The sequence below is a fragment of the Thalassophryne amazonica genome, chromosome 11 (genome assembly GCF_902500255.1).
Source record: "Thalassophryne amazonica chromosome 11, fThaAma1.1, whole genome shotgun sequence".
Lineage (NCBI taxonomy): Eukaryota > Metazoa > Chordata > Actinopteri > Batrachoidiformes > Batrachoididae > Thalassophryne > Thalassophryne amazonica.
Genome location: NC_047113.1, coordinates 53,925,652 through 54,069,830, shown reverse-complemented (window position 1 = coordinate 54,069,830; position 144,179 = coordinate 53,925,652). Strand labels below are relative to the sequence as shown.

Genomic DNA, 144,179 nt, shown 5'->3' with positions numbered 1-144,179 from the left:
CCTTCACAACATTAAATTGTTACTTTTTGGCTCATCTATTGACCGTTCATTTGCGCCCCCTGTTGTGGGTCCGTGTCACTACACTTTCACAACACTGCTGCTACATTGTAACTTGGTTTGTTTACAGCACATAAGCTTTATGTGCATGCTCCACATCTTTGTTGTTTCGTGTCAGCATTACGGCGCCACATACAGGCCTGGCATATATTCTACAGTGTTTTCAGCCATTTTCAGTGGCTTTGTGTGAACGTAGATATTTCTTGAAACAGTGCCGTTTACGAAACACTATTTGAAAATGACAAATAAAAAAATCAGATGGGGAAAGTTCTGTTTCCATGTGGACAAGGCCTAAGATATGATACATAGTGTATTAAAAAAATGAAATTACATGTTTTAATTTTGGACATTTATTATACACTGATCTTCAACTTTCTTCATATATTACATTGGTTTTGTGACCAAATGACATTGGTTAACCCATTTGTAGCACCAAAACAGTTTGTCTACGTAAATAAAGGTGCATTTTTAATAAAGATTTGAAGAATTTTCAAAAAACACATTTTATTTTTTCAGGTTTAGAGACAAATTATTTCTCTATACCAGTGGTGTCCAAAGACATTCCAGAAAGGGCCAAGAGGGTGCAGGGCTTTGTTTGCAGCCACTGACTCCAGCAGGTGATTTCACTGAAGAACTCATCCCATCTACTCAAAGTGATGTTAATGAGTGGAATCACAATACAGTGTTCTTCACAAATATTTGACACATATTCTGAAAATTGCTGTGAACATTTTGATATGCAACACATGGACATTAAACTTCAAAAAACTAAATTAAAAGGGATTATTGGAAGTATTTTAAAATCAAGAAAATACCCCTGGACCCGCAGGGTTAAAGGCCCCTTCACACATAGTGCAAAGTTTGGACGAAGTGCACACTTAGTGCGCATGACGCAGGATCTCGCGTTTTTTTTTTCGTGCTCCCATCACGAAATGATTCGGATTTTCATGATGGAGTTTTTTTAACTCACTATTACTAACGCTACTCGTACCCCAACCTTAACCATAACCACCCCCGACCCCTCTGCTTCACTTTTAATTTCGTGCAGCCATCACGGAATGTAATAGAATGAATTCGTGCTGCCGTGACGAAAATGTGATGCTTTTTGTTATGTTTTGTTATGTTTTTGTTTTGTTAAATATCACGAATCAATAGGTTAATGTATATTTTGAGCTGTTGAATCAAGACATGCCGTGAGACTGGGTTGGGCCAGTTGCACTCTTGGCACGACAACACACTGCAGACAATCACTGTCGTACTGCTGTGAAATTTGTCTATGTTCCCCACGAGTGTGACTTTGCAAACACACACTGACACGAGGGTGTGTGCGCTCCACTCACGGGAGGCGTGGCTTCCGACAGAAGCAGCTGTGGTGATCTGTCATTCTGGACATTCCAGCTACAGAACACCTACTGTGTTTGGACAAACATGGACTAACAACTGTCCACTGTGAGGCACGTATGTCTCATTGCTGTATTTATGTGGACATAAATAAAAACATATATTGCCATGGTGGCGACAAGCTGCAGCAAGCGAGCACACGCACAGAGCGGACACTGACAGCCTCCCAGGTTGAAACAAACCGTCAGATCAGAACACACAGCGGGTGATCTGACCATCACATCACCCACATGAACTCTGTTCCACATGACGCGGTGTCTGTGCTGCGGCGCAGAACATGCGCCCGGCCGACTGGACGCACCTGTCCAGTAGATGTGGACATCAGAATACACTGCTTCTCAATCATGTCATTTCATGACTGTATGTCTGTGACCATGGGTCATCACCAGAGGAATAGACGGATCATATTTGTATTGCTCGCTTGATAAATGCGGTGTTTTTATATGGTGTGGGATTTTAATTTTTTTGTAATACTTCCATGTCCTCCTTCCTGATATGAGGCAGCTTTCTGCAGCTTTCAAAGAACACCTCTGTAGCTCAGTGGTAAAGTCTCTGACTGGGGATTAGAGGTTTTGAAAGGCTGTTTTCTCTGGGCCAATTTCTACCATTTATCTGATATGGGGTGGGCTTTATGCGATGACTCACTGAGGAGCATTAACATCACCAAGTCTTTGAGAAACTGATTTATGCAGCATGCTCTGTTCAAGAACATGTCTAGGTTGTTAATCAAGAGCCATAACTCTTCCAAAATGTGTCAATCTTGTACAATATTACAATATGCGTATTATCAACCTATAACAAGGATTTGTACTAAGTTACATGAAATTCCATCAAAAAGTATGAGAGGAGTTGATTTCAGAATGCTGGCACCCACTCATGAAACTGACGGAGTCTAGCTTTGTTAATCAAGGGCCATAACTCTGGTAAAATAGGCCCAACTCGAATGATATGATAATATGCTTATTACCAACCTATAACAAGGACTTGTACAAAGTTTTATGAAATTCCTCATTAAAAATGCAAGAGGACTTAATTTCAGAATGCAGGCACCCACTCATAAAACTGACGGAGTCTAGCTTTGTTAATCAAGGGCCATAACTCTGGTAAAATCGTCCCAACTCGAACCATATGATAATATGCTTATTACCAACCTATAACAAGGACTTGTACCAAGTTTTATGAAATTCCTCATAAAAATGCAAGAGAGGTTGATTTCAGAATGCAGGCACCCACTCATGAAACTGATATGGGGTGGGCTTTATGCGATGACCAGTGGTGTCAAAAGTACACACATTTGTTACTTAAGTAGAAGTATAGATACTGCAGTTTAAAAACACTCTGGTAAAAGTTGAAGTATCAACTTGACCTCTTTACTCAAGTAAAAGTGAAAAAGTATGTGCTCCAAAACCTACTTAAAGTATAAAAGTATAAAGTAACCTTTAAAAAAAAAAAAAGGTAGATGCCACTATATGAATTGAAAGCTTAATTTAAAAACTGATTCGTTCTACATGTGGCCCAAGACCCGAAACCCAAAATTACCCCCCAACACCACCTGCACGCAAATGTTTCAATTCTAGAAGCTCTGAAATGCAATCTGGGACTATTCCAGACAATAAACTGCAGTGAGTGCAGCATCCATTTAGTGAAGGAAGAAAAAAAAAATACAACTTTCCTTATTCAAATTCATTCCAGTAATATTCTGCTCTTACTAGGATGCAGCAGTTTTCTAGTTTGGCAGATAGTTCTGGAGAAAATCACAACACATTGAAAATATGGTTTGACCGAAACAAACTGTCATTAAATAAGACAAGGATGAAGTGGAGGTGTAAGTCACTAGGTGTTCACAGGAAACACTTATTTCTGTATGTATTTATTTATTTATGTATGTTCATTGTTAGTTGCGTTTATATTTTCTGTTGTGTTTCTATTCAGGTTCTTTTTGCCTCTTTCTATAAAATTGTATATAATAATCATTCGATTATTAATATATAAACAAAAATAAATTTAAGAAATATTACAATTTGAAAACAAATGCACCCGAACGTGATGAGAGCTGCTTAATGGATTTTGGAGGTGGATTGGATTTGGATGTGTAATTTGGATATGTGTATTAGGGATGTGCAATATGTATGATTGATGTGTGTATTAAGTTATGTAAATTGTATGAGTTATGTAATTATGTCATGGCAGTTTGACTTTTTACTTGTGCAGCTCTTGGAGTCTAAGACAAATTTCCCGGAAGGGACAATAAAGTGTATCGTATCGTATCGTATTAATGCTAACTTTTAACATTGAAAATGCCATAGACATGCTAACGCGTTAGCATCGCTCCCGTTTTTAAGTTATAAAATACATCTATCAACTGTTTCAGAAGACCATAACAGGTCGGTTTAACATAGAAAAGGTAAATAATACTCACAGAAGTATGCTCTTTAGGGTTTTAGCGGGGGGAAATTAAGCAAAAGAAAGAAAGAATAAACGAAGCAATAGGTCGCAGCAGTGCTTCAATCTGCGAACCACTGCTTCGATTGGTTCACGGTTCAAAGCAAAGCCGTGCTGCAGAAAAGTTGATTACAGGCGCACATGACGTGAAATATATATATATATATATATATATATATATATATATATATATATATATATATATATATATATATATATATATATATAAACATTAAACTGAAGCCAAGAGTAACGAGGCTGTTTGTTTTAAAAATGTAAGGAATAGAAAGTACAGTGTGAAAATGTAATGAGTAGAAGTTAGAAGTAGGCAGAAAAATAAGTAAAGGAGTAAAGTATAGATACCTAAAAAGTGTACTTAAGTACAGTAACGAAGTATTTGTACTTCGTTACTTGACACCTCTGGCGATGACTCACTGAGGAGCATTAACATCACCAAGTCTTTGAGAAACTGATTTATGCAGCATGCTCTGTTCAAGAACATGTCTAGCTTTGTTAATCAAGGGCCATAACTCTGGTAAAATAGGCCTAACTCAAATGATATGATAATATGTGCCTTACCAGCAAAAACAAAGGCCTGTACCAAGTTTTATGAAATTCCTCATAAAAATGTGACAGGAGTTGATTTCAGAACACTTATAGCCTTTTGGGACAGACGAATGGATGGAAATCATCACGACATAATCCTCCTTTGTGCTTTTGGCCAGCAGGGGATAAAAACCCCTCACACATCTCACTTGCATCTGCTCATACCACAGCACTGTCACTATCTACATGGTGCAGTCTGATTTAAATGGAATCACAGGTGACACTGATTGATTGATATTAGGGAGTTTAAGCAGTGATGCTATTAAAGGTCTGCTACGGTGACTGGAAAAGGATGTACCATTCTGCTGTATCAGTGTAGCTGAGGAATTTAAGCAAACAGGACTGAAATATGCAAAGTACTGACACTGGGTTTTTAAATTAATCCATTTTATTGCAACAACAAAAATTCCAGATTGACTTCTTGCTAACAAAACAACCTCTTCCTGGATTAAACCGAGCTTATGTGGCTGATTTAACAGCTGATTTGAGTATTAAAAACTTAAAGTATAGCACCACTAAGCTTTTTAAGATTTAAGGCATATAAAGAATTCTATTTGGCACCACTATAATGTTATTTATTAGCCTTTAAATAGGGGGCACCTAATATGACATTACCAGCACAACCAAAATTGATTAATTAATAATAAAAATGAATAAAAAGCTCCCCTGAATGGTAAATTTTCAAAAGAACAGATGGCCTTCAACTACTGGCAGCAGCAGTTGAGGCCAATATGACAGTGACATCACAGATCACGTGGAAGCTTACCCAGACATGTGCAGGGATTCTGGGAAGGACACGGTTAACAGCCAATCAGAGTAGAGAGGCACCGTGGCGTCACTGGCTGGTCTCTCTCTGGCTGCTAATCCAAAATGGCAGAAAACGCTTTGAAACCGCTGCATTTCTGTATAAAGCTAACATATTTCTCATATATTATGCAAACGTTAGTGAGAAGTAAACACCTCTAAATCAAAAAACACTGTTTTTGTAACTTAATAACACCTCTGACGTGATTTCCAAGACATCTCACGGGCATCAGCCTGCATGCTATGTGCACTCGCAACAACCGTGGTCAAAGGTAACTTCCAGTATCGCTGACTGAACAGTCCCCCTAAAAATCGTCCCCCCGCCTTCACTGTGCATGCATCATTTCGGAGCGTCAGCAGCAATTCACAGATTAACACCTCGTTTCTGTTTAAAACTGCACTGCAGTCATCATCTATCTCAGGGACAGATATGGAAGCAGGTATGGTATACTTTTCTTTTTGCCACTGCAGAGCAACAGTGACTATAGCAGTTAGTCAAACAAAGACATATGCACAAATAACACAGGACTAATTCTGATCACCATAGCAGAGCTTAAAGCCATTGTTGCTTAAACTACAACTTTATGTTAGGCATGCAATGTGCCCATGACTTACGAACCGGATAAATTAAGCCCACTTGTGCTCAGTTCCCATCTTTGCACTCAGTTTACATCTGCGTCTAGATAGCCATAACAACTTGGACATGCCCCAAAAACATTTGCACTGTGTGTAAAATAACTGCTGTCAAGATGGAGCCCAAGTCTCACACCTAATGGTAAATGGACTGCATTAATATATCCATCCATCCATCCATTTTCTTCCGCTTTATCCGGAGTCGGGTCGCGGGGGCAGCAGCTCAAGCAAAGCCGCCCAGACCTCCCGATCCACACACACCTCCCCCAGCTCCTCCGGGGAAACCCCAAGGCGTTCCCAAGCCAGCCAAGAGATGTAGTCCCTCCACCGTGTCCTGGGTCTTCCCCGGGGCCTCCTCCCAGTGGGACGTGCCCGGAACACCTCTCCAGCGAGGCATCCAGGGGGCATCCGGAAAAGATGCCCGAGCCACCTCAACTGACTCCTTTCGACGTGGAGGAGCAGCGGCTCGACTCCAAGCTCCTCCCGAGCGACCGAGCTCCTCACCCTATCTCTAAGGGAGCGCCCAGCCACCCTGCGGAGGAAACTCATCTCGGCCGCTTGTACTCGCGATCTCGTTCTTTCGGTCATGAGCCAAATCTCATGACCATAGGTGAGGATCGGAACGTAGATCGATTGGTAAATCGAGAGCTTTGCCCCCCTACTCAGCTCTCTCTTCACCACGACGGTCCGATACAGCGACCGCATCACTGCAGACGCTGCACCAATCCGTCTATCGATCTCACGCTCCATCCGTCCCTCACTCGTGAACAAGACCACGAGATACTTAAACTCCTCCACTTGAGGCAAGGACACTCCACCGACCTGCATTAATATACTGCTTTTCCATCTGCATAAGACGCTCAAAGCGCTTTACACATCAATGCCTCACATTGACCCTGATGTGAGGCTGCTGCCATGCAAGGTGCCCACTACACACCGGGAGCAACTAGGGGATTAAGGACCTTGTCCAAGGGCCCTTAGTGATTTTCTGGTCAGGCTGGGATTTGAACCGAGGATCCTCTGGTCTCAAGCCCAACGCTTAACCACTAAACCATCACCTCTACCTAGACTCTAAAGACTTGCGCCATTGTTCTCCTACAAAGATACTATAGGCATCATCAGACATTGCTGTTCAGCAACCTCTTGACTCCATAAGGTCTTCCAAAATGTCTCTTGAACTCTGAGAAATGTGCAAGTGAATCTCTAAATAAGTTCAATAGTTACAACACATACAGAGTTACAACTGTTTGGTTGTTTGGTCTACTGCATCGAACAGTCTTCTAAAAAACTACAAGTGGCGCAAAACAAGGCTGCAAGACTGGTTCTTCAAGAACAAGTGTTGCAGAAATGCATGAACATCTCTCCTGGCTGATGGCTGAGGATAAGCTATCTGCTAATGTACCTATATATTTTCATAGAATTATTAACACTCAGACTCCTAAATTTCTTTATAATAATAAAACTTACTGTTCAAACATTCATTCATATAACACTCGAGGGCGAACAGTGGTCAGATTAGGTTACCCTTACCTAAGTCTGACTCTGTGAAGAGGACGGTATTTTATAGATCAGTTGCTTATTGGAACACTCTTCCAGGGGAGATTTGTGACATTAAAAGTAAGGCTGGTTTTAAATTGAGACTAAGAACATATTTGTCATCATATTAATATCATATAGGCCGAGAGCAGGCAGAGTTGATTGAGTGACATGAACAAGTCAAATTATGTATGATTTATATGATGTTTTCTTTATTCTTTGTAAATTTTATTTGAAAAGATGCATTTTATGAACTGATATTGTAATGTTTGACTTTGTATATTATTGTCTGGACCCCAGGAAGACCAGCTGACATTTTGACATCAGCTAATGGGGATCCTTTTATATGAACAAATAAACAGACATATTATGATGGCCGAGTCCAGAAAGCAACTGAAAGCCTGGATATTACAACCCCAGTTCCAGTGAAGTTGGGACGTTGTGTAAAATGTATGGAGCTAAATCAAGGCCAAAAGTTTTGTAATCTGAAAATAAAAAAGATTGAAAAAATAAATTTTGAAACAGAAAATTAAAGTTTTGTAATCTGAAAATAAAAAAGATTAAAAATAAATAAATTTTGAAACTGAAAATTCAATGTTTGTTCTTGAATTTTATAATAATTTAAAAAGTATTATCAAAATAAAAATAAGTGTAAGATATATATTTTTCAGTTTAAATACATTTTTGATTCAGCTCTGTAATTTTTTTTGATCAAATAATATTTTTTCATTCATATTTCTTTTTTTCACCTTCAGATCTTTTTTTCACTTTCAGATCTTTTTTTTTTCAGTTTCAAACTTTTGGCCCCGTTCTGGCGTGTGAGGGCGTGGCTTCGATTAAGAGGGGCGTGGAATTGTGAGTGACAGCAGAGCAATCAGTCCTCACATGATGTTGCTTTCAGGAAACGTGGGTACTTTGATAGATAATGACTCTGCTCCCATCTCCATCGTTTCCGTCTCCATCGCACTGAGGCGCTGAGAGATCCTCCGTTACCGGAAATCCACCGAGCTGCTGATCCGCAAGCTGCCGACCAGCTGCCTTGCCGGCCTCCTGCAGAGCATCACAGCGGAGCTCTGAAAGCGGAAGTCGGTCTTGAAGTCCTGAGCAATTTCTCTCACCAGGTGCTGGAAGGGCAGCTTGTGGATCAGCAGCTCAGTGGATTTCTGGTAGCGGTGGAGCGCCACAGTGCCGGTGTTCTGTAACAGCAAGGCTTCTTCACACCGCCGGTAGCCGGAGCGCTCTTCAGGGTGGCTTTGGATTTGGCTTTACCAGCGGTCTGTTTGGTTCTGTCCATATTAAAGCTTCCTTCAGATCTGCTGAGCCAGGTCTCTGTGTGTCACATAGAAAGTTTGTAACACTCCACTGCAGCCTGTAAAATGGGCAACCTGCCTCATTTTCATGCAGCGATGCGGTGATGCTGCGCTGCGTTCACAGTCTTGTGTGGATTTGGGACACATCGGTTTTTTAGGTATAGGTGTTAAACTTGCATATTTTCCAGTTTTTAAACATCAAAAATGACCAAGAGCGGTCTAGAATTACTTGTAATAGACATCTTTAGCATCACTTTATTTACAGGTATCAAGACAATACAGTGGAGAGAAAGTGCTAAGTCATTATCTATCAAAGTACCCACGTTTCCTGAAAGCAACATCATGTGAGAACTGATTGCTCTGCTGTCACTCACAATTCCACGCCCCTCTTAATCGAAACCACGCCCTCCCACGCCAGAACGGGGCCAAAAATTTGAAACTGAAAAAATAAGATCTGAAAGTGAAATAAAGATCTGAAGGTGAAAAAAAGAAATATGAATGAAAAAAAAATTATTTGATCAAAAAAATTACAGAGCTGAATCCAAAATTTATTTAAACTGAAAAAATAGATCTTGCTTATTTTTATTTTGATAATACTTTTCAAATGATTATAAAATTCAAGAACAAACATTGAATTTTCAGTTTTAAAATTTATTTTTTCAATCTTTTTTTTATTTTCAGATTACAAAACTTTTGGCCTTGATTTAGCTCCATAAAAATGTAAATAAAAACAGAATGCAATGATTAGCAAATCCTCTTCAACCTATATTCAATTGAAGACACCACAAAGACAAGATAGTTAATGTTCAAACTGATAAACTTTATTGTTTTTGTGCAAATATTTGCTCATTTTGAAATGGATGCCTGCAACACGTTTCAAAAAAGCTGGGACAGTGGTATGTTTACCACTGTGTTACATCACCTTTCCTTCTAACAACGCTCAATAAGTGTTTGGGAACTGAGGACACTAATTGTTGAAGCTTTGTAGGTGAAATTCTTTCCCATTCCGTGGTCTCCGCTGTCGTATTTTGCGCTTCATAATGCGCCACACATTTTCAATGGGCGACAGGTCTGGACTGCAGGCAGGCCAGTCTAGTACCTGCACTCTTTTACTACGAAGCCACACTGTTGTAACGAGTGCAGAATGTGGCTTGGCATTGTCTTGCTGAAATAAGCAGGGACGTCCCTGAAAAAGACGTTGCTTGGATGGCAGCATGTGTTGCTCCAAAACCTGGATGTACCTTTCAGCATTGATGGTGCCATCACAGATATGTAAGCTGCCCATGTGCCCATGCCATGGGCACTAACACACCACCATACCATTACATAGGCTGGCTTTTGAACTTTGCGCTGGTAACAATCTGGATGGTCTTTTTCCTGTTTTGTCCGGAGGACATGACGTCCATGATTTCCAAAAACAATATGAAATGTGGACTCATCAGACCACAGCACACTTTTCCACTTTGCATCTGTCCATTTCAAATGAACTCGGGCCCAGAGAAGGCAGCGGTGTTTCTGGATGTTGTTGATGTATAGCTTTCGCTTTGCATGGTAGAGTTTTAACTTGCACTTGTAGCGACAAACTGTGTTAAGTGACAAATGGTTTTCTGAAGTGTTCCTGAGCCCATGTGGTAAGATCCTTTACACAATGATGTCAGTTTTTAATGCACTGCCACTTACGTGTAGAAAGTTCTCCAGATTCTATGAATCTTTTGATTACATTATGGACTGTAGATGATGGAATCCCTAAATTCCTTGTAACTGAACATTGAAAACTTTGTTCTTAAATTGTTAGACTTTTTTTCACGCAGTTGTTCACAAAGTGGTGATCCTCGCCCCATCTTTGCTTGTGAACGGCTGAGCCTTTTGGGGTTGCTCCTTTTATACCGAATCATGACACCCACCTGTTTCCAATTAACCTGTTCACTTATGGAATGTTCCAAACAGGTGTTCTTTGAGCATTCATCAACTTTCCCAGTCTTTTGTTGCCACTGTCATAGCTTTTTTGAAATGTGTTGCAGGCATCCATTTCAAAATTAGCAAATATTTGCACAAAAACAAAAAGATTTATCAGTGTGAACATTAAATACGAGGTCTGTTAGAAAAGTATTGTACCTTTTTATTTTTTCAAAAACTATATGGATTTGATTCATATGTTTTTACGTCAGCCAAGCTTGAACCTTCGTGCGCATGCGTGAGTTTTTCCACACCTGTCGGTTGTGTCATTCTCCTGTGGGCAGCCTTTGAATGAGCACTGCTCCACCCCTCTCGTCGTCGTTTCATTGCGAGGAAATGGCGGAATGATTTGGGCTTTTTTTCCATCAGAATTTTTTCAGAAACTGTTACAGACAGGCAGCTGGAAACCATTCGAAAAATTTATCTGGCTTTCGGTGAAAATTTTACGGGCTTCACAGAGAATAAGGAGCGTTACTACAGCTTTAAGGACGGCCCACAATGGCGCACGGCGCGCCTCGCTCCGAGCCACCATCGAGAGGCAGAAACCACCACATCATTTCTAAACGGATGGCTGTGTGGAGCCGGGACCATCGTGTGCAATTTCTCTGGTTATCACAAGAGCTGGACATCAGCCATTTTCCAGCAGATTTCACTTTTAACAAGAGATTTTGTCATGGAAAGCTGCGCGGAGGCTTCGCGCGTCACGACCGATTCGCTGATGAAGCGAGACAAAGGAACACCTCCGTTTCGGAGTGTCAGAGGACAAGCCCAGCTCTCCACAATTTCTCTTATACTCACTCAACTGGTAAGCACTGAAAGCCGAGATAGGCATGTTCCAACTTGTCCTCTGGTCCGTTACTTTTCTAACAGACCTCGTATGTTGTCTTTGTGGTGTATTCAATTGAATATAGATTGAAGAGGATTTGCAAATCATTGTATTCTGTTTTTATTTACATTTTACACAACGTCCCAACTTCATTGGAATTGGGGTTGTAGTCTTGATGAGGCACAACTGTAAACCCAGATACACAAACTTGTCACTCAGCATCTCAAGTGCTGCAAGCAGGGCATTCATTGATTGCACAAAAATCACGGTACTACCTGAAAAGTCAAGGTCATTTATCCTTTTTTCACTGGCAAAGGCATGCAAGTCTGTGGGTTCCAAGACCTTACCCAACACCTATTCTGAGTAAGAACCAGACTATATCCCTGATGAAACCCAGAATTTAATGAGAAGGCCTCACTTTGCACAGTATTCACAGTACCTGTGTATAGGCCAGTTAGGAGGTCCAGCAACTTACTGGGAAACCTGCAAACTCGCAGGATGTCTCACAAAACAGCTCAATCTGTTGTGTAGGCCGCTGAAGAGGAGGTACTGCTGGCCCACCACCACCAGAGGGCGCCCTGCTTGAAGTGCGGGCTTCAAGCACGAGAGGGCGTCGGAGCAACAGAGAGTGACAGCTGTCACTCATCAACAGCACCAGCTGTCACTCATTCTACCATAACCATGAAAGCCAGACTGCAACTCCACCTCCCCGCCGAGAAATCAGCTACCACTCAGGTAACCTTCTCTGCTGTAAATTTCCAAGACTAAATATTGTTCTGTGTGCAGCCGTTCATCCTGTGGATACAGTCTGTACCTGGATTGGCGGATAGTGTGAGTTGTGACGTCTTCGCCTCCCACTCCTTCCAGGGAAGTGACTGACAGGAGCTGCACGGGTGATTCGGTTTCTGGAGGTGGAGGTTCTCCCTCCTGGAAGAACTGAGTACGGAGAGATTACTGGGTGTGTATCCACACACCCACCATTAACTGTTTCTGTTTCTGCCAGCAGTACCAGGTCTGACAGCTGGAGACGGTGGCCACCTGGGACCCAGGACTTGGCGGCTCCGGTGTTCTTCAGATCCGTTGGCGGTGGAAGCCGTGTGGGATCCGGCTCTTCTCTGGACAGACGTCTTCTATCCTCGAGCCTGCCCACACGTCACCTTGTGTATGATTGACTGTACTCCTCAACTGCAATTCACAACATTAAAATTGTTACTTTTTGGCTTAATCCATTGTCCGTTCATTACCGCCCCCTGTTGTGGGTCCGTGTCACTACACTTTCACAACACAATCAAAATACAAATAAACTGCAACACCAGAATAACATTTCCATCTGCCTGAAGAAATTTAGTCCCAATACTATAGATGCCTTACAGCTTTGCCTGGCTTCGGATGTTTCACCACCTTTGTAATCTCACTGAGATTCTGTGGTGTACAGCTGCCTGGAAGATCGGCCGCAAGAACCCTGACACTCGAGATATCCATCATCCTAGCAGGAGGATCAGCCTTATACAATTGCTCAATATATCTGGCCCAAAAGGACAGTACATCAGAGGCATCTGCCAGAACTGGGCCATCACTTGTCATGACTGCGGTGAAACGAGGTGTAGGTTTGGAGGAATGCAGTATTTGATTCCTCTGCAAGTAGGCCAAGGTTCACTAGCCCACAAATGGTGTGTCACCTGCTTGCAGACTCTTCTAATGAAATGTTTCCTTAGGTAACCTCAGGTCCATCATTGCCCACTTTCTCACTTTCCTATACTGCCCAAAAGTTGCACCAAGCCATGCACTACAACTGCTCTTCATGATATTCAGGGGACCATCTGAGATGAAGCACCTCCTTGTTTGAAGATTGGCAAATCCAATGCAATTCTTGGCAGGTTTCAGATTGCACCATGAATTTCCTAAATTTCAATCTGATCGTTTGTTGTGCTAATGTTCGCAAGTCATCCATCCAGACTGCACTCGAATGCTTGCAGGCAAACCTAAAGCACTGGCCCTGCATAGAGTTGCATATGCTGCGTATCTAATATGCAGGAATGTCTACGTCAGTTCCGTGTAGCAGGGGGAGAAGCTTGGCAACAGACTGCCTGGACATGCAGATGGATACACTGGAAAAAGTCAGAATACATTATTTCCAGGACTTAATGGACTTTATTACTGATTTCTCTTATCTGATTTCTCTTCTGGTTTATTGTTTTTCCTGTGCAGCGCTGCAGGTGTGCACTCTGATTTCTGTTCTAGTTTATCATTCTTTCTGTCACTGCAGAGCTGCAGCCGTTGTTCATGCGCACGTGATCTATCTGTGAGTGAATGTGGAGATGTCCTCAATGAGGAGACATGGAGATGTCCTCCATGAGGAGTTATACTAGATGTGGACATGTCCTCTCACCAGTGATCAGTCTGTGAGCAGGAGTTAATGGATTTTAACACAATCGTAAGAGAATTTGAGGAGGTGAAAGTGGGGAGGAGCTGCAGCCAGGCTGTAATGAGCATTTTTTTGTTTTAATTGTTCACATGTGCTCTTTGAGTGGTATAGTTTTACTGCATTGTGTTGCGGTATAAAATGTAAAACGTCCTACAACAATCCTGTGTGATTTATAGCTCGGCAACAATGGAGCAAAGCAGGAATCATAAACTGGCATTGGGTAGTGTTGTATTGTGTGGGTTTGGCATCCAGTCACGTTAAGTACCGTAACGTTGCCTCAACTTGCATGAAAACTACTTCCTTTCTGCATCCAGTGCTCTACACCGAAAATCAGCAAAAACAAAACAAAAAATTTTTTTTAATTTTTTGCGTCTGTTTCGCATTGCCCTTTGCGTCCCTCAGCGTAATGTGGCATTAGGCTGCATAAACTCTGCGTCATCATGATGCTGCATGACGCAACTGTGTTGGCCTGGTAATGACTAAGGTAATGACTACATTTCTTTGGTTCTTGGTCTCTTCAGAGGATCCTTTGGTACTGCTGAGAAGACTTTGTGTAAAATAAGCAGTTACTTACAGAGACTCAGATGAGGCTGAGCACTTGCATTGAGATTAGATTAGATTAGACTAGATTAAAGAGAACTTTATTGATCCCTTGGGAAGACTCCCTCAAGGAAAATGAGGTTCCAGCAGCATTGTATAGCAGCACACAGGGTAAGAAGCACACAGAGTATCAAAAGTGAAAGTAAAAAAGAAAAACAGTTTGCAAATATAAATACACAATATAAACAACGGGCATACTGATCAATACTGGTTTACTGGCTACTACTGTTCTTCTCCTTCCCGGCCTCTGTCTTCCTGTTACTCCTCCTCCCCCCGAGTGAGGAGTTGTACAGTTTGATGGCCTTTGTGAGGGAATGTCAGCATTGACATTATGGTCATGTGGGTTGTTTCTCTGAGCATGATCCACTACACAGGTGCCTCAGGACTGACTGCCATACAGGACTCAAGGTGGTCCCAGAGTGTGGTGGGGGTGCTGCAGCACCAGCGCATGCTGCAAGAACTAGAGTGCCTTAATTGAGAGAGTGGCGTCAACTCAGAACATGGCGCCATTTTGGTTCCAACTGTGCTGAACTACTGAATGAACCTTAACATTTTTTTAATCATTTAACCACATACAGCAACACATCCAGGTACAGATGCTTTCAAAATAAATATAAAAATAGTTAAGCTATCAAATTTACAATTTATGATGACTTATTTAATTAATTTAAAGCCTGATTTATGCACCTGCACAGCTGTGATTCTGTCTCTTGCAATGACGTGCGTGACAGTTTTAAAGTTCTCTGTCTCTGGATTATGCTTTATTCTGGACTAATTTGACCCTCAACAAGCTTTTCTCTCTACAATCATCACCTCCAAATCAAAGGTAAGCTGAACAATTTCCTGTTTTACCGACTTCGTGCTGTAAATATGCGGCCTTTTCGGATCCAATTTTAATCAGTGTGTGCAGTATAAATACTAGTATAATATGATGGCAGACGAAGCAGTGAAAGCAGGAAAGTGTCAAATCACAGCATTTTGCTGTGTGTGTCTGAGTTAACAGGTGCATGTCCAGGCTGCGGGTCCGAGTCTGAGCACAGTGTGAAAAAAATAAACAGTCGGGCTTTTAATCAGGGAAATGATTCCAGTCCCACTTTACTCAAATCGGCAAGTGTCAGAGCGCTGAACTTTAATCTGTACCTCTGTTGGAGGAAATGCAATGCAATGGAAATGCATTGCGATCGAACGGGACATTTTATCTGATGTGAGCGAAAAATCTGTTATATATGGTTTTTATTACATGGAAAACAATACATAAACATTGGGACTTTTTTTGTCCGGTGACTGCGAATATCTGGTTTATACGATTAACAGTTTAGGTGAGTTTTACTGTACATGGGACTGAACAATAAATTTACCTCACAAAACTCTGACGATGAAGTCGCTTCCATCCTACACGGCTGACTTTATTTTCCCAAATGTTTCTTCTGTTCATATATTGTGTCTATTTGTGCCTCCAAATGCACAGCAATGCAGCTTTTTCAGCAAATATACTCAACAAAAATATAAACGCAACACTTTTGGTTTTGCTCCCATTTTGTATGAGATGAACTCAAAGATCTAAAACTTTTTCCACATACACAATATCACCATTTCCCTCAAATATTGTTCACAAACCAGTTGAAATCTGTGATAGTGAGCACTTCTCCTTTGCTGAGATAATCCATCCCACCTCACAGGTGTGCCATACCAATATGCTGATTAGACACCATGATTAGTGCACAGGTGTGCCTTAGACTGCCCACAATAAAAGGCCACTCTGAAAGGTGCAGTTTTGTTTTATTGGGGGGGATACCAGTCAGTATCTGGTGTGACCACCATTTGCCTCATGCAGTGCAACACATCTCCTTCGCATCATCCGTGAAGAGAACACCTCTCCAACGTGCCAAACACCAGCGAATGTGAGCATTTGCCCACTCAAGTCGGTTACGACGACGAACTGGAGCCAGGATGTACTGCCAAATTCTCTGAAACGACTTTGGAGACGGCTTATGGTAGAGACATGAACATTCAATACACGAGCAACATCTCTGGTTGACATTCCTGCTGTCAGCATGCCAACTGCACGCTCCCTCAAATCTTGCGACATCTGTGGCATTGTGCTGTGTGATAAAACTGCACCTTTCAGAGTGGCCTTTTATTGTGGGCAGTCTAAGGCACACCTGTGCACTAATCATGGTGTCTAATCAGCATCTTGGTATGGCACACCTGTGAGGTGGGATGGATTTTCTCAGCAAAGGAGAAGTGCTCACTATCACAGATTTAGACTGGTTTGTGAACAATATTTGAGAGAAATGGTGATATTGTGTATGTGGAAAAAGATTTAGATCTTTGAGTTCATCTCATACAAAATGGGAGCAAAACCAAAAGTGTTGTGTTTATATTTTTGTTGAGTGTACATAAATAAAATAGCTGGAGACAGATTAACCCATTTATGCCAAGATTTTTTTTTTAATAAGTGGGAAAAGTTGCATTAGTACCGTTAATGTTTTATATTGTGAGTAGAAAATGACAGTGATACATTTCGGCAACAACTGTTGCCAGTGGGTCAAAACGGGTTAACAGCGAACGCTACTTTGAACCCAAAATGGCACCATGAATCACGTGACCATTTTTTATTTACTCATCATGTCGCCACTCTCTCAATTAAGGCACTCTAGCAAGACCTAACCTGACCCAAAAGCAATCCCTTTGTCTACTTTATGTGTTGTTTTATGACAGGATACATTTTGTAAACTTCAGCCTTCACAGCCTTATAGCATCAGAGTGGGCTTTGTTCTGACATCAACCATGCTGCAACTCATGTTTCTCCTAATAGATTGCACCATCTCTGCAATGCGCCCCCATCCCCGCAACAGTCTGAGATCCACATGTTGTCTATAGAACATCAGAAAACAACAAGAAAAACAACTTCCCAGATTCTAATACAATGTCTAAATGACTTGACTTTTCTGCTCCTCTGTTCTAACCTTAAAAGCATTCAATTTATCATGAGAGCATGAGCAAATGATCACATTTAAAAAGCTAAAATTGGTCAAATTTTCACTTTTGTATTTGAAAGTGATTGACATACTTTATGGATTAGAAGAGATGACAACTGATGTTTTGGTTGATCAGCAAATCAATAAATTGATTGATCTTTCAGCACTAACAAGTTCCCAAACAAACAGAAACTACAGTCTCCAGAAACACAAAATACTGACAGAAACAAAACAGGTGACATGATGAAAAGGTACTTCACCTGAAGCTACTCCATGGCTTCAACGTAACAATCAAACCTGCTTTTACTTACAACCGTCTTGCGCTTTTGCTAGATGACTGAACAAGAGAACGGACAACCACATAAAAGAACTGAGAGTAATGTGAATTTAAAGCAACTGAAAAGACCAAGATATATGTTAATTCCAACAAAAAGAAGACAACCTCCAACACCCCCCAGCAGCATCTGCTCCAAAAGTCACCATATCAAAGTCGATAAAGACACCAGTGAAAATTTGTGATACTCAATGCTAATTTTGACATTGAAATCAGAAATTCTATGAATCTGTCACATTTTTTTATGCTTTTTGTCCATTTAAATTCACATAAATTTTAATAGGCAATATTGTTGTGAAAAGTGTGATGACACGGACCCACAACAGGGGGCGTAAATGAATGGTCAATGGAAATGCAAAAAGTAACAATTTAATGTTGTGAAATGTGCACAACGGAATACAGATACAGTTTTACACTACAGTCAATTACAAAGTTGGTGTCGTGTGGGCAGGCTCGAGGATAGGAGACGCCCGCCCAGAGAAGAGTCGGGACCCACACGATTTCCACTGCCAACGGATCTGGAACACCCCGGAGCCGCCAAGTCCTGAGTCCCCAGGTGGCCACCGTCTCCAGGTGTCAGATCGGGTACTGCTGGCAGGAAACAGAAACAGTTAATAGTGGGTGTGTGTGCACACACCCAGCAAAACAGTCAGCAAGCAGTTCCTTTTCGGGTGGGAAAACACCTCCACCTCCTGATCTCACAATTCCTTTGAGTGTTCGTGCAGACCCCCAATATACACTTAACGAGTGCAGAGCGGAAAACGCCAACTCCTCCCAACTTCCTCCAACTCGGCTGTAAGTGAATATGGCTGCAAACTCAAAGTCACATATTAACAGCTCCCAGCTTAGATGCAAAGTATGCTACAACTTAAGCTTAGCTGCGGAAAGCACAAAGACGGCTGAGAGTTTACCTGAAAAGGTTTGACGATTTCTCGGCAGAGATGTGGTGTCTTCTCCAGGCTTTTATGGGTGAGGTGTGATGAGGTGATGAATGACAGCTGTCAACTCCGGGCTCCTGGTGCTCCTGGCGGCGACTGCGCCCTCTGGTGCCGGAAGCCCGCCTTCAGGCAGGGCGCCCTCTGGTGTTAGGCCAGCAGTACCTCCTCTTCGGGTGGCCCACACAACAGGACCCCCCCCCTCAACGGGCGCCAGGAGGCGCCCGACCAGGCTTGGTGGGATGCCGCTGGTAGAAATCGGCCAGAAGGGCCAGGTCCAGGATGTAGCTCCGCTTCACCCAGGAGCGTTCCTCGGGTCCGTACCCCTCCCAGTCCACCAGATATTGGAATCCCCGGCCCTGTCGACGAACGTCCAGGAGCCTGCGGACGGTCCATGCAGGCTCCCCATCAATGATTCGGGCAGGAGGCGGCGCCGGTCCGGGGGTGCAGCGGCTGGAGGTGTGATAAGGTTTGATCCTGGAGACATGAAAAACAGCTTAGCCCTCGTCCGGGCTTTCAGAAGGGCAGAGCGGGCTGTGCGCCACACCCGACGGCACCTTCTGAGGTGGGCCTGGACCGAGGGGACCTCGACCTCTCCCTCTATGGCTGGGAACAATGGGGGATGATACCCCAAACATGCCTTGAAGGGGGAGAGGCCAGTCGCCAAGGAGATCTGACTGTTGTGGGCGTACTCGATCCAGGCCAGATGTTGACTCCAGGCCGTCGGGTGCGCGGAGGTTACACACCGCAGGGCCTGCTCCAGATCTTGATTCGCCCGCTCTGCCTGTCCATTAGTCTGAGGGTGGTACCCGGACGAGAGACTCACGGTGGCCCCCAGTTCCCTACAGAAACTCCCCCAGACTTGCGAGGAGAACTGGGGACCACGATCCGAGACAATGTTCGTAGGGATACCATGCAGACGCATGACGTGGTGGACCAGGAGGTCTGCAGTCTCCTGTGCAGTCGGGAGCTTCGGGAGGGCCACGAAGTGGGCCGCCTTGGAGAACCGGTCCACTATTGTCAGGATGGTGGTCATACCCTGGGACGCAGGGAGACCCGTGACAAAGTCCAGGCCTATGTGGGACCAGGGGCGACGAGGCACTGGCAGCGGCTGGAGGAGTCCTTGGGCCTTCTTGTGTTCAGCCTTGCCCCTGGCACAGGTGGTGCAGGCCTGGACGTACTCCCAGACGTTGGTTTCCAGTGACGCCCACCAGAAGCTCTGCCGGACCACTGCCACGGTTCTTCGCACCCCTGGGTGGCAGGAGAGCTTGGAACCGTGACAGAAGTCCAAGACTGCAGCTCTGGCTTCTGGTGGGACGTATAACCTGTTCTTTGGTCCATCTCCAGGGTCCGGGTGTCGTGTCAGGGCCTCCCGGACGGTCTTCTCCACGTCCCAGGTGAGGGTTGCGACGACAGTGGACTCGGGGATTATGGTGTCCAGTGGATCCAACAGCTCTGGCTTGACCTCTTCATGCACCCGGGACAGTGCATCGGACCGTTGGTTCTTGGTCCCAGGGCGATACGTGATTTGGAAGTCAAACCGACCGAAGAACAGTGACCAACGGGCTTGCCTGGGGTTCAGACGCTTAGCGGTCCGGATGTATTCCAGGTTCCGATGGTCCGTGAAAACCGTGAAAGGCACCGTAGCTCCCGCCAAAAGGTGTCTCCACTCCTCAAGAGCCTCTTTCACCGCCAGTAGTTACCGATTGCCGACGTCATAGTTCCTTTCAGCCGGGTCAACCTACGGGAATAGTAGGCACAAGGATGGAGAACCTTGTCGGACTCCCCACTCTGGGACAGCACGGCTCCTATCCCTGAGTCAGAGGCATCCACTTCGACAATAAACTGGCGATCGGGGTCAGGCTGCACCAGAACTGGTGCAGTCGAGAACCGGCGTTTCAACTCCTTAAACGCGGCTTCGCACCGATCCGACCAGGTGAAGGGGACTTTAGTGGAGGTCAGGGCTGTCAGGGGGCTAACAACCTGACTGTAGCCCTTAGTGAACCTCCGGTAGAAATTTGCAAAACCGAGGAACTGTTGCAGTTTCCTACGGCTTGTTGGTTGGGGCCACTCTCTCACCGCCGCAACCTTGGCCAGATCAGGGGCGACGGAGTTGGAGGAGATAATGAACCCCAGGAAGGACAAAGAAGTGCGGTGGAACTCACACTTCTCGCCCTTCACAAACAGTAACTCTTCAGGCGGCCCACACAACAAATATAGCAATATAAAAATTATCATCACATTAAATAGAATATTTTATAATAAAGTAAACATTCAAAGAGTAATGACATGGCACTTATAATGTACTGTAAAATGCTGCCAGTGAAATGGTGCATTTACAGCATAAATTATGATACACTTCTTTAAACATAGAGAAACCTATAAAAACCTATAAAACAAAACAGGAATTTAACCCTGTACAAATTTCATGGTAAGCCCATTCTTTAGTAGCTCATCTAATATATAAAGCTTGTGTGTGTGTGTGGGTTTATCCACAGCCACAGTAATTAAGCAATTGACACCAAACTTGGTAGGGTGACTGGGGGCACCAAGGGAGATGTCACTGGGGCCCTTAGGTTGAAAGTGTAAGCGTGCAAACACACACACGGTCAGCCTTATATATTAGATCAATACCCATTCACTGGAGCCCTTATTTTCGCAATTCACATTGTACTCAGGTTAGGTAGGAAGTGTCACACTTTACTTACTACGTAGTAGCAGCTGGCTAGGGTGCACTTTAATTATAATCTAAACGGGCCAGCGCGCCGTGTGCGAGTTAAGGTGCGTGTTTTTTTTCAATTAAAGTGTACCTGCTGTGTACAGCATGCCAGAGCATTTCAGTTATCAAGTTGTTCACCAATGAATATGGCTTTATACACCCTTCAGAAACACCCTGAAGAAAACCATACACCCTGAGGCCGTATATAAAAGCCATATTCATTGGTAAAACAACTTGATAACGATTTTATCATATACCTATAAATGATAAACACAATGCGCATGCTCTCCCTTCGCTCACTGCCTCCGGGGGTACGGATGGGGAACCCGCAAAGAATCCAAGTCATGGCCACGGAGCTCTGCGGCTGCGGTTACCGAGACCATGCAGCGGGCGCTGCGCATTAAAACAGTAAGCGTAGTCTCTGGACCTGTTGCTGCATGCAGCTCGGCACAACAGATGGGGGGGGCGGTGTGAGTGGCCCGCTGCGGCGCTTACCGAGCCCACAGACCCTGTAAGCGCATCGGAGGCAGTGAGAGCAATCGCGGTGATGCCGACCGGTGTCACGTACAATTCTTTCCACCGTACGATTCTTTCCGCCTCGCTTAGGAAACAGCGCTTGGAACTTGAGGTGGATGGATGATGAAAGAAGCAAAACACCTTCGCAATTTACGTCGATATTTTGATGAATTTTTGATGATTTCTTCATTTACAGCAGCTTCATTAAACAAATGTACTCGAATGATTATCAGCATGACGGCGAGCTTACAGGCTAACCTCCGCTAACACTAACATTGTTAACACACTGACAGGACATAATCACGCTAACATTAGAAGACAGTTGCCAGTTATGGCTTCTGAAACAAGGGAGAAAAAAAAAGAAACAGCACAGTTCAGCTGAAGCATTAGTGGACGTACGTGACACCAGTGGGAAATACACACGTGGAACAAGAGGTGAAGCTCTTAACAGACAGAATATTTTACATCCACTAATGCTTCAGCTGAACTGTGCTGTTTCTTTTTTTTCTCCCTTGTTTCAGAAGCCATAACTGGCAACTGTCTTCTAATGTTAGTGTGATATATGTGTGTATGAAAATTAACGACAAGATACACACAATGCAATGCAACTTACTACACATGAGATATATCATGACACGGCTAAAATTCTTAATTACCTGTGCACAGAATGGGTAACACAGCTAGTATGTCCATATACTAGCTGAGTTTCTGCTTCAAACTGCACTCCGGTTGTCATCTATCTCAGCGAGAGATATCTGAAGCTTTTGTACAACAATCATTTCCACATCAATTCAGCGTTATTTTGTCATAAAAGACGGCAGACCGATCAGAGCTCCACAGCAGCATGGCAGATGTCTGGCGTGCTGCTGCGCCTAAGTCCTTTAGGTGCATCAGTGCTTAAAACGGCCTTGTTTCTGCTTTAAACTGACTTTAGAATGATTTAAGAGGTTTTAATTTGTCATCTGTTGGTTAATAATCACATTATTCCCTTTGATTGCTTTGGGTGAAGGCAGGGCGGACCAATTTTTAGAGGGGACCATTCGGTCGTCGACACCGGATCCAGATTCTGGATCAGGATTTCAATTTGTACACTTCACTTTGTCGGATTTTAAGGATTACGTCAAAACTAAACGGATTTTCACCAAATTTTCATTCACACATTGGTGTTAGGCCTTGGAAGACTCCATTAAATTTATGAGGTGATGTGGATCCAGATCTGGATTCTAGATCAGGATTTCACTTTGTAGACTTTGAAGTATTATGTCAAAACTACTTCACGGATACGACATCACAATGTAGAACCAAGATCAGGAAGACACTATTTTTGTTTCAGCTTGTGAATTAAATATGAGACTGCAACATCTTGATCAGTCAGACTCGAACCATTCTGGATCATTATGCAATTATTGCATTGTGTTGTGGAATCCGGATCCAGGTAAAGTCTGGGTCATGATGTGAAACACATATCTGTTATTTTGAGTCCTCATCAACCCTTGGCAGACATCAGAAATTATAGTTATTATTTTATTTTTACTTCTATTTTGTCATTAATTAAATGGACTGCATTTATATAGCGCTTTTCCCTTTGCATCAGATGCTCAAAGCACTTTACAAATAGTGCCTCACATTCACCCCGATGTGAGGGCCATACAAGGCGCTCACTACACACCGGGAGCAATAGGGGATTAAAGACCTTGCCCAAGGGCCCAAGGATTTGAACTGAGGATCTTCTGGTCTCAAACCCAATGCCTTAACCAATAGACAATCACCTGTGGAAATGAGTGTTTTCACTTTGCGTGTCACCCATGCATTTTGAACGTATTTACAATGATGTTCTTACATTGAATTTACTAAATAAAATCATGCACACATGCTTTTAATATATAGATGATTTTACCACCCCATGCTGGATTGGCATGCGAGTCCAGAATGTGAACATCAATGTCCATTGTTCAGTGTTGTTTGCTAATATATGTAACCTCTCTAAAAATATTACTCCTATCAACGTTCCATTTTGGCACCATTCATCTATGACCAAAAATATATACCAAACGGCAAATATCAGTTCTCCCCTGTTTGTGCGTGATCAAAATTGCATGCACGTACACAAACACAGCTGTTTGTCTTTTCTGCATTTTGCTGTAAGCAGGTGCTTTTAATTTGACAAACAGAGATGGTGGCAGAAGACATTAAAAGCAATACATATTTCACTCATGGTACCAACATAACACTTAACTAAACTGACTAAACCAATTGAACTACAAAAACACAATGAACCAATAACACTAACAACACTGTTATACATCAGTGTAACAACAACAGCAACCTTTTCCAGATAAATAATAGACTCGTCCCAGGCAGTTAATGGCTTTTTTATAAATACAGTTTAAGTTTGAAATGGTTTCTACATTCACTGATTTCATGTTAAAAGAAAAGCATCAAAGAGCTGATGCATACCTTGCACACTCCACACACCATGACATAAATGTATAAGTAAATACACATATGCCTGGAATCATATATCATCATATGACTTGGAGACTTGAAGACAGTGGAGATTATTGTGAACTTTAGGATGAACACAGCCCCTCTCCCCTTCATTACCCTGGCAGACACCGCCATCACCATAGTGGACACCTTCTGTTTCCTGGGAATCACTCTAACCCAGGACCTCAGGTGGGAGTTCACCATTACTTCTGTTGTCAAGAAGGGCCAGCAGAAGATGTACTTTCTGAGGCAGTTGAAGAAATTCAACCTGCCAGCAAGGATCATGGTGCAGTTTTACACTGCCATCATCGAGTCCATTCTCACCACCTCCATCACCGTATGGTACGCTGGAGCCACCACCAGGGACATACAGAAACTACAGCGCATTGTACGCTCTGCTGAGAAGGTGATTGGCTGCAACCTTCCATCTCTTCAGGACCTGTACATCTCCAAGACACTGGGGCGTTCAGGTCGGATCAGAGCTGATCCTTCTCACCCTGGATATAGCCTTTTCGAACTCCTCCCCTCAGGCAGGAGGCTATGGTCCCTTCGGAACAGAACCTCCCGCCATGAGAACAGTTTTTTCCCTCCGCTGTTAGCCTTTAGCCTTCTCAGTGAGAACTTTTAGAACACTACATTGTTGCTACCACCACTAACGACCCTGTGTTATGTACTCTGTCTGTACGGATCACATATGGGGTGTGTGTATATATATATATATATAATATATATATATATATAAAAGACCAAAAAAAAAATAGAGAGAGCAATAAAACAAGTAATATATAATAAAACTTTACAATATATATATATATATATATATATATATATTTTTTTTTTTTTGGTCTTTTATGTTAGCACCAAATACCGCAGCAATTTCCTAATGCTGTGAACTTGTTCACTCATATGGCAATAAAACTTTTCTGATTCTGACTTCTGTGTGACTTCATTATAAAGTCATTCATACTGGTCAATATACAAATAATGAAAGTTTATGAGTTCAATGGTACAAATATTTCACTGAATGAAACATTCGTTCCATTGAAAGAATGTAAAAACATTCATTATTTGTTTTATATTAAGGCTAAAACAGATCCCTGTCATTTGATATTTTATTAATTTATAAACAACAGAAAAGAGACTTACATTTATTTTGGTGTTCTGCTGCTAAAGTCCAAATTGTGAAATGTAGTCTGTGATGTTATGCACTGACTTCGGACTTCCATAAAAAATAAATAAATAAATAAAAAGACTGTGTGTATTTCCACAGTGCAGCCAAAAATCACATCGGCTTTTCATCTGAACAGCTCTTCATACCTCCAGACGGCTGACAGTGAAGTGGATTTTGTTTGTGTGTGGGTGTGTGTTACAAGAACTAGCAGCTAGCTTAGTTCAATCAAATCATTGTCTTACTTGTGGCTTTGTCCTGCGTGCATGTGATGCGCTACAAAAAAAAAGACTGTGTACTCCTCAGTGCAGCGAAAAAAAAAAAAAATCACTTCAGAAATTAGTCCAGCTTTTCATTCCTTCCTGCAAACAGCCTCCAGGCGGCTTACAGCACAATAGATTTGTTTTGTGTGTGCGCGCGCATGTGCACATTGTGAGTGCATGTGTGTGTGTGTGTGTGTAGGCATGTGTATGCATATGTGTGTGTGCGCGTGTAGGTGTGTGTGTGGGTGTGTGTGCATGTGTGTGTGCGCAGAGTGCAATGGTATCAAATGTATGGAACCAAATTTGCACTCTAAATACAAAGCAATACAAATGGGACAAATTAATCCATGTCATGTGACACACAAAACACCAATCAAATGACAAGGATCCACTCAGCCGTTATATAATCACCAATATTTTTTCTATCAATACATGCTTTAGATCATCCATCTGGGCTTCTTGGTTGGTGAGATATACAAAAAAGGGTATTCAGAGCATGTTTTCCTTAACCTTTGACCAAATTACTTCAAAATCTAATCACCTCTACATATACTCAACAAAAATATAAACGCAACACTTTTGGTTTTGCTCCCATTTTGTATGAGATGAACTCAAAGATCTAAAACTTTTTCCACATACACAATATCACCATTTCCCTCAAATATTGTTCACAAACCAGTCTAAATCTGTGATATTGAGCACTTCTCCTTTGCTGAGATAATCCATCCCACCTCACAGGTGTGCCATATCAAGATGCTGATTAGACACCATGATTAGTGCACAGGTGTGCCTTAGACTGTCCACAATAAAAGGCCACTCTGAAAGGTGCAGTTTTGTTTTATTGGGGGGGGATACCAGTCAGTATCTGGTGTGACCACCATTTGCCTCATGCAGTGTGCAACACATCTCCTTCACATCATCTGTGAAGAGAACACCTCTCCAACGTGCCAAACGCCAGCAAATGTGAGCATTTGCCCACTCAAGTCGGTTACGACGACGAACTGGAGCCAGGTCAAGACCCCGATGAGGACGACGAGCATGCAGATGAGCTTCCCTGAGACGGTTTCTGACAGTTTGTGCAGAAATTCTTTGGTTATGCAAACTGATTGTTTCAGCAGCTGTCCGAGTGGCTGGTCTTAGACGATCTTGGAGATGAACATGCTGGATGTGGAGGTCCTGGGCTGGTGTGGTTACACGTGGTCTGCGGTTGTGAGGCTGGTTGGATGTACTGCCAAATTCTCTGAAACGCCTTTGGAGACGGCTTATGGTAGAGAAATGAACATTCAATACACGAGCAACAGCTCTGGTTGACATTCCTGCTGTCAGCATGCCAATTGCACGCTCCCTCAAATCTTGCGACATCTGTGGCATTGTGCTGTGTGATAAAACTGCACCTTTCAGAGTGGCCTTTTATTGTGGGCAGTCTAAGGCACACCTGTGCACTAATCATGGTGTCTAATCAGCATCTTGGTATGACACACCTGTGAGGTGGGATGGATTATCTCAGCAAAGGAGAAGTGCTCACTATCACAGATTTAGACTGGTTTGTGAACAATATTTGAGGGAAATGGTGATATTGTGTATGTGGAAAAAGTTTTAGATCTTTGAGTTCATCTCATACAAAATGGGAGCAAAACCAAAAGTGTTGCGTTTATATTTTTGTTGAGTGCCCACTAAAGTTTAAAGGAAATCTGTCCAAGTGTTTCTGAGTTGACCTTGACCTTAGACCTATAACCTTGACATGACCTGTGTTGTGAGAGGACAATCCAGTGAGTTTATCCACCAAGTTTGACTAAAATAGCTCTTTGCGTTTCAAAGATATCACTGCACACACAGACACACACAGACATGGCCATTACAACAGCATGTTCTGGCTTTGGAGTGAAGCAAATAATCGTTAGTTGCAGCCTGTAGTGACTCAAATGATACAACATCATTCACAGCAAGCAAGTACACTGTGTGGAGACTAAGGATATTGTTTAGTGAGGAATGATGAGAAAAATAAGCTTCCAGCAGTAGCTTCATGCACGTTGCTTAAAAACCATCTGCAGCAAACCGCAGTCCGGCTCCGTTATTATTTTTCCAATTTCAAAGTGTAATTTTTTAAACAGTCTGTCCAATGGTAGGGGACATCCTGAAAAGTGTACTATCAAGTCAAGTCAGAAAGCATGTGGCAGCACCGCCTTTCACTGCACCAGGCATGGGTCCTGGAAGGCAACCACTTGGGCAGACAACCGGTCCATCCCCACATCCTTAAAATAACCATCTATCTGATGAAGCCTGAGCGTCCCCTTGGCCTGAGGTGCTCAACACTCAAGCACCTGGTGTGCTGGATCATGTACAGAGAAACAGGCCGCAGGGCCAAAATAACGAAGCTGACCCTCCCTCACAATCCGAGAGATACTCCTCACTTTAGTCTCTACTGCTGACACTGCAGGCACACAGATGTAGTCTCACTTTCCTGATTTAAGCTGAATTGGTGTCAGAAACATTTTGCTTATATTACTGCTGATTTCTTGGATGTTTAAAAGACAAAAACGTGACAGGACATAATCACACTTTGCTGCAATTACAGCCTACTTGATCTGACAGCAGTTACAGGCCTGTTATCTGCAGAGGCAAAGACATTTTCTACTTTTGTCAACACTGTGGTGGTGAGGAAATAACCGCGCGCGACTCCACGCGGACGTGTCACTCAAAACAAAACAAAACAACAACAACAAAAACAGTTTGGGCGCCACGTCCGCGTACCGTCCCTGCTTCTGTTTCCGCTGCCTTTCCGGGGATCGCTCGGTGGAAACCAGTACCCTTCACCATCCGCTCGGTGTCATGGCTGCGTGCGTGGAACCGTTGACAGATGGCCAAATGTGGAAATTGGGAAACACGCCGATCAAAACAAGAAGAGGAGAGAGGCGGGGCGGGAGCCAAACACCGTGTTTTTATTACGATTATGATTATGATTTTATTTTTTTAAAGCACACAAAGTGGGCAGCTGGCACATGGCATTGTGTCTGCACGGCCGCGCGCAGATCCCGGCTGTGACCGCGACTGTAGTTTGCAAAACGCAACGTCGGAATCCCAAACTTGTGCGCGTCAGGGGATGCAGTAAAGCTCACGTGATGATGATGATGATGGCACGATATTGATATGGAGGGCCTGATTTTATTTTGGCAGTGGGGATAAAGTGGGCATACGTGGTCATCTATCGGTCGCACAGGAGATTATCTACCCTATTTAGGCCGCCATGCTTTACAACGACGAGGATGTCCCGTCTAAGTTCACCTGCCCAGATCGCGGAGGTGAACTCCCACAGTTGCAATAACATTTTTTTAAAAATCGCGTTTTTATTATCCCACATTCATATAAATAATTAACCATTTCGCTATAAATCGTGGCATCCCCTCGGTGGAACAGTCCGGCGTGATGTTGTTGTTCTTCTTCTTATTTATTTATTTTTCCAGGTTAGCGGATGCGCCGATCGCCGTGCACGCAACAAACGCATCACTTCACGTGTACTTTTGGACAACCGGCTGCATCCGTGCGGTGTCACCTCGACACCCCCAACTTGGCCGACATGTGACACGCGATCTGCCTACATAACGCCGTTGGGGACACACGGCGAGACACGTTCCGAGTCCCTCCGCAAGACGCGGACGACGGGAAAATAATCTAGGTCAAAGTTTGCCGGAGTTGAGTTGCCCTCGGCGGCGTTGTGCAATGCCCCCTTTTCGATGCCCCCTGCTCGCCCGTAACGCCTTTGTTATTAGTAATCGCGTGGTATTGCACCGTCTTACCTTTCGCTGCTTGCTGTCTGCAGACACGCACCCCGCAGACGGCGCAACAAGCTCTTCGTGCGCACGGAGTCGCCACCGTGCGGGACCATCGACGTGATTTTCAAGTAAAATGAATACAGTGTGCGATCTTTTTTTTTTTTTTTTTTTTTTTGGCTCGTCCTCCTCGCGCTCTTCCCTTATTGCCAGTTTTCAGTCTGCAGCAGCTGGAGATGAAAATCGCGCACCCTGGGTCCTAGCGCCGGGTAGCGCCCTACAGGTGAACAGAGAAACGTGGAGCAGACAGTCTGATGAAGTCACACTTTTTTAAAATTTCTTTTTCAGCAAAGACCCAGTAGTAAGTATTTTGTTTGAAGTGGCCTTGTAAATGTATAAATTCAAAGGGAACGATTACTCCTCCACCAAAACAAGAGAGTGGAGGTTTTCTGTTTGTGTACATATCAGGAAAAGAAATGGATGGATGTAGAAAAAAGTGGATCATGGTTGTTGGAGAAGTTTTAGTACTGATGATTATCTACCTTTTTTGTCTTTCTTTAACCCTGTGACAACAGAGCTGGAGAGTGTACCCACAACCCCAGATAAACCATTTCTGATCAGTTGTTGTGGTCAGTTGTTATTTGTGACCAATCATTTCTCAACAAAACTGCAGAATATGAATATCTCAGGGAGGTTCTTGTTGTCCATTTTCTGACAATGTAATTCCTAGTAAATGCCAATGAAAGAGGGCAGTATTTTTTTCTGAAATTTGACAGAAAAGCCACAGATGATTTGATGGATGGAGCTATTATACAAATGAATGTTTATGAGTGCAATTCCTCACTGAATGGAACATTCCATCTTTCACCTCATGAAATATTCTTTCCATTGCACAAATGAAAAGACATTCATTATTTGTTTTATATGATCCTTTTCATTTGATATTTTATTAATTTATGAACAAGAGAAAAGGGACTTACACCCTTCCTGGCCCTATAGTGTCCACCAAAGCTTGGTAGCGAGACCGTCCGTCTCTGACGGAGCCTGCTGCTTGTGGTGGGGCCAACCCAGCCTGTGCGGCTCTGCCTCCCCCCACCAACTCGCTCTCGAGCCCCCTCGGTGCATCCAGCCTTCCCGTCCATTACCCAGGAAGTCTGGGCACTGTGTCGGGCTGCTGTTTGTTTTTAAGCTACGAGCCGTCGCTACTAGTGCGAGCACACAGTGGTCACGGTGTGCAGTAGCACAAAACATATAGAACCAAAATTGCACGCTAAATAGAACTGAAACTGCACAGTAAATGGAACACAATGGCAAATGGTACGAATGATCCATATCACGTGACATACAAACCACCAATCAAATGACAAGGATCTATTTAGGTGCTACATAAATGTTTTATTTTGCCATAGCAATAGCCATGCATAAAATGTCAGGTTTTGTCAAGGGACAAACAGCATGGAGTGTTAATTTTGACAACATATTTAGTCATAGTCTTGACAAAAAATGTCACTTAATTTTATTAATAATTTAGTCATCTGTATTGTTTTACTTTTATGAAATTTCACCAGATTAATCAATTCAATCTACAGAGATTTGACTAAAATCTTATGCTATTTTGTCAACAAAAACAAAATGAAAGATGCTGCCAAAACTAACACTGACCAGCTGTCGAAGAGGGCCAATTGAGACATTTTGAGCCTGACTCAGGAAAAGTAGGGCGTAATTCTCTATCTTTTGCATTGAGAAACCAACATTTCTCAAGAATGTGTTATGTTTTGAATCACTGGGTGCAATGATGAGAAATGTTGGTTTCTCAGAATGCAAAATATGAAGAACCACGCCTTACTTTTCCTGGGTCAGGCTCAAAACTTCTCAATTGCCCCTCCTAGAATGCAAAAAAATGTGAAGCTGATGACATAGATGAGTTCTTTTATTTTGGATTGTTTACCCTGCATGCCGATAGTGCAGCAGAGTAATCACTCGTGTCTGAATTTGTGTGAAATAACTTGGAAACAGGTGAGCAGATTTTAATCAAACTTGTTAAGAATATTCCTTGGGTAAGTGCTTCCAGATGATTAATGCTTGGAGCAGCTGGGGCAAAGGTCAAGGTGAAGGTTATCAAAAATATACTCTTAAAAAAAATTTTCACAGGACATTGTTCTAAGGGCCCTGTCCCACTGGCGTTTAGGAGGATTTGCGCATGAAATGAGGAGACAAAAGCTGAGCATCCACAACCAAGGTGGGTGGAAATGACAAATGTCCCGGGGTGGATCCGTGTATACATGAGGAAGAAAAGCGGATAGAACAGGGAACAGAAGCGAAGGCGACCGCGGAGGCGCCCCCATGAGGGGCACAGCGGCCGTGATGCACTCGCTTCATCCGTGCCCACTCTGTCTGCATGCGCGACATACCATTTGCGACCGTGATGTGGCCGTGCTGGGCACGCATCATATCTGTTTTGCACGTTGTCCCGGTCCGCCGCCAAGCTGCACCAACCCATCGGTTGTGGATATCAGCGGATGACAAGGGATATGCGGCGCGTTGGTTGTGTATGTCCTGCGTATGTCTTCAGTATGTGTTCAGGCAGTGATGCGGATCTCATCCGCAGCAGGATTTTTGAGCCGCTCAAAAATCCTGGCTGCGGACATGCGTGCCTCTGCGGATGATCACGGACGTGTTCGGATGGTGGCCGACTCTTACAGGAATGTTACACGGTTATTGCGGTTGTTTGGTGGATGTGGGCCACTTTTGTGCGCATTCCATCCACAAATCCTCCTAAACGCCAGTGGGACAGGGCCCTAACAAACAAGGCTAGAGAGATGATTCAAAGTCTATATTGATCACTAAATCATTGGTATCAAATGGCCTGAGTAACATTACATGACCATCACTAAGACATCATGAAATGACACGATCGACAAAAAACAAAAAATAAAAACCACACATTTTCCATCATATCTCCACAACCAATAAAGGTAGCCAGGTGAACCAAAGTTTATATGTTTAACTCAGTAAATACAAAACAGATAAATGGATATTTGACCTGATTCAAAGGATATTTGTGATGTAACCACATGAGAAATCTATTTTAAATGTGTGAGAGAGAGAGAGAGAGCAGGAGAGAGAGATCACCTTGAACAGAAAGCACTTTTCATATTTGTAGAAAAAGAGAACTGCCGGTGCAACACAAATGTCTGTGCAAAAAGTTTATTAAAGGTGCAAAACACAAAAAAGAGACTAACGTTTCAATGTCTGTCCTGTCCTGGTTGCAACGGATTATTGTCCTTGGCAGAAGAGTGGAGAACTTTTCCTTTTTTGCTTGGATATTTTTCATATTTAATTAGATAGCAAGCTCTCCCAAATGAGATACTTCTAGGGCCCTATGTACTAACATACAAAGCAGCACTCATTGCAAAGCAAGTGTTATTGATAGTTTTCACCCAACGCAGTTGTCATTTTTGTCCCCAGTGCCAACTTCTAAAAACAAAAGCATGAGCACTCATTTATGCATCAATGAGCACAGTGTGATCAGTTGTGGTCAGGTGCATTGCTATCTTGAGGCAGCAGTAAGTAGACCACCAAAAACCTAGTCTACAACAGAAAGCAGAGTTTTTCTACTATTTATTCATTTAGCTTTCGGCTGCCCCACTTGCTTGGAGTCACCACGGTATATAGTAGTATTATGCCTCGCTGAAAAAAGGAAACACAACTTAAATATGTAGAACAACCGCACATGATCAGCTGAACCATATTTAAGACAACCTCTTGGAATGGTTCTGCATATTTTGTCCAGGTAGGGTATAGAGCACTCACGGGTACAGAGACCCGAGTGTGAGCACACGCTTTAGTAAGATGTTGGCCCAGCACATCCAACCAGGGCCTATAAAGCAGTTAAATCTTTTAGTCTACTAAACGTACTTAGTCGACTAAGGTTAGTCACCCAACATTAGCTGTCTAATCTCCATTTCACATCGACAACTAAACTTGTAGATTAGCCATCTAACGTTAGTTGACGATTTTCACGGGTGTTCGTAAGCATCTCAAATGAATTATTCTAGTCGCAGAACACCCGCTCCCACCACAAGTCTCTCCTTCCTTCCTGCTCCCATCCACTGGTGGTACATGATAGCTGCCATTTTTGAGGTAAGACACTAAAGTTTTGTCGACTAAAATAAATTAGCCAGGCTAAAAGCTTTAGTTGGCTAACTCGAAACTTTAGCCAACTAAGCACTTTGTGCAGCGACTAATGTCCAACAATTAGTCGACTAAGTGAGTTTAGTCAACTAAACAAGAATAGACTGCTTTATGAAACTGGGCCCAGAACAGCTTCAGCATGCCTTGGCATTCTTTCCACAAGTCTCTGGAACCCTACTGGAGGGATGGAACACCACTCTTACAAAAGACATTCCCTCAGTTGGTGTTCTGATGATGCTGGTGAAGAGTGCTGTCCAACATCTTGGTGCAAAATCTCCCATAAGTGTTCCACTGGGTTGAGATCTAGCGATGGTGAAGACTGCAGTGTATGATTCCTAAAATTTCCATACTCAACAAACCATTCAGTAACGGATGGGGGTATTCATTGTTTTTCCACTCACTTATTCAGATTTTTTTTAATGTGTCACCTGTCCGTAAATTGCTCTGAAAGGTTAATTTGCTTTATTGCGGAATACTGCAGTTTCATTTTATAATGCAGTTCTGTCTTTCACATGTCCAACGCTAAAAAAAATCACACACCTTTTTCCCATCATCCGTAGAAGACGAGCTACTAGCTTGCGATTGGGGAAAAACAGACTTTTTCATATCAGTGACTCCCTCATTTTTTCCCACATAGGACCAGATCAGAATATGGCAAGAAGATACGCAATTTTCAGTGCAAGTGGAAAAAGGGACACAGAAAAAAAGATACAAAGACACAGAAAGTTAAAAAAAAAAAAAGAGCACACAGCCACCTCAGAAAGAGCAACTGTGAAGTCATCTACACAATGCATTCTTCTGGACATGGCTGAAAATGACCACTTTTTCCTCGAAATGTCTACTTTATTCCTTGTAAGAAAAAAAAACTTTTAAAATCAATTACATGGTGTGGAAAGCACAAATTCGTGGTGGTGGTGGTGGTGGGGGTATAACATTAAAAAATATTAATCCCCTCTTTAAGTATTAGATATTTTATAAATCCCGGCATAACAGCCATTGAAACTGCGCCGATTTAGACACATTTGAGTAGGTATGTATGTAAATCACACCCATTTTAACAGTACAAATATAGACACCAGGCACATCAAGTAATCATTAGCAGCTCCCTGTCTATGTGTCAGAAGATGAAGGAGGGAAAGGTAATCTAACTTTTCTCTTCTGTAATTATACAGAAATGTCTTATAGAGAACCCCGATGTGTGGGCAGAATACTAAAGGTCAAGACATCCTGGCAAACTGCTGGAAGCTTGTACAGAACGAGCTGCACAGTGCGGCTTAGGGTACTGAGCCAATCAGGGCTGCTGTGTGCAAGTGGGAAGCCAAGATTCATGGTAGAGTGGCACAAAGAAAGACTTCAGATGGAGTTAGATGGCACAGGGGAAACTCAGGCCCTGAGTGAATCTGTGTGTTTTTTAAGTCCTTTGAGATTGGGAGATGCCTGGGACGTACAGTAATGTTGTCACATATTTGGCACTGCTGATATCTTTTCAGGACAACGAAAGTCCAAGTCTTTACGGTCTTAGTATTTTCTTTGCTTTCCTGTTGACTTATTGATGAATTATACCTTAGGTGTGGTTTTTCTGGCCCACTGATTCTGCTCTTTTTCTCTCAGCCTGAGGTACAGAGGGAAATGCGCGGGAGTGGTGTCTGTAGACAACGGGATGCTGGCCTGACTACGAGATGCCGTGCCTGAAGCTGATGCACAAAATGTTTTGAATTACTGTTTTCTGTTTCTTTAACTTTGTGTGTTGTCATTTCAGCTGCTCCCATTTTTGTTCGGGGTCGCCACAGCAGATACAGCCAGATCCGCTTTGGTATTTGGCACAAGTTTTACACCGGATGCCCTTCCTGACACAACTCCAGTTTTACATGGAGAAACACACACACAGCCACTGGTGTTCCAAAGAGGTCTCCCATCCAAGTACTAACCAGATGCCGCACTGCTTACCTTCTGAGGTCTGACGGGATCAGGCTCACACAGAGCAGACCGGTGTAACAGTATATCTTCCCCCCTGGATATCTGTAGGAATGTTGCCTTTTGGGGGGGGGGGGGGGTTCCAGGGTGGGCGGAAGATATCTTGGGGGGGGGGATGATATACTGTTAGACTGGCTTCTTTCTTCAGCTTTGTAAAACTCTGTAAAAACCTTGGAACTGTTAGAATGGCCTAAGCAGTGGGTCACCCCTCTGAGTCTGGTCTACTTGAGGTTTCTTCCTCAGTATCATCAGAGGGAGTTTTTCCTCACCACTGTTGCCTGTGTGCTTGCTCTGGGGGTTAGTAAGGTTAGACCTTACTTGTGTGAAGCGCCTTGAGGCAGCTTTGTTTTGATTTGGTGCTATATAAATGTAATCAATTGAATTGGTGCTTCGGGTCTTACTGTATTGTATATGAGACTTGGATAGTGACCTAAAGGGTGTCCTTGGTACTAGGTCTCTTCAGAGGACACTTGGGTACCACTGGAATGACTTTGTATCAAACAAACAGATACTTAGAGAGACTCAGATGAGGTGAGCCTGTTCTAAATCAAATTATCATACACTAACATATTGTTATTAATGATTGATTTAAATGAACCACCAAAGATATTCAGTGAAAACTGGCTGTAAAAGTGATGATTTATACATGTTATATTACTTTGACTGACTTTTGTTGCATTGAATTTCTACTTTGGGGTCTGTATTATCAACATAGTCTTTTCAAAGTATTTATTTTTGATTGCTTGTAAGAGAAAAAAAATTTAGACATAGTGTAGTTAATGAAAGGAATGCAGTTTTGAATAATCTGACATGACGTGTGATATTACACACATCAAATAAAAAGTTGAGGAAACTTAAAAACTTAAGGCAACTAGCTACACATCCTTTACAATTTTTCACCTCAAGTTGCATCAATTAAAACTGCTTAAACTGCTTGGTTACATTCAACCAACTTAAAACTTTTATTCGGGTCAACTCGCAATTGCAATTGCTTGCTCAATGAAGTTAAAATAATGCATTTGTTGAAAAAAAGCTTTCTGGAAATGCAGATCATTCATGACACTAACCTCTGATTCTTGTACTGTTTGGGACAGGAGTGATTTGGGGTTTAGCATCTTGTTAACTAAATAAAATAAAAAATAAAAGACATAGCCCTACTAGTGTGCATATCATGAATGCTTGGTCTTGTTGGATTTGTGAGAATCTACTGAATCTACTGGTACCTTGTTTCCCATGTAACAATAAGAAATATACTCGAAACCTGGATTAATCTTTTTAGTCACATAGCACTACTATTATTCTGAACAATACTGTATTTGTCTAGAACATTGTATGTAGAAATATTTTTACTTTAAATCTGAAAAAAATAAAATGCATTTGTAGAAAATTCTTCAAATCCTTATTGAAAATACACCTTTATTCATGTAAACAATTTGTTTTGGAGCTAGAAATGGGTTCAGCAAACTCCTTGGCTCATAAAAATAGTGTCACATACTAAGACAATTGTATATCAGTGTAAATAAATGTAGTTTATATGTGGCCTGCGATAGACTGGGGTCCTGTCCATGGTGTACCCCACCTCATGCGCTATGACTGCTGGACTAGGTTCCAACCCCCTGTGACCCATAACTGGAATAAGTGGGTATAAAAAAATGGATGGATGGATGTTAATAAATGTAAAATAAAATCACTCACCATTTCCAGTTTTATGTTTTCTGTATTCACTCTATGCAGAAATATCCATAAATATCTGTCAGTGGAGGAAAAGTAGAAAGTCCCTCACAAGAAATGTCCAATTGCTTCATTGGTGGGTGGTGCATGTCAATCCTGAAAAATGAAAATAGGTCACCCACATGTTTTTTTTAATTTAATTTAATTTTTTATGACAGCATGCATTGTAAAAAAGTGTTTTCAGGCTGACAGGACCATTTTTTTAAATATATTTTTTAGCATTCATGAGGAATTAGTGGCAGTGTAAATGAGTCTGACTCCTAAACAGATTGACTGCGCACTGAACGAGCCTGTTGGTGCAGCAGGCAGAGAGAGAGAGAAAGAGAGAGAGAGAGAGCGAAAGAGAGAGAGAGAGACCCATGTTGTCATGTCTACCTCCCAATCCTGTTTTTAACGTAGTTGTAGTTTGTGAGTTTTTCTCCCAGATGACGCACTCAGAGCTGAGTCACACCTGCTGCCCCTCACCACTCAACACAGCCACACACCTGCCATGTATAGGCGGCTGATGAGCAGCAGGCTATTTAAACTCAGACTTTCAGCTGACCGGTTGCCAGATACTTGACAACCATCTTCTTAGGGATCCAGTCCTGCCTGGTGCTTTCTGAGACTCCTGACCCTGACCCTGACCTTGACCTTGTCTTCCTGCTGCTCCCATTCACTAAGACAACGGAGCTTCCCACAGCTATACTCAAGGTAACCTGGCCAGCTCTCTAATTCCCATAATTAGAGTGTATCGTCTTTCCTGGTGTTCCAGACAGCTCCCACATTGCCCTGATCCCGGGCTCCATGTCTACCTGCACACAGCAACGTCACTTTGGAACTCTCCGGCTCTCAGCTCAGAGCGCGTGGATCTGCTCCGCTCCAGTTAAGCTCCTTCATGTCTCTGTGGGATTCCACTCGTACTCATTCCTGCCTATGACTGTGCATGTCTAAGAACTATTCCCAAGAACTGTATGAACTCTGACATTGAACTATTAAGAACTTCTCAAGTCCTGCTTAATTGGAACTGCATCACAGACATGCAGCACTTGACCTCTAACCTCAGAAGATAGTTCATTAATTGTGAATGATTCCTGAACAGTAAACCTTATTTCCTAAGTGGAGAACATTATTTCCAGAACTGTGAACCCTTCTGTGTGTTAAGCCTCCTGTGAACTGTGAACTGTTGAAGGCATCCTGTGTTACGAGTGCAATCACTCACCATCTTTCTCCTCCATTCTCCTAGTTCCTGGTCTCGGCTCTGTGGATCACACCTGGTCCCTAGCTCTGAACCTCTCAAGATCTCAGTTCAATTGCAAGACTGGCTCGGGAACCTGCAGCTCCCTATTTTCCTCTGCCACAAGCGGGCTGACCCTCCACTCTGCAGGCACCCCCAGCACAGCATTATTATTTCCCTTTTTGTAAATAAACATCTTTTCGTTCACAACCCATTCTATTCCTTGCTCCCAGCATTTGGGTCCATAGCCTGAACCAGTCCGGTCCAGCCTGGACCTCTAACCATAACACATGTGACCTTCTCTGGGCTCTAGGATTGGCTGTGAGGCAAAGATGGTCTATAATGAAACTAGAGAATGAAACTAGAGTTGATGTTCTGTAGTCTTAGGAAGTGGTCAAATGAAGTCTCTGTGATATTCCATCGCTGATTTATTAAGAGAAACATGATGGAAAACAGAGCTGGATACCAACTATTTCTTTTTTACAGTGCAGAGGTGTACTCACATCTATGGTAGGTCACATTCTGCTACTTTGTGGAGGTGCTCAAGCTGGGGGCTGTTTCCTGGAAGGATGACAGAAAAGAGACCAACAATGACCATCGGTGGATGGAAAATACCACTAATAGGGGTGGGATGCATCATCTGTGTCAGGGGAGATTATCTTTAGAGGCTTTGCGGCTTCTGTGTAGAGTCAAGAGTCTTGCTGAAATTACAAGTGTGCTCAAGAAGAGGACCATTAAAACCACCAGGCTAAAGGAAAATAACACACGTGCAGTGAAGACTCTCATTATGACCCTAATTTAGCTATGATGTGCTTGTCAAGATTATTGGGAGTCTACATTGTCTGGACAAAACAGGACAGGTGAGGTGTCATTGAGAGTTGGCACACTGGTGTCGATTCTGTTGTACAACTCCGCTCTGAGTAGTCATGATTAAAACATCTTTTGCATTTGGGCAATTCTAAAGCTGTTAACCACAAAAATACACATTCAATTTGCTTGCATGCAGCCATTCTCTTCAAAAATTACAGTGTAAATGTGTGTTTTTTCACAATTTATTCTAATTCTTCACAGCATATTCTCAGCTATTACTAGCTATTTTGTTTTGTGGTTCCAAACCAGAAGGTACAAGAAACTTCAACATCATGGGGTTGTGAGCTAAATCTTTGGTCTTGTGAGATTTTGTGTGGGTCTAAATAACTATTCGAGTCAGAATTTGTCAGCATGCTTCACAGGCATGTGATTCCTGAAGGAACCACATCAGCTTAAATGGTAAAATGGTAAATGGACTGCATTTATGTAGCGCTTTTCCATCTGCATCAGACGCTCAAAGCGCTTTACAGTAATACCTCACATTCACCCCGATGTGAGGGTGCTGCCACACAAGGCGCTCACTACACACCGGGAGCAACTAGGGGATTAAGGACCTTGCCCAAGGGCCCTTAGAGATTTTCTGGTCAGGCTGGGATTTGAAACAAGGATCCTTTGGTCTCAAGCCAAACGCTTAACCACTGGACCATCACCTCCCTTGAGGTGATGTTGTAGTGACACTAAAGAGACAGGGGCAAAAAAAACTGAGGTCCACTGCTCACAAAGATAAATTTAAGACAAATATCTTGCTTACATGATCCGCATGTACTGTTTTAGGTGCAGTAAATTATTGATCCTAAGGCAATACTGTAGGCCAGTTTATGTTTTGTCATAATTCACTGGAACAAACTCTTCCACACAAACATAAATCTGCATTTTAAAGCGACAATTCCAAAGACTCTCAAACACCAGTAGGTTTCATAATCAGGTAAATACATTTTTGTATTTACCTGATTACGAAAACTACTATTAAATACTTGATGATCTTGGTTTTCATCAATCATATCAATGTGTGACTGATACCTGTATTCCAACACTCCTTCTGTATACATCACCAGTGTATCACAAGGCTGACTCAACCATATTCACAACAGGTAAAATTAAAGTCATGCATTTTTCACTAGAAGGTCAGGTGAGGAAGTACTTGATACACCCGTAAAAAACCCCAAGAAATCGCCATACAGAAGGGTTCCAGCTATAGCTGGCAAATGAAATTGCAGAACCTTTGTGCACCAAGGGAACAGTATGCTGCCCCATAACAAGCTTGTCTCATGAAAATAACAGGAATAATAACAATTCTCTTTGAAAATAGCCTAATTATCCTAATCTCGTGATTCAGGGCTCATTAAATCGATCTAGCACAGCTTGAATTTTGATCCATTTTACATTTGCATTGTCCGTGAATTCTGGCCCAATGTGCTGGATCCTGGATGAGTGAGAATACAAGCTATGGCTGCCTCTCAAGGTGGGCTATTGTACCCCATGTGATAAACAGATGCAGTTTTCATGCCCACAATTCCCATCACAGCCTAACTGCCCTTTGCTCACTGGTAGTAAGAGCTTGATGTACCGCTAGAATGGCAACAACAAAAAAAAGTAAAAGATGAAGCCTGAGAAGTTCAACAGAGGATACCAAAATCCTAATCTAAAATGACCTTTTTGTTAAAAGAATGAGTCCTGTTATCCATCCAGCCATTACTATTGCTACTTGCTTGTCCTGCTGACAGCAACAGTACTGTCAAACCTATGCCACTGCACATTGGACAGTAAAACAGATTAAATGTTGTTACAACTGTTTTCAGTGACTAAAATTTACTTCATATCAACAACCAGGACAAACTCATTGTAAAGTATTGGGAAGCATTTGCAGTAAACCTGAAGGAAACCAAGACCCTTTCTATACTTCTGCATATTTGATGACCTCAGTTAATACCAGGCTACTTTCTGGGACATTCTGACAATTTGTGGGATTCATAATAGCGCAGCAGGTAACAGAATATTTACAGAGGAATCTTGCAAATGGTGATATAAGCACTAAATTCAGCATAAATTCTCCTTAGACATTCCTCTTTTGAAAAAAAAAACAAAAAAACGACTGACCACTTGAATTTTAGATTGGCGGCCAGATAGGGATCAGTTGAATTACACAGGGGTCAAAATATAAAAATGCTCCAGTCATATTGAAAACTATACCACATTATTTGTCTGATCATAAAGATTCCAAAAAGGTATAGTTTGTACTATCTATGACTGAATGGTCTGGAGTTATGGGGTAAAAACTGCTATAAAGGTGTCAGGATAATGTCAGTTTGTACAGCGGTCAGAAGTTAAATTTGCTCCAATTTTGGTAAAATTATGCAAATTATTGGTTGAGTTAATGTGGTTTTAAAAATGGAATAGTTTGCGCCATGTGTCATGCTTAGTTGTCATGTTATGAGGTAACATATGTTACATATCTGTTCATCCTTCGCGAACGAAGATGACCATGACTTCACAGTGTCACCAGGTGGTGTTGGTGTGGAGATGGCTAATCAAGCAAATCTTTTCTTTGAATTTTCTGCTGCAGTGTGGGCATGGAATGCCTGGCTGGGAAGAGGAGCTTGACCGGCCCTTCTGACATTGTCGGTTCTGCTGCAGTTCTTGGATGTATTGCACTTTGAACTCTGCTACAGCTGTTCTGACTGAGGTGCGCCAGGCCAGGCAGGGGGGATGTTACAGTGCTTCAAGGAAGCCCTGAAGTTGTCCTTGAAGTGAGCGATTCTTCTGACCACCATGAGATCTCTTCCCTTCCGTGAGTTCTTCTTCTGACCACCATGAGATCTTTTCCCTTCTGTGAGTTCCCCATATAAGCGACACCTTGCGAGGCAGCTATCTCCATTCGGAGTACATGGCCAGCCCATCACAGCTGGGAACGCATAAGTGATGTGTGAATGTTCTCCATCTAGGCTCACTTGAGTACCTCTGTGTCTGGAACTTGGTCCTGTCATTTGATGGATAGTTGCGTTCTGTCATGTGTCGTAGGATCCAATGGACGCTAACATTGTTTGACCTTTACTTTGGACACCAAACATTCAACAGTCCATTCATTAATCCAATTAGCTCAACCAATAATTTGCACCACTTTTTACCGAAATTGGAGTAACTTTTGCTTTTGACCCCTGCACAAACTGAAGTTGACCTTTGTCACCATTCTTGCTGTATTTATCCCATAACTCATAACATTCAGTCATAGATAGTCCAAACTATACCTTTTTGGAATCTTTATGATCAGGAAAATAATGTGGTATAGTTTTCAGTATGGGGCAGCATGGTGCTTGGTGGTTAGCACTGTTGCCTCACAGCAAGAAGGTCATGGGATCGATTCCCACCCGTGGCCTTTCTGTGTGAAGTTTACATGTTTTCCCCACGTGTGCGTGGGTGCTCTGGGGGGAACTTGCATCAAAAACATGTGACAGACTGGCATCCAGTCCAGGGTGTACCTCGCCTCATACCCTATGACTGCTGGGATAGGCTCCAGCCCCCATGACCCTTAATTGAAGTATGTGGTTGAGGATGAGTGAGTTTCCAATACCCCTGCACAAACTGAAATTGACCTTTGTCACCATTCTTGCTGTTTTACCCCATAACTCACAACATTCAGTCATAGATAGTACAAACTATACATTTTTGGAATCTTTATGATCAGACAAATAATGTGGTATAGTTTTCAATATTACTGAAGCATTTTTATATTTTGGCCCCTCTGTAATTCTTCAATTGACCCATACCTGGCCGCCTACTGTAAATTCAAGTGGCCATTCCTTTTTTTTCAAAAGAGTTATGTCTAAGGAATATTTCTGCTGGATTTGGTGCTTGTATCACCATTTGAAGGATTGTTTCAGTTGTCTGCTGCACTATAAGAAGATGCTGGACATCACACCGGCTATACACAGGTACTGTTATTGCTGTACATAGTGGGGACAGAATTGTTCAATTTTTTTTTGTGTGTGTTGTGGCTCCTCTACTGTTCAGTGCTTGCATGGACTAAGTTTTGGGAAAGGTTGTATAGCTGAGGTACCTTTGTTAGTAAAGACATGTTTGCTGAACTTAACTTCATAGACAATGGTGTGATTTTTGTAGAAGCTGAGTGAGGAATGTGAGTCTCTGGGTTTGCAATTGTCCTGGATCAAGACTAAGATGCAGACTTACAATGATTTCCTGGACTCAGCCTTTAGAACTGTATCTGTATGAGACTAAAGTGTTGAATTTATGTAGGCATTCATTTGTCTGAGTTGTGACATTCATACTTCAGTGTTTGAGATTGTTAGATACCTGGGAAGAACTCATGATGTCGTGAGGTCGCTAGACAGTGGTGTTTGGTGATGCTGATATATTTGCAGGAGAACAAAGGTTCAAGTCTTTAGGTTCCTGGTAATTCCAATCTGACTGTATGGTTGTGAGACTTAGACAACAGCCAGTGACCTAAGCCAACAATTTGATGTCTTTGGGACTAGATCATTTCAGCAGATCCTTTGGTACCACTGGAATTACTTTGTGTCAAATGAACAGTTACGTAGGGAGTCTCGAATGAGGAGACTTGCATGGTGAGGGAACATCAGCTGTGACATTTTGGCCATTTCATAACCTCTGCTCATCATTTGGTGGACATAATACAGAATACACACCCCCCCCCCCCACCAAAAAAAAAAAAAAAAACCTGAACCCACAAAAATTGTAATAAATCCTACACAGACTTAAACTTCAGTCTGTGTACAATCATTCCTGGGGAAGACTATTGTAAATGTCTTTCCCAACATGTCTTGGTCAACCAAGGAAAAGACATTTTGCCTGGAGGCCTATTTTGCCAACAAATAATACCATTTGGAGCATAATTTTGAAAGAACATGACTGTTATACAAAGCGACCAAGGTAACTGAACCTTTGGGGAATGATCGGACACATGAAGTTTAAGTCCAGCAAATTTCAAGAGATTTGTTTGGTTTATTTCAATTTCTATGGGTTCTATTTTTTAGGGTGTGTCACCCTGTATGTGGGTGATTCTGAGACTACGGGCACTTATTATGTCCTTTGATCATATTGTATGAAAAACAGAAAAAAGGGGAAATTTCACACTTTTATAGTTATCTTTACAATGAAAGTGTGTTAAGAAATTTGTTCTAGTAGTCTATGATGCCTTTTTCAGCTTTTTTCAGCATCATTATATGATAATATTGTCGTTTTGTGCTTGTCCCACACCCAGACTTTTGATCTTCAATGATAAAAATGAATGGTAAAGAAACATTTTTTCTAATGTTTTAAAATATCTCTGAATAAAATATCAGTAAAATAATCAAAACATAATTGGGGTATTCAGTGTCATACAACTTTTGTGATTTTTTTTAAACAAAATGTAGTTGTCCCACAGTATTGCCGTAATTTCCACCACAACACTGTACTGTCCCTTTAAACAGTTTGTATGAAAGATTGTTTGGGTAGTTTCTATGGAGATAAACAGTGACATCAGAGCACATGTATATAGCGCCAAATCACAACAAACAGTTGCCCCAAGGCGCTTTATATTGTAAGGCAATGGTGTGGTGGAAATTACATTTACAAGGCCAATAGTGCCTGTAGTTAAAGAATCACCCATGTACGTCTGGTAGTAGAAAAACAAAACAAAAAAACTTTGTCAGAGTACAGATGATTGCAGGGATGGACAATTGCTCTTATTGTGGCTTTTTCTTTTCAAAGTGGCTACTGATATGGGCCTGGATTTCACCACCTCATACGGCATGTAATAACAAATTGCTATCATGAGATAACAAGGGATATCATGGCGTTGATGTTGTACAATAGGGGAATTTCAAGCACAAAACGTATTGTTGGGGTTAACGTTGGGGTTATGGTTGTGCATGAACTGTGATGTTGGGTAGTTTAAATAACAATCGTGCCGTACTAACAGCAATTCACAGTTTGCGTACGGTACCTTATCAATATCAATGCCTCTTTTGTTTTTCATTCCTTGTTAAAGAGGTTTTATGATGTTTTTCATTACTCAGTATTGCCTAAAACAAAGTTCCCCAGGCTCAAATTAGTTTGGGGTCACTAGGCCCAGTTAAATACCACTAGGGACAAAAAACCCCAACCCAATCTAGCAGTGTTTTTATATCATCTACCAGTGTCATTCACTTCATTCTTATTTGGCTATGTTGGGATAATTTTTGTCACGTGACAGATAGCAGACCACTTTTCCTGGATAGGATAAATTTATAAAGTGAATTAAAAAGTCAAATTTCACGTTAGAGAGCTCAGTTTTTGACACTGGTAGGTTACATGCAATATTTACAGTAAACTAGCTGCATGGTAAATAGCCGACTACACCCTATGACACAGGCGCAGAGGGCAGACTTCACACGCACGCACTTGATTGGTGTTAAAAGTTTAACTGAGCAGCAAAGACAAAGTCGTTTTTTGACAATAAACAGCATTCCTATCTTCTAACAGGAAATAGGCATCGATGTGGTCAGCTGGTCTAACCTGCCCACGAGCGAAACGCGAGCTGCGAAACGCGAGCTACAAAATCGCCTCGTAACTCAAAGGGAACGCGAGTCGTTGCTAACGCTGTTAGCTAAGATTCAAACGAAGTAACTTACCGGTTAAAGCGACGCGGGACTGCTAACGTTGTGTTTCGTAAAAACTGAGAAGTCAAAATGATATAAATACGATGTGAGTAGCTGTAGGAATTGTGTAACAAATTCATATAAAGTAGACGATGCATAAAGTATTTTAAGGTTCCATAGTGTAGTGGTTATCACGTCTGCTTTACACGCAGAAGGTCCTGGGTTCGAGCCCCAGTGGAACCATAATTTATTATTATTTTTTTTAGTTTATTGACTTTTTAAGTAACTATACGGTATTAAAATAACTAATCCCTAAGACACCAGAAATAAATTAATTATATTACCCGACGTACGAATTTTATTTTGTTTTATTAACGCTTATTAACGGAGGTCAGTTTTTGTGTGTTTGGGGTTTGATTTTACCATGAAAATTCACTTTTTTGAACATTGCAAGATAAAACTTTTTTTTTTTTTTCAAATTCATCAATTTCTCATTAAAAAACCTTATACTTTTTGGGGGAGTGGCTGCAGGTTGGCGTTTGTTAAGGGAGGGCTATTTACCGCCATGTAACTTTATTTCCACTTGAGCTTTCTGATGTTTTAATGGCAAGAATGCCGAAGAATGAAATGAAATAAACATTTTGATGTTAACTGGAATAAACACCAAAAAATTACACAACTCTTCCTTAGCCGAAGGACCATCTCCACACTAAATTTCACTGTAAACCTGCAGCTAGTTTACTGAAAGCAAAGGAAATACATAACCTCATTGCAAAAGGAAAGATAACTGGTTTACTTAAAACATCTCACAGCTGGATTGACAATTCCAAATAATTTAGTGTATAGGCACATACCGCTTATTAATCAATGGTAAAATGGACTGCATTTATATAGCACTTTCCGTCTGTATCAGACGCTCAAAGTGCTTTACAATAATGCCTCACATTCACCCCAGTGTCAGGGTGCTGCTATACAAGGCGCTCCAATTTTAACAGACACAGATACAAATTCTAAAGATACAAATAAATGAGTATAAATGCTTATTATCTGGTGACAGTCGAGTCTGTCCTCTCTATCTTATTAACATGATAACTCAAAAACACTGAATTTTATCACCTTGTATGTCTCCAAATGAAAAGGGCATATCATGAGGATAAACTGATTAAAGTTTGATGCACCAGATAAACACAAAGAACACCAAATACCTGTCTGTCACCTACTGGACATGCCTGGTCTTGATGTTATATTCTTGGTGGAATTAGAAGCAGGTGTCTTTGAAGTCACATGTAGCTTGAAATTAGCTTGTTTGTCAGTTATCATTTTTGATGAGGCGACGGAGCCACAAATTTGTTAGTATGAACAGTGGCCATTGATTGCGACAAGTGCTTCATGATTATCGCGGCTTCACTGTTGCACAGTCATAGTGACCCTGTAGGAGAAAATAATTTCATCTGACAAAAAAAGAAAGACTTCATCACCAAGTAAAATAGGATTTTAAATAACAGCTTAAATGCTTGTAGCTTTTGTTGAAGCTTTTGTCCCACCATTGCTGCAATGCCCTCTGATGATCAAAATCGAAATGCATTTGTATTGCCCGTCTGTTGTGACTCCTGTGGAGGAGGACTCATGTACTGGGGTAGAGTCTAAATCTTATTTAATTTCCAAAGTACTGTGACCACCCAAGGTCAAAGCTGCTTGTCAAACATTGATGCTGGATAAATTTGATCCACAAAACTCCCTTTTGTACTTGTAGTGCTTATGGCTTTTTAATTTACAGTGTTGACCAATAATTAATATTGACTGATTGTTCTATCAAGGACATTTAGGTAGCTAGTGACAAAGGTTTTGTGAAGGTCGCATGAGCAGTGAAAGGGAATAGGGCCTGTTTCTCATAGCGGACATGACGTCATTCTATTTCCTTGTGTTCTGTTGTTTTCAGTCCCCAAAATGGCGAATGCGGCGAATGCAGCTGCAGTGGTTGTTGCCGCTGCTAATCGGGATCCAGCGCTCGATCGTTCTTTGCGCTCAGTGTTTGGTATGTATATTGAGTTTTTCTTTTACCATGTATATTTTTAATTTACCTTGCGGTTTAGTACCATATTTTAATTAAATAGTTGAAATGTTTTTACGTAGCCGTTTAGCGTCCTCTCTTGCTAGCTCAGCAAGGAGGCAGTACGTGACCAACACAGAATTCAACATTTTTAATCATAAAGTTCGCGTCTGTTTAAATTTTAGTGGGAAACATTCCATATGAAGCCACGGAAGAACAGCTGAAAGACATCTTTTCCGAGGTCGGAGGAGTTGTCAGCTTCAGGTGAGTGAACAACCACAAAGTTTGTGATAAGGTAGTTCACGATCATTATGTTTGTAGCTTTGTGCCCCACAGCTAAATGCAATCAGGGTTTCCCCCAATGTTATTTGGCCTGGAAATGCCCCAAACACCCTAAATTTGGTCTTACCCACCCAAGAAATATTGGTGTTTTAATGAGATGGCATGTTGAACTACAAAATGTCTGCTACATCCACAATCCAAATTTTACCAGGTTGAGTTGGATCCAGGTTCAAGACCAGATTGGAAAGTTTAAGTACACGGGGAAGATATGATCGACTTTACGATTGCTCGGATAGATTGCAGTAAGGAGCATATGGGTAATATTTTGCACGGCTCCTCATTAGTGAGTGAGGAGAATTCTTACATGTGTGCCAGTTAATGGACACACATACGTAGTTCTAAGAACTTTGGATAACTAATATGTGCAAGTATTTAGGATGCTGTGCTATTTTGTGTGGAAAATAAATTAGTTCTAATAAATAAATCCATTGCCTAGAAGCATACATTTGTTTAGATGTGGGGTTTTGTGGGGGAAATTGTGCGGGGAAGAACTACCTACACAACAAACTTTCCAGTTTGGGTTTGAACTGGCAGAGTTAAGTCATGTCGTTTTTTTTTTCTTCGCCAAGAAAGTGGCTAGCCGTACATAGCCGTATTAATAATAGAAAATTCTATCTGTACGTAGCAGCGTTAGGGGTAGAGTTTATATGCCATGTACAAACTTCAAACTTTGTCCCATTGCAGAGTGAGATGGTAGTTAAGTGGTTGGGCGTGGGACTTTTGAGCCAAAAGACTCAGGTTCAAATCCCTATTATTTTCTCTTTTTTCTACTTTAAATGGACATATGACAATCATACCCATAGATAATTCCAAATATTTTGGAATCAGAAAATATCCATTAGATTGTCATTTCAAAAGGTAATTTCCTTTCTGTGTACAAATAGAAAGCAAAAATAAATGTATGTACCCTCATAACCACGTGACCTAGATTAATCAGTCAAAAGTGTTACACACTAATAGAATTGTGTATTATCACTGGATAAGCCACTACCATTAACTAAAGCTGAGAAGTAGTGTAATCAGAGGGGAGTAAAGATCATTAGCAGCAGTACAAAGAACAATTTTGAATTTTTTTCTCCTTTTCAAACCACATTCACCATTTTGTTTACTGGTGGCAGATAGTTTATCTCTGCTGTTTCCAAAACTACACTACTGTCCACACATTTGACTTTACCCTAACAATCAGGTACGGTTGTTGTTTTCTGACCCTGCCATGTCTCCAGATATGGAATGGATGACATCATCAGTCACTGTTTTAGCACTGCAGACAAAACAACAACTGTGTCCTAATTCCGGGACTTCATCCTTCGATGGCTGCATTTGTTGACTCTGGTGCATCGCATACATCCTTCACAGTCCAAACAATCACAAGTCTTTCAGGTTCCATATGTACAATTTTAAATAAACTACACTTTACACCCACTGCACTAACTTGTCACGCAGCTGTCAAGGTTGCTAGGTCATGTGGATAGGGCCAGGATAAGCTAATGATGCAGTTGCAAAATTCTCCGTCGGCTAGCCGGTCTTATTTCATTTCAGAACATAGATTCAGCCTTGTGCACTCTCTGAATGCCAGATATTTGTTGGACACAGCCTTCAAAGGACGTGGCCCCTGAGTTGTGACACAGCTTTTGTTTTCCTATTCTTGCCATGTCTCCAGACATGGAATGGATGACATCGTCAATCATTGTCCAGAAATGTGTTAACTTGTGTTAACTTTTGGCACTGTAGACAAAGCAACATCTTGATTGGCACTTTTACATCATGAAATATACGTCTTCTGTTGATGTTTCTGTCTAATCAAATTTATTTTCCTGGAGCATTGAATTCATGAGTTTATATTGCAATGTACCGAGTCTATAAAATTTCAAACTCAAGACTGTAATTGTGGCATTTTTTTTTTAAATTTGTAGATATTGTTAAATATAGGCAATTTTTTTGTTTACTTCCCCATAATAGTTACCAATATGGTCACAGGGAGTGCAATAACCAGACTCAGAAATCCTTAAAATACCCATTGAAATTACTGATGCAGCAGGGCAACGCACCCCAAAGTTCTCTGGCTTTCATGGTGATTGGTGCAGCACAGACACACTACCTTAATTGTCTTCCCCCCAAATCAACATGTATAGGGGAAAAAAGATCTTGACTGTGTTTTTGGCTCTTAATAACTTTGTTGATTTTGGAAATGTACAAATAAATACATGTCACTTTTTCATAACTTGGAAGTCCACAATATTTTGACACTAAAGGATGTTTTCCTGCTGAAATGTGGACTCTGTCATGCTTGTCTTGGGACTTCCAGGTTAGTGTATGACAGGGAAACGGGAAAGCCAAAGGGATATGGCTTCTGTGAATACCACGACCAGGAGACGGCCCTCAGTGCCATGAGGAACCTGAATGGGAGAGAGTTCAGCGGTCGGGCTCTCCGTGTTGACAATGCAGCGAGCGAGAAAAACAAGGAAGAGCTGAAGAGTAAGTGCTAACGTCCTGTACAGTGTCTTTCTTAAAACAAAATGAAGTGTTATAAGTACAGTTGCGTGCTGTTTTTGTCTTCCACAGACTTGGGAACTGGTGCACCCATTATTGAGTCTCCATATGGAGATAGTGTCTCACCGGAGGAGGCTCCAGAGTCCATCAGCAGAGCTGTGGCCAGTCTGCCACCAGAACAGATGTTCGAACTCATGAAACAGATGAAGGTATAAAAGTTTAACTCTTCTTGGTTGGTCACATTCAGAAGTGATTGCATCTTCCATCAGATCAGAATGATGAGCGTGCACATTGCCACCTCACACAATAGCACCGCATCAGTCTTCACCTTTCTTTGGTATGTTGTAACTGCAGTTGTAATAACTGTCACTGTTATAACTATTACAATAGTGGGCACAAATGCACAGTTAATTCAGCCACTGTTATAATAAATATGAGTAAATACGAGTATGAGTACACGTCTCCGTGGCTTTATAGTCAGATAATCACATTTTTTAATAACTATTACAATAGTGGGTGAAATTGCGCAGTTTAAGTTCAACCACTGTCGGAATAATTATTACACGACTGGTTATGTTTCCCATGCGATTTTGCCTGCTATTGTAAAATTATTACTGTATTAATATAATATAAAGGCATTTTTGAATAGGGTGAATGCACAGATGCTGGAGTTCAAATGAGACAGTCATGTCAGTTACCAGTTTCAATCTCTGTGATCTAGTTGTCACAGAGACTTCTTATTCTCAATAGGATGAAGAAATAATGGTCAAGCTTTAATTCTTTGAGGTGGCTGGGTCACAGCAGGACCATTGAAAACTGTAATCGATGTGACAGTCTAATGGAATTGCCATCATCTACCTTTCTAAGTATTTCTGTAAAATCTGTTCTTGGTAATCAGATCTGCTACTAACAGACAAAGGCAGAAAGCCTCTGTCTGATTCGCATTTTCTCAAACACATGCCCCAATTTTATGAAACAGTAGAAATAACGGTGGTGGCATCAGTAACATTTTGAGGGCTGTAAAGATGGAATCAGGAGTTGATCATCTTTCTGTATCATTGTATGGTAGTGTTCTTATTTTAGAGCTTCAGTGCATGAAAATTCAGTAAGGTATATCTTATATGACAACTGTTGATGGGTATCATTAAGATTTTATCGGTCCAGGTGTTTGTTTTTTTTATTCCAGAGCAGAAAGTTCTTGGTTCAAGACCATCTGTGTCTGTTCTCCATGCAGAGTGGAGTTATGTCATTAAGGGCATCTGGTGTAACACGTGCCAAATCAACAGGCAGATCCATATCAGATTTGCTTTAGTGACACCAAGGCGGGAAAAAAGAGATACAGATAAGAAACTATTACTCTGGTACAGCTCATCAATTTGGTACTTTAATTGTATTTTTAGCTGTACTTTATGGAGAGGAAAAAATCTAAAATTAAGAGTAGAATTAACAATGTTGTATTTTCTAGATACCATTTAACAAACAGCCTTGTCTTCTGCAAGCACACTTTTGAGTGTTTAATAGACTGTTGTTGCATTGTTTGGTGCTTGCGCAATAAATACTCAAAAAGTCACTCACGTGGTGTGCCTTGGGGTGCAAAGTGTTAAGTGAGCAGTTCTCGGACATGCATGCTGTGCTTAAAATCTATAGATACTGCAACAAATTTCTGTAACCTGCCCAAAGAAGGGTGGTCAAAGTCCTTTAACCCTGTAAGACCCACTGTTGCAGAATTACAACAATTTTTGTTATCCCCAAAAAACTTTATTTTTTTATTTTTGTTTTTTTGGGGGGGTTAAACCACATTAACATACTCATTTGGTCCTATTGTTCAGCTTTAGAATGGTATTTGGTCATACATTTGTATATAAGGCCTGCCCTGGGGTTCAGAAGTCACACAACCTCCAGATTTTTGAGACGCCATCATCCTCTCAATTCATTGGATTGGATTCATCTCTTTAAAGTAAGTAAAAGGCTTTAAATACTTTTTGTGTGTTTGTTACAGTGTCTAGAACATGTCCATATGTAGTCATTGTTGAAAATGTGTCTTTTATTTAGAGCTTGTTTTATAGTTGTTACAATATTACAACGCTGGGTGATTGTGGTAGTCAAAAAAAATAGTTTTGAGAGGAACTTCAATATAAATTTAAACTACACATGATTTACACACTCTAGCCTTATATTAGATTACATATTATTGTATTAGAAACTAGTGTGCAATGATATATTGCCATACATATATTTTTTCATTTACTTATGGTTTTTAACCACCTTCAACACTCAATATTTTCCCCTTTTCACATAAAGCAAGACTTTCTAACAAAGTAATTCTGTTAGTCCACATCTACCCCTTGTCTTGGTTCATGATTACAATGTTCAGATCAATTCATAGTCAAAGCTGTAGTGGGGGATGCTTTGGGGCATGTTTCCATTGTTCTGTAACAGGTGATGATGCTCAGGAATGTAAGGTGGTGTTGTAACTTGGAAGCGACCTGCACATCTATTAGTATGACAATCAGAGTTTATGATCATTCAGCTGTACAGTGTTGTGTAACCAGTTAAATGTGTGAATGGGTTACTTTAGTGCAATGTGTAAGCACTTCACACTGAAATCAATTTCCCCACCATCCCCTCTTTTTATACAGTTTATCTAGAATCTGCAGGTGGTACCCGAAGAGCACAATTCTGTGGATGAGATGATGATTCCTTTCAAGGGGAAGTTCAGCAGCATCAAGCAGTACTGTATATGCGAGGCACGCCACACCCATGGGGGTTCAAAGTGTGGGTGAGAGCTGGAATCTCCTGCATGATGCTTGACTTTGGTGTTTAGCAAAGGAGCGTGAACACTGGAGTACGAGTCAGATTTGAACTTGGATTGTCAGGTGATGTTGTGATGAAGCTTGCCTCCACACTTCTAAAGGGTCAGAACTACAAGGTCTACATAGACAACTACTTCACCTCTGTTCCACTGGTAGTGAAGCTCCTTGAGCAAGGAATCCATTATGTGGGAACAGCCAGGCAGGTTCGCCTTCCCAACTGCAACCTTGAAGATGAAGAGATCTTGAAGAAGAAGGGTAGAGGAAGCTTTGACTACAGAGTGGAGGGGAAACACAACATCTTTGCTGCCAAATGGCATGACAACAGAGCCGTCACACTTGTGTCATCCTTCGCTGGACCAGAACCTGTGCAGAAGAGTCAACGCTGGGACAAAGACACCAAAACCTACGTTGATGTTGAACAGCCTTACATTGTGGGTACCTACTTGTAACATACATCAACTAGTGATGCATCCTGGACACATCATCAGTGATGTTACCCGGGATCACAGAGTGTTTCGGGTCTTTCAAACATCATACACTCTCCTCCGGCGACCCAACCAGGGGTGATCAATCCCCCAGCTTGTGTCCAGGAAGCGCTACCCTACCCACGGATCTCCTCGCCTGATCCACAGCCATCGCGAGGCAACCTCTGCCGACTCTGTGGCTTCCTTAATGGCTCTACGCTTGTTGGCCCCCGTGATGCCCAGGATGTTGTAGACCCTGCAGAGGGACTGGCCTGCGAACCTTTTGCATCCCACCTCAATGGGCTCACATCTTGCTTGCCATCCGTTGCAACAACACTCCTCCAGCAGATCCTGGTACTTGGCCCTCTTCCGCTCATTGGCCTCCTCGATACGATCTTCCCAGGGGATCGTAAGTTCTAGGAGCACCACCTGCTTGGAGCTCACTGAGGTCAGCACCACATCTGGCCTTAGAGATGTTTTGGCTACATTCTCTGGGAACCTTAATTGCTTCCCTAGGTCCACTTTCAGTTCCCAGTCTTGTGCCGTTGCTAGAAGGCCAGCAGAAGAGTTCCTGGCGGCAGCTGTTGGTTCTTCCCCAGCTCTGACGAAGGAAATGGTCTTCTTCACTTGGCGAAGACGCTTACACTGCATAATCCCCATGCAGATGGTGTTTGCTATGGCCTTCAAGACCTGGTCATGCTGCCAGCGGTAGCGCCCCTCGCTCAGGCCTCTCAGACAGCAGCTCAAGATGTGCTCCAGGGTCCCTTTCTTCTGGCACAGAGCACACGCTGGCGACTCCACCTTCCCCCACAAGAACAGGTTGGACGGGCTTGGCAGTACGTCATAGACAGCCTGGATCAGAAATTTTATGCGCTGGGGCTCGGCTCTCCACAACTCGGTCCAAGTGACTTTGCGCTCCACTGCCTGCTCCCATCACGTCCAGGCTCCCTGCTGCCACATTCCCACCATCCTGCCTGCTCTCTCGTCTTCAACTGCCGCTCGCACTTCCTCCAGGAGCAGTGCTCTCTTATCTTTCCCCTTTGCCTTGTCGTAGTGAGGTGTTATACTGCAGCCCACGCCTGCTCTTCCCCGCACCACTGTCCCCACCAGAGCTCTGTGCCGCAGCCGTGATTCTGTAACATCTACTGCCTCTGCTGCCCTCCATTTCCGCCCGGTCCTGACTTCAATCCCAGCTTGAGAGATTTATGGGTCACATGACTCCCTAGTGCGGCTCACCTTGAATTCCTCATTCAGGCTCCAGATGGGGAGCTTCAGCATGTTGTTTTTCCCATACAGGGCGATGCTGCTCAGACTTTGCGGTAGATCCAGCCACTTCCGCAGGAACCTGCTGACCCTCTTCTCAAAGCCTTTGACTGTGGAGATCGGTACCTCGTACGCTAAAAGGGGCCAGAGAATTCTTGGGAGGATACCATGCTGGTACACCCAGGCCTTGAACTTGCCCGGGAGACCTGACTTGTCCACGGTGGTTAACCAACCTTCTAACTCCTGGTTGGTCAACTGGATGGCTGCTGTATCTCTCAGGCTGCAGTCAAAAACCTTCTCCAGGCTCTTCACTGGCTTGTTGGTGATGGATGGAATCTGGGTGCCTCCAAGTGTAAAGTGAAACTTTTTTTTTTTGATCAAAGTATTTTTATTAGTTTTTTCCATTTTTACGCAAAAAGCAAACAATGAACACAAACTTAAAATAACCCTCCCACCCCACCCCTTCTAAACCGGATCAACTATAATAATAACTAAACTGTACAGGCATCTAAGGACACACAAACACAATCTTAAGTACTGCATGTTAGTATGCATCACAGACCCTGATAGTATCTAAACTAAAACATCTGCAGGTAAGCTCTCAAAATAAGATAGAAATGGCTGCCATGTATCAAGATAGACCTTGACAGATCCTTTTACAGTATATCTGATCTTCTCCAAATGAATATGATACATAACTTCTCTCATCCATTGACCATATGAAGGTGGATGTAGATTCTTCCATTGGCAGAGAATGAGTCTCCTGGCCAACAAAGAACAAAACGCAATCATAGCCTTCTGTTTTTTACTGAATAGGGCCTCCAGAGGAACAACACCAAACAGAGAGGTCAGTGGAGATGGATGGACAGTCCTACCACAGACTGCAGAAAGTGTCTTGAAAACAGATTGCCAATAACCATGTAGTTTTGGACAGGTCCAAAATGTGTGAACCAGTGAGGTCGGTGACTGTTTGCAGCGGTTGCATGCCGGGTCCAGGTCAGGTTTAAACTTTGACAATTTGTCCTTAGACCAATGCAGACGATGGACGACTTTAAACTGAAGAACAGAATGTCTCAGACATATTGAAGATGAATAAATGTTCTTGATAATGATTCCCCACATTGAATCTGATATGGTTTCACCCAAGTCCAGCTCCCATTTATGTTTAAGGGAGTCCAAGCTCATCTCATAGTGATAGCTCAGCAGTTTGTAAATCCGGCTGAGTGTCCGTTTTGGAAAAGTTTTGTACTCCAGAATCGAGTCCACCAAATTCTTAGAAGGGCACACAGGGAAACTAACAGAGTTTGACCTCACAAAATGTCTGACTTGGAGATATTTAAAAAATGTGAAGAGTGGAGACCAAATTTCTGTACCAGCTGGTCATAAGAGGCAAAGATATTATCTACATAGAGATCATAAAGTGAATACACACCTTTAAGAGCCCAGGTATTAAAAGTTGCATCAGTCAAAGAAGGGGCAAACATATGATTGTTTGACACTGGGGCAAAAAACAATAGTTCTGTAAAGTGACATGACCTCCTGAACTGATTCCAAAATTTCAGTGTGTGGGTAACAACAGGATTACAAGTATAGGTTGAGAGTGGATTTGTAAATGGTAGCTGAGAGCAGAGTAAAGCAGATGCGGAGCTAGATGTGATCGAGGCTTTTTCCAGAGCCACCCAACTAGGGGGATTATCTGTTTCCAACCAGAGTAATAAGGCTCTGATATTCGCTGCCCAATAATAAAACATAAAATTGGGCAATGACATACCACCAAGGCTACGGGGCATCTGTAAGATCCTTTTGCCAATTTGAGGGTGCCGTTTATTCCAAATAAATGTGGACAACTGATTGTTTGACTTGAAAAAAAATGATTTTGTCAAAAATATTGGCAAGTTCTGAAACAAATACAAAAATTTAGGTAATATTGTCATTCTGATTGACTTAATCCTTCCCCAGAGAGAGAGATAGAGTTTGCCACCTAGTGATATCATGCTTAAGATTTACCAGTAGAGGTAAATAATTAGCCTGATAAAGCTCCTTATAGTCTCGTGTTACCCAAATGCCAAGATATTTAAATTTTTTTGTGTTAATTTTGGGACATTTTTGTGTTATATGGGACATTGCCCTCAAGCTTTGCATTTAAAGAAGACACAGGCATGAGCTCACTCTTCTGGAGATTAACCTTATAACCAGATACTCGCCCAAATTCTTGAAGCAAAGCAAGTAGTTCAGGAATACTAGAGAGGGGGTCTGAAATGTATAAAAGGGTATCATCTGCATATAAAGAAACCTTATGTTCCATACCAAACCGGTTTATGCCCTTAATAAGTAAATTACTGCGTAGCGCTACTGCCAGTGGTTCTATTGCGATTGCAAATAACAATGGAGAGAGTGGACATCCCTGTCTTGTACCACGTTGTAATTTGAAATAGCCAGATATATTATTATTAGTACGTACTGCTGCCATTGGAGATGAATAGAGTAGTTTTACCCACAACAGATATTTAGGGCCAAATTTAAAAGACTCTAAGGTCTTAAAGAGAAATCTCCATTCCACACGATCAAATGCTTTATCAGCATCCAACGAAAGTACAACTTCATCATTCTTATGACCGTGTGGAACAGAGGTATATAAAACATTAAACAGTCGCCTGATATTAAAAAAAGATTGACGTTTTTTTACAAACCCTGTCTGGTCAGATGAGACAATCATAGGGACCACGTGTTCGAGACGTCTTGCTAAAACCTTTGCCAGGATTTTTGCATCAGTGTTCAAAAGAGATATTGGGCAATATGAGCTACAGTTCAAGGGGTCTCTATCTTTCTTCAGTAGCAATGATATAGTGTAAAGTGAAACTTGTTGGTAACCTTTCCTTTCTTCAGCACAAGGGATCTGGATTTTACAGGCTTGAAGGTCATGCGGGCTCAGGTGGTTAGTTCCTCCAGACCCCTCAAGATCCACCTGCTCCCTGGGACATTTGGTGTTGTCACAGTCAGGTCGTCCATGAAGGCCCTGATGTGCGGCAGCCTGATGCCGGACTTAGTTAGGGGCCCTCTGCACTGAACAACAAATACATGGGAGGCCTGGATTTGTTGGACTCATTCACAGCGAAATACCCTAACCCTAGTCCAAATGGTCCTTCTTCAAAGAAAGTATGTGCACACCCCCCACATGATGTGCACAAGGACCAAACTGGACATTTCCCCATGAAGATGAAGAGAGGACGCTGCAGACTTTGCAGTAAAGGGTATACGAACACCCAATGTTTCAAGTGTGGTGTCTGCCTCTGTTTTTCAGAGGACAAGAACTGCTTCTGGGAATATCACTGTGAATAAATAGCAAAGTTCTTGTCTTGCAATAAATGACTGTTCACAACAACATGAATGAGATTTTCATGTTTTACTGTTCTGGCACAAAAGCAAAACCCTGCAAATAAATTCTTAGTTCTGTATTGTTGGTCAGACAGTGACCACAAATACAGGAGATTCTGCTCCCCTTAGAGCCCAACGTTGCAATATTAAGTTTCCATAAAAACTTAAAAAAACATTTAAAAAAATCTAATTTTCACTCTCAAAGGCCTCCTGTAACAACATCTTAATGGTTGAAATGTTTTTGTGTGTGTGTTTTTCTGTATGTGGGTTTTACAGGGTTAAACATGTCCCAGATGTGTTTCTGGTTGGTAGCACACACGTCACACTACACTGTCACAGTCTTTGAATAACGATTTCCCCCCAATCCAATAGCAGAAGTGGGATAGTAGAGAAGCTTGAATCTTCGACTGGACTGGGTTGCTTGACGCAAGGACGTTTCGCTTCAAATCGCAGAAGCTTCCTCAGCTAAAATTCTTGCTCTGGTGGTCTGACTTCTGTCTTGACTCTTGTAGAGAAGAATAATCAAGAAGTCACAACAGCTGGAGTTTTAAACCTAACCAGACCCCTCCTACCACGAGGCAGACTGCTATAGGCCAGTGACTAAACAATAGCTCTAATTAGCACCTATTGTGCTCTAGTTAGCACCCTCCTAATGACAGGGCAGCTGTCCCTCCTAATGATGGGACGGACCCTCTCCTGATGGCTCCCTTGACGACTCTGCTGATGACGTGAATGACTCATTACCATGAACAAAAGACTGAAACTGCTTTGACCTGAGTACCCCATTGTAAACGGGATAAAGCGTATCTCAGACCCCCTCCCCGGTTAAGGCTGGGTTTCAAACGTTTCACAAAGAATGCCTCCTTGACCCCTCTCTCAAACCATTTCTTCTCTCTGGCTAATATTTTAACTTCCTTGTCCTCAAACGTGTGGTTAGTGTCTTTAAGGTGGAGATGAACTGCAGACTGAGGTCCACTGGCACCCTCTCTGTAGTGCTGGTATAGCCTTTTGTGTAAAGGTTGCTTAGTCTCACCTATGTAGTGTTCGTTACAGTTTTCCTGACATCTGATTGAATACACTACATTGCTCTGTTTGTAACTAGGGATCCTGTCGTTAGGGTGAACTAATTTCTGTCTTAAGGTGTTAACCGGTTTAAAGTAAACTGGGATTTGGTGCTGTCTGAAGATCATCTGTAGTTTTTCCCCTACTCCTGCTAAATAAGGGAGAGACACTCCTCTTCTTCTTGTCTCCGTCTTCTTCTTCTTGTCTCCTTCTTCTGTCTATCTGGTCTCTTTGTTCTCTGGGACTTCTGCACTTTGTCCAGGGACCATCGTGGGTACCCACATACTGTGAGGGCTTTCTGGACAAGTTGTTGTTCTTTAGCCCTTCCCTCTGCAGTTGTGGGCACCTGTAGGGCTCTGTGTTGAAGCGTCCTGATCACTCCGAGCTTGTGTTCAAGGTGGTGTGAATTTTCCTCGGATTTCACTATTTTCATTTCACAGCCCTGATATTCGTTTTGTGAATTGTTCTATAATTTATGTCTGTCGCATGGCCCAAGCAGAGTGTCACCCCTTTGAGTCTGGTCTGCTTGAGGTTTCTTCCTCAGAGGGTGTTTTTCCTTACCACTGTTGCTCTGGGGGTTAGTAAGGTTAGTATAGCAGATAACTGTAAGAATCATTCAAATCCGGTTACAAGCACCAAAATTTGACTGTATACCTTTTGGTACATAGTGTAGAAAAATAACTTTAGCCATTTGAATTTTCAGTAGGGGGCCAAATAGGATTGCACAGGGTCAAAATAAAAAAAATGTTCCAATCATATTGAAAGTGATACCACATTATGTATCTTATGACAGTGATTCCAAAAAGGTATAGTTTGGACTATCTATAACTTAAAGTTGCTCCAGTTTTGGTAAAACGTGGTGCAAATTATTGGTTAAACTAATAGGATTAACAAATGGAATAGTTCTGTGTTGAATGTTTGGTCTCCAAAGTAAAGGTCAAACAATGTCGACGTCCATTGGATTCTGTGACATGTGACGTATGTTACCCCATAACATAACTAAGCACGACACATAGTGCAAACTATTCCTTTTTTAAAATCCTAATTCAACCAATAATTTGCATCATGGTTTACCATAGTTGGAGCAACTTTAACTTTTGACCCCTGTACAAACTGAAAGTGACCTTTGTCGCCATGCTTGCTGTTTTTACCCCATAACTCCATAACATTCAGTCAGATAGTTCAAACTATACCTTTTTGGAATCTTTGATCAGACACATAATGTGGTATAGCTTTCAATATGATTGGAACTTTGTTTTTTTTACCCCATGCAGTTCTTCAGTTGACCCCTACTTAGCCTCCTATTGAAATTTCAAATAGCTAATGTTATTTTTCTAATATATGTACCAAAAGGATTCCTCTGCAAATATTCTGTTATCTGCTGCACTATTAGACCTTACTTGTGTGATGCACCTTGAGGCAACTCTGTTGTGATTTGGCGCTATATAAATGAAAATAAGTTGAAAAATTGAATTGAAATTCAAACAGTGGAACATTTCTTTCTGTGATCTGCAGCATTGTTTTTCAGCTTTTACAAATTTCTGTGTGCAATATTAGTAAAGCATTTGTCCAAATATCTGTCACGAAGGCAGTTTGGATTACAGGGTATGTCATGTACGGTATGTTAATGTTACCCCTCATATTTAGGGGGGTAAAGTGGAACTGTACAGAAGCAGAAAATATTAAAAGGATACGCGAGTAGGTATGCATGTCTCTCACCACACTTTGGAACTATATAGTTTAATTTATAGATAATGTTGCAATGGGGAAATGGCATGTTTATGTTGGTTTATTTATTTATGTAATATTTGTTAATTTCTATCAAGCTTTTTGATTCTGTCTGAGTATAGTGTAATGGACCTTTATGATGTGCCATATTATTACAACAAATCACCAGAATGAGGTCTTTATTAATTAAGAGGTTTTTAAATTTTTTAGTATGTTGGGTGTTTTTATTATTATAATTATTATTTTTATGAAACTGTCTTTTCACACTAGGTAAAAGGTAGTTTACTTTTCCAGTATGCAACATTTTGGTATTTTATCTGATTTCCTGACTCCAGTCAGCAGTTTTAATTAAAATAAATACGACTTTGTCAAATGTTTAGAACCAAAATCTGACTGAATATTGTATGTAAAGGTTTGACAATTACATGGCACCTAGATGAGGAATGTATACAGCATAAAACTGTGCATGTCATATACATGTAATTTGAATTCCCCCCCTCCCCACCTTAAGTTAATTGCCGTACCATGTATGTAATGCTGCTGATGGTAGTGTTTTTTTGTTTTTTTTTTTTCTTTTCTCTAAATGTGTTGATTGTTGGATCTCATTTCTGGTCACCTCAAGCCTGATGACTTCATGTAGATGGTCTTCAGTAATTCTGAGTGCTGGTCCGTTTGTCTTTCTCAGTGCTGCCAGAGTAGCATTATCTTTTCACAGCTGGTAGTTTGAACGTCACAATGTGAATATTTCCCCCCTCATACACGAAAAAGTGTTAAGTTGTGCCAGAGCTTGTACCGGTGTGGGGGGACAGTGCTCGCACTCATCCTGAATCTGCTGTTCGATACTGGGAATGCTGCCTTTTTGGTTGGTCATTGACATGTATTTGAATTATGAATGTGTTTTGTAACATTTTCATAGTAAACTTTTCACGTTATAATTGTAGATTTAATCACAGGTGTGTGAAGTCATGTGTGGATTCTGTTTGAAATTTAGATTTCTGCTTTCAGCTGTGTGTGCAAAACAGTCCCCAGGAGGCCAGGAACATGCTGTTGCAAAACCCTCAGCTGGCCTATGCGCTGCTGCAGGCCCAAGTGGTCATGCGGATTGTTGACCCTGAGATAGCCTTGGTGAGATACGTTTCTCTGACAAAGTTTATTTGATGCCGTCAAGGCAGACTTTGCCGTTTAATCTGACAGATACAAACATTTTTGAGCTGTGCTCCTGAACCAGAAGAAATTTTGTATTAACCCATTTCTAGAAAATGCTTCACCGTCAAGCTGCAGTCCAGCCTCTGATTACTAGTGGCCAGGGAGCAGGAGCACCGGCAGCCAACCCCCCTCCGGCTCAGCCCAGTGTGCCAGTTTCACAGCCACAGCCTGTGGTAAGTACAAAAAAATTTAAATCCATCCATTTTCTATACCTGCTTACTCCAGTTAAAGTTCACGGGGGGGGGGGGGGGGGGGGTGCTTGAGCCTATCCCAGCAGTGATTGGGCATAAGGTGGGGTACAACCCAGACAGGACGCCAGTCTGTCGCAGGGCCACATATAGACAAATGAACACATGCCCCCTGGACATACAGTAGTGTTCAGAATAGTAGTGCTATGTGACTAAAAAGATTAATCCAGGTTTTGAGTATATTTCTTATTGTTACATTGGAAACAAGGTACCAGTAGATTCTCACAAATCCAATAAGACCAAGCATTCATGATATGCACACTCTTAAGGCTATGAAATTGGGCTATTAGTAAAAAAAAAAAAAGTAGAAAAGTGGGTGTTCACAATAATAGTAGTGTGGCATTCAGTCAGTGAGTTCATCAATTTTGTGGAACAAACATGTGTGAATCAGGTGTCCCCTATGTAAGGATGAAGCCAGCACCTGTTGAACATGCTTTTCTCTTTGAAAGCCTGAGGAAAATGGGACGTTCAAGACATTGTTCAGAAGAACAGCTTAGTTTGAGTAAAAGTTGATTGGAGAGGGGAAAACTTGTACGCAGGTGCAAAAAATTATAGGCTGTTCATCTGCAATGATCTCCATTGCTTTAAGATGGGCAAAAAAACCAGAGACGCGTGGAAGAAAATGGAAAACAACCTTCAAAATGGATAGAAGAATAACCAGAATGGCAAAGGCTCACCCATTGATCAGCTCCAGGATGATCAAAGACGGTCTGTAGTTACCTGTAAGTGTTGTGACAGTTAGAAGACACCTGTGTGAAGCTAATTTATTTGCAAGAATCCCCCGCAAAGTCCCTCCGTAAAATAAAATACATGTACAGAAGAGGTTACAATTTGCTAAAGAACACATCAGCTGGCCTAAATAAAATGCAGGAATATTTTGTCGACTGATGAGAGTAAAATTGTTCTTTTTGGGTCTAAGGGCCGCAGACAGTTTGTGAGACGACCCCCCAAACTCTGAATTCAAGCCACAGTTCACAGTGAAGACAGTGAAGCATGGTGGTGCAAGCATCATGATATGGGCATGTTTCTCCTACTATGGTGTTGGGCCTATATATCGCATACCAGGTATCATGGATCAGTTTGGATATGTCAGAATACTTGAAGAGGTCATGTTGCCTTATGCTGAAGAGGACATGCCCTTGAAATGGGTGTTTCAACAAGACAGTGACCCCAAGCACAGTAGTAAACGAGCAAAATCTTGGTTCCAAACCAACAAAATTAATGCCTCGCAGATGTGAAGAAAAACTATGGTTATACAACTAAATACTAGTTTAGTGATTCACAGGATTGCTAAAAAAGCAGTTTGAACATAATAGTTTTGAGTTTGTAGTGTCAACAGCAGATGCTACTATTATTGTGAACACCCCCTTTTCTACTTTTTTTTTTTTTTTACTAATAGCCCAATTTCATAGCCCTAAGAGTGTGCATATCATGAATGCTTGGTCTTGTTGGATTTGTGAGAATCTACTGAATCTACTGGTACCTTGTTTTCCATGTTACAATAAGAAATATACTCAAAACCTGGATTAATCTTTTTAGTAACATAGCACTACTATTATTCTGAACACTACAGTACACTAACGGTCCATTTAAAGTTTCTAATTCAGTTAACCTGCATGTCTTTGGATGTTGGAGGAAGCCGGAGCACCCGGAGGAAACCCACACAAACATGGGGAGAACATGCAAACTCCACACAGAAAGGCCCACAAGTGGGATGCGATCCCACGACCTTCTTGCTGTGTTGCAACAGTGCTAACCACTAAGCCACTGTGTTGCCCATGGCTTTATTATGATTAAAATAATTATAATAAAAATTGGTTAAAGAGCTGTAAGATAACCAACATCCACTCCATGATGTCCTCCCACAAACCAAGAAGATATACTGACAATTGCACAGTAGGAAAAATCTCAGGACCATCACCTGCAATAAAGCCAGAACGACAGCAGCAACATTACCCACAGCTATTAGATTATATACTGTATCATTGAAGGGAAATTTCAATTCAGTTTCAATTTATTTTCATTTATATAGCGCCAAATCACAACAGAGTTGCCTCAAAGTGCTTCACAAATATGGCATAAAGATGAACTCGTACTTTTCCCTCATGTTCTTGTTTTTCCGCTGTTGCTGACCAAACGGTCCCCCTAAAAATCGGTCCCCCCTGATGACACGGTTCATGGATTAACACCTCGTTTCTGCTTCAAACTGCACACCAGTCATCATCATCTATTTCAGCAACAGATATCTGAAGCTTTTGTACAACAATCATTTCCACATACATTAGCATTATTTCATCTTAAAAGGCGGCAGAAGTGATCATACCCACCAATCAAGAAATATGGGACAACCTGCAGTGCTTAGTATTAGGTTATGTCTAAGAATATGTCATAATTCATTTTTGTAAAATAAAAATATTGCTGGTGCCAATTCTGACTAACAAATATTTTTGATCAATCAGCCTGGAATGCATGTCAACGGAGCCCCACAAATGGCACCCCAAATGATGCAGCCGCCCAACATTGGTGTGGTTCCCGGATCCATGACGGCACAAGTGGTTCCAGGACCAGTTGGACCAGGACAAGTGGTTCCAGGACCCGTTGGGCCAGGGCCAGTGGGACCAGGTCCAGTTGGACCAGGACAAGTTGGTCCACCAGGTAACCACCATATGTCTTGCCTGTGTATTTACAAATTTCGGGTTAATTGGGTTATTTATATATTACATATTTTCCTTACTTGCACATAGTATAGAAAATGGTTAATATAAAATTAATCCATTAGTCACCATGTTGTTGCTTTGTCAATCTTAATTCCAGTTTCACATCAACCGAATATGAGATTTGTAGTACCGTATTTTCCGCACCATAAGGCGCACCTAAAACCCTTAAATTTTCACAAAAATCGGCCATGCGCCCTATAATCCGGTGCGTCTTATGTGCGCACTGAATTCCATAATCTGTAAAAACGACCGACGATGTTGTCCTTGACCGTCAGAATATCGGACCATTTCCCGCTGACACAGGGATGTAATACGTAAAATACGTACGCTGGCAGCGTAGACTACGTATGCTGGCAGCGATAAACCAATCAGAGAACATTACGTAATACATAAAATTCGTACACTGGCAGCGTAGAGTACGTACGCTGCTAGCGATAAACCAATCAGAGAAGAGTCCGTGGTACATACATTTACCGGTACCTCCGCCACTCCTCCGGTAGGTATACTACAGGTATCCTGCAAAACATTTGTTTGTCTAAGGACCCCCGAAAATGGCGCCAGCGAAGAGACATGCTTACGAGGCACAATTCAAACTGCAGGCTATCAGTTACGCAGTTGTTCATGGGAATAGAGCAGCTGCGAGAGAATTCAAGATCAATGAATCTATGGTACGTAAGTGGAGGAAACAAGAAAATGAACTGCGCCAAGTTAAAAAGACCAAACTGAGTTTCCGCGGGGACAAAGCGAGGTGGCCACAGTTAGAAGACCAACTCGAGCAATGGGTCATTGAACAAAGAACAGCCGGGAGAAGCGTCTCTACAGTCACCATTCGGCTGAAGGCAAAAACGATAGCACAAGACATGAACATCGAAAACTTTGACGGAGGTCTGTTTTGGTGCTTTCGTTTTATGAAAAGGCGTCAGCTTTCTATCCGCGCGAGGACTACCGTAGCGCAGCAACTCCCAGTGGATTACAAAGTAAAGCTGGCCATCTTCCGCACCTACTGCAGACACAAGATTACCGAAAAAAGATCCAGCCCAACCACATCACCAACATGGACAAGGTCCCCCTCACGTTTGACATCCCCATGAACCATACTGTGGAGAAGAAGGGGACCACCACGGTATCCATACGCACCACAGGCCATGAGAAGTCGGCTTTCACTGTTGTTCTTGTTTGCCATGGTAATGGAGAGAAACTACCACCCATGGTAATTTTTAAGAGGAAGACGCTGCCAAAAGAAACATTTCCAGCCGGAGTCGTCGTTAAGGCCAATCAAAAGGGCTGGATGGACGAGGAGAAAATGAGTGAGTGGCTGAGAGAAGTGTATGTAAAGAGACTGGATGTTTTTTTCCGCGCATCACCGTCCCTGTTGATCTGCGACTCCATGCGCGCCCATCTCACCGCTACTGTGAAAAGCCACGTCAAGAAAACTAATTCGGAGCTTGCCATCATTCCGGGAGGACTAACAAAAGAACTCCAACCGCTGGACACTGGTGTAAACAGGGCGTTCAAAGTGAAGTTGCGAGCAGCTTGGGAGCGATGGATGACAGACGGCGAACACACCTTCACGAAGACGGGGAGGCAGCGCCGGGCGAGTTACGCCACCATATGTGAATGGATTGTGGGTGCCTGGGCTCAGGTTTCTGCTTTAACTGTTGTCCGAGCTTTCGCAAAAGCCGGCATCATTGCTGAACAGCCACTTGGCAATGAGACCGACTCCGACGATAATGAGAGGGAAGATGAGCGGGAACCTGGCATGTTTGATGGCGAAATTGCCCAGCTGTTCAATTCAGACACAGAAGATGAGGACTTCGATGGATTTGTGACAGAACCATAATAAAAAATAATGTGAGTACCGTATTGTTAAATACCGGTAGTTCAAAGTTGTTATATAGTTCAAATAAACTCACTGTTTTGCTTCCGTGACTTTTTTTTTGTAGACTATATGTTTTAGCATGTGCCTTATAATCAGGTGCGCCTTATGTAAGGGTTAAGTACGGGCTAATTGAGGGCGCGCCTTTATAATCCGGCTTAAGGTGCGGAAAATACGGTAATATCACTAACCAAAGTCTTCTCTCCCTTAAACCTTTTGGTTCATGATTATTGGTTGTAGTTATTGTCTTTAATTGCACTTCTAGTTTATATTGTAGCATAATTTTGGACGTGTATCTGCTCATCTGATTCTACTCAGGTGGTGTTCAGTTCCATCGATTCATATGATTTATGAATCTGTTTTTCCTTTATTATATTGGCATAAACATTAATGTTGTGTGCAAAATGTGTTAAGGATTATAGGTTTCATAAATAGGTGTGAGATCATGTAAAAATAAAAGCATGGCAGTATATTTGGGCCAGTCTTAACAAAAAGTAATTGTCACAGTTTAAGTATTTAATAGTCTGCAAGATATGGTATTAATAATGTTGTTTTTCAAGTCCAACAACCAGTTATTCCCCATTTCCTCAAAGTAGCCATCTATTTGCTGCAGTCGGGTGATACGTGTATGTCCCCTTGGGCTTTTTCAGTTGCTGGGGCACTTCGGAGTGAGGTACCTGCACTCTCGATCATACTTGGAGAAGCACGCCACATGTCCTTAATGTTGTAGCTGATATTTTTCCTCACAATGCAAGCTTTATACCTAATATGAATCTCCCGAACTAACTGTTTCTCTGATGCAAAGTGGGACTCTAGGACCTGCTCTAGAGAGACCTAGTACCCACAATGTTGAGGTATCGCCATAGCTCACTGCGTAGTGTCCAGGTCACCTGTGATTTTAAAAATTTGACTCTTAATTCTCCTGGACTGCATTGCCAAACACTTCTGTCCAGCAATTTTGTGCCTTCATAGATGCCTCCCCCAATATGTGTATTGGTGTCAAAGTCCACAATGTCTTCATTGACATAAGTGAATTTAAAAAAAAAGTAGCAATTTCACTATCTAATGACACACTGTTGATGGCTAAAGCCTGGATTTTAGTCTTGGTCCAAAAGAAATGCACTCTGACCTGTCACTCAGCTTTTCAGTGTCCCAAATCATAGTTTGTACTGATTCCACAAAGGTCACAGCATCATCCAAAACGTCAGTCACTAAACCTTTCCTCAGTGATAGTACCCAAGTTGTTGTTGGGCTCCATGACTCTACCCACCACCACCTGAGTATTGAACCCAGAACACATCCCAGATGAACACAAGAATGTATTGGCAAGAAGGCAGAGACCCTACTCCCACTTTGCAAAGCACTCACATTACCGTTTAGGCCGGGAGTGATGTCAAGCAACTCACTGGGGATCCCCCAAGTTCTCAGGATGTCCCATAGTGCAGCCCAGTCATCTGACTCAAACGCTCGTTTAAAAACAACAAAAATATTCAATACATACTTAATGAACCTACAACCAAAAAAATTACTCCAAGGCACTCATAATTTTTTGAGACCAGGAAGCGCTCCTCAACAGATGTTTTTGATATTTTATAAACATGTTCATCTACATCAATATTTAAAAGTTGGGAAGTCCCTTCTTTTTGACTCTGATATGCTACTGATAAATATTTAAGTATTCTTTTTCATTACAAGTTGCACGGTAGACTATTAAACATTTATTAAGAGCATATTACCACTATTTTAATATTTGCTGAAGAATTGCAGTGAGAAAATACAGCAACTTCTTTGCATTCTAACACCCTCCACTGTAAGAGAAACTCAGACCGACTGTTGTTTTCTCCAGCAGCTTATTTTGTAACAACCTGATAGTCATACACGGCTTTTATTTATTTATTTAAATGACAGGCATAGTTATAGTAGTCAAAATTAATCCAAACTGCAAGGAAAAACTGAAATGAGGAGAACCAGTGTTGTTGAAATAGGTACCAGAAGTTGTGACATGATCCCTCTATGACCCCAAACTCAATCTCAGTGCTGGACTGTAACAGCTTTGTCATGATGCAGCAGAAAACGTTTGTATGAGAGGAGTGGGCTACGTTTCTGTAGCATTTTTCAGTAATGCTGACACTCAAAGCGCTTTATGGTGAGGCCTCACATTCACACTGACGCACACAGATCTCAGCCTGCTGCCACGCTCAGCTGCACACTGGGAGCAACTTGGGGATTAAGGACCTTACTCAAGGGCAACCTAACAAAGACACAAAATCGTAATAAGACTGAAGTGCACTGAGCTGATACCTCAAAAACATCACCCTTAGTCTCAAATACTTGGATCAGTATTCAGACCTCCTTTTTTCAAGGAGGTTGTGGAGTGACACAGGGATATTGCAGTGGGCTATTAAGTAAAAGCTTAATTTTCAGTCATTTATAATTTGAAGACACTATTTCCTATTTTGTCCTAGAAACACCAACCCAGAAATCGATTTCTTTTCAAAGTGACCTATTACTTAACGGTAGATGGTGGTATCTCTTGTAGTTGCATTCAAATCTTTGATGCATTCACTGCAGGGATTTAGATTGAGTTGTTGAAGAAAATGCAATAAATTTAGCAGATTAATATGTACGTCAACAACGCTACAATAGATCATGCCATCAATGTCATTGCATCTAGTATAGTGGTTCTCAACCCAACCCAGTCTTCAAGTACCGCCTGGCCTACACATTTTCCATCTCTCCTGCTCTGCCACAAGCTGATTAGCTCATTCAGGTGTGCAGCCAGTTAAGTACTAACAAAGACTAAAATGAGTTAATCAGCTTGTGGCAGAGCACCTAGAGATAGAAAATGTGTAGGTCAGGTGAAGACCAACTTGAGAAGCACTGAATCTATTTAAATATCTTGATGAGATGTGAGTGCTGCAAATTAACATATAAACAATTCAGTAAGAATATGATTTCTTAAAAAACAAAACTTTTTGTAAAAGTTACTACTTATGAAAGTGTTTTTTGATTTGCAGCATGGCTCATTGGGAACACTAGGTGTCACCATCGCCATGCATTACAGGTGCTTTTTAAAGCAGTTCAGCTCCCTAGCACAGAAAAACTTTGTAAGTTACACATGATCGGGTCTGTTGTGCACACTGGTGATGTCATGTAGTTTATTCTTGAAGTTAGATTTTCAACCAGTAATGAATTCATCCCTTTTGATCTATTTGCATGAGTGTGCATAAAATACTCTGGCCAACATGCTTCGGAACAGTCCTCAATTGCTGCTTTGCTCCCTTGAGTCTTGTGTTTCCTGTTCTTCTCACTTTAATGCTGGCTCAGGAAACCTTCAGCATTCTCCCACAGGATCGTCTGGGCAAGCAATCATGGACCGGCCTCCAGGTATCACTGCGTTCCCTCAGTCAGGTCACTGGCATTGCTTAAAGTGCTGCCGTTTACCTGTCACACTCTCAATAGTTGTCCAAAGACTAAGTAATGTGCTCAAAATGCACCAAAGTGGTCATTTATAGTGGTTAGACTTGTCACTCAGTAATTTACATTAATAACAAAAAGCTTTGGCACCATCCGGAGCCAAGCTTTCTATTCTTTGATTTCGGGTTTAATTTCCCATTTTGTTGTGTATTTCATCTCATGTTTACCCACATAAGGCAGTGCTACATAGGCAAAAGAAAGTAGCTCTTAGGACTGATGTAACGCATCAGAGTTTGCTGTGATTTAATTAGTTCACCTTCTTTATGCGCTGTTTTTAATTTTGTGAGTTACAACATGATGGCATTTATTGTTTTTGAGTTATTGTCTATGCAGGCTGCCTGGGATGGCGTCACTCATTCACCCATCCTCTCTATATTTTTGCTGTACAAACCCTACGATGTTATTGTGCCACAGATATGTGCAGTTTATGGCAAAAGCACCAAAATTTGCACAGACATTGTTTGATGTATAATTAAAAATTCTACACTTCAAAAAATGGTATCTTTAAAACAAGACAAAAACACTAAATCTGAGGAAAATTATCTTGCTGCATGGACAGATCATTTCTCTTGAGAAGATTTTGACACCCCTTTTTTGCAGTGTATATGAATATGGGACAGTGCATATTAATGGACATAGTTACATGTAAATATGCCAGATTATATCAAGATGGTAATTTCCATCTGTAGTCCCAGTAACATTGAAACAGACTAAAACGACACAACATACAAGAATAAATGAATCCTGATAGAAAAACAATTAAAACAGAATATACATACAAATATTTACAATTCAAAGTAACAGTAATTAATTATATATCATGCCTAGCCTAATTTTTTAATATTTGAATTGGATTTTGCTATTTGTTATCCTTGGCGGGGGGTGAGCATTGCGTGATATCGAAATTGTTTTAAAAAAAATTATATATCATACAGTGTGCAAAATGTGGTGCTTTTTAATCGAAAAAATACACAATCATTTTACATATCTGCCTTGCTATGTGTCATACAGAAACAAATGTGTGACTTTAATAGCAGTGATAGTGTTGGTGATATTAATGTCAGATGCACATGTCTGACCTGCTATGCACAGAGAATATCCATTCAGTATTTTAGTTTGTACAAAACTGTGCATGCACAGAAATACCACGTTTTCTTTATGTGATTCCAGTCTGGCGCTTGTGGTTTGGACTCAAATATTCGGATGCCGTTTGGTGGCTCTTCATAGAATTCCTCATTAATTACTGGTATAAAATTGATTGACAGTATGCATGGAGCTGTAGAGAGGATTGATGTGCAGTTGCACAGGAGTCCATTTTGTGTTTAGTGTCCAACCTCTACTGCTGTCATGAAATGTTTGCATACATATGTTTAAAGAAATTTCATACACGCATGCAGCTCAGATAAGTGCATGCTGTGTAGATTTGTAGGAGACTGAAAGTACTCTGTTGGCAGCTTCTCACAGTTCATCTCAGTGTCCAGGTTTGACCAAAACTGCATGATTGTCCCAACACAGTCAACACCCCACTAAACATTTTGAAAGAGAACATTCTTATAACAGTACAGCACACATTCTGAAATGCTCGTGCTTCATAGAAAGCAAACAACGGTACTGCCCTCATGACAGTATGCAGCTATATTACTAACGGTAGACTTTTCATGTTTTGAGCACCTGTCAGGTTTCTTCCGTATGCTGGCTGCATATTCTGATACAGCTGTTGTGTCTCACACAGGAAAAGCAGTCAAAATGTACATCTGGCAAGGCTTCATTTGCACCCCATGTGTTAAGAACACCATCATAGTGTTTTATAAATTTAAAGGAACGTCTTAAAGAAGTCTCTTCAGATTAAATGTGCTCAGTTTTTGCAACACATTACAGATCCTCAATCGGTAGATGTTCAATTTTCAGTATTTGGCACAACATGAATTTTGAGTGTGGCGGCTGCCTGAGAGCATTTGTACTTAGTCAGCCAAAATGTTAAATAATTATAACATATAATACATCTTCCAATCTCTTACTTTTACTTGTGTGCATTTTCTCTAAAACTATACTTCATGAGGGATCACTTGCACCAAATTATACTGTTCAAGAAATGTGTTTCTGTATCTAATCCCCATCTCGGTGTGTATGTGATCTTACTGTTTACAGCATGCAAACTGCTGGAGTGTGAAGATGACCCTTAATTAGCAAATGTAAAGTTGCCTTTAAGCTTGGCTCGGCTCGGCTTGTTCTCTCTTGCAGTATTCTTCGAAACACAAGGTGACAATGGAAAGAGAATACTCTGTCACATAGGATTGCAGATCATTTTTCTTTTGGAAGACATTCTTTCAAAACAAATGGCATGTTTCAAATGCCAATTAAAATTTTAAATGTTGGCTTTCAACCTGCACAATAATTTAAAGTCTCATAGTTAACTTTCTAACTCGACAAAAAGAAGGGACCTGTTGGCATATAGGCTAGTTGTACCACACATGCACTACAGGTCAAATGTTAGGACACATTTTTCCATTCAACTGAATGTCTTTGTTGTGCCGCTGCTTAAGCCCCTTTCACACTGGCATATTCATAGAGCTGCTGTGGTGTATCGTCTAGGCCGAGTTGAGTAGCTCTCCGCCCACTTTTAGCAGCTGTACGTGGAGTTTTTGCTCCCTACGCAGCAGTATGTTGAGGGCTACGCATGTAGGACAGAAGAAATTAAACATGTTTAATTTTCTTCGGCGTAGAGTGCTGGACACAGTTTTAAGCAGGTCTGCGCAGCACAGCGTTACTGCATGCAAGTCTGCAACACAGCGCTCCTGTGCACAACCAAAACTGAGTGTGTGCACCCAGAGTGATTCAGATGGAGAACATGATCACACAGCGCCTGTGTGTGCTCAGAACAGGGAATCATATATATATATATATATATATATATATATATCTGTCTCTGTCTGATCAAACCTGTGACTTTAAAATAAGCCTCGTCGCTGCATGTTGGTGCAATCAACAGATATCCTGATCGATCAGGGCTGATCAAATCAGCGGGCCTGATCTTAGCAGCCAGAGCATTAAACGTTTAGAGTCACAGCGCTTCATTCATGGCAGCCTTTACCACAGCTAGACACAGCAGCATCTGTACACAATGAAAACGATCCACCAAGACAAATAATAATGTTAAATGACTCTGTTTCTGAAGCCTTTGATTTGAGCAAAAAGTTTTTTCCAACAAATAAAGGTTTGGGGCAACAAGAGCATCACCCTGTCTATCAGTGAGTCTTGAGTTCACACAGTGGTGGCTTAGAAAGGAGATTTGATTGGCTTGCTGTGAATTTAAAGATCTTATAAGTGACATTTTAAACAGTGATATAGCAGCTAACAACTATTCTCTGTGTATGATGTAGTGGTGTAATTATGTCCTACACAGAGAATGGAACACTCCCTTTGTGTGTGTTGTGATACAAGCTTTTCTGTTTTCATACACACACACACACATATATATGTATATGTGTATATATGTGTATATATGTACACTCAACAAAAATATAAACGCAACACTTTTGGTTTTGCTCCCATTTTGTATGAGATGAACTCAAAGATCTAAAACTTTTTCCACATACACAATATCACCATTTCCCTCAAATATTGTTCACAAACCAGTCTAAATCTGTGATAGTGAGCACTTCTCCTTTGCTGAGATAATCCATCCCACCTCACAGGTGTGTCATACCAAGATGCTGATTAGACACCATGATTAGTGCACAGGTGTGCCTTAGACTGCCCACAATAAAAGGCCACTCTGAAAGGTGCAGTTTTATCACACAGCACAATGCCACAGAAGTCGCAAGATTTGAGGGAGCGTGCAATTGGCATGCTGACAGCAGGAATGTCAACCAGAGCTGTTGCTCGTGTATTGAATGTTCATTTCTCTACCATAAGCCGTCTCCAAAGGCGTGTCAGAGAATTTGGCAGTACATCCAACCAGCCTCACAACCGCAGACCACGTGCAACCACACCAGCCCAGGACCTCCACATCCAGCATGTTCACCTCCAAGATCGTCTGAGACCAGCCACTCAGACAGCTGCTGAAACAATCGGTTTGCATAACCAAAGAATTTCTGCACAAACTGTCAGAAACCGTCTCAAGGAAGCTCATCTGCATGCTCGTCGTCCTCATCGGGGTCTCGACCTGACTCCAGTTCGTCGTCGTAACCGACTTGAGTAGGCAAATGCTCACATTCGCTGGCGTTTGGCACGTTGGAGAGGTGTTCTCTTCACGGATGAATCCCGGTTCACACTGTTCAGGGCAGATGGCAGACAGCGTGTGTGGCGTCGTGTGGGTGAGCAGTTTTCTGATGTCAATGTTGTGGATCGAGTGGCCCATGGTGGCGGTGGGGTTATGGTATGGGCAGGCGTCTGTTAAGGACGAAGAACACAGGTGCATTTTATTGATGGCATTTTGAATGCACAGAGATACCGTGACGAGATCCTGAGGCCCATTGTTGTGCCATACATCCAAGAACATCACCTCATGTTGCAGCAGGATAATGCACGGCCCCACGGCTGGAAAATCATTTTGGGATTACTGGGAGTGCCCTTTCATGGCTGAAGTCATACTTAACCAGTCGTTCTCACTGTGTTTTGTACAGTAACACTACCTCTAACCTTAGTGACATGAAATTTGGGGTTCCACAGGGGTCTGTCTTAGGCCCCTTGCTTTTCTCCCTTTATATAGCACCCCTTGGGCACATATTGCGGCGTTTTGGGATTGCCTTTCACTGCTATGCAGATGATACTCAGTTATACATGCCGATAACTAGTAATCTCGTTCACATAAAATCCTTAGAAGATTGCCTTGCAGCAGTGAGAAGTTGGATGTCTAGAAACTTCCTACTTTTAAACACTGATAAGACTGAAATGATGGTTCTTGGTACGGTGAGACATCAACATCAATTTGACCAGTTAACGCTCAGCCTAGGCTCGTGTGTCATACATCACACTGACAAAGTGAGGAACCTTGGGGTAATTTTTGATCCTTCGTTGTCCTTTGGCCTCCACATTAGAAATATTACTAGGACTGCTTTCTTCCACCTGCGAAATATAGCGAATATAGCGAATTACACCCATTTTGGCATCCCTTCACTGGCTTCCTGTCCCAGTGAGATCAGATTTTAAGGTTCTGCTACTAACCTATAAAATTATTCATGGAGTGGCACCTCCCTACCTAGCTGACCTAATTAAACCTTACGTACCGGCCCGGGCTTTACGTTCTCAGGGTGCAGGACTACTTTGTGTCCCTAAGGTGAATAAGAAGTCTGCGGGTCACAGAGCTTTCTCTTATCGTGCCCCTGTTCTGTGGAATGATCTCCCTGCGTCAATAAAACAGTCAGATTCTGTAGAGATTTTCAAGTCCAGACTTAAGACGCACTTATTTTACCCTTTCATATGGCTAGCATACTGGTACAGTTTTGTTTTACGCTTTTTACTCTTTTAATTCATTTATTAGTAATTGGAGCGGGCTGCGGCCTCAACTTTACCTAAATTCTGGGTCTTTTAGTGAAGTTTAGGGCTAGTGGCTGGCGATCACCTTAGTATTTCTGTTTTTTTTTTTTGTTGTTTAATGCTGGCAAATTATACAGTATTTTTTGTCTTTCTGATGCCTGATTGTTTTTTCTAAGGTGCAGCTCCATCCAGAGATGGGAGTTGTATTCGTGTTGGCGATCCTCCTGTCCTGTGCGCCAATAGCATTTCTTGTATATTCGTCTGTGAATTGTTCTGTAATTTATGTTTGTAGCATGGCCCAAGCAGAGGGTCACCCCTTTGAGTCTGGTCTGCTTGAGGTTTCTTCCTCAGAGGGAGTTTTTCCTTACCACTGTTGCTCTGGGGGTTGGTAAGGTTAGACCTTACCTGTGTGAAGCACTTTGAGGCAACTCTGTTGTGATTTGGTGCTATATAAATGAAAATAAATTGAAATTGAAATAGTCACATAACACTACTATTATTCTGAACACTACTGTATAGATGACTGCCTACCTTGCACTGTGCATGCAAGGTAACAGAGTAGCAACTTTCTGAAATTTCTCCGCACAAGAAACCACAAACCACATTCATAGGCTTATAAAGGCTTCTGACCAAAGTTGTGCTCTTGTGAATTTAGCTCCACTTAAGTTTAAGGCTTTGCAGCACCTTGTTTCTGTAGTTGCCAAAAGGAAGCTGGGGTTTTGGTCTGAGATTTTGGTGCATCTGTCTGTGTCAAATCTAATGCTAAATTTATAGAAAGACCAAATTTTAAGGTTTTGTTGATGACTTTTAAGGCTCTAAATGATCCTGTACCCACCTATCCTGCAGAATATGTTGAGCCTTTTGTGCCTTCTTATGCTCTGAACTGTCAGGATGTAGGCTTCTAGGCTGGTTTTAAAGCCTTTTATCATGTTTCCACTTTGTACAGTAGAAAATGTTGCAACTTGATTATAGAAGGTCCACTTCTGCCAAAACATTTAGGCCTAATCTTAAAACATTGCGAAGGGCACATTAATAACAATAAAAACAAATAAATAAAATGATCATTATTTCAATCATTTTCTACACTTGCTTATTCCAATCAAGGGTCTCAGGGGGGCTGAAGCTTATCCTAGCAGTCATTGGACGAGAGGCAGGATTCACCCTGGACGGGCCGCCAGTCTGTTGCAGGACAAAATTATCTTCATCATTATTAAATTAGTATGAACATGGGGAAAAAGAGACACTTTTCCGTACAGTCTTTGAAAGTAAAACTACATCTGACCTCTTACATGTAACGTTCACCTATATCCAGGCTTTTTGGATCGAACTAACACATGATGGAACAGTTTGTGTCTTTACCTGATAATCAAGTGAACACTAACACGCCTGTTGTATGTGGTGTTTTTCCTGCGTCTTGTCAACATTTCTGCAACTGTCTGTGACTCTGTATGTCAATTTATAAGCTTTTTAGCAATAAGGAATGCTTTTAGAGAGGTTTTGAACATGTCTACTAATTTACATTAATTGTAAACCAGGAGGGATTTTATCCATCTGCATTTCACAATCCTGATGTTTGTAGTGCTTACTGCATCATGTTTATCCCCTTGTATTAGACATTTTCCACTTGCCTTAGCGACCTCACACAACTCCAGTTGTGCTGTCATGGGGATCACGGGTAAACACTGAGCCTAGTCATTTTTGTTAATGGTGGTTTTTAATCTTCATAAACCCGTTGTTGAAGAAATTGTGTAGTCATGAACGGTTTTGTCAACTGAAACGTGTGAAGATTTACTTACAATCGGCTTCTGTCAGGCCCAGGTGGTATTCCCCCCAGAGGCCTGCTGGGAGATGGTCCCAATGATCCCAGAGGAGGAACACTGCTGTCTGTCACTGGAGAGGTCATAGACCCCAAGTAAGATGTTCAGACTTTTAACATTGCTAAAGGTTGTGTGTGCATATTTGGAATGGTGTTAACTCGTTAAATAACAAAGCTTTAATATCTAACTCTGTGTTTTCCTTTAGCCGGGGCTATATGGGGGCCCCACCCCCGCACCCAGCCCCGCCTGTACACATGGGTCAAATGGGGCAGATGGCAGCTGGACAAATCGCAGCTGGACCCCCTCAAGAAATGAGAGGACCACCTATGGACATGAGAGGCCCACCCATGGGAGAACCTAGAAACATGATGGGTGACCCCCGAGGGCCCCCGATGATGGATTCACGGGGACCCATAATGGAGCCCAGAGGTAACGATGCCAGAGAAGTTCCTGTTGCATAAATTCCGGCTTGATTCTGTTCATGTCAATGACATTCTATTTGTGGAACGAGTGGAACATGTCAGTTCCAGCTGGCACGTGGCCCAAATGCCTGCGCACCCAACGGTTTGTTGTCATAGCAGCATATTATTTTATGATTAAAATAGGAATGGTAGAGCTGTGTATGATGTGTTCAGATTCAGAAGTCCCTTACTTTATTCTATCTCATTTATTGCACCTTGTGAAATCTTTTAAGTCTCTAAAAAAAAAAACAATTTTTGAAGATGTAGTTTTTCTTTAATGGTCTGTCTGTCATTACGCTGTTATGCTGCTTACACATTGGCAGTTCTCTCTCTATTCGCCCGAGCATGAATAATGAGTCTGAACCTGTTTCCTGTCTGCAGGCCGCGATCCCAGGGCGATGGAGGCTCGTGGGCCAGTGGCTCCTCAGAGGGTTCCCATGGCAGCAGGAATGCAAGGCCCCCCAGTTCCCCAACATATGGCTCCTAATGCTCCTCCACCCGCCAGACCGGTAATAGCTGAATCTGTTCTGTATTCACGTCGCTCTCTGCTCTCTGTGAGGTGACGTCACATTGTCCTTTGAAATCAAGAATCTGCCTCCATATGCAGGAGCAGCAGCAGACGTAATCATGAGAACAAATATCTCCACCAGGGGGCAGCAATATGCCAAATCTGAATTTGATCCTGATCAGCTGTACAAAGCCCAGTTGTCATCAGAAATTTACATACGGTCATGTATGTAATGGTAATAATGGGACGATCGTGCTCCCTAATATACGTTAGATATGTTTTAGAGTTGCTGAAAAAAAAAACTAAGGGAAATGCAATGTTTTTGTTAAAGAAAGGATTCTGATCATCAGTGAAACTTAATGGAAGCTTCTAACAAATTTTTCTGTCAAGTGCCATAAAAAGTAGTTCTTTTGTTTTTAGTAAGGTAAAGTGGGCATCTTGGTGGAGCTAATGGTGAGATGATACAAGCATAAAATTTGATACATTTCTGCTGTCATACAAAAAATTTCTTTAGGCATCTCCTGTTTGCTGAGGGTCACCACAGCAGATCTGGTAATGAATCTGCATGGTGCCCCTCCTGATGCTACTGCAGGGCCAAATGACAGTGAGCAGAGTGGGTTCTGAATCCACGGCCTTCTTGCTGGAAGCAAGATTGCTAACAATTTATGATGTTAATTAAAAACAGAGGTGCACGTTTTCCCACTTATTCCTGGAATTTTTTTTTTTTTGAGAGAACAGAGACCTGTCCTCTATTTGCTATTGTGTTGTAATAGATCATAGCTCATTTGTGGTGCGTACGGAATGCCCTCACGGTCCGGCACACGGGTGAACCACAGGTTAATTGCAAAGTTTACTAAAGTGTGATTTTTGTCTCATGGTGACTTGGTTTTAAAGTGACAACTGTGTTAATTTTGATAGTCACAGTAAAGTCACACTGAGTGGAGGGGCTGCAGCTCTGCGTGCACATCGTTCACTCGAGAATGCAACCTGTTAAAAACGGCTTTGTGCTCAGTGCTTGTTTTTTTTTTTTTTTTTTCTTTGTGCTTCAGTGATGTTCCTGAGGCTGCGTAGTGCAGCTTTTTTTTTTTTCTTTTTACCAAAAACAGCATTGATATATTGATGTGCCCTGTTGATGAATACATCAAAACTCTGATCTAACACAATAAGCATCAGCCTGATAAAGAATTTTTTTTGATTAGTCAGTTTAACTTGATTGACTAAGACAAACACGCTTTTCCTCTCTTCGTCTGTGAGATGAAGCAAGCAGCCAGTGTTTCGCTGTTGAGCAGCTCAACGCACAGCCCTGTATAGTTTGTTAAAAAAATGTATGAACACACTGCTTCACTTTCAATACGCAAGAAGTCTTTGAAATCAACAGTGCACATCGGTCTCACTGTTATATAACGTGGAGCCAATAACTGCGATTTAAAACAGCCAACACACGTCTTTTCTATTCATATTCGGCTCCTACAGACTGAGATCAGTGTGCCAGTACTTCATCTGGTATTTTACGGTATCAGATGGTCTTCATCTTCTTACGTGACACACCTCCTATAGAGGAACCTCTCTGTACTGCAGGATTTGCTTTTAGTTCAACCAAAACTGAAGTTGAACAGTTGCATTATAAATAAATATAATGAAGCAGGTCATTTTCCATAATACTTAAAGATAATATGTAAGGTTAGTATTTACTTCTTTAGATTATGACATCCTGTTGTGAAACAGAGTGACTAACACAGATATTCTCATTGTGCTCTTCATATTTATACACATCTCTCAAAAAATTGGTCAAATAGTTAGTCAAATCTTTTTATTCATATCCAGCATAGATGAAACCTTCTGTTCAAAAAGACAAGTGATGTTAGTAGAAAATTTAGACGTTTTGACCATATTTCCGAGCTCCAACAACACAACTTGCATACTTGAACACATGTAAGTGCATGTATGGGGAAGACTAGGTTCGCTCTAAAAAGGAGTGGTACATAGCTATCCAGTTAAAAACAGCTACTTTTAGTTTGATTGTACAGTTGAGCAGTTATAAATAATGTTACACATCCAGATTTTGTTCATTGGTGCTCAACATGGATTTCTACTTATTCACGAAGTTCCACTGCTGCAGCAGGAGCAGACACAGCAAAACTCAAGTACTGACAAAAAAGAAGAAAGCGTCTACATTTAACATTCACAAAAAAATGTGCTGTAAGTAATTTAATCAGTTTTGTGTTCTTATAAAATTGGCAGATAACTAGGACTAGTCTCAAACTATGTTGGTCTTTATCCTCTTTGCTGACTTGGACCATGTGTAATGAATGATTAACTGCAGCTGGATGTTTACATCTAAAAGGGTGTGATTTGCTGGAAGATGTAACCTATATTGGCGTGCACACCTCTGCCATGGCTGGTAACTCGACAGCTCTTCTGATCAATTTGAATCGTGTGCGGTGACAAAGTGAAAATGAGGAATTCTTGAATCTGCAGCAAGAGGTTCATTATTTTCCCCAAGAATGTATCAATGTTGAGGATCAGTGGTAATGTTTGTGTTTCAGGGTCCGGGGGTTCCTCCGTCAGGAGGAGGCTTCAGCCCAGGGCAGAGTCAGGTCTCCACACAGGACCAGGAGAAGGTGCGTGTCATTTTATCGGCTCCCTGACTGTTGATCTTTGATGCTCACAGCAGTGTGTGAGGACAGTGTTCTCTAACCGAGTCCGTTCCTCCTGCAGGCTGCCCTGATCATGCAGGTCCTGCAGCTGACCCCAGAGCAGATCGCCATGTTGCCTCCCGAACAGCGGCAAAGCATCCTCATCCTCAAAGAGCAGATTCAGAAGACTGCAGGAGGAGCCCCTTAACGAACTCACTAAATATGCAGAAAGTTTTCAGATTGGTAGCTTTCATCTTGATCGAGCAAAGTTGAGGATTGTGAAGCATTCCTGCAATGTTGTGGCACTGGTCTGTACTTTGAAACAAGCTGTTTTCCTTTATTTTTTCTTGTACACCCCAGACACCTCACTGTGGTCATGTTGCTCCCAAGTCAAACCAGTTTGAAGACATCCGTCTGTGATTGTATAGCTGCTAGTTGTTTTGTTTCTGTGCAAAGTTCAAATTTCAGTAGAAAAGATTTTCAAGTTTCCTTCTGAAGGGTAAAGTGTTTCCATGTTATGACTGTGTACACATAGATCTGTCAATAAAGCAAACGATAAGTGACTGACAGAAGAATGGGGGAGGGTTTCTTAAGAATAAAAAAACAAAGGATCTTTTTCCTTCTTGCTCCATTAGGACTGATTAACCACCTGCTACGTGACTAGCACATCGCACACTCACGTGGAGGAAATTTTCCAGGTTAGGTCATTTCAAAGAAACCATTAATCACAAACTTTATTTACAGACATGGTAAAACAATTTAGTACTTATTTGTAAAGTGCTTAAAGTAAGGGTGTTGATGCATCATGATCAAGATAATAGCATTTTTTTTTAAAATTAGTACCATACCATGAAAAGTTAACTACTGGACAGAAGACTCAGATTTATAAAAGATAACATGAAACGTAATACCAATTATTTGCAATTTATACTTAAGAATGATTTTCTTTGAAGTTAGATTACTTTCTGCATAATTATTGGGAACAGTATTGTGATTACGTGTCGAACCGTGGGTCTAGTGTATCGCAACATCCCTAACAAATGATTAACGGAATACTACACTAGTTATGTACAGTGGTTCCATTTTCTGTTGTGAGGAAGTGCTGTGTGACTTAGAAAATAACTAATGTAAGAAGAACTACATTAAGTTACTCTTGGTTTTCATACACAGAGTGTGATGATGCTACAATGTAACAAATGTATAAATCCAGTGTTGCTCAATAAGGAAGCTCTTAAAACAATTTATTGTATCCTCCTGAGTCTCTATGTAACAGAAAATAAAGCCGATCCAGTGAACTTAGCTCTCGCCACTCCTGGTTCTCAGGATTAGTTCTGTTGTATAATTTTGTCACGCTGGGCTTGTCTGAAATATTTGTTGCTCAAAAGTTTTCCTTGTTGAAGTAAAATCTGGTTTTCCGAGGATCAACATCTGAGTATTTAGCACACTTCTTGTTCAAGACCTTTGCGAGTGCTTCAGGGCCACACAGGAAAGTCCCCACCACGGACCTGTAAGGAATAACAAAACAGAACTTGGTACCATGGTGACTTGAATGGGATGGTTGTCATTTTATAACCTAGGTTTGAGATCATCTTTTTACATCACAGCTAACTGGCTAATTAATGTAATGGCACTCAGCAAGCTAAAAACATTTAGTAAATTACTAATTGTTGCCACAGAACATGTGAGAATTTCAAGTGTACAGAAACATGGAGAGAATGAATGTTTACCTCATTAAATGTAAAGGAACACTTTAATACTACAGATTATACAGATAGCCACTTAGCCTAGCTGTCCTCCCTAGCACTGACTTCCGCTAAGGCATTTCAGGTTGACTAGAACTGACTTATAGTTCCTTAGTAGGGAGATGATGGCTAGGCTAAGGTAAGCAGCTAAATGTCTGATTTGTTAAAAAAAAAAATAGTGGAATAAACATGTACATGGAACCTCATTGTGCTACCACTTTGACATTTTTTCTTGTTCAGTTGGTGACTAGCAGCAATTTATTTTTTTAAGCTTGCCCCATGTAACAATTAGCTGGTTGTTCTGTAATGCTGTTTACATTTCCAATCAATAACACGCAGATTCATTGAGTTTTTGTCTCGAATTACTGCCTAAAAATAGACCCAAGGTTATAAAATCCAGGAGTTCTCCTTTAATGCCTTGTTTCCACATACACCTGTACATATCAGACAATGCTTTATGCATAAATTTCTACAGAACCCTCCATGTTGCCAGACATAGGTAAAAAGCTCTTTTTTTTGTCTGAAATTTACCTTGTGTACATTGGGGGAGGGGCTTTTAAAACTTTTGCTGGGCATTTTAGGCCACATGTGCTGTCTGCCAGGAAACTAGCCCTAGAAAGATAGCAAGCTAGCTCCTTCAGTTGTTCTTTGCATTGTATATGTTACAGACATTATACCAACCGCATGTGGAAACCAGGCGTAAGATTTTAAACCAGTACTTTATAAATGTTTTCCTCTTACGTGGGGTTCTCTTTGCGCACTTGTTCAAACTCCTTGTCCCAGTTGGGTCTGCCATAGTGGGTTTTCTGTTTGAGACCAGTGACCACGTCTGTGTCATCATCAAAATGCACCATTGCATGAGTGGCCTGCGGAAAGAACACAAGATAAAATCGTTTTAAGTTGACCTCTAGGGAACAAAGGCCTTGTTGTGAGACTTGGAGCGCTGAATCACTCACATGGCTTTGATCCCAGCCAGTCAGGAACAATTTATAGGTGAGGAAATCACCCATGCCTCGCTCCTCCATCTCTTTCTCCAGCACCTGAAGTAGGTCTGCAAACCATTCAAAGGCGTGTGTTTCCCGGCACAACCAGTAGAAATAGATCTGCAAACAGGAAAAACAACTGCATGAAACAATGACCCTTCTTAGAAATGGTATTGAGTAATAATAACATGCTTCACGAAACAATGACAGGCCTTCAAATCAAGCCAGCCATGCATGTCCAGGTGTGACGAACTATTACAGGGATCTTCACCTTCCTGGTGCGTAGTTTGGGGTTGGATTCTTTGAATTTGTACCAGATGGACTTCAGGATGGAGGCAAAGGGAGTGACCCCGATGCCAGCGCCAACCAGCATGCTGACTTTATAGTCAAATACATCTTCACTGGCTGTGCCAAAGGGGCCGTCCACACCCATTCTGGTGGAGAAAAGCAATTACAATTGTTTAATGGGGCAGTTGTAAATGACAAGCTACACCCAAAAAAAGGCAACAAATGACACGTAGACAGTCGTGCAGGTTAATGCCCATGTTCGTCATCTCACCTGTGAGTTTCTGCTTGCAGAATGACTTTTTTTTTTTTTTAAACACAGCTATACATCACAAACATTTTTTTCTCCTTTTATAGTTGATGCTCAGGACATTGTCACATAACATTCCGTCTAAAAGCACCTTAAGATGAGTCAAATTTGTAAGATTATTCTGAGAAGTGCACAGAACCAGTATTGGCCAAAATTACGACATCTCGTACTGGGTTGAATACAGGAAATAAAAAAAAAAAGTCTCAGACTGCAAATTATGGGTTTTGTATGTTTTCCTTTATGGGAGGAGAATATTGGTTTCACAGTTTGAGTTGATGTTTTGTTAGAGAGCTGGATTAGTAAAGTAGATGCAGACAAATATATTTACTGTTTAATATATTAGCTGTGTAAAGACTGGGAAAGTGGAATCTATTATTGGCCATAAACCATATGTATACTGGACAAACAGTCTTTAACGTAACACACTAATACTCTTAAGAGCTAGCTGGGCGGTTCCAAATGTCACCACCTTGGCAACTGCCTGACTCCACCTAATTCACATCCAACCTATGAATAGGTAAAGAGGTATTATATCTTTGGTAAGACCAGCGTAACCTAGGTGAGATGAAGGAAACTTGAGCAAGTTGCCATTTTCAGAGTTGCCATATAACCCAACGCTAACAGGCTAATCTTGGTTTGGGTGTTTTATAATCATATCTTTTGTAGACTGGTGAATGGTGGTTTTCGTAACGGTGGTTCGAGTGCAGGCACTAAAAACAAAAGCAATTCCTGACGTCCACCAATCCGGATCCGGATCACCTCCAAAAATTTAATGGAGTCTTCCATGGCCTAATACATATATAATACATATCTGTGGTGCATATTTGGTGAGAATCCGTGAAGTAGTTTTGGCATAATCCTGCTAACAGTAATCCTTAAAAGCCTATATAAAGTGAAACTTGATCCAGAATCTGAATCTGGATCACCTCCAAAATTTAATGGAGTCTTCCATGGCCTAATTTTTATCTGTGTTGAAAATTTGGTGAGAGTCCATGAAGTAGTTTATAATCCTGCTAACGCTAATCCTTCAAAGCTTATATAAAGTGAAACTTGATCCAGAATCAGTATCTGGATCACCTCCAAAATTTAATGGAGTCTTCCATGGCCTAATTTGTATCTGTGGTGAAAATTTAGTGAGAATCTATGCAGTAGTTTTGACGTAATCCTGCTAACAGTAATCCTTCAAAGTCAAAGTTTATATAAAGTGAAACTTAATCCAGAATCTGGATCACCTTCAAAATTTAATGGAGGCTTCCATGCCCCAATATCTCTCTCTGGTGAAAATTTCATCAAAATCTGTGCAGTAGTTTTGACGTAATCTTGCTAACAGACAGACAGACAAATAAATAAACGCCGATGATTTTATTACATCCTGTGCAGTAACAGTGGTGATAATGTCCCGAAGCTTGTAATACCTGCTAATTTGTGCCAACACTGCTAATACACATATAAGGTAATATTAAATTTTCATATAATGGAAAAACTGGAGCATAAACTCAGACGGTCTGTTCAAAGAACCACACAGCAAGTAATTTGATATCATGTTTGTTAGAAGCTCAACAAACAAAAGGTAGATTCAAAACCATAGATTTGTTTTTACTCACTTGCTAAGACTATTTAAGGGCTATATTTTAGCCAAATTAAAAGCCAATTGAATATCTTTGGGATTTGGAAAAGTTGTGTCCAGAGAATTCATGCTAGATGAAGCAAAAATCAAATTACAAAAATAATAATGAGTGTCAACAGTCAGAATGAGGGTTAACAGAGGGTGAAACCAGATTACACAGGAGGAGGAGGAGGAGGACTCACTTTGGTCCCTGCGCCCCCTCTGGGAGCTCCTGCATGATGTTGATCAGTTTGTCAGTCCAGTCCCCTGCTGAGCGGATGTGAATGGTGAAGAAGTCCTCCTCTGGGGCAGAGGTCATGGTGAACGGGTGCCACTCCAGCTGCGAGATCACTGGGCAGTTGAGGAAGACGTACTGTCCCACCTCCATGCGGAAACCGTTTTTCACCAGCTGAAGTTCCAGCACCTTGGATGGGTGCATTACAATCTGTAAGTGAAGCAGGTGAACGGGTGAGTTTGCTGAACCGTAATCATCAAGAAGAAGACAAAGGTCAAAGGCGAGTGGCTCTTTGGGTTTACCTTCCTGTATGTGACAGTCTGCATGTAACGAACAAAGCGCAGCAGACGCTCGCAAATGTACAGAATCATCGGACCAATCACCCACATCCAGGTCTGCAAAGAATGAAATGACAGCAGATTTAAAGACGTAATGAGCAAAAGAACGTTTTGCATCTACCTTTGATAGTTAAATAGGTTTCATGTTAAACATCCTCAGAGTCCCACAGCTTGTAGAAACGACAATGCTATAAGCAAAATTTATGGTTCATTTTAGACTTTTATCCAGCGATGAACATTTTCCATGTAGAATGTGCCACTAATAATGCAACACATTGATATGCTGATGTGGCATCTTGATCACTGATGGGCCATATTAAAATACATGCTAACTGGAGGTAGCACACACAGTCATGGTAAATGTTTGACCGAGCTGAGGTTAAGACTAATTTGTACATGGCGTGAACTGCAGTTGGTATCAGCTGTTAGGGCCCCTTCACACATAACACAACTGAAGCCGACTAGCACACAAAGGAGGAATTGCATGCCATTTGTGAAAAATCGGAGCTGCCTCAAACGCCTCGTACAGCTGTCGTCACAACCAGTGGAATGAGATCGATACTTTAGTTTCAGTTTCTCTCCTGTATGCGCTGCTGCATTGAGAAAAGGAGTGCAATGAAGGGGAGAAATTTTTAAAAAGTGAAAGGCGCAGTCTCTTTACGGTAGCCATTGACCGATATCGACTTGCTGATAAATTGTATAATGTGACCCCTTTAAGGTAAGACATTCAACAGACTTGAACTGCATGTTCTAAACACTAAAACATAAATACCTGCGGAAAGCCTCCAGCAAACTGAGGAATGGGACACTCGAGATTCTGACCCCACTCCTCCTCCCTGTCCTGACAGATGGTGTAATTGTGTGGTGGATTTGTTGTAGTTTGACTCCGAACAATGCGCCTGTAGGCGAGAGGCATCATGAATCAAGTTAACCAACCAACCACAACAACAGCTTTCTGTGACAATCAAGCCAAGCTCTGCTCACCCAGCGCCGTGAAACACCAGGCCAGCAAAGAAGATGATGAAGAGATGATGCATGTACCAGAAGACTTCGAAGTAGTTGCGCCTGATCACCTCCATGGAGGAAGTGATGATGAGGATAAGACACAGAGTGATGACGACCCCTGTCAGACCGGCGATGGTAGTGAAGGCAAAGTAGGTTGGAGTCTGCTGTGCGTCCTGACGCAAGTCAAAGTAAATGTAAAGGTCACTGTGGGGTTGTTTTTAATTTGCATTTTCCAGATCATTCCAACTTTTTCCAGTTTTAGATTTGTACTTTATAATGATGATTTTGGAAACTACTTGATTTTCATTCATCTGGTGACTGCAGCCTTTGCGCAGATCCAGTTCTATATCAAGTCTGAGGTGAATGAGGCTTTCACAGCACAGTTTAATCTCAAATGCATAATATGCGAAAGTGTCATGTCATTTTTGTTAAGATGGTCTAAAATTTTATTATCCTGATTTCATTCCTGTGTAAAACTCAAACACTGTTTAGAAAACACACAGACACACACACACACCATTGCAGCATCTGTACTTTTACACAGCACTGTACTTCCAGAATTAAGTCAAATGTATGTGATGTTCATGTTGAGATATTTGCGTGACGTCATGGCGTTATCTTACGATGTCGGTGGTGCGGACGGGGTTCAGGTAGGTGGTGTTTTCAGTGTCGCTCAGGCTGGACAGGGCAGTGCTGAGCTCGTCGTAAACCCCCCGCCTGCTGTTGTTGAACCACTCCAGATTCAGCAGATGAGCAATCGTGTGAACAGCTGCCAGAAATAAACAACAAAAGACACAAACACATCACTGCTACTGGGTCGCACGCTATTTTATTTAGAATCTCTCTCACGGACATTGTGTAATCACTGGTGTTTGTGTGAACAGAATGGCTGTTTTCATAGATATTCCATCTGTGACATATGTCACAAAAATAAGAAAGAAAGAAAGAAAGAAAAAAAAAAAAAAAAAAAAAAAAACAGGTCGTGTCACCCTAAAGTTTTTACAGTGCCACAGTTTCTACATGCATTGACATGCCAGTGCAACACCTTTGAGATTAAACATCAAACTGTGAGCACATTTCATTTTTAAAACAGCAGCTAGGCTGAAGGACTAGAAGTCTTTCAGAAAGCGCTGTAACTAGGTTTAAGGATATGATTCCTTCTTTATGTTCTCTAATGCCATATACCAACACAGTGCAGAGTAGCTACCTAAACTCTGTAAGGGAGATAGAGTATCTCGTCAATAGTTTTACATCCTCATTGAAGACAACTTTGGATGCTGTAGCTCCTCTGAAAAAGAGAGCTTTAAATCAGAAGTGTCTGACTCCGTGGTATAACTCACAAACTCGTAGCTTAAAGCAGATAACCCATAAGTTGGAGAGGAAATGGCGTCTCACTAATTTAGAAGATCTTCACTTAGCCTGGAAAAAGAGTCTGTTGCTCTATAAAAAAGCCCTCCATAAAGCTAGGACATCTTTCTACTCATCACTAATTGAAGAAAATAAGAACAACCCCAGGTTTCTTTTCAGCACTGTAGCCAGGCTGACAAAGAGTCAGAGCTCTATTGAGCTGAGTATTCCATTAACTTTAACTAGTAATGACTTCATGACTTTCTTTGCTAACAAAATTTTAACTATTAGAGAAAAAATTACTCATAACCATCCCAAAGACGTATCGTTATCTTTGGCTGCTTTCAGTGATGCCGGTATTTGGTTAGACTCTCTCTCCGATTGTTCTGTCTGAGTTATTTTCATTAGTTACTTCATCCAAACCATCAACATGTTTATTAGACCCCATTCCTACCAGGCTGCTCAAGGAAGCCCTACCATTATTTAATGCTTCGATCTTAAATATGATCAATCTATCTTTGTTAGTTGGCTATGTACCACAGGCTTTTAAGGTGGCAGTAATTAAACCATTACTTAAAAAGCCATCACTTGACCCAGCTATCTTAGCTAATTATAGGCCAATCTCCAACCTTCCTTTTCTCTCAAAAATTCTTGAAAGGGTAGTTGTAAAACAGCTAACTGATCATCTGCAGAGGAATGGTCTATTTGAAGAGTTTCAGTCAGGTTTTAGAATTCATCATAGTACAGAAACAGCATTAGTGAAGGTTACAAATGATCTTCTTATGGCCTCGGACAGTGGACTCATCTCTGTGCTTGTTCTGTTAGACCTCAGTGCTGCTTTTGATACTGTTGACCATAAAATTTTATTACAGAGATTAGAGCATGCCATAGGTATTAAAGGCACTGCGCTGCGGTGGTTTGAATCATATTTGTCTAACAGATTACAATTTGTTCATGTAAATGGGGAATCTTCTTCACAGACTAAAGTTAATTATGGAGTTCCACAAGGTTCTGTGCTAGGACCAATTTTATTCACTTTATACATGCTTCCCTTAGGCAGTATTATTAGACGGTATTGCTTAAATTTTCATTGTTACGCAGATGATACCCAGCTTTATCTATCCATGAAGCCAGAGGACACACACCAATTAGCTAAACTGCAGGATTGTCTTACAGACATAAAGACATGGATGACCTCTAATTTCCTGCTTTTAAACTCAGATAAAACTGAAGTTATTGTACTTGGCCCCACAAATCTTAGAAACATGGTGTCTAACCAGATCCTTACTCTGGATGGCATTACCCTGACCTCTAGTAATACTGTGAGAAATCTTGGAGTCATTTTTGATCAGGATATGTCCTTCAAAGCGCATATTAAACAAATATGTAGGACTGCTTTTTTGCATTTACGCAATATCTCTCAAATCAGAAAGGTCTTGTCTCAGAGTGATGCTGAAAAACTAATTCATGCATTTATTTCCTCTAGGCTGGACTATTGTAATTCATTATTATCAGGTTGTCCTAAAAGTTCCCTAAAAAGCCTTCAGTTAATTCAAAATGCTGCAGCTAGAGTACTGACGGGGACTAGAAGGAGAGAGCATATCTCACCCATATTGGCCTCTCTTCATTGGCTTCCTGTTAATTCTAGAATAGAATTTAAAATTCTTCTTCTTACTTATAAGGTTTTGAATAATCAGGTCCCATCTTATCTTAGGGACCTCGTAGTACCATATCACCCCAATAGAGCGCTTCGCTCTCAGACTGCAGGCTTACTTGTAGTTCCTAGGGTTTGTAAGAGTAGAATGGGAGGCAGAGCCTTCAGCTTTCAGGCTCCTCTCCTGTGGAACCAGCTCCCAATTCAGATCAGGGAGACAGACACCCTCTCTACTTTTAAGATTAGGCTTAAAACTTTCCTTTTTGCTAAAGCTTATAGTTAGGGCTGGATCAGGTGACCCTGAACCATCCCTTAGTTATGCTGCTATAGACGTAGACTGCTGGGGGGTTCCCACGATGCACTGTTTCTTTCTCTTTTTGCTCTGTATGCACCACTCTGCATTTAATCATTAGTGATCGATCTCTGCTCCCCTCCACAGCATGTCTTTTTCCTGGTTCTCTCCCTGAGCCACAACCAGTCCCAGCAGAAGACTGCCCCTCCCTGAGCCTGGTTCTGCTGGAGGTTTCTTCCTGTTAAAAGGGAGTTTTTCCTTCCCACTGTAGCCAAGTGCTTGCTCACAGGGGGTCGTTTTGACCGTTGGGGTTTTACATAATTATTGTATGGCCTTGCCTTACAATATAAAGCGCCTTGGGGCAACTGTTTGTTGTGATTTGGCGCTATATAAAAAAAATTGATTGATTGATTGATTTCTCTGTAAACAGGTAGAGTTGCACAACAAAAACCCATTTACGAAATAATAAGTACATCTCACTTTACTTGTGGAAGGAATGATCGTCATGGAATTTCCACATTATTTGTTTGTGACAGTGCAACAACTGGTGCTGCATGTTCTGTACTGAGTACGTAAAGATAGCCTTGTTTGGAGATGATGTGTATTCCAGTTACTGGCAATGTACTGTTCTTTGAGTGTCTTCCATAGGTTAGAGATGTTTTGTAACCTTCCTTGTATACAGTGCATCCAGAAAGTATTCACAGCGCTTCACTTTTTCAACATTTTGTTATGTTACAGCCAGTGGTGTAGTCTACATTTTTGAAGTGGGTAGACTGTGGTTTTTGCCCGTCATCAAACCCGTGCATTGCGCCCCGGTTATTAACATTTTTAACACCATAAAAACAAATAGATCTATACTTTCCATCTGATCATTTATATTCTATATTTGCCACTATAAATGTGAGAAATGTGTCAGAATGTAAGTAAGTAATTTGCACCAATTGTAAAATACAGTATACAACAGTAAATCTAAAAGAGTGATTAAAAAATACAAAGATCAAATACATTTATTTTTTGGCATCTGAAAACCTAATTTAACAAAGAAATTTAATCAGGCCATAAACCAGGAATAAACAATGTTTAAATCCAGCCAAAAGTATCATATGCAAGCTACTGTGTATTGTTTAACAGTAAATAAGACAACTTTAAGTCACAGTCAGTCAAAAAAAAAAAGTGACTGTGACTCCTTGTTATTACGAAAGAAAAGTTCTCTTAACAATAATAAGGAGCAGATTATTGCCTCCCAACTAAGTATATTGCAAGAGTTCACTTTTCCTCCCTCTATTTAGTATCGGATATGAGCCTGTACTGTCAAATTCAGCAGCTGCAAGATTCACCCTTCATATAATCCGCATGGCCCCACGTTGTTTGTGGACAGTTTAGACGCATAAACAAAAACAAAACAGAACACACCGGTCTACATGAGCATGCACTGGCTGCAGAGCCTCACGCCTCCTACCACAATCTCTGTTGAAATTGACAGTCCATCATCAGGTCCAGACGGGGGACTGGAACCTGTAGGCTTTGTGGTCCATAAGGAAACCTACCCAGTATAAACAAGCTAGTATTAGTATACGTTAAGTTCCATTAAAACAGCAGCTAGGCTGAAGGACAGAAGCTAGCTCCCAGAAAATTCACATACAATGAAAATATGGTAGATGCTTTACTTTGCAGAAACCTTTTCAACCCATGACAAAAACATTGTAGGCCAAATCAGTGGCACAAAAGTATAGTATGAAGACAACCAACTAACTAACTAAGACAACCATGCAACTACTGGGAGTATGTCACTTACCAATTCCAGTCATTTTAAAACTACACTATCCAACAGCCAACGGGACTCAAGCTCAAGAGACATCTGTAGATTACCGGCAAAACTCTATTATTTTTTAAAAAGCTGTTTCATTTTATCAATCAATCAATCAATTTTTTTATATAGCGCCAAATCACAACAAACAGTATATTTTAACAATAAATGAACGGATCATTAAAAATGTCCACGAATCAAAGTCAAAAGACATTTGCACAAGTAGAAGCTCTCCACTTATTGTGCTCAAATTCATATTTTAGAAATGACTCTGTCCTGATAACATTAAAGGCAATTACATATTTTGTCAAAATTACAAGTTGAAATGAGCATTAAAAAAATTAATCAAGAGGTTTATGTCACAGAAATCCTACTTTACAATCACTGCAGTCATTGTTAAATTATTTCCTGTTGCATTTATAATAAACATTTGTATTTATTTACAGTGTCTGTTTTTCTGGTTGAAATGAGATATAACTAATCTACCAGACTTAAAAAAAAAAAAAAAGTACAAATTTCCATGTTATTTTGTCTAAAAATAAATGTCCGAGGTTCCTTATGTTAAACAAGAAATTATCTAATCTGAAATAACAGGTGGTTTTAATTTACAGATGAAAGGTTTCTAAAGAACCATTTATTGATTTATTTAGCTATTTTAATTACAAGTGTTTTAAACTTTTTTTTAACAGTAATCAGAAATTCTGAGGTAACAAACAACAACAAACATTTCCAAGGATTTTTCTTCATAAAACTGCTCCATAAATGAGCAGACCTGTGACACGTTTGTTTTGTACCGATCAGTGGTTTATTTCTACACCGATACATGCCCCAACCAGTCCCAGCAGAAGACTGCCCCTCCCTGAGCCTGGTTCTGCTGGAGGTTTCTTCCTGTTAAAAGGGAGTTTTTCCTTCCCACTGTAGCCAAGTGCTTGCTCACAGGGGGTCGTTTTGACCGTTGGGGTTTTACATAATTATTGTATGGCCTTGCCTTACAATATAAAGCGCCTTGGGGCAACTGTTTTGTGATTTGGCGCTATATAAAAAAAAAATTGATTGATTGATACATTTTGTACAGATCAGTGGTTTCTGTTTCTGCCACTAGTCTTCCGTGTTTTGGCCCGACGCGTCGTTCCTATTGGACAACGCAAATGTACGTCACGGCTCAGAAAGTTGGACTGGCTTGAACTTTGTCCACGTCAGCCTGCCGACAAGCGGCAATGCGCGCTCCCGTCAGCATCTAAAAAGCAACGCGTCTCATTGAAAATAATGCTTTTTAGACCGTTTTTTGACGCGTCTGACGTATTCAGTGAGAAAGGCTCATTAGCTTAGTGAACAAATAAAAAACTAGCTGTCGTAGGCTAGCCCACTTACCAGAAATACAGACAGCGCCAGGTTTATCTCCTCCACTCAGGGTGCAAACTTCATCAATCGGCCCTGAAGCAGCAGGTGGACGTTTTGAAGAGAAAAAAAAAATCTAAAACCGAGGCCTGTTTTCTTTTCATTTTTTCGGGTAATAATCACCATCGATACTTCCAGCATTCTTCTTGTTTGTGTGCGACTTTCGCACTGATTAGCTGGTAGCCCCGCCCCATCTCTCTATGGGCCAATTAAAACTCTTATCTAGCAGAGCGAGCGGGGGTGGGACATACAGTGCACTCTGCAGTGATGGACGCCTGATGGCTGTCTTCTAAAGGGAGAAAATAAAATTACAGCCAATAAGCGCTTACTTTATTTACACCGTCACGTTCCCGGGGCAATCTGAAGTGGGTAGACGGAAATTCCCGGTCATTTTAGGTGAGTAGACGGCGTCTACCTGCGTTCCACGTAGACTACACCACTGGTTACAGCCTAATCACAAAACAGATGCAATTCATTATTTCCCCTCACAATTCTACACACAATACCCCATAATGACAATGTGAAAAAAGTCTGATATTTCTGTAGATTTATTAATAAACAAGCAAACAAAAAACAAACAAAGAAATCACATGTACATAAGTATTCACAGACTTTGCCATTAAGCTCAAAATTGAGCTCAGGTGCCTCCTGTTTCATCCTTGAGATGTTTCTACATCTTAATTGGAATCTACTGAGGTAAATTCAGTTGATTGGACATGTTTTGGAAAGGCACACACCTGTCTACATAAAAGGTACAGAGAACAAACCAAGCATGAAGTCAAAGGAATTGCCTGTAGACCTCTGAGACATGATTGTCGGAAGACACAAATCTAGAGAAGGTTACAGAAGATTACAGAAGTCATGCTGGATTATGGTTACAAATATCCGTAAAACTCAATTTGCGACTGTAAAATCAAGCATGAACGTCCACAGATCATCAGACACAACAGGGTTATTCCCTAAGTATACTGTAGAAGAATACTGAATCAAACAAACAAATTCTGCTACTCTCAAGCCACAAACTAACAACTTCCTGAAACTGAATGACTGACTGACTGACTGACTGACTGACTGAGGGGTGGAGGGAGAACACTACAGGGGATGATAACAGAATCATCAGGCCTTTGGTGAGTCTGCATCTTCACCCTACTTCTATGCAAAACACTCACAAATACACACGAGCTACTGTGTCAGTGGACCCTTTTGGATGTCATATGGTCGATAGAGGAAAAGGAAAATGATATGTTAAAGTGGACTAATTGTGTTGACTTTATGTGTAAGTAAGTTCACCACAAATGACCAGAACTGACTTTAAAACATGGCAGAGGGGAGTCAGTCACCTTCTTAGCTGATTTTGGGGTCACTTCCTGAAATGCTCCCCACACCACCAGAGAAGGTACACTTATAAACTGACTGTTCTGGGGGGTTTGCCTGTTGTGTGGGGAAAATGACCCTGTTGACCTGTACACTCGCACGCATACACACACACATACAAGACAGCACAGTGATGACTGTCCTGTCAGTCTGTCAGGAGGACATCTGATGTGCAGACTGAGTATTTCTCACACCTCAACACCAGGTGGGGTTATGATTTCAGGTCCTGTTGATGACGGCTGAAAGCATAATATAGCATCTCACACAGCTAGCTCACCAATGAGCGCAACATGCTTCACACACATAACACCCACGTTACAACACGTGTCTGAAGGAACAGATAGAATGCTTGAGGAAGTATGGGACAAGATGCCTGTAGAAGTTGAGGAACTGTGCGGAAGTAACATGTATTGGAATGACAGTATTGCTGATGTTCAGGTTTCTTTCACACTCGCTCAGTATCACATGGATGCGGGTTTGTCTCCACGTGTCTTACTATATCTGACTTGCAGGAATGGAAGGATCTTGGGAGATTAAAAAGGTGTGAACCCACCGGTTGGACATCAGTATGTAAGAATATGTACGTTACATAAGAACAACTAGACAAAGAGGCATTTAAAAGTATGTTTGAGTCACTGCGAGCAGCTGGTGGAATCATCTCATGTGTCTTTTCACCGGTAAGAACTCCTTTGTTTTGTTTTTTTAAACACAATGTTCCAGCATTTGGCCAAATTAACAAGTATCATTCTTGGGTCATGTGATCACAGTGGAGGGTAAAGTGAAAACATCCAAAACACACCAAAGCCTGAGACCAAAAAGAACCCCAAATTATGTTAAAATCCCTCTGAGTGCAAACATTCACCACAGCACAATCAGACACTGTTACACATGAAATTTATAGACTTAGTAGATGGAAAACAAGTTTCCTTAAATCTGAACAAAAGTAAATGTATGAAATTTGGGAGAAAAAAAGAGAAATAAAATAACATCTTTAAGCATAAATGGTGAAGAAATTGAACAAGACAATGAGGTTAAATTTTTAGGGTATTTTGTCAAATGACTAACTGCAATCTCAGAAGATTCACAAAATCGATACTGCTTTGAAAAGTATATATATTAAAAAAACTTAAATAGGGCCAAGGATATATTCAATTATGAGGCAAGAGATTTATTGTACTGTTCACTAATAATAATAAATTTGTGTTATGTAGAAATAAGGGACAATATGTATACAGCCAACATAAAAAGACAAATTAATATATAGAGCAACATTGAGAAATATAGAGAAGACATTGCCTAAAAATGTAAAGACGTTATGTGATATAACAGTGTGGAATATAGACAAAAAGGTGACTTTAAAACCTCATTATGCCCAAACACTGGAACACGTTCATAGTGAAACGGTTTAAAAGTGTCACATGGATATTTGTCAGTTTGTCAGACAGAATGTGACCTTTTGACCTCTTTAAAACAGGTCAGGGTAAGCCAGCTTTGAACTTGTCCCAAGAATGTTCCCTGTGAATTTGAAGTGTCTGGCCGTAGTAGGACTGAACCTATGCCGAGCACAGACAGATGGACAGACGGATATATGGATGGACGGACGCTAAGCCTTTGCAATACCCAATGGCCATATTTTGGCCTTCGGGTAAAAACAGGAAAGGAATTTACAAGAGGAGATTTTGTTTGATAAACTGTGGATATGTGGGTTCTTTTTCTCATCACTGTCTAAGCTCAGAAGAAAATATGATGGTGTGGTTTTATGTACACAGGGAGGTGGAAATAAGCCTTTAACTGATTAATTTAATGCATGGAAAATAAAACTCAGACCTGTTATTGCAATAACGACTTGCCATTGTTTGACTGAATACAATTTTCCACCACATGAAGAAATTCTGTCCAGTTATCGTAAATCTACCAGTTTTTAATTAAATTTCCACACAACGGCATCACTGTTCTTGTTCACGACTGTTTCCTCATATCTCTTAAATTTTTTTTCAAATGCGCCCTGAGCTAATATTTAATTTAGTCTTTCTTTACCTTCCTTATTTGCAAAGCTGAAAAGAATGACCATTCTGGATTTTCACAGTTGATGGATAAAGGCACAGTAAAAAAAAAAAGAAAAGAAAAAAAGAAGCTGACTTTAATGTGTATTACATTTATTAAACTTTTTTTTTAAGCCTAGTTTTCGCAGTGTGGACAAATGTAGATTTTACTTGTCAGCTGACTGTTTAAAATGACAAAATGAGTCAACTTACACTGTTGAAACAAGTCTACATTTTTTAGGGTTAATGAGTCTCATCAGTAATCTGACCTTTGTGAAACTGCCGAGTCTCTAAAATTGCCAATGCCATTATTTACTCACTTTTTAATTTTATTTTATTTATTTTTTTTTAGAAAAACTAAATTTAATCTGTTATCAGGTTGATGAGTCTGAAATCATTTCATCCCAAATCTCTGACAATGAGACTGATGAAATGAAATAATTAGAAAACTTCCACTCAAAATAAAGTCATAAATTTTTTTTTTACTTTTATCCTTACAACAGATCACATATTTATACCTTCTCAAATAAGTAATCCAGTTTTTTTTTTTTTTTTTATTATCAGTAGTGTTAAATCTTAATTTTATGAAACCGTAAAAGTGTAGAGACTAAACACAGACTTGCACGAGCTCACCTGTCATCAGAGCGATCATGTACGCCACCAGTTTGTGGAAACTTAAATTTTTGTCCAGCTGTTTCCTGAATGATCGGCCACAACACTGAGAAGACAAGAAGAAATTATTAATTATCCTGAACAGTCTTTCTGGAATTGTTTGGTTTTGAGATGAATGGTGGTGTTGTGGATGATTCAGTGAAGCAGTGGCCTAAAGGTTCCCAGAAGGTCATCAGTTCAATCCCCCGAGCAGACAGGAGAATGCAAGCACTCATTTTACTCTCATTAAGAGCGGTATAAACCGCAGACACCCGGTATGATATGATGAGTGAGTCTGTCCACCCCACTTTGCTCATGGAACTCAAAAACAGTAACTACTAACATCTCGTACCTCTGTGAATTAAAAGAGCATGAAATGAGGAAAATTCATTACATTTCTTTTGTTAATGTAATACAAGTGAATCTTCTATACTTTGTCTCTGGTCCATTTTGCCCCTAATAAATAAACTGTCCCTGCGTAGTGTTATTAAACTAACCATCAAGTACTTTACATGAACAGGCGATACATCACAGTTTATATTGGGGGTGAACTGGCACAGAGGCAAAGTGTCCCACTTCCATACAAGCAATGACAGCCTCAATGACAGATCCAGGCTTTGGAAATGTACACATAAAAACAAACAACACACACAAAAAAAACTGACAAACAAGTTACATGTAACTTCAAAAACATACATATGTTGTGAGAGAAAAATAAATAAGTGTCTGCTTTTGCAGTGTTCATGCTAAATCCTTTCTGTAGGGTTGAGTGGACTTGTAAACATATTCAAGTTTTGGAATGTGACACTGCACCTTATTGTCACAAATGAGAGTGACTGAGGCACTTTTGATTGATAATATAATGCAAAATGTACACCAAACGAGTTTTTCAATATTAAATTCAAATGTCCACAAAATCCACAATCCAGATCAAACTTTGTCAGGTGATAGTGTCAGTCTGCACCTCACCTTCAAATATGAGAGTGATTGGGTCATGTTTGATTAAGATATAATGTAAAATATACATTAAATGGGGTTTTCAATGTTAAACTTAAACGGCCACAAAATCTGTTATCTGGATCAGATCCAGATCAAACTTTGTCAGTCGAGAAAGGATACCATCTTATATAACGATCTTAAATATGAAAGAAATTTGATATTTTCTGACAGAGTTATGAATTTTTGAAAATTCATTCAATGCTAAGTTTTTTTTCCCCAAATTTCCAAGATTTTTCCTGACTTTGCCCTTTGACCTATGACCTTAAAATTTAATCAGCTCTTGCCTATCAGGATATGAATTTTCAGTAAAAATTTCATAACGATATATGAAAAACTGTGGGCTCCAGGCTATTAACAAACAAGAAAACAAACTGGGACGAAAACATAGCCTCCTCCATCTTTTTTTTTAAACCTTTATTTAACCAGGTTAGTCCCATTGAGGTCAATACCTCTTTTGCAAGGGAGACCTGAACAATTATAAAGTTTCCAATTCACTTAACTTGCATGTCTTTAAATATGGGAGGAAACTGGAGGACCTGCAGGAAACCCACGCAAACACGGGGAGAACATGCAAACTCCACACAGAAAGGCCACAGGTGCCAAGACCTTCTTGCTGTGAGACAACGGTGCTAACCACTAATTCACCATGCTGCCTTTGTTGGCGTAAATAATAGTTTAATTCTCGTTTACAGCATTGATTTGCAGAAAGAGACTGTCACTTGCACCTGCTCCTAATTTCCATCATCAAGCATCAACCAATGATCCAGCAGGTGGAAGACTCATCTATGGGATATTACACAGGCAAAATAAAGTTGGTTTTAGGATTGATATGACAATGGCAAATCTTTCTATTCTCAAATATCACCCTGGTGGGACATGCAAAAACTCCAATAATATATAAGTTCTGTCAGGCAATTAAAAAAAAAAAATCTACAAGCTTAGCAAATAATCTAAATTAATCATATGTACATTTTTCTTAAATATCAACCTCAAATTGCAAAAGACAATACAAAAATCACTCTTAAAAACAATTACAAAAAGTGCAGTCTGTGAACTTTGCAAAAATGCGGCATCATGAACATACTGCGCATAATTTATTGCTGCCCTACAAAGTGTATTTAGAAAAAAAATTATGACTTCACTAAGGTGGTGTGTGTGATGTAGCAATTTTCACTTTACATCAGTTTTTTTGTGATTTTGAATGAATGAGTTATTTCTGTTAAATATGTCACAGGTGTTGTGGGTTCAATTCCCGTGGCCTTTCTGTGTGGAGTTTGCATGTTCTCCCACGTGTTTGCGTGGGTTTCCTCCGGGTGCTCCAGTTTCCTCCCACATCCAAAGACATGCGGTGGATTGGAATCTTTAAATTGTCCATAGGTGTGTGTGTGGGTGTCTGTGTTTGTTTGTCTGTTTGCGGCCCTGCAACAGACTGGCGTCCTGTCCTGGGTGTACCCCGCCTCACGCTCTATGGCTGCTGGGATAGGCTCCAGCCCCCCGCGACTCTTAATTGGACTAAGCGGTAGAAGATGAATGAATGTCACAGGTGTTAAACAAGCTGTGTCACTCACGAATTTGGCTTAAATCAGGTGAATATCTGTGAAAACACCCACAGAACTGTGGGGCATTGGAGATGTTGGACATTAAATATTAAACACATGAAAATGTAAAAGATAGATAAAAACATATTTGGTAAAATATAAACGCCTTTAATAGTTATCTCATTGGATCCAAGACATTTCATTTTAAAATCTGTTCATTTAAAGTCTGGATGAAAAACATCACGAATCAAGCCTTTTAACTGTTCTAAACCTATAAGAGCCCAGTTTAAGCCAAACCAGGGTTTCACTGCAAAATACCAGTTCACACACAAAACCCAACATTTGCGATATCTTCTTCGTCTTTCGGCTGTTCCCATTAGGGGTTGCCACAGCAGATCAATCGTTTCCATCTCACCCTGTCCTCTGTATCTTCCTCTGTCACACCAACCACCTGCATGTCCTCCCTCAGCAAATCCATAAACCTCCTCTTTGGCCTCCCTCTTCTCCTGCCTGGTGGCTCCATCCTCAGTATCCTTCTCCCTATATACCCTGGGTCCCTCCTCTGCACATGTCCAAACCATCTCAATCTCACCTCTCTGACTTTGTCTCCAAACCGTCCCACCTGAGCTGTCCCTCTGATATGTTCATTCCTAATCTTGTCCATTCTCGTCACTCCCAGAGAGAATCTCAACATCTTCAGCTCTGCCACCTCCAGCTCTGCCTCCTGTCTTTTTGTTAGTGCCACCTTCTCTAAACCATACAACATAGCTGGTCTCACTACTGTCTTGTAAACTTTGCCCTTCACTCTTGCTGATATTCTTCGGTCACAAATCACTCCTGCCACCTTTTTCCACTCACTCCACCCTGCCTGCACTCTCTTCTTCACCTCAAGTCATTTGCGATATAATAATGGTAATTATTGAAGCAAATTATTTTGGTATGAGAAGTGTTTAACAGGTATTTCACCTACATGTTGCTAAGCAGAAAAAACAAACTAATCTGTGCCCTGTGGATGTGCTGATACAGCTGTCTTTCCTTGGCGCTATTAAAACACACACACTCTCTCCTGGTCTGGTGCTTTTGTTTAACCAGTTAAAAAACAAAAAAAAAAATCAAAAAGCTGCACACCACCAAGCCAGCTACTGCTCCAAAAACCCACTCCTTTTCATACCAAAATTTAGCCAAATCACACAATACTCCCATGTTGGTACATTGTAAAAGTTCAAACATCTCGTCAGTGTTAGGATGATTTTGGTGGTATGGGATGATAATGTAGTCATCTTGCCTTTTGGTGCATAAAAAAAACAAACAAAAAACACCAAATTTGATCAGTTCATCCATATTTTACACCCTTTTTTACTGGGACATATACACAATGACAACATTTATTGTTTGTTTAATAATAACCTTAAACTGGGGAGATTATCTTTTATCTGTATGTTCATTCTTTATTTTACAGAGTATAGACACCAAGGTTTTTTCACAACCTTCAACATAACTGTCTGCCACCTGTTGGACACATCTAGGATTGTTTGAAGGAATGATAAGATTACATACGTGATGAGACAAAAAACAAAAACAAAAAACAAACCATTGTGCCATCACAAAAGGAATAGTGACATTCAGGATCTGATCTTGACACGCAAAAGGACAACAGTGAGCTAATCACAACCTCTGCAGATACACATACGTGTAAAATGACAGGCATAATTGCTGCAGTCAGACTTGTTTGTGGGTTAACTTCAAGTTGCCGTGCAAACATACCATACAGGAGCCTCGGATCATAGACAACAGGTTCCTGCACACAGGGAGGAGGATCAGCATACAGTTGAAGTTGAGGACAGCTGCAGGGGCCCGAGCCCAGGCCAGAGCAGACTGCAAACAAACAAAATGTGTATTCATTCAAAGGAGGGGCTTAAAACCTGCACACTAAAGAACAGTGTGCTGGTTTCGCCTGCAATCATGCGTCATTTCATACAAATCTTTCTTCACTCACCCCTAAAAGATGACGCGTGTAGTAAAACCGACCCTCAAATTCATAGACGTGGTAGAACCAGACAAAAAGAAAGGTGTTGATCCCCATCCAGACCACCTGCAAACAGAACCAGGACCAGTTTTCCTTTTGGTGTCAAACAGAGCAGTTTTCACATCACATTTAAAACAGGCCATTCACAAAGAGCTCACCAGTATGAAGGCTGTAAGTCCATTGTTGATGATCCAGTTCCCCATCGTTAGAACGTCAGTCACAACATTTCTCGAGCATCTCCAGCTGGTTTTATACCCCCCGTTTGTTCATACTCCTCCCACCGCAGGTATAGTGTTGAGACACCAGGAAACAAACCGCATGGAGAGAGAGAGGCAGCCAGACGGAGAGGGGGGGAAAAAAAAAAAAAAAAAAAAAAAACATTTCCCTGGCTGTAAAAGTTCATAGTTGAAAGATGACATTCCAGCCTTCTGGAAACTCAGGTTGTAAAACCAGTTGGAATGAGGAACATCCGTCACACCCGTACTGTGCAGCAGAGACTGGCACCATGTTATAGTGAAACTTGTTTTATAGTGTGCAAGATAAGGACAGACGTGTGAATACAAATTTTTCCCATGAAAAATGCTGAACTCAGCTGCATAGACGTCACATTATTTTATTTAAGCTTCAAGTCAATACAGTAGTAGTCAAGGCACTGAGCTAAAACAAGGCAACACAAACAAGCAGTGAAAAACCTCTATTCAATCTCATGTTTTTTTTTTCCAATGCAAGGTGGATTTGTGTAAAAGGCGTCTATTTTCACAGAGGACTTACATCTGATAGTCCCTTAAGGCTTCAAAGTACTCTATTCAAACACAATCACACCACTGAAATGTGAACTTTGACTTTCACAAACAACCACAGTGGACATCCAACAAGACCATATGAAGCTAGGCACGAGGAAGGGAACGTCTGAATGTTTGTGACTCGAGTCAGTTTAGTACAGATGCAGAAGCAGTGCTCGTGGCTGTGTGCAAAGGGGCATTTGTGGTGAGAAAATCCCACAGAGGAAGGCAAACGGGGATGACCCGGTCAGGCTTTTTCTTTTGTGGTTGGATGCACTTGGCACGATTCCTGCACACCTGGTTCAGTCAACCTGACCATCAAGGCAGCCTTTGTGCAATGTTGCTTATTTCAACATGATGCATTCTTTGGTAAACTAGGGCATCATGATGGCACAAGTGTAAGCACCAACATAAAACAAAAAACTTAAAGGTGGTGGTACTGTGTGAAGGTGAATATTGAACTTCTACAGACAAATATAGTTGGGGTTTTGTGTAAAACATCCTCAAATTTCCACAATTCCATACCGGTGCATGTAGAAGTTATCTTGCTTTAGGCAAACTTCATTTGTGAAAAGATTTACTGTAGACTTCTGTGACGTATGTCACAAAAGTCCATATCTGGACTCCTGTTTGATCTAAAACAAGCCCACCACTCTGACATGTGCTCTGTGTGACATGTCCAAACACAATCAAAGTGTGAGACAAACCTCCACCCTCTCAAACAAAAGGGGGCATGGCAACAAGCAGGTCCTTTCCATTTGATGCAACAGGCAGACAAACATCAAAAGTGTACTTTTTAAGGATCCATCCCCACAGTATCTCATGTGTGTTTGTAATACTTAAAACACATTGTGACCTTTATTAGCATACAATAAAGTCACATATAACCCTTTTAATTGCATCTTAAATCACAAATGAGGCAAATTCATACAGTTAAAGGCAAATGATTGTTCTCCAGCATTTGGCCTCACATAGTGAAAACATAACACGATGATAGTTTCTGTGGTAAACCACAACCCTTCTCACGCTGCTTCCATGATGTCATCAACAATGGCCGTCTCCCGCTCTCCTAGGTCACTGGTGATGTCAGGAGGCTGTGCGGTATTGGAGTCCGGCGCCTCTTGCAGGACCAGCACCATGGTGGCGGCGGTGGAGTACGAGTGGATCGGCGTATCCCACTGCCTCCTCTCTTCCTCTGTGCCTTTATGGCAGCAGACACAGCGCAGGCAGTCGTGGATGTTGTATTTGAAGAGGCGTCGACACGGGTGGCAGAACTGGTAGAAGAGGAGCATGAAAAGCACCGCCAGGCTGTAGCAGATCAGCAGCTGCACAGCCAGCAGCGGTGCGCACACATACTCATAGAAGTCTGACTTATAGAAGTACCAGAGTATGATGAGGATAAAGTTCTCGATGAAGCGTCCGCAGTAGTACATGGCGAGGTGATCCCAGCGCTGTCTGCATTCGATGAGCTCTCGGTGGGAAAGGTCCAACTGCACCGCGGACCAGCAGAAGATGTTGATGCAGGCGTACAGCAGCGTGAACATGCACAGCACCACGGTGGTGCCCAGCTTCGAGAAGTTTTTCTCAACGTTCTCAGGCAGCGAGCCCTTCTTGGCCCAGAACTCCACCCAAGGGAGGAAGAAGAAGAAGAGCAGGTTCAACATGCCGACGAGGATTACCCAGTTGGTGAACGCCGTGGTAAAGAGGACCAGAGCGGTGACCCGTGCGGTGATCTCCAGCCCTCTCCAGATGATCATGCAGAGGTAGGCAGTCGGGCGCATGCGCACCTTGTAGTCGTCGTATCTGATCTGGATGGCCAGAACGCTGCACACAAGAGCCCCGTACGTGATGGAGATCAGGGTGATGATCATCAGAGCCACTGCAGACACACACAGAGGTCATGTTAAGAACTTACACTCATTCCTAGAAGACCAGCAAAAAAAAAAAAGTTATGGCAATAGACTTATAAAACATATTATACCTCACAGAAATTCTACTTGCAACAACAAAGCTTCATTAAAGCACCCAGAGTGTCACCTGATTCCTTCAATAAATGCAAATTCAAACAGTTAAAAAAATCTAAGGTTGTTTAAATTTGGGGTATTTTGGACAACCAAATTTGTTCCTACATTATGCCTGTGCCTGAAGTAATTATTGATTCTACTGTAATACTCCACTGTCTTCATCAAAAACTGTAGGTCAGGTTCCTCATCACACCTGTAGTACAGATGTTCCAGTCTGCAGCCAAAGCTACACAAACAGAAGCTCAGCTCTCTTGCATGAGGTTTATTTTATAATCATGAAAACAAAATGTTTATTTTTGTAATAACCTGGATTACAGACCAGGTCTGACCCCCAGGTAGTCCCAAAGTCATTATTAAACCAGCTATAACTCTGAATCTAATAACCGCTGCCCTGAAGACGGGCTGAACCGCCAGGGATGCGGATTCAAACTGGTTCCATGAAGAGTCAAGAGCGTGCTGGTTTTCACTCTGTCTGATCACAGTTGTAGCCAATGTTCACCTCCAATTTACAAAAACAAACAAAAAAAACCTCAGTCACACGTAGGCACTTCCTGATATGTGCGGTGTTCCATTTATACTCTGTCAATCTCTGGCAGCTGCTCCACTGATTGTTCTATTCCGATAAAATTAGACAGCAAAAAACATGTTTAAATATTATTTTAAACTAGGTCACATAAATGAAGAAGTTCATATTATTTAAATCACATTACTTTGTTTTATTTTTTTCTTATGCCATTTTAAAAATAAAACATTTTTTGGTAATAGTAACCTTTATTACAACCCTGAAAACCCCTATGAGGTGGTTTATGACCAACTCAATCAATATCTCAGATCACAAACTCTTATGTGAGTACCAGCCAGGTTTCTGGTCCTCCTACTCCACAGATGCTTGCTTAATACATCTGACTGACTATATCAAGGCCGAACAAGACAAAGGCAACTACATAGGTACTTCTGGATCTCCAAAAAGCCCTTGACACTGTGGATCATAGTATTCTTCTTATGAAGCTCAAAGCCATGGGGCTTCACAAACCTGCTATAATTTGGTTTAAAGCCTACTTAAGTGATAGTAGGCAGCAGTGTGTGAAAGTTGGTGGTGTACTGTCCACTCCTGCAAATGTGATTTGTGGTCTCTCCCAGGGCTCAATTTAAAGCTCTTTGTTATTCCTCATATATGTCAATGACATGCCCTCTGTATTAAATAGTAAACTGCTATTGTACGCAGACAATTCCACCCTCTTGGTGGAAGAACACAGCTGACATAGAACAGCAGCTGTCTTTCGAACTTCGATCAGTCCATGAATGGCTTACTGGTAACAAGCTATCCCTTCATCTTGGGAAGAGAGAATCCATACTATTTGGCTCCAAACGTAGAGTCCATAATTCTGAGTCAATAGAGGTCACCTGCAATGGTCAGGCCCTCTCCAATATAACCTGTGTCAAGTATCTGGTCATTGTACTTGACCAATCACTATCTGGGAGCCAAACAGCAGACACTGTAATCAGCAAATCCAACGCCAAGCTGAAATTACTTTATAGGCAGACCACACAATTTGATACAGCTACTAAAAAGCTGTCAGTATCAGTTCTTATACAGTGTCACTTTGGTTATGCCAGTGCTTCTTGGTATTCTGGTCTTACTAAGAAGAAGTAAAATCATCTGCAGACTGCTCAGAACAAAATAGTTAGGTACCTTAACGCTCCCCCAAGGACCCATATAGGTCATCCTGAGTTTGAACAGGTTAAGATGTTGCCAGTTAACCTCTGGGTTAATCAATGTAAGCAAAACCACATTCACATCATCATCCATGGTACTGCTCCTTCAGTATCTAGCATCTGCCTTCATTCCAAAGTCCTCCCGCTACAATACCCGCTCAGATCTGCTCTATTTATACCCTCTGTGAAATCTTGTGGTCAGTCTTCCTTCAGATATACTGGTGCTTGCCTTTGGAATAGTTTATCTAGCCATATTCAATCTCAGTCACCAAAGGTGCTTTTAAAATGTAATCAAAATGTTTTTATCTAAATAGTTTGAGGAAGAACTCAACCCTTTTATTTCCTTTTAACTATGTAAAATTTTAACTGTCCTAAGGTATTTATATACTGTTTAGGTTCTTGTTATCATATACACACAGTGTATATTATTATTACTTTTATTTTGTCTTTAGTTTTTTAAATGAACCACAATGGAAATAAGTGTTTTCACTTTCTTGTGTCATCCATGTATTTTTAATGTATTTACAGTTATATTATGTACTTGCATTGAACATCCGAAATAAAATCAATCAATCAAAACCAAAGTGGGTTTTTTTTGTTTGTTTTGTTTTTAGTGACCTCTCATGGCTCACATGCAGTACTCCCAATGCCCACCACGGGGTGCTGCCCACACCTTAGTAATCACTGCCCTAACAAATAAAAGTCACACAACAACGTGAACAAACCTGTTACGTAAATATTTGCTGCAGACTCCAGCGTCCACTATCACATCTTTGCTTATTTACAATACAAAGCAAAATATTCCAGCATTTAGGTGGGAAATCTCTCCTCTGGAAAGTTAAGAAAAAAATCATCCCATAGGTTGTGCAGATGATGTGAAGTCCAGTGAACAGCTTCACAACTTTTAGGCGTGATTAAAACCCAAAATCATACAACGTGCAGGAACAACGTGCTGCTGCCCCCATTCTGAAACTTTACAGCCTCCCAGCAAGTACAGAACCCCGTAGTGTGACATCATGTATCCATGACAACACCTGACCTGGTTCTAGACTATCTTTTCAAAATGGCTGTTTTGTTTTTTGAAGGCCAATCTGTGTTCAATATGTGGATGTTTTTCATCCTTGTGAACTGCGGTGATGAATTAAACAAATAATGTGAGTTATTTATACACATTTAATGCACTGAGCATCAATTTAGTGATAGAATTTCAGTACAGAATGTGTCCAAATAGAAAACAGACTACCTGGACATCACCCACGTTATATGTGATTCTTAAGGAAGTCTGCACATATAGTCTGTAGATCCTATAGCCTTACATTACTCTTAAATCCCTAACCCTAACCCTTAAATTAATTTCCAGTTCCTGACTCAGCTTCAAGAGCTGCAATTTTAAAATTCTGGATGCACCACAGTAAAGCCCTCAATGACATCAACTTCATCTTCTTACATCTGAGGGGGAGGACGTATTTCTCCTGGATGGTGGCATAGAGCTGGAGCGTCAGCTGAGGGGTGGAGCCCAGAAATGCTTGGATGACCGCCATGCGTTTGAAGGCGTTCCTGTGAGCAGCGAGGTTCCGCTCTGATTGGCCGATTTCCCACTCCATGGTTGTCCCCTGCCCCTTCTTCAGACTTATCTTCCTGGAGATGGTGACATACGGCTCCTCCTTTTTATCTGCCTTGAAATAGATCACCAGCGCCTCAATGCACCTGAAGAGAAGAAGAACAGGCACCCTGCAGTGAAAATGTGGGACTATAATAATTTATTAGTAATAATATATCAAACATCTGCTGCTGAAAATACAACCTAGATCAAATGCTGTTTTTAAATCCCATTTAAACCCATGCGCTGAGCTGTGGCTCCACCAGAGGGCAGTAAAGGGATGGAAATAAAAGGGCCTGTCCCCTGAGGCCTGAATGGAGAAAACTGAAAACCTCTGGGTGTGGTTCCCTTAACGTTTGCAAGGTAAATGCTCTCAGTGTTCTCAGGTCACAAGGGGGAAATTAAGGCAGCTTAGAAGACAAACATGTTTTCCACCATCGTCTCAGAAAGAAGACTCTGCATGAGCTGCAAAGATGTCTCGATCGAATACAAAATGACACAAATCTTATTAAAGTATGGATCCAGCTGAAACCCACAGAATTTGACAATTTGAAGTGCAAGAATTTGTGAGTGCCAACAGCAAAATACCTGCATCATAATCCCAGAGTAAGACCTGAATAATAACCTGAAACAAACAGTTCCGCACATCTGCCTTGAAGGCACCACCCAGTCCTCTGAGGATCCTCAGTGCATCCCAAAATCTAACAGCACGTTGGTGGAATGTTATCTTTTGTTCCAAAATACCAACATCTCCTACTGTGAGATGAGATCCAGAAGTCTAAAGAATCCCCCTGTGAATTAACATCATCGCGGTTCACATGTGTGCCGATGAACTCTGCTGGCCTCATGCTGCGTAAGTATTATAGACATATTACACAACTAGCTTCTGTCCTCTGAGGAAGGGGGGCAACACAGGGGGCGGTCAAAAAAACAAAAACAAACAAAAAAAAAAAACAACTATATATGAGGTTTATTGGAAAACTAACCGGCAGTTTTCTAAAAAAAAAAAAAAAAAAAAAAAAAAACCTATATGGATTTGAATCACGTGCGATGCGAGAAATTCAGCTGGTTCTCGGTGAAAAGTTTAACGGCTGATGAGAGATTGTGGAGTTTCTTTCGCTTTAAGGACAGCTCACAAAGCGGATCGGCGCGGCGCGGTCGGAGGTGGCGTCCGTCTGGCTGTTTCGAGCTGAAAACATCCTAATTTAAGGCTCTGTTCACCCAGGTCGTCGTCAGAGAACAGAGAAGTTTCAGAAGAAGTTGGCATGAGGCGTTTATGCGGACATTCCACTGTTAAAGGAGATTTTGTAATGAAAGAACGTGCGGGCAAATTCGCCGAGTCGGTTCCGTGACGACGACGCAAATCCGTCTGCGCCGCGACAGGAAAAACTCCTCCGCGTTGAAAACCATTTGTAAAATTCAGGCGGCTTTTGGTGGCTTTCAACAAGTGAGTATCTGAGAAATTGTTTAACAGCTGGGCATGTTCCAACTTGTCCGTTAAGGTTTCCAATGGAGGTGTTTTTCCTGTCGCGACCCCCTGCGGTCGGGTCTGCCCGACATGCGAATCTGCCTGCACGTTCTTTCATTACAAAATCTCCTTTAACAGTGGAATGTCCGCATAAACTCCTCATGCCAACCTGAAACTTCTCTGTTCTCTGACGATGACCTGGGTGAACAGAGCCTGAAATGTGGAAGTTTTCAGCTTGAAACAGCGAGACGCCGCCGCCTCGAAGCGCAGATCGCCGTCAGGCGCCGTGGGCCGTCCTTAAAGTGACACTTACAGACCAAAATCTCTCATCAGCTGTTAAAATTTTTACCAAAAACCAGCTGAATTTACCGAATGGTGTCCACTCAGTTGTGCCTTAGTTTTTGAAAAAATTTTGAACAAACAAAGCAGCAGTCTCTGAGCCATTCCTAAACAATGAAAAAAATCGACGAGAGGGTGGGCCACTCCTCACTCAAAGACTGCCCACAGGCGAATGACGTAACCGACAGGTGTGAAAAAACTCTCGCATGCCCACGAGGGTTCAAGCATGTCTGATGTAATCACACGTGATTCAAATCCATATGGTTTTTGAAAAAATAATAAGGTCGGATACTTTTCTAACAGACCTCGTATACAGTAATGTTCAGAATAATAGTACTGCTATGTGACTAAAAAGATTAATCCAGGTTTTGAGTATATTTCGTATTGTTACATGGAAAACAAGGTACCAGTAGATTCAGTATATTCTCACAAATCCAACAAGACCAAGCATTCATGATATGCACAGTCTTAAGGCTATGAAATTGGGCTATTAGTAAAAAAAAAAAAAAAGTAGAAAAGGGGGTGTTCACAATAATAGTAGTGTGGCATTTAGTCAGTGAGTTCGTCAATTTTGTGGAACAAACAGGTGTGAATCAGGTGTCCCCTATTTAAGGATGAAGCCAGCACCTGTTGAACATGCTTTTCTCGTTGAAAGCCTGAGGAAAATGGGACGTTCAAGACATTGTTCAGAAGAACAGTGTAGTTTGATTTAAAAGGTGACTGGAGAGGGGAAAAATAATACACAGGTGCAAAAAATTATAGGCTGTTCATCTACAATGATCTCCAATGCTTTAAAATGGACAAAAAACCAGAGACACATGGAAGAAAATGGAAAACAACCATCAAAATTGATAGAAGAATAACCAGAATGGCAAAGGCTCAGCCACTGATCAGCTCCAGGATGATCAAAGACAGTCTGGAGTTACCTGTAAGTGCTGTGACAGTTAGAAGACGCCTGTGTGAAGCTAATTTATTTGCAAGAGAGGGGACTTTCCCCCGCAAAGTCCCTCTGTTAAATAAAAGACGTGCAGAAGAGGTTACAATTTGCCAAAGAACACATCAACTGGCCAAAAGAGAAATGGAGGAATAGTTTGTGGACTGATGAGAGTAAAATTGTTCTTTTTGAGTCCAGGGCCGCAGACAGTTTGTAAGACGACCCCCAAACTCTGAATTCAAGCCACAGTTCACAGTGAAGACAGTGAGGCATGGTTGTGCAAGCATCATGATATGGGCATGTTTCTCCTACTATGGTGTTGGGCCTATATATCGCATACCAGGTATCATGGATCAGTTTGGATATGTCAAAATACTTGAAGAGGTCATGTTGCCTTATGCTGAAGAGGACATGCCCTTGAAATGGTGTTCCAACAAGACAATGACCCCAACACACTAGTAAACGAGCAAAATCTTGGTTCCAAACCAACAAAATTAATGCCTCGCAGATGTGAAGAAATCATGAAGAACTGTGGTCATACAACTAAATACTAGTTTTGAGGTGGGCTTCATAGATAATTGGCAAAGCTTCTGGGGAAAACCTGGTCTTGTTAGGAGAGACGGCATCCATCCCACTTTGGATGGAGCAGCTCTCATTTCTAGAAATCTGGCCAATTTTCTTAAATCCTCCAAACCGTGACTATCCAGGGTTGGGACCAGGAAGCAGAGTTGTAGTCTTACACACCTCTCTGCAGCTTCTCTCCCCCTGCCATCCCCTCATTACCCCATCCCCGTAGAGACGGTGCCTGCTCCCAGACCACCAATAACCAGCAAAAATCTATTTAAGCATAAAAACTCAAAAAGAAAAAATAATATAGCACCTTCAACTGCACCACAGACTAAAACAGTTAAATGTGGTCTATTAAACATTAGGTCTCTCTCTTCTAAGTCCCTGTTGGTAAATTATATAGTAATTGATCAACATATTGATTTATTCTGCCTTACAGAAACCTGGATACAGCAGGATGAATATGTTAGTTTAAATGAGTCAACACCCCCGAGTCACACTAACTGTCAGAATGCTCGTAGCACGGGCCGGGGCGGAGGATTAGCAGCAATCTTCCATTCCAGCTTATTAATTAATCAAAAACCCAGACAGAGCTTTAATTCATTTGAAAGCTTGACTCTTAGTCTTGTCCATCCAAATTGGAAGTCCCAAAAACCAGTTTTATTTGTTATTATCTATCGTCCACCTGGTCGTTACTGTGAGTTTCTCTGTGAATTTTCAGACCTTTTGTCTGACTTAGTGCTTAGCTCAGATAAGATAATTATAGTGGGCGATTTTAACATCCACACAGATGCTGAGAATGACAGCCTCAACACTGCATTTAATCTATTATTAGACTCTATTGGCTTTGCTCAAAAAGTAAATGAGTCCACCCACCACTTTAATCATATCTTAGATCTTGTTCTGACTTATGGTATGGAAATAGAAGACTTAACAGTATTCCCTGAAAACTCCCTTCTGTCTGATCATTTCTTAATAACATTTACATTTACTCTGATGGACTACCCAGCAGTGGGGAATAAGTTTCATTACACTAGAAGTCTTTCAGAAAGCGCTGTAACTAGGTTTAAGGATATGATTCCTTCTTTATGTTCTCTAATGCCATATACCAACACAGTGCAGAGTAGCTACCTAAACTCTGTAAGTGAGATAGAGTATCTCGTCAATAGTTTTACATCCTCATTGAAGACAACTTTGGATGCTGTAGCTCCTCTAAAAAAGAGAGCTTTAAATCAGAAGTGCCTGACTCCGTGGTATAACTCACAAACTCGTAGCTTAAAGCAGATAACCCGTAAGTTGGAGAGGAAATGGCGTCTCACTAATTTAGAAGATCTTCACTTAGCCTGGAAAAAGAGTCTGTTGCTCTATAAAAAAGCCCTCCGTAAAGCTAGGACATCTTTCTACTCATCACTAATTGAAGAAAATAAGAACAACCCCAGGTTTCTTTTCAGCACTGTAGCCAGGCTGACAAAGAGTCAGAGCTCTATTGAGCTGAGTATTCCATTAACTTTAACTAGTAATGACTTCATGACTTTCTTTGCTAACAAAATTTTAACTATTAGAGAAAAAATTACTCATAACCATCCCAAAGACGTATCGTTATCTTTGGCTGCTTTCAGTGATGCCGGTATTTGGTTAGACTCTTTCTCTCCGATTGTTCTGTCTGAGTTATTTTCATTAGTTAATTCATCCAAACCATCAACATGTTTATTAGACCCCATTCCTACCATTATTTAATGCTTCGATCTTAAATATGATCAATCTATCTTTGTTAGTTGGCTATGTACCACAGGCTTTTAAGGTGGCAGTAATTAAACCATTACTTAAAAAGCCATCACTTGACCCAGCTATCTTAGCTAATTATAGGCCAATCTCCAACCTTCCTTTTCTCTCAAAAATTCTTGAAAGGGTAGTTGTAAAACAGCTAACTGATCATCTGCAGAGGAATGGTCTATTTGAAGAGTTTCAGTCAGGTTTTAGAATTCATCATAGTACAGAAACAGCATTAGTGAAGGTTACAAATGATCTTCTTATGGCCTCGGACAGTGGACTCATCTCTGTGCTTGTTCTGTTAGACCTCAGTGCTGCTTTTGATACTGTTGACCATAAAATTTTATTACAGAGATTAGAGCATGCCATAGGTATTAAAGGCACTGCGCTGCGGTGGTTTGAATCATATTTGTCTAATAGATTACAATTTGTTCATGTAAATGGGGAATCTTCTTCACAGACTAAAGTTAATTATGGAGTTCCACAAGGTTCTGTGCTAGGACCAATTTTATTCACTTTATACATGCTTCCCTTAGGCAGTATTATTAGACGGTATTGCTTAAATTTTCATTGTTACGCAGATGATACCCAGCTTTATCTATCCATGAAGCCAGAGGACACACACCAATTAGCTAAACTGCAGGATTGTCTTACAGACATAAAGACATGGATGACCTCTAATTTCCTGCTTTTAAACTCAGATAAAACTGAAGTTATTGTACTTGGCCCCACAAATCTTAGAAACATGGTGTCTAACCAGATCCTTATTCTGGATGGCATTACCCTGACCTCTAGTAATACTGTGAGAAATCTTGGAGTCATTTTTGATCAGGATATGTCATTCAAAGCACATATTAAACAAATATGTAGGACTGCTTTTTTGCATTTACGCAATATCTCTAAAATCAGAAAGGTCTTGTCTCAGAGTGATGCTGAAAAACTAATTCATGCATTTATTTCCTCTAGGCTGGACTATTGTAATTCATTATTATCAGGTTGTCCTAAAAGTTCCCTAAAAAGCCTTCAGTTAATTCAAAATGCTGCAGCTAGAGTACTGACGGGGACTAGAAGGAGAGAGCATATCTCACCCATATTGGCCTCTCTTCATTGGCTTCCTGTTAATTCTAGAATAGAATTTAAAATTCTTCTTCTTACTTATAAGGTTTTGAATAATCAGGTCCCATCTTATCTTAGGGACCTCGTAGTACCATATCACCCCAATAGAGCGCTTCGCTCTCAGACTGCAGGCTTACTTGTAGTTCCTAGGGTTTGTAAGAGTAGAATGGGAGGCAGAGCCTTCAGCTTTCAGGCTCCTCTCCTGTGGAACCAGCTCCCAATTCAGATCAGGGAGACAGACACCCTCTCTACTTTTAAGATTAGGCTTAAAACTTTCCTTTTTGCTAAAGCTTATAGTTAGGGCTGGATCAGGTGACCCTGAACCATCCCTTAGTTATGCTGCTATAGACGTAGACTGCTGGGGGGTTCCCATGATGCACTGTTTCTTTCTCTTTTTGCTCTGTATGCACCACTCTGCATTTAATCATTAGTGATCGATCTCTGCTCCCCTCCACAGCATGTCTTTTTCCTGGTTCTCTCCCTCAGCCCCAACCAGTCCCAGCAGAAGACTGCCCCTCCCTGAGCCTGGTTCTGCTGGAGGTTTCTTCCTGTTAAAAGAGAGGTTTTCCTTCCCACTGTAGCCAAGTGCTTGCTCACAGGGGGTCGTTTTGACCGTTGGGGTTTTACATAATTATTGTATGGCCTTGCCTTACAATATAAAGCGCCTTGGGGCAACTGTTTGTTGTGATTTGGCGCTATATAAAAAAATTGATTGATTGATTGATTGATTGATAGTTTAGTGATTCACAGGATTGCTAAAAAAGCAGCTTGAACATGATAGTTTTGAGTTTTTAGTGTCAACAGCAGATGCTACTATTATTGTAAACACCCCATTTTCTACTTTTTTTTTTAACTAATAGCCCAATTTCATAGCCTTAAGAGTGTGCATATCATGAATGCTTGGTCTTGTTGGATTTGTGAGAATCTACTGAATCTACTGGTACCTTGTTTCCCATGTAACAATAAGAAATATACTCAAAACCTGGATTAATCTTTTTAGTCACATAGCACTACTATTATTCTGAACACTACTGTATATATAGTTGTTTTTTTTTTTCAGCTGCTGTGCAAAAGCATTTCTACAGAAATTATCTCACTCAATTGGACTTTTGTTTTACTTTTCTATAGATCTTGTTCTCTAAAACTGGGAACAAGGTCTGAGGTCTGCCTGTGACTGTATATCCAGTTTGTGCGTGTTTATTTAAGGATAGGAATTTGAGTATGTGAGGAAATTACTTTTTTCTGTACTTGATCAAGCTGGCTGAACTGAAGGCCAGATGTGGCCTGCCAGCAGAAAACATTAATATAGCTACTCTCCAGCTTGTTTCTGTGTAGGCTCTCAGTTGTCCAGGTGGTTTCCATAGTAGAGAAGCTTGAATCTTCGACTGGACTGGGTTGCTTGACGTGAGGACGTTTCGCTTCAAATCGCAGAAGCTTCCTCAGCTAAAATTCTTGCTCTGGTAGTCTGACTTCTGTCTTGACTCTTGTAGAGAATAATAAAACAGAAGCCAACAAAAGCTGGAGTTTTTAACCTACCCAGACCTCTCCTACCGAGAGGCTGACTGCTACAGGCTAGTAACTAAACAATACCTCTAATTAGCACCTATTATGCTCTAGTTAGCACCCTCCTAATGACAGGGCAGCTGTCCCTCCTAATGATGGGACGGAAGCCTCTCCTGATGGTTCCCTTGACGACTCTCTTGATCATGTGAATGACTCATTACCATGAACAAAAGACTGAAACTGCTTTGACCTGAGTACCTCATTGTAAACAGGGGACAAAGTATGTCTGAGACCCCCTCCCCGGTTAAGGCTGGGTTTCAAACGTTTCACAATGAATGCCTCCTTGACCCCTCTCTCAAACCATTTCTTCTCTCTAGCTAATATTTTAACTTCCTTGTCCTCAAACATGTGGTTAGTGTCTTTAAGGTGGAGATGCACTGCAGACTGAGGTCCACTGGCGCCCTCTCTGCGGTGCTGGTATAGCCATTTGTGTAAAGGTTGCTTAGTCTCACCTATGTAGTGTTCGTTACAGTTTTCCTGACAACTGATTGAATACACTACATTGCTCTGTTTGTAACTAGGGATCCTGTCCTTAGGGTGAACTAATTTCTGTCTCAAGGTGTTAACCGGTTTAAAGTAAACTGGGATTTTGTGCTGTCTGAAGATCCTTTGTAGTTTTTCCCCTACTCCTGCTAAATAAGGGAGAGACACTCTTCTTCTTGTCTCCGTCTCCTGTCTATCTGGTCTCTTTGTTCTCTGGGACTTCTGCACTTTGTCCAGGCACCATCGTGGGTACCCACATACTGTGAGGGCTTTCCGGACAAGTTGTTGTTCTTTAGCCCTTCCCTCTGCAGTTGTGGGCACCTGTAGGGCTCTGTGTTGAAGTGTCCTGATCACCCTGAGCTTGTGTTCAAGGGGGTGGTTTGAACCAAAGAGTAGATATAAACAGAGCAATGTAGTGTATTAGGTTAAAACTCCAGCTTTTGTTGGCTTCTGTTTTATTCTTCTCTACAAGAGTCAAGACAGAAGTCAGACTACCAGAGAAAGAATTTTAGCTGAGGAAGCTTCTGCGATTTGAAGCAAAACGTCCTCACGTCAAGCAACCCAGTTCAGTCGAAGATTCAAGCTTATCTACTACTCTCCAGAATTATTTGTTTAAAAATGACACTTCTGCAAATGATATTTTGTCTTCTACTGTTTTGTTAAGTGCTGACAAAATTGCTGAAAAAGCTGACAGCCAGGTTTGTTGTGTAATTTTGTTTTAGTCAGTAGTTTCATGATCAGAAGTTGCAACGCTCGTTTCCAGAAGTATACCTGCTGACTCGCGTGAGAGGTTTAACTAGCAATAAAGCACTTCAGCGACCACTGATCACAGCGCCATAACTTGTATTGGGAATGCTGCACATTCTATTCCAAATTAAAATGAAAAAAAAAAATGTAATAAAATGATCAAATTTGTTATTACTTTGCAGAAAGTGAAAAAAAAGGGGTATTAGGCTGTTCAAAAAATAGCAGTGTCTGCATTTTTCTTCCAGATGAAGGCAGTAAATGTTGTACATGCTGGTTGTTGTGCATTTCTCTCTGAAAATCTGAGTAAAATGGGTCATTCCAAACGTTCAGAAGAACAGCATACTTTGATTAAAAAGTTGAATGAAGGGGGAAGCATATAAAGAAGTGCAGAAAATGATGGGCTGCTCAGCTAAAATGATCTCACATGCTTTAAAATAGTTTTGAGTTCGTAGTGTCAACAGCAGATGCTACTACTATTGTGAACACCCTTTTCTACTTTTTTTTTTACTAATAGCCCAATTTCATAGCCTTAAGAGTGTGCATATCATGAATGCCTGGTCTTGTTGGATTTGTGAGAATCTACTGAATCTACTGGTACCTTGTTTCCCATGTAAGAATAAGAAATATACTCAAAACCTGGATTAATCTTTTTAGTCACATAGCACTACTATTATTCTGAACACTACTGTGTGTGTGTATATATATATATATATATATATATATATATATATATATACTCAACAAAAATATAAACGCAACACTTTTGGTTTTGCTCCCATTTTGTATGAGATGAACTCAAAGATCTACAACTTTTTCCACATACACAATATCACCATTTCCCTCAAATATTGTTCACAAACCAGTCTAAATCTGTGATAGTGAGCACTTCTCCTTTGCTGAGATAATCCATCCCACCTCACAGGTGTGCCATATCAAGATGCTGATTAGACACCATGATTAGTGCACAGGTGTGCCTTAGACTGCCCACAATAAAAGGCCACTCTGAAAGGTGCAGTTTTGTTTTATTGGGGGGGATACCAGTCAGTATCTGGTGTGACCACCATTTGCCTCATGCAGTGCAACACATCTCCTTCACATAGAGTTGATCAGGTTGTCAATTGTGGCCTGTGGAATGTTGGTCCACTCCTCTTCAATGGCTGTGCCAAGTTGCTGGATATTGGCAGGAACTGGTACACGCTGTCGTATACGCCGGTCCAGAGCATCCCAAACATGCTCAATGGGTGACATGTCCGGTGAGTATGCCGGCCATGCAAGAACTGGGACATTTTCAGCTTCCAAGAATTGTGTACAGATCCTTGCAACATGGGGCCGTGCATTATCCTGCTGCAACATGAGGTGATGTTCTTGGATGTATGGCACAACAATGGAACTCAGGATCTCGTCACGGTATCTCTGTGCATTCAAAATGCCATCAATAAAATGTGTTCTTCGTCCATAACAGATGCCTGCCCATACCATAACCCCACCGCCACCATGGGCCACTTGATCCACAACATTGACATCAGAAAACCGCTCACCCACATGACGCCACACACGCTGTCTGCCATCTGCCCTGAACAGTGTGAACCGGGATTCATCCGTGAAGAGAACACCTCTCCAACGTGCCAAACGCCAGTGAATGTGAGCATTTGCCCACTCAAGTCGGTTACGACGACGAACTGGAGTCAGGTCGAGACCCCGATGAGGACGATGAGCATGCAGATGAGCTTCCCTGAGACGGTTTCTGACAGTTTGTGCAGAAATTCTTTGGTTATGCAAACCGATTGTTTCAGCAGCTGTCCGAGTGGCTGGTCTCAGATGATCTTGGAGGTGAACATGCTGGATGTGGAGGTCCTGGGCTGGTGTGGTTACACGTGGTCTGCAGTTGTGAGGCTGGTTGGATGTACTGCCAAATTCTCTGAAACGCCTTTGGAGACGGCTTATGGTAGAGAAATGAACATTCAATACACAAGCAACAGCTCTGGTTGACATTCCTGCTGTCAGCATGCCAATTGCACGCTCCCTCAAATCTTGCGACATCTGTGGCATTGTGCTGTGTGATAAAACTGCACCTTTCAGAGTGGCCTTTTATTGTGGGCAGTCTAAGGCACACCTGTGCACGAATCATGGTGTCTAATCAGCATCTTGATATGGCACACCTGTGAGGTGGGATGGATTATCTCAGCAAAGGAGAAATGCTCACTATCACAGATTTAGACTGGTTTGTGAACAATATTTGAGGGAAATGGTGATATTGTGTGTGTGGAAAAAGTTTTAGATCTTTGAGTTCATCTCATACAAAATGGGAGCAAAACCAAAAGTGTTGCATTTATATTTTTGTTGAGTGTTTTGTTGAGTATATAAACCCTCATATGCTGCATCAATTTTCTTCTTAAAAAAACACAAACCCTGTGCTGCTCTAAAGCATATTGTCTGATGTATTCAGTGCATTTCAATCAATCAATCAATCAATTTTTTTATATAGCGCCAAATCACAACAAACAGTTGCCCCAAGGCGCTTTATATTGTAAGGCAAGGCCATACAATAATTATGTAAAACCCCAACGGTCAAAACGACCCCCTGTGAGCAAGCACTTGGCTACAGTGGGAAGGAAAAACTCTCTTTTAACAGGAAGAAACCTCCAGCAGAACCAGGCTCAGGGAGGGGCAGTCTTCTGCTGGGACTGGTTGGGGCTGAGGGAGAGAACCAGGAAAAAGACATGCTGTGGAGGGGAGCAGAGATCGATCACTAATGATTAAATGCAGAGTGGTGCATACAGAGCAAAAAGAGAAAGAAACAGTGCATCATGGGAACCCCCCAGCAGTCTACGTCTATAGCAGCATAACTAAGGGATGGTTCAGGGTCACCTGATCCAGCCCTAACTATAAGCTTTAGCAAAAAGGAAAGTTTTAAGCCTAATCTTAAAAGTAGAGAGGGTGTCTGTCTCCCTGATCTGAATTGGGAGCTGGTTCCACAGGAGAGGAGCCTGAAAGCTGAAGGCTCTGCCTCCCATTCTACTCTTAAAAACCCTAGGAACTACAAGTAAGCCTGCAGTCTGAGAGCGAAGCACTCTATTGGGGTGATATGGTACTACGAGGTCCCTAATATAAGATGGGACCTGATTATTCAAAACCTTATAAGTAAGAAGAAGAATTTTAAATTCTATTCTAGAATTAACAGGAAGCCAATGAAGAGAGGCCAATATGGGTGAGATATGCTCTCTCCTTCTAGTCCCCGTCAGTACTCTAGCTGCAGCATTTTGAATTAACTGAAGGCTTTTTAGGGAACTTTTAGGACAACCTGATAATAATGAATTACAATAGTCCAGCCTAGAGGAAATAAATGCATGAATTAGTTTTTCAGCATCACTCTGAGACAAGACCTTTCTGATTTTAGAGATATTGCATAAATGCAAAAAAGCAGTCCTACATATTTGTTGAATATGCGCTTTGAATGACATATTCTGATCAAAAATGACTCCAAGATTTCTCACAGTATTACTAGAGGTCAGGGTAATGCCATCCAGAGTAAGGATCTGGTTAGACACCATGTTTCTAAGATTTGTGGGGCCAAGTACAATAACTTCAGTTTTATCTGAGTTTAAAAGCAGGAAATTAGAGGTCATCCATGTCTTTATGTCTGTAAGACAATCCTGCAGTTTAACTAATTGGTGTGTGTCCTCTGGCTTCATGGATAGATAAAGCTGGGTATCATCTGCGTAACAATGAAAATTTAAGCAATACCGTCTAATAATACTGCCTAAGGGAAGCATGTATAAAGTGAATAAAATTGGTCCTAGCACAGAACCTTGTGGAACTCCATAATTAACTTTAGTCTGTGAAGAAGATTCCCCATTTACATGAACAAATTGTAATCTATTAGACAAATATGATTCAAACCACCGCAGCGCAGTGCCTTTAATACCTATGGCATGCTCTAATCTCTGTAATAAAATTTTATGGTCAACAGTATCAAAAGCAGCACTGAGGTCTAACAGAACAAGCACAGAGATGAGTCCACTGTCCGAGGCCATAAGAAGATCATTTGTAACCTTCACTAATGCTGTTTCTGTACTATGATGAATTCTAAAACCTGACTGAAACTCTTCAAATAGACCATTCCTCTGCAGATGATCAGTTAGCTGTTTTACAACTACCCTTTCAAGAATTTTTGAAAGGGTAGTTTCACCCAAACATCACACTTTAAAGCTACAGTGTGTAGGGTTTACTGCCCCCTCCCACACCGATGTCAAGGGCACATTGTGAGATTAAGAAAACACAGGGATTGCTTGTTGCAGGTAATTATATACCAATGCACACATGGATATGAATGCTACACTCTGCTAATAAAAGCCTCTACATCCAACACAGTGTAGCTTTAAATTTCAAGTATTTGCTGTTAAGATGACATTTTCTTCTTCCACTTTTATATGTATAAGTTATAAGTTAGTCACATTGTGCCGATACATAATTTGATAACCTCCTATCATTTTTGTTGCAGTTTGTGTTCTACGAGGTCTGTCAATAAAGTAACGGTCCTTTTTATTTTTTTAAAAAACTATATGGATTTCATTCATATGTTTTTACGTCAGACATGCTTGAACCCTCGTGCGCATGCGTGAGTTTTTCCACGCCTGTGGGTGACGTAATTCCCCTTTAAGGACGCTCGGCACAAGCCACCGGACCATTTCTAAACAGATGGCTCTGTGGATACGAGACCGTCGTGTGCTCTTTCTCTGGTTATCACAAGAGCTGGACATCAGCCATTTTTCCGGCAGATTTCACTTTTAACAAGAGATTTTGTCATGGCTTTCCAGCGTTGTGAATACTTAAATGCAATACACACCATGGATGCTAGAAAATTACCCACTCAAACACTGGAGGGAGGCTTCAGTAGACTACGCTGGATACAGCATGTGGGACAAGTATAGATAAACAAAAGCGAGACACGCTAACAAATGACATGGTGAAGTGAATAGCTACAAACTGCAGCCTGATTTGTAATGTGGAAGATGTCGGTCTGAGGAACATTCTTAGGATGAGCCTCCCTCAAGACACACCATCAAAAGAAGAATGCACCAGTTATATGAAAAGGAGAGGACTACAAAAGCGACAGTGTTAGAATGTGCACCAACTGTTGCTCTCACCAGAGACTGCTGGACATCGCTAGGTAAGCACATTATTTGTTCAGGAACTTGTTATTCCTACGTAGGTATATTGTATGGTGAAATTCTATTGGAATGTAGTGTCTCTCTCAGTGAGAGAGAGACACAATGTAGATCACATGATCATGAGGCTACATAATTGTTCATGTATTGACTATTGATATGTAGATTCCTAAACTGTGTTAACCACAACCACCCATGCTAATCATAATCCCTACCCCTAACCAGGCTATGCCATGTGCGAACAGAATTTGGAATTATTAATATAGTTATGTATGAATAACCACTTCCTTTGTTTAAAGTCTTTGCAAACTTTTGGTTTGCAAACACCTCCCTAACCCCTCCCTCTGACAGTGGACTAGATGCCTGCATGGACTCTCGTCAATTGTTGTTGTGTTGTGTTCTGTACTGTAAACCTTTTTGGTAGCATGGCCTAAGCAGTGGGTCACCCCTTTGAGTCTGGTCTGCTTGAGGTTTCTTCCTCAATATTATCAGAGGGAGTTTTTCCTTACCTACCTGTGTGCTTGCTCTAGGGCTCCAGCAGGTGATTTCACTGATGAACATCACTTTGAGCAGATAGGAAGAGTTCATCAGTGAAATCACCTGGTGGAGTTGGTGGTTACAAAGAAAACCTGCACCCTCTTGGCCCTTTCTGGAATCAGTTTGACACCTATGCTCTAGGGGGTTAAGGTTAGACCTTACTTGTGTGAAGTGCCTTGAGGCAGCTTTGTTGTGATTTGATGCGATATAAACATTAATCGCACAACAGTGTGATTAATTGCAGAACATCATGCAATTAAAAATTTCAATCGTTGTCAGGCACTACAAATTTATTACTTTACAGAAAACGAAGAAAAAGGAATATTAGGCCATTCCAAAAAAATAGTCTACATTTTTCTTTACGAAGTCAAACATTTGCTGTATAAACGCATAAATGCTTGAAGATTTAGCTTTCCTGTAAAACACTGAACAAATATTTAGTTGTATAACCACTGTATCTGAGAACTGCTTCATATCTGTGTTGCAGTGAGTCAACCAATTTGTGGCACCTCTGAACAGGTATTCCAGCCTGGGACAATTGAACTACATTTCACAATTCCTCTGCATTTCTTGGTTTTGCCTTGGAAATAGCATTTTTGATGTCACCCCACACATTCTCTTTTGGATTAAGGTCCTGGGATGGGACTGGACACTCCATAACGTTAATCTTGTTGGTCTGGAAGCAAGATGGTGCTCACTTGCTGGTGTGTTTGAGATTGCTGTCTTATTGAAACATCCATTTCAAGGGCATTTGCTCTTTGGCATAAGGCAACATGACCTCTTTGAATATTTTGATGTATTCAAACTGATCCATAATCCCTGGTATGTAATAAACAGGCCTGACACCATAGCATGAGAAACATCCCCACATGCTTCACTGTCTTGACAGCGTTTCTGTAGCTTGAATTCAGTTTTTGAGGATCCCGTAGACCCAAAAAGAACAATCTTGCTTTCATCAAGTCCACAAAAATGTTGCACCATTTCTCTTTAGGCCAGTCAGTGTTTTCTTTGACAAATTGTAATACGTCATTTTTTTTTTTCAACAATGGGACTTTGTGGGGGTGTATTGTCCATAGCTTGACTTTGCATAGTCGTCTTCTAATTGTTACAGTACTTACACATAAGTTTAGATCTTCTTTGATCACTCCAGCGCTAGGCATGTGGAGATGAATCAATATGAATCGGTATCTAGATACAAACACGCGTGATGCGAGTGCATCGATTCAACTGACGGATGAAATTGTGATTGCATCGATATTTTTCCGAGGCACATTGAATGCACCATCCCTGCTTCATGTTTTGTTTTGAGCATGGGCAGAAGCCACGAAGCACATTTCTACCATAACAAAATGGAGGTCCACGAGCGGTTGGAGATTTTTGATGCACCTAATACATTTAAATCAGGAGTTTGGAGATACTTGGCTGTTTTTTAAAAAAAGGATGGGAAACTTCACAAGATGCAGGTTGTTTGTAAAGAATGCGTTGCTGCTAAACCATACAGCCGCTGCTGCTCCACTCGGATATTCCTCATTTTGTAAACCTCCAGCAAAATTCTGGTGAGAAAGGTATCTCAAATTACTTTTGCCAAGGCGGTACTCTTTCAGTGAGTGGCTCACTTTAAGTCACTCATTGAGAGTGATGTTGTCTTAATGTTTAAGTTCTAACAGTGTGATGAAGCAGGTTCCACATGTTAGGGAACCAATTCCTGTTCCATAAAGTTGAATCTGGTAAATTTGCTGTTTATAAGAAGTAAAACAAATCCTCTGCTTCTAGTAGAATCAAAAGAAGAAGAAGAATACCATAGTACCATACTGAACTGCAGCTTCTTATTTTCTGTTTAAATTTTTTAATTCCTGCCATCAAATACATATCAAATCGCACCGAATAGGGAAGAGGGGTGAATCGTATCGCATCGTATCGTCTGTATCATCATGTATTATCACGTATCGCTATATGTATCGTATTGCTGATCGTGTATCAAGATGCATATCGAATTGTTGTCAGTGATGAGGTTCACATGCCAACGTGGAGCTGATGATGGGCTGAGTCTTTGCCATTCTGTCTATTCTTCGATCCATTTGAATGGTGGGTTTCTGTTTTCTTCCACATCTTTCTTTTTTTAGTTGCCATTTTAAACCATGTGAGATCATCTTAGCTGAGCAGCCCATCATTTTCTGCACTTCTTTATATGCTTCCCCCTTCCATTCAACTTTTTAATCCAAGTACGCTGTTCTTCTGAACGTTTGGAATGACCCATTTTACTCAGATTTTCAGAGAGAAATGCACAACAATCAGCATGTACAACATTTACTGCCTTCATCTGGAAGAAAAATGCAGACACTGATATTTTTTTAACAGCCCTTTTCTTCACTTTCTGCAAAGTAATAACAAATTTGATCATTTTATTACATTTTTTCATGTTTTAATTTGGAATAGAATGTGCAGCGTTCCCAATACAAGTTATGGCGCTGCGATCAGTGGTCACTGAAGTGCTTTATTGCTAGTTAAACCTCTCGCGCGAGTCAGCAGGTATACTTCTGTAAACGAGCGTTGCAACTTCTGATCATGAAACTACTGACTAAAACAAAATTACACAACGAACCTGGCTGTCAGCTTTTTCAGCAGTTTTGTCAGCACTTAAAACACTAGAAGACAAAATATCATTTGCAGAAGTGTCATTTTTAAACAAATAATGCTGGAGAGTAGCTATATTAATATGATGTTTTCTGCTGGCAGGCCACATCTGGCCTTCAGTTCATCAGCTTGATCCAAGTACAGAAAAAAGTAATTTCCTCACATACTCATATTCTTATCCTTAAATAAACACGCACAAACTGGATATACAGTCACAGGCAGACCTCAGACTTTGTTCCCAGTTTTAGAGAACACGATCTATAGAAAAGTAAAACAAAAGTCCAATTGAGTGAGATAATTTCCGTAGAAATGTTTTTGCACAGTGGCTGAAAAAGTGGTCTGAGGGGAGTTTGTTTCAGCCAAAGTGCATTTATAAATCTGTATGGAAGCAGAGAGGCAGACTGGATTTCACTTAGTGGAATCAATACGCTGACTTTCCAAGGCTTCATGTTATAGAGGGGTTTTTAGGTTTTGTTTTTTTGAAGCTGGATTTAGGATATCAGTCTGTAGCCAGACTTTGCTCACAGTGTGACTACAGCAGCACACAGCCTGACCGGCACAAGAACCAAGGCCAAACAAGGAAGTGTCCCGGTTTTTTCTTTTCTTCTTTTTTTAACCCCTGAAGGTCAATGTGACACAGCCAAAAACCTGATATTTTCTCATGAAAGAGCAGGAGAGTATTCAGAACATTCTTCCAACATAAGCTCGCTCGTCCTGTTACAATATTCACTCACACATGACCATCCAGCTGAATCATAGAAAAACAGTAAATAATGTGGTCCACTTTTGTTTTATTTAAGATGAACCGGCTTTGCTTCATTTTAAAATGTTGTACACCAAAAAAAATAAAATAAAAATGATATCTGCTTTTAACATGTTGAAAACTGATTTAAACAAGATATTTGAATGTCATTGGCTCTACAGTGAACGGTAAAGAGTACTAACTTGATGAGCTGATTTTAGACCAGACTCTGATGCGAGATTAAAGAACATGTTGAATGTTATTTAACGACACGTTAAATAACACGCGACAATGTAGCCGTAGTAGTAGTAGTAAATGTAGTACAGTAAAATTCGCCTAATCCATCATCGTATAAACCGAATATTTGCACTCACTGGACAAAAGCAAAAGTCCCAATGCTTTTGTATGGTTTTCCATGTAATAAGTATGTACATACTGAATTTTGTATACCAGATTTTCTCTCACATCGGACAAAACATCCTGTCCATCCGCAATGCGTTTCCATTAAAAACCCCTCACATATACCGGACAGAGCAGTCTGGACAGGCACAGTAACAGAGGCACAAAATTAAAGTTCAGCACTGACGTTCCCTGATTTATTTTTTCAAACTGATGCGACCTGTGCACCTGCTACATTGGACCCCACAAAAGGCTGTGATCGCTTTTACGTTTTCACTCCTTCCTGTCCCGTCATATTTTAAGTTTTTGCAGTGTGCAGCTAATTACAGAAGCAATTCATGGAAGAAACTGTACACTTTACCTTTGATTTGGAGGTTGTAGAAAGAAGGACAAATTCTCCAAAAAATCCAGAAAAAAAATGCAGAAAAAGCATAATCCAGAAAAATTTGCATAGAGACGTGAGGGAGAACTTTTAAAACTGTCACGCACGTCGACGTCATTGCATGGCCATGGAGTTAAAAAGCTGCAGAAGCATAGATCAGGGTTTAGGACTCTTTTTAAGGTACCACAATCTGCTTAAAACACATAATGCCTGCTGCTTATTTAATGCAACCGTTTACTTTTTTCAGAGGAATTTTTGACCCAGTCAATAAATGAGGCAGGTCCTGATTCAGGATTCCCCGTAGATCGTTTGGCATCTCCTGACTATAACTAATCTGTTACATACAAATAACGGATTTCAGTTATAACAGACAAAATTCTCTGGCCCATCTGAATCCATTATATGAGAGTTTTACTGTAGTGTGCAAAATGTGTTTTGCACACTACTATATACACCAACAAGTACACCACCATGTCTGAACCTGCATACCAACATGTGGTGTTGGTATGCAGGTTCAGACTGGTCCAGACGTAGAATTCTACTCAGAGTAAGGCCTGCATTTAAAGAGACAAGTTGTGATAAAGTCCATCCTGCTGTAGACAACAGGACTCCTTTTACAGTGTTTTCACAGACACTAGCTGTGGGGCAAACTCTACTTTATCATGTTCAGACACTGAAGGAAACTCTTTAAGATGATGCAGAGTTTGTATGACATTAACTGACTACATTCAATTTCCTTGCACAGGATTAACTTTTACATCAGGACAACTCACATCTGCAAAAACGAGGCAGAGAAGAAAGAAGGACGTAAGGACAGACAGAATTAAATATTGTGCAGTACAAGTATTAGGAATAGATTATAACCTCACTGCAGGAACAAAAGAGACATTAATCCACAGTTTGACAAATGATAACGTCAGAAAGCACTGACAAGCCTCACATTAAATATGCAGAGTGTGTGGCTGCATGCGCTCAAGAACACATAAAGGCTGTTTCAGAGATATAAGCGGTCAAACTCAGAGGGGTGGACAAACATACTGGATCATAAAGCAATGACAGAATTGCACACACCCAACTGATACACCCGCTTATGTTTGCTGTTTGTGCCACTGTCCTGCTGTTGTTTTATGTGCACAGGAACCTCTACCAAACTGATGCTGAGGTTTATGATGTAAACTGTAAACCTTCTCCAAGTCGATTTACTAAAAACACCAAGGTTCAGTTCAACACAAACCATTTTTAGGTTAACACGAGCTCAGTCCTGCTGAATGTGATCTAAGATTAGCATACGTGTAACTACATCGTAATGCAGTGCACGCTTGCAACAGTCACCATATTATAAAAAATTCTAAAAACTAATACAGCTCATTATCACAGAGACACCAATAGACAGGGACACTCTAGCAAGCAAAAGGCCCGCCTCCACGGGGACACTGTATCAGTGAGGAAACGACATTCTGCTTCCTAACAGCAACCTGAGTCTGACCTTGAGGATCTTCAAGATCAGATTACACCTTATAAGCCAATTTACGACTTCCTATCCATGTGTATCGTAATTTCCGGAGTATCAGCGCTTTTATTTTGGGTTTTTGTGCATTGAATTGTACTTTTTATTAATTTTGTATACACACTTATTCCAATTAAAGGTCACAAGAGAGCTGGAGCCTATCCCAGCAGTCACTGGGCAGGAGGCGGGGTACACCCTGGACAGGTCGCCAGTCCCTCACACGGCCACATATAGACAGACAAACACATTCACACACCTACGACCAATTTAGAGTCATCAGTTCACCAAAACTGCATGTGTTTGGAACTAAGAGGAAACTGGAGCACCCGGAGGGAACCCATGCAAACACAAGGACAACATGCAAACTCTGTGGAAAAAAAAAAGGACCGATTTGGGACCTTCTTGCTGTGAGGCAGCAGTGCTAACCACCATTCCGCACTTATTCTTTTATTATTGGGAGTTTATTTCATTTAGTGCTTTGACTCCTGGGAAAGGCTCATCCTCATCATCATCATCACTATTATGATTATTAATAACGAACTTGTGATTTTTCGGTATACAAGTCACACTGGAGTATAAGTTACAGGACCTCCTAAACTAGTAAAAATAAATAAATAATATAAACATGACTTATAATCTGTAAAATATGGTAATGGTAACTATGGTCTATAACTGGTGCCCTTCATACACAAACAATAAAATCTTGAGCAACCATGATTGAAACCTTCAAGGTCGCTCAAAATAAAATGTAATGGCATATTTTGAAAACCCACGTATGACTTTCTATTCATGTTTAATAGTAACTATGGGTGTGTCTGGTATTGTTTCACCACCATATCTAAGTATATATTGTTCAAAATGTGCATTTGTGTTTACTGTTTGGACCTTTTTGTTTTTCAGTCTTTCACACAAGACCTCAAATTACCTTTATAGTGTCAAAACAGTTGTTTATTATAGTTTGCTGTGTGTTTTGAATAAATGTGTGTGGAAAATTATTTTTCCCTTTATTTTTTTCCTTGCCTATTTTTGATTGTAAACCTTTATTACACTTATAAAACAGAACAAAAACATATAGATTTTGAAAGTACAGGTTGTCCTGAAAAAAAGAGACATAAAACTTGATTGTGGGATGCAAGGAGAGCCGTTAACAGCAGTAATTAATCATGTATGCCAGGCAAGTGAACTGTCCAAAAAATGCCCTCGGAGCCCAGAGGGTTAACTATGGAAATCTAAATACTTGGGAATAATTTATTGCAACTGGTTTCTCAATAAATGGATATAAGTTGATGCATGTAGATTGATTTACAAACTACAGCAGCTAGACTAATAAAATAATAGGGCCTGTTAAACTCTGGCACAGCAGCAAGTTCCACTAATTGCTAGTGGTGTCTTAATTAAGAAGTGTAGTGGCCTCTTGGACACCGTACTTTTGGCAATGTAGAGTATATGGATGAAAACGCAGTATTGAAAGATGGCAACAGGAAGGAGAGTACCTTCTGGACAAATAATCCTAGTGGCAGAACATTGGACTGCCCGATGCAATAAAGAGGAATTCTCCGCTGATCCAACAATAACCAGATGTGCAACAGCAAATTCAGGGAACTGTGTGTAACATTTTCCATTGCAAGAGGGGCATAATTTTATTGGTCAACACAGTTATACTTTTGATGACTGGCATAACTGCAACAATTGTGTCCTGCAGCATCACCTTCAAACACCCCCCCGTATCAACCGCTATAACTGCGGCAGGACACCAATCTCATGCCAACTGGGATATCTGCATTCTGACACCTGCAAACACAGATTTCTGAATTCTGGTATCTGAATAAAGCCTAAGAAAGAGGTGAAGAAAGAACTTGGAGACATCAAGGAGAAACAAAGATAGAGAAATGCAGAGGAAGCTAAATAAGGAGGTCAGGGAACCAAGAGAGAGGAGAGAAGATTTTAAGCAGATAAAACCTATTAAAAATGATTAAGGTATGGATTTGAATAAACATAGTAGGATTGAGAAGCATTTTAAAAAGTTGGTGAATACAGAAAATCCAGTGGTGGGATTCTAGGATCGAGTCCCCATATGAAGAGTTGACAACCCAAATTAAGACGAAGGAATGAAAAGAGAAGTTTAGAGTTTCATAGCAAAAGGAATAGATATGCTGCATGATCTGACACAGAAGATCTACAATCTGGAGAAAATGCTTCATGATTGCAGGAATAGTGTGACTGCACCCATCTATAAACACAAAGCAGATGTTCAGGACTGCAGAAACAACACAGGCATCAAACTGATATTATACACAATAAAGATCTGGGAAAAGACTCGAGGGAGGAGGCTCAGGGAGGAGACTGTGAGAGTGGAAGTGCAATTTGGTTTTATGCCAGGCAGAGGAAAGACTACTGCACCGTCAGCATGGAGACCGCTCACGGACAAGTACAGAGGAAGACAGAAAGGTTTGGATTTGGTGTTTATTGATTTGGAGACGGCAAAGGCCTCCACAACAAGAGGTTTGGAGGGGAACGGAGATATGGGTTAGTAGAAGGAACTGATATATTGATTGGCCAATAATACCAGCTGATATAAACGCTCCACAGACATATCAGTATCGGTGTTATTTTTGCCAAAATGAAATATTTTATTTTACTGTATAAACAATGCTGAAAAACACTTTTGCTGTTGGAAACAGTGTAATTATGTAGTTGTCCAGCAAAGTACAATTAAATAGTATTGTTTGCAATCCTGTCAAGCATGGCTGGGACCCCATCACCCCTTGTTCACATGAGATACAAGAGACAAAGGGAAGCGATGACATTATGATGTACATTGGTTGGTTGTTGGTTATATTTATTTATAATAAAGTTCATGGTGAAACTGTAAAACGGCCTTGGGTACATTTCTTTGCAATAAGGGTTTGATAAAGAAATGTCAGGAATCACTGGGATGTTTTATGTATAAATCAGCAGATATATCCCTACTCCCTAATATCGGCATCGGGCTGTAGCTAGTAGTGGAACAAGAGATTTAATGTATCTTACACCCATTTTTATGATTCCTGCCAGATGTAATCATGTTTGACTTCCTATTTGCTACAGGATAAGATTCACGTCAGGATAGCACTTCACCAAGGGTCTTTTTTTCTTTACCTTTTTGACCTGGATGTCAATGTGTTGACTATGGTGAATAAAGAAGAGTTCTCCTAGTGCATGCTTTGTGCAGATGACACTGTGTTGTGCAGCTCCAGAGCAGAGTAAGTAGAAAAGGAGTTCAAAGAACAGACAAGGGTTTCGTAAGACAGAGGTTTGAAGATTAGCAGGAAGAATATTTAAGGTTTAAAGAAGATCAGGACAACTTTACAGCAACTGGATTTTTTGTTGGTCTCCATGGTGGCCAAGTGGTTAATGCACTTAGTTTCAGTTCAGAAGGTTCTGGGTTCAAATCCCACCCCTGCCACATTTCGCCATGTAATGTGCAGTTGCGTCAGGAAGGGCATCCGGCGTAAAACCTGTGCCAATTCAACATGCAGATCCACCTTGGATTTGCTGTGGTGACCCCGAGTGCAAACAAGGGAGCAGCCGAAGGGACTTACTTACTCCAAGGGGTTTTAAAAACAGAAGTAGTCACTTGGATGATTGGTGAAACATCTTGAAGAACAAGATGTCCAACTGCTGTAAACTTGGTATTTAAATTCCTAGGAACAGTGGTAGCTGAAAGTGGAGAACTGGGTGCAGTCTGCATGGAACAACTGGATGAGTGCTGGATGGGCAACCTTTAAAGGCCAGGTCTACAAGACATAGGTCATCTTCTGTGGACCAAATCGTAAGTTTTTCCTACTTCTAAAACTTCTGTGCTCTCCCAGAAATGGTATGAGACTCTATGCTATCGTCTTAGCAGCCTGCCAACCTTAAAAACAGAAAGAAGAATTAAGTCCTATACACAGACCCCAAGCCCCATTATACTGGTATTTACATCTGAAAATACAGCATGAAGCAGATGGTAGCTGACAGCTGTAGCTGGACAGGATGCCAGGCTATTGTGGGTTACTTCCCCAACCAAAGGCTGGGATTTATTTTACAGCTAGGTGGACTGGAACAATGCAGATTGTCTTGTCTCAGGACACCCGTGAGTGGCAATCAAACCCAGGTCTATGTATTTGATAACCCAAGTCCTCACTGAACTGTGAGATAAGGGCTGTGATAGATTTGAAATTTGATTAACACCTCCAATATGGAAAAAACATCCCTATCTTATTGAAACATGGGGAAAAGAAGGGGGGTGGGGGGGGTGAAGGGATAGAGTCCAGGAAGATTTGATAGAAGAGAGACTGAGTGTAGAGGAAATGCAAGACCAGGCTGTATGGAGAAAGTCCATCAGATGCATCAAGAGAAAGAACAAACAAGTTAACACCCCAATACTGCCTGGTAGGTAGCACAGTGTGGTTGGTCTACCCCGAACTTGTGTGTGGTTTGCACCTGACCTACCTAATTAGGGGGCCCAGCAGCAGCAGGTGCAGGAAGAGGACCAGAGGCCGATCTCGACCCAAGTCTCTGTGTATAAACACGAGGGTGAACTGGATGAGCACGGCCGGAACCAGCATGAAGGTGAGGGTGAACCCCAGCCACACGGAGTCGTGTGTCTTGCTGTACCTGCTGCACAACACGGCAGCCAGGACGAACTCGGCACAGTAGATGAGCGTCGAAAGGACCACGCTGAAGGGGGGATGGATACGCCTGTGCTGGACCACCATCATGACTCCGTTATCCGCCACTGGGGGGCGCTCTTGGGGTTCCATGTCAATGATATCCCTCTCGTGTTCCTCCATGGCCACTCCAAATAAAATTTATTTTGAAATATTTAAACACTTATTATTACGGCATTTCACTCAACTGTCCATAAACATCTATAAATTCACTCTGATTTGTCATAATTCCAATTTGCCAAGTCAGAATGATAAACAAGCAAGATTTGTAATCTGAAATTCGTTCGGACTCGTCCTTATTTCATTATACACGTCTATCATAAAGACATATACATGATTCTGTCCTCCAGAATTTGTCAGTTCAGGTTCTGAATATTCACTTTTACACACCACACTTTAGGCCGAGTCTTCACAACTTCGCACCAGGTTCCACGGCGCTGTTTGTAACTTTGGAGCCCGGTGTGTGTGTGTGTGTGTGTGCTACGTGCCGCAGCGGGCCGTTCATTCCTCACAAATCCACTTTACACACGGTCCCTGCGGGATTCGTCGCCGGGTCTTTTCACACGAACTTAACCGGGTCGGTCGCCGTCTCCTCCGACTTGAAGTAGTCCTGTTTTTAATCGTGTCTCGGTGGCAGGTTGTGGGTTCGATAGTCCACCAGCTGTTTTCGTGCTTCGGGTCTGGTCTGGTGCAGCGGCTGCGTCAAGTCACACAGAATCACACAAAGCGAAACCACAAGTGCTGCGTGTTACTTTCAAAATAAAGGAGCGAAGACAGCGCTCTGATTTTAAACTATACAACTTTTCCAACAGTGACTTTTTTTAAGTACATTTCGAATGGAATAAGTAGAAGGGCACGCATCAAAACATTCTGTCCCTCAGTGTTATTTTTTTTTTTAAGCTTCGGGCCCCGCCCTTTTTCTTGGATCCGCCCCGAAATGCACCTTTATTAGGTGCCTGTATAATACACTCAACAAAAATATAAACGCAACACTTTTGGTTTTGCTCCCATTTTGTATGAGATGAACTCAAAGATCTAAAACTTTTTCCACATACACAATATCACCATTTCCCTCAAATATTGTTCACAAACCAGTCTAAATCTGTGATAGTGAGCACTTCTCCTTTGCTGAGATAATCCATCCCACCTCACAGGTGTGCCATACCAAGATGCTGATTAGACACCATGATTAGTGCACAGGTGTGCCTTAGACTGCCCACAATAAAAGACCACTCAGAAAGGTGCAGTTTTGTTTTATTGGGGGGGATACCAGTCAGTATCTGGTGTGACCACCATTTGCCTCATGCAGTGCAACACATCTTCGCATAGAGTTGATCAGGTTGTCAATTGTGGCCTGTGGAATGTTGGTCCACTCCTCTTCAATGGCTGTGCGAAGTTGCTGGATATTGGCAGGAACTGGTACACGCTGTCGTATACGCCGGTCCAGAGCATCCCGAACATGCTCAATGGGTGACATGTCCGGTGAGTATACCGACCATGCAAGAACTGGGACATTTTCAGCTTCCAAGAATTGTGTACAGATCCTTGCAACATGGGGCCGTGCATTATCCTGCTGCAACATGAGGTGATGTTCTTGGATGTATGGCACAACAATGGGCCTCAGGATCTCGTCACGGTATCTCTGTGCATTCAAAATGCCATCAATAAAATGCACCTGTGTTCTTCGTCCATAACAGACGCCTGCCCATACCATAACCCCACCGCCACCATGGGCCACTCGATCCACAACATTGACATCAGAAAACCGCTCACCCACACGACGCCACACACGCTGTCTGCCATCTGCCCTGAACAGTGTGAACCAGGATTCATCCATGAAAAGAACACCTCTCCAACGTGCCAAACGCCAGCGAATGTGAGCATTTGGCCACTCAAGTCGGTTACGACGTCGAACTGGAGTCAGGTCGAGACCCCGATGAGGACGACGAGCATGCAGATGAGCTTCCCTGAGACGGTTTCTGACAGTTTGTGCAGAAATTCTTTGGTTATGCAAACCGATTGTTTCAGCAGCTGTCCGAGTGGCTGGTCTCAGACGATCTTGGAGGTGAACATGCTGGATGTGGAGGTCCTGGGCTGGTGTGGTTACACGTGGTCTGCGGTTGTGAGGCTGGTTGGATGTACTGCCAAATTCTCTGAAACGCCTTTGGAGACGGCTTATGGTAGAGAAATGAACATTCAATACATGAGCAACAGCTCTGGTTGACATTCCTGCTGTCAGCATGCCAATTGCACGCTCCCTCAAATCTTGCGACTTCTGTGGCATTGTGCTGTGTGATAAAACTGCACCTTTCAGAGTGGCCTTTTATTGTGGGCAGTCTAAGGCACACCTGTGCACTAATCATGGTGTCTAATCAGCATCTTGATATGGCACACCTGTGAGGTGGGATGGATTATCTCAGCAAAGGAGAAGTGCTCACTATCACAGATTTAGACTGGTTTGTGAACAATATTTGAGGGAAATGGTGATATTGTGTATGTGGAAAAAGTTTTAGATCTTTGAGTTCATCTCATACAAAATGGGAGCAAAACCAAAAGTGTTGCATTTATATTTTTGTTGAGTGTATTTAAACAAATTGTTTTTATGTTATCTTCCTCGCCTCTTTCTTCCTTCTGTCTAACACAATTTTTCACCATTTTCCTGTGCAGCAGTCATTTTTATACCGTTCACTTTTATTTTGGAAATGACAGTAAGAATATTACATAGCATGACTCATAGGCGTAGGAACCACTCCCTCCCTGGGCTCGGCAAAATGCTCAAATTCGGGCAGATAGGTTGGGAAATTTGGGCATGGGCCATGTAGACTCTGAATACAGAATAGAATGACCTAAAATGTTGTCAAACTTATTTTTGCAATTAATGTAAACAATCAACCCTCTATTTAATCAACAATATAAATATGTGGTAATATATGGTAACTTCATGGGGGTTTCTGAAATTCGGGCAAATTTGGTATCGCCCCCCCAAAATAGACCCCACCTCCTACGCCTATGCATGTATTATAGCTTTCAAAGTCATAAATAAATAAATATTTATCAAGATCTGCCCTCCACTCCCCAAAAATGGAGCAAAAATTTTCAAACCACACCAAAGGTTTTTGCAGCATTTTTTTAAAAAAATGGTTGTGCTTCTGTTTTGTAAATGAATAAATAAAAAAAGTTCCTTCGGCTACTCCCTTGTTTGCACTCGGTGTCACCACAGCAAATCCAAGGTAGCTCTGCATGTTGAATTGGCACAGGTTTTACGCCGGATGTCCTTCCTGATGCAACTCCACATTGCATGGAGAAATGTGGCAGGGGTGGGATTTGAACCCGGAGCCTTCTGAACTGAAACCAAGCGCATTAACCACTTGGTCACCACCCCTGCAAATAAATAAATAAATAAATAAATAATTAAAATCCCCAAATTTAAAAATTGTTATCTACCCCTTTCAACAAACCCACCCCGGAAATTGTAATAACCTACGTTCTAAGAAAAAACACTTTTTTTTGCTGAGTTTGGTGGGAAATAAATAAACAGATAAATAAACAAACAAATAAATAAAGCAAATAAACAAATAATATATTTAAAATCAACAAACAGACCAATGCAGTTCTTTAAATAATTTTATATAATCTCCCATTAATGATATGTTTATTATTGATTCATAGTTTAGTGAATAAAATATCATAAATTAATGAAAAAAATAATACACACAAATTTTCTGACCTGAAGATGACATTTTAAACATTTATTTGCATGGTAAACACATGAAAGCCCAAATATATTTAAATATACATGTATTTATAACAGAGAAAAATTGTCAACATATTAATTTGTTCAGCTGTACTAAAGTTAATTATTTATTTTGTGAAACAGACTTAATTTTATTTGATTATGACAAATTAAAAAAGTTTAATACTAATTCATATGATAAGTATCATATCATATTAAGTATCATTCGTTGTCCTTGTCGTGGAACAACTGACCAGCTCTCTCACAAGGATCCTGGAGGGTGCCTGGGAGTATGCCCACCCAGTCTACATGTGTTCTGTGGACTTGGAGAAGGCGTATGAACGGGTACCCCGGGAGATACTGTGGGAGGTACTGCGGGAATATGGGTTGAGGGGTCTCTTCTCAGGGCCATCCAATCTCTGTACTCGCAAAGTGAGAGCTGTGTTCGGGTGCTCGGCAGTAAGTCGGACTTGTTTCCGGTGGAGGTTGGCCTCCGCCAGGGCTGCGCCTTGCCACCAATCTTGTTTGTGATATTCATGGACAAGATATCGTTATTGACGCAGGGAGAATGATCTCCCTGCATCAATAAAACAATCAGATTCTGTGGAGACCTTCAAGTCCAGACTTAAGACGCACTTCTTTTCTCTTTCATATGGCTATCATACTGGTACAGTTTTGTTTTACGCTTTTTAGTCTTTTAATTCATGTTATTAGTAATTGGAGTGGGCCGCGGCCTCAACTTTACCTAAATTCTGGGTCTTTTAGTGAAGCTTAGGGCTAGTGGCCGGCGATCACCTTAGTATCCCTTACCAAAAAGTAGTACATGCAAGTATGTTTCAAGTATACTTCCAGTTTACTTGTTTTACTTTTTTAATTCTTGTATATTCGTCTGTGAATTGTTTCTGTAATTTATGTTTGTAGCATGGCCCAAGCAGAGGGTCACCCCTTTGAGTTTGGTCTGCTTGAGGTTTCTTCCTCAGAGAGAGTTTTTCCTAACCACTGTTGCTCTGGGGGTTGGTAAGGTTGGACCTTACCTGTGTGAAGCGCCTTGAGGCAACACTGTTGTGATTTGGTGCTATATAAAGGAAAATAAATTGAAAATTGATATTGAGGCATAGTCGAGGGGAGGAGGGTTTCTAGTTTGGTGGGCTCAGTGTCTCATCACTGCTTTTTGCAGATGATGTGGTCCTGTTGGCTTCATCGGCCGGTGACCTCCAACACTCACTGGATCGGTTCGCAGCTGAGTGTGAAGCGGCTGGGATGAGGATCAGCACCTCTAAATCTGAGGCCATGGTTCACAGCAGAAAACTGATGGATTGCCTACTCCGGGTAGAGGATACAGCCTTGCCCCAAGTGAAGGAGTTCAAGTACCTCAGGGTCTTGTTCACGAGTGAGGGGACGATGGAGCATGAGGGCGATATTGCATTCGCTCTACCACACTGTTGTGATGAAAAGGGAACTGACCCAAAAGGTGAAGCTCTCGATCTACTGGTCAATCTTCATTCCTACTCTCACCTATGGTCATGAGTGTTGGGTTATGACCAAAAGAACTAGATTGCGTGTACAAGCAGCCGAAATGGGCTTCCTCAGCAGAGTGGCTTTTGTCTCCCTTAGCACTAGGGTGAGAAGTTCGGTCATCTGTGGGAGGCTCGGAGTAGAGTCGCTGCTCCTTCGCGTTGAAAGGAGCCAGCTGAGGTGGTTCGGGCATCTAGTAAGGATGCCTCCTGGGCGCCTCTCAAGGGAGGTGTTCCAGGCACGTCCATCTGGGAGGAGACCCCAGGGAAGACCCAGGACTAGGTGGAGAGATTATATCTCCATACTGGCCTGGGAACGCCTCGGGATTCCCCAGTCAGAGGTGGTCAATGTGGCACGGGAAAGGGGAGTCTGGGGTCCCTTGCTGGAGCTGTTGCCCCTGCAACCCGAACCTGGAAAAGCGGCTGAAGATGAGATGAGATGATAATTAAGTAGCAATAAAAAAAATCTGCCCCTTTTATTTTCAAATCACAAATCAATGCACAGCATTACAACATTTTTTTGGTTAGCACACTGTGTGATGATATGAGCAAAATGCTCTAAAAGTTGCAAATATCAGTTGCTTTGGAGGAAGTCAGAGGTTTTACATTGTTCATGTATGACTGTAAATTAAAGTGATGGGGCCTTTCAAATGTCACAAAACTGAGAAAAATTTGGTTCTATCGAAATCCAAGCATTATAATGTGGGTTTACTTTTTGGAATGTTGCAAAATTACAGTTCATTTTATGTTTATCTGGGGGAAATTCCATAGTGAATATTGTCTTTTCTTTCAGCGTCGTCATGCAGAGTAACTACAGGAGGGAGCGCGTGTGCACATGCATGAGGTTTTGAGATTACCTATGACCCATTTTACATTAACATCCACAAGATTTCTTGTAAATAACTTCCAAATCTACCAAATGTTGGTCACAGCGTCTGATCCGTTGAATTTCTCTCCCTTAGGGGGTGAAATTCTAAATAGTTTCCAGACAGCATGAATTTCAATATTGGCAATATCATATTATGAATCCCTTATCTAAATGCTAAGGAGTAAAATTATAGTGGTGCCAAAGAAAATTATTTTTCTGTCTTAAATCTCAAAAAAACAAAAACAAAAAAAAAGTGACACTATACCTTGACAGGAAATTTACAGTTGTCTAAAAAAAATGTGAATTTCACTTTAATGTTTCTTTCTCTCTGTTACTTTTGAATCGTCATGTACTAAAATGTAAACATTGAGGAGGACAAGCATAGCGATTGGTTTCTCTGTGTTTCCATTTTTAGTTACCAGCAGTAGGACAGTGTGGCCTTGTTTAGTGACCTGCAGGCCCGAGAGTGAAGCAGCTGCACGAGCACTGTAACAGCTAACTGTTCATAATTCATCAGTATCTACTGCGGCTGCATGCTTGTTAAAAACACAGTACCACTTTGTAGTCCAGTGGAACAGAACCAGTTTGACCTGTGCTCATCTTCCTATGCAAACAAGGATTGTGTGCTTGTGAGCTGCACAGGAGGGGCAGAATCTGTTGTGGCATATCTAATCAGTCGCTTGCAACATTGTTCTTTTGCTGAGCAAAGCTTGATTTCAACATAGTCAACAGGGGTGATACTGTGTAAGATCTGTGTTTATTTGGCTGTTAAAACATATGTTTTTGTTGTCATGTTAAACACCCACGAAGTCCCACAATTCTATGAAAAAATTGGTGGCCTATATTGTACGCAAAATTTAGCATGTTACACAAATCTATACAGTGCTGTGAAAAGGTTTGTGCACCCTTTAAGCTTTCACATGTTTGAATTTTTTTAGGACATCAAAAAACAAAACAAAAATTCAGCCTTTTTATATTCAATTTCTAAAGAAAGAAACATCTAAAAGCCAAAATGATGGTCTGAATAAGTAAGTGCAACCTGTAGTATAACACATATAAACCATCATTTTTACATCCAGTTTTCTTCAGACAAGTCAGGGGATGGATACATAAACATTTCCAAGACACTGAATATGTCTTGGACTTTATTTACATCAGTTGTGAAGAAACAGAAACAGTATGGTACCCTATGGTAAATCTGCTTGGAACACAGTTCTCAAAAACTAAGGGGCCGTGCAAGAAGAAGAGACACTTGCACCATTGTTCTTTTGCTGAGCAAAGCTTGATTTCAACATAGTCAACAGGGGCGATACTGTGTAAGATCCGTGTTTATTTGTCTGTTAAAACATGTTTTGTTGTCATGTTAAACACCCATGAAGTCCCACAATTCTATGAAAAACTTGGTTGCCTATATTGTATGCAAAATTTAGCATGTTACACAAATCTATACTGTGCTGTGAAAAGGTTTGTGCACCCTTTAAGCTTTCACATGTTTGAATTTTTTTTTGGACATCAAAAAACAAAACAAAAATTCTGCCTTTTTTCTTCAGACAAGTCAGGGGATGGCTACATAAACATTTCTGAAATACTGAATGTCTTGCACTTTATTTACATCAGTTGTGAAGAAATACAAACAGTATGGTACCCTATGGTAAATCTGTGTGGAACACAGTTCTCAAAAAACTAAGGGACCTTACAAGAAGATGAGTGAGGAAAGCCACCAAGACAACCCTGAAGTTGTTCTAGGCTTCTGTGGCTGTGACTGGAGAAATTGTACAAAGTGCAAGTTTTGAATTTTGTCTCTCCAGTTATACAACATCATGATGAAGTGGTACAGAGGAGGATTTTTTTTTTTTTCTTTTTAAAGAAAACTTGAAAGCTCGGTTAAAATGGGAGATGCAAGCTTAGATTTGATCAGTTTTGTTAAAAGAATTTTTTTCTGCTCCACTCCACTATGAAGCTATGAGTGATGATGCAAAATTGAAAACTTGTGCTATGCACAATTTCTCCAGTCGCAGCCTATAACATAATTAATCTTTATTTTTGCTGTCCAGGGCAGAGAACTAATATGCAGAATATTACCCCCGTTACCGAACAAGTGTATATAAATACCCCTTTAAAGTAAGGGCAGACCTTTTTTTTTTCCTTTGTTCACAGGTCATGTCTGCAAACTATGATGTAATGCTGCTGTTATTTCTCCTTCACTTGCAGCAAGAGGATTATTCTATTTATATCATACCATGAAATGTGTGACTATTTCAACACAGGGTCCTCAGATTTGACCCCTGACCTCATCCTGTCTAGTCAGATCTACATCACTGACTCTGCATGTGAAGTGGGGGTCGACACAAACTATAAGGCTTCGTCATTGTTTATCTTTGGCGGTGTGTGGGTCACTTCAGCCTGCAGAGGCCGTGTGTTCTGTGGAAACCGAACTGCAGGCCTACACCCTGAATCAGTGCAAAACTGTAAGTTTCCCGTGTGTCAGAATAATATTAATAAAACTGGAAGCAAATGTAAGTGTGACCCACATTCCACAATCAGCGATCATGTTTGTAATGCAGTAAACAGGAGCATATGGAGGCGTGGCAGTGAAGGTCAGCCGGCTGCTGGTGTTTGTCTCTATGACACAGTTCTGTGGTCAGACTCTGCTGTCAGTCGACTCAGTAGGGAATAACGCACGCTGATTGGATGCTGACTGAAGACCGGAACACCAAACATGGATCGGAACCCGGCCTGACTGTTGTTTACCGAGAATGTAACTTCATTATAAAATGTAATTTGATTGCAGCCACAGATAAGCTCCAGTAGCCGGAGTTCGCTGGAGATTTTGTGCAGAATTATCTATATTAGATATTGGAATACAGAGCCATGGGTAATGTGGATTGAGTGGGTATAAAAACGT

The 144,179-nt window shown here is 41.2% G+C and overlaps 3 protein-coding genes and 1 non-coding gene across 6 annotated transcripts; 2 read left to right on the top strand and 2 right to left on the bottom strand.

Annotated features, from left to right (window-relative positions):
* Positions 1–46,517: 46,517 nt before the first annotated feature.
* trnav-uac lies at positions 46,518–46,590 on the top strand. The gene has a single exon. It is a non-coding gene; the product is annotated as a tRNA-Val (tRNA).
* Positions 46,591–48,257: 1,667 nt separating this feature from the next.
* cstf2 (cleavage stimulation factor, 3' pre-RNA, subunit 2) lies at positions 48,258–82,927 on the top strand. Of its 3 annotated transcripts, XM_034181734.1 has the most exons (14): positions 48,258–48,382; positions 48,583–48,661; positions 51,045–51,214; positions 51,302–51,438; positions 62,940–63,059; positions 63,191–63,313; positions 65,848–65,965; positions 66,011–66,043; positions 71,309–71,368; positions 78,749–78,848; positions 78,959–79,182; positions 79,596–79,723; positions 82,269–82,343; positions 82,441–82,566. In XM_034181734.1, the coding sequence occupies exons 1-14, from the start codon at positions 48,295–48,297 to the stop codon at positions 82,564–82,566; spliced, it is 1,581 nt and encodes a 526-aa protein (XP_034037625.1). In that variant the 5' UTR covers positions 48,258–48,294. The 3 variants fall into 3 exon arrangements, with proteins under 3 accessions (XP_034037625.1, XP_034037624.1, XP_034037626.1); XM_034181733.1 differs by having other exon boundaries at positions 65,848–66,043; positions 82,441–82,927; XM_034181735.1 differs by lacking the exon at positions 71,309–71,368 and having other exon boundaries at positions 65,848–66,043.
* Positions 82,928–83,078: 151 nt separating this feature from the next.
* Positions 83,079–104,305, bottom strand: nox1 (NADPH oxidase 1). The gene is made up of 13 exons (XM_034181732.1): positions 104,149–104,305; positions 103,961–104,056; positions 103,729–103,839; positions 99,410–99,494; positions 89,486–89,631; positions 88,842–89,035; positions 88,630–88,756; positions 87,822–87,914; positions 87,488–87,729; positions 85,355–85,517; positions 85,057–85,203; positions 84,842–84,966; positions 83,079–83,863 (listed from the first exon to the last, which is right to left on the bottom strand). Exons 1-13 carry the CDS (start codon positions 104,191–104,193, stop codon positions 83,737–83,739), a joined length of 1,701 nt encoding a protein of 566 aa, XP_034037623.1. The 5' UTR covers positions 104,194–104,305; the 3' UTR covers positions 83,079–83,736.
* Positions 104,306–104,977: 672 nt separating this feature from the next.
* On the bottom strand, positions 104,978–135,937 carry xkrx (XK related X-linked). Its single transcript, XM_034181728.1, has 3 exons — positions 134,942–135,937; positions 109,960–110,219; positions 104,978–106,651 (listed from the first exon to the last, which is right to left on the bottom strand). The coding sequence occupies exons 1-3, from the start codon at positions 135,280–135,282 to the stop codon at positions 105,795–105,797; spliced, it is 1,458 nt and encodes a 485-aa protein (XP_034037619.1). The 5' UTR covers positions 135,283–135,937; the 3' UTR covers positions 104,978–105,794.
* Between the last annotated feature and the right edge of the window lie 8,242 nt (positions 135,938–144,179).

What these genes read in the sequence shown, in the direction of transcription:
- xkrx (XM_034181728.1), bottom strand. Translation starts at nt 135,282, where the DNA reads ATGGAGGAACACGAGAGGGATATCATTGACATGGAACCCCAAGAGCGC. An exon ending in CTGCTGGGCCCCCTAATTAG is followed by an intron (nt 110,220 to 134,941) that starts GTAGGTCAGGTG and finishes TCTTCTCTTCAG; the next exon opens with GTGCATTGAGGCGCTGGTGA. An exon ending in ATACGTCCTCCCCCTCAGAT is followed by an intron (nt 106,652 to 109,959) that starts GTAAGAAGATGA and finishes GTGTGTCTGCAG; the next exon opens with TGGCTCTGATGATCATCACC.
- cstf2 (XM_034181733.1), top strand. Translation starts at nt 48,295, where the DNA reads ATGGCGAATGCGGCGAATGCAGCTGCAGTGGTTGTTGCCGCTGCTAAT. An exon ending in CTCCTCCACCCGCCAGACCG is followed by an intron (nt 79,724 to 82,268) that starts GTAATAGCTGAA and finishes TTTGTGTTTCAG; the next exon opens with GGTCCGGGGGTTCCTCCGTC. An exon ending in CCACACAGGACCAGGAGAAG is followed by an intron (nt 82,344 to 82,440) that starts GTGCGTGTCATT and finishes TTCCTCCTGCAG; the next exon opens with GCTGCCCTGATCATGCAGGT.
- nox1 (XM_034181732.1), bottom strand. Translation starts at nt 104,193, where the DNA reads ATGGGGAACTGGATCATCAACAATGGACTTACAGCCTTCATACTG. An exon ending in CCGTCCGCACCACCGACATC is followed by an intron (nt 89,036 to 89,485) that starts GTAAGATAACGC and finishes GACTTGCGTCAG; the next exon opens with GACGCACAGCAGACTCCAAC. An exon ending in AGACTGTCACATACAGGAAG is followed by an intron (nt 87,730 to 87,821) that starts GTAAACCCAAAG and finishes CTTCACTTACAG; the next exon opens with ATTGTAATGCACCCATCCAA.